General features: G+C 52.0%; 7 protein-coding genes across 16 annotated transcripts; 2 read left to right on the top strand and 5 right to left on the bottom strand.

The window, feature by feature from the left end:
• Positions 1-9184: 9184 nt before the first annotated feature.
• Positions 9185-16930, bottom strand: LOC122372880 (protein ABHD8-like). 4 transcript variants are annotated; one of them, XM_043350540.1, is made up of 10 exons: positions 16768-16930; positions 14803-14930; positions 14476-14668; positions 13743-14222; positions 13205-13285; positions 12652-12815; positions 11973-12137; positions 11569-11665; positions 11003-11116; positions 9185-10661 (listed from the first exon to the last, which is right to left on the bottom strand). In XM_043350540.1, the coding sequence occupies exons 2-10, from the start codon at positions 14922-14924 to the stop codon at positions 10518-10520; spliced, it is 1560 nt and encodes a 519-aa protein (XP_043206475.1). In that variant the 5' UTR covers positions 14925-14930; positions 16768-16930; the 3' UTR covers positions 9185-10517. The 4 variants fall into 4 exon arrangements, with proteins under 4 accessions (XP_043206475.1, XP_043206477.1, XP_043206476.1 ...); XM_043350542.1 differs by having other exon boundaries at positions 16886-16901; XM_043350541.1 differs by having other exon boundaries at positions 16873-16898.
• A 4099-nt stretch (positions 16931-21029) lies between these two features.
• On the top strand, positions 21030-23646 carry LOC122372870 (trypsin-1-like). Its single transcript, XM_043350523.1, has 4 exons — positions 21030-21320; positions 21528-21766; positions 22217-22433; positions 22732-23646. Exons 1-4 carry the CDS (start codon positions 21272-21274, stop codon positions 23118-23120), a joined length of 894 nt encoding a protein of 297 aa, XP_043206458.1. The 5' UTR covers positions 21030-21271; the 3' UTR covers positions 23121-23646.
• A 739-nt stretch (positions 23647-24385) lies between these two features.
• Positions 24386-43550, bottom strand: LOC122372883 (N6-adenosine-methyltransferase subunit METTL3-like). The gene is given in 13 exon segments (XM_043350548.1): positions 24386-25183; positions 26861-27051; positions 27881-28016; positions 29157-29191; positions 29193-29302; positions 32460-32629; positions 32880-33057; positions 35714-35840; positions 36217-36376; positions 36600-36813; positions 37052-37159; positions 38325-38478; positions 43461-43550. Coding segments are annotated over 12 exon segments (1665 nt in total). The 5' UTR covers positions 38452-38478; positions 43461-43550; the 3' UTR covers positions 24386-25074.
• Positions 43551-43874: 324 nt separating this feature from the next.
• Positions 43875-60988, top strand: LOC122372878 (endoribonuclease LACTB2-like). Of its 5 annotated transcripts, none has more exons than XR_006254939.1 (8): positions 43875-44036; positions 51276-51498; positions 52339-52499; positions 52895-52997; positions 53528-53726; positions 55141-55269; positions 55925-56347; positions 60665-60988. XR_006254939.1 is itself a non-coding variant. In XM_043350533.1 (8 exons), the coding sequence occupies exons 2-8, from the start codon at positions 44623-44625 to the stop codon at positions 56066-56068; spliced, it is 1041 nt and encodes a 346-aa protein (XP_043206468.1). In that variant the 5' UTR covers positions 43875-44036; positions 44516-44622; the 3' UTR covers positions 56069-56721. The 5 variants fall into 5 exon arrangements, 3 of the variants coding, with proteins under 3 accessions (XP_043206468.1, XP_043206469.1, XP_043206470.1); XR_006254940.1 differs by having other exon boundaries at positions 43875-44011; XM_043350533.1 differs by lacking the exon at positions 60665-60988 and adding an exon at positions 44516-44704 and having other exon boundaries at positions 55925-56721.
• A 761-nt stretch (positions 60989-61749) lies between these two features.
• LOC122372874 (acid-sensing ion channel 4-A-like) lies at positions 61750-68247 on the bottom strand. Its single transcript, XM_043350529.1, has 11 exons — positions 68242-68247; positions 67843-68018; positions 66212-66347; positions 65433-65600; positions 64742-64831; positions 64415-64547; positions 63715-63787; positions 63330-63437; positions 62617-62912; positions 62057-62287; positions 61750-61786 (listed from the first exon to the last, which is right to left on the bottom strand). The coding sequence occupies exons 1-10, from the start codon at positions 68245-68247 to the stop codon at positions 62091-62093; spliced, it is 1383 nt and encodes a 460-aa protein (XP_043206464.1). The 3' UTR covers positions 61750-61786; positions 62057-62090.
• Positions 68248-72131: 3884 nt separating this feature from the next.
• On the bottom strand, positions 72132-76867 carry LOC122372875. Its single transcript, XM_043350530.1, has 7 exons — positions 76658-76867; positions 76488-76627; positions 76006-76264; positions 75009-75144; positions 73662-73704; positions 72989-73167; positions 72132-72139 (listed from the first exon to the last, which is right to left on the bottom strand). The coding sequence occupies exons 1-7, from the start codon at positions 76865-76867 to the stop codon at positions 72132-72134; spliced, it is 975 nt and encodes a 324-aa protein (XP_043206465.1).
• Positions 76868-79402: 2535 nt separating this feature from the next.
• On the bottom strand, positions 79403-108608 carry LOC122372879 (probable deoxyhypusine synthase). Of its 3 annotated transcripts, none has more exons than XM_043350538.1 (10): positions 108492-108608; positions 104883-105035; positions 97943-98052; positions 97184-97342; positions 93842-93963; positions 93247-93343; positions 92500-92692; positions 85416-85519; positions 84868-84993; positions 79403-81089 (listed from the first exon to the last, which is right to left on the bottom strand). In XM_043350538.1, exons 2-10 carry the CDS (start codon positions 104998-105000, stop codon positions 80967-80969), a joined length of 1152 nt encoding a protein of 383 aa, XP_043206473.1. In that variant the 5' UTR covers positions 105001-105035; positions 108492-108608; the 3' UTR covers positions 79403-80966. The 3 variants fall into 3 exon arrangements, with proteins under 3 accessions (XP_043206473.1, XP_043206474.1, XP_043206472.1); XM_043350539.1 differs by having other exon boundaries at positions 79777-81089; positions 108532-108561; XM_043350537.1 differs by lacking the exon at positions 108492-108608 and adding an exon at positions 108333-108411 and having other exon boundaries at positions 79777-81089.
• Positions 108609-113877: the final 5269 nt, after the last annotated feature.

A 113877-nucleotide genomic window follows, 5' to 3' on the forward strand; every position in this document is an offset into this window, starting at 1 on the left:
CATTCCCCTGCATTCAGTGGAGCGCTCCCGGCACGGCCGGCACCCCCATTCCCAGTGTATTTACCGACATGCATGGCTCCCTCCGTAATTGGTGCCGGCGAACGGTCCGCATTCCGTCGGTCTTTGTTACATCCCTGGAAGCGTCTAATCGGGCCTGTTCACGGCGCCCCGGGTCCCGTGAGCGCAGGCCACGCTAGAGGCCGCGGTGAGTCTGCATCTGGGTCAGCCGGCGGCGGTTACAGCGCTGCACGGCGCCGCGACCCGGGGAACCGGCGCGCTCGGTCCGTCTATGGGAGAGGAGGGCCGGCAGCAGGGACACGGCGCGCCCGTGTAACGGTGCCGGTGGAAGGTGCTCGTCCCGCCCTGACCGTCTGAGGTGCTGCCCAGACGGTCCGCCCATCGCCGCACCCCAGACACCCTGCAGACCGCCCGGCCTGTCAGCATCCCTGCAGTCCCGCTGACCAACTGAGGCCCGCCTGCCCTCCGCCGACCCCGCTGCAACATGACCCACTGGCACCGCCCCTCTGGCCCGCTGACCCGCCGTACTCTGACCCTCTGACCCGCCTATCTGACCCGTCGTATGCTGCCCCTCTGATCCCCTGACCCGCCCGTCTGCTGCCACACTTCTAACCTGCTCGTTCTAACCCTCTGACTCACCGTCTGGCCGGCCGTTTGTCGTCTCTCTGACACCCGTCCCTCTCTGCCCGCAGGTGAAACATAATCGCCTGGCCCGACAGCGGGCCGTGCACCTGAAGGCGTCGACGCCGTCTCGGGCGGAGCCCGTGTACGGGTGCCGCGACCCGGGCTCGCCGGGGATGCCGGCGGCGACGCTGGACCTCAGCCGGCAGCTGGCCAACATCTCAAACATCCACGAACTCTCCACGCTGGTCTGACGGACGTGCGCGCGCGCCGAGAGACGGCCAGGACGTGACGTGGACGTGACGTGGACGTGAGGTGGCTCAGAGAGGCCGAGCAGGAGTTCAAAGTGAGCGGCGCGGGTGCCAGTGACGGCGGACAGCGCCGGGATGTCCGCGCTGTGAGAAGGGACCAATGCAGTGCGGCGAGTTGGGCCAGGTCGAATCGAGTTGACCGCGAGTGTTCGTCGCCTGAAGTGGAGCTCAACAGGCCGGTCGGCCCCGTGCCGAGCGGTGCTGATGGGGAGGTTGGCTGCGCGCCGACCGACAATCTAGTCCGAGTGTTTACTGCCGAGTCGCACCGCGCCGTCAGTTTTCCTGAGCGGCGCGTCGCGGCCTGTCGCTACTGTTGTACAATTGTTGTGCTGGGGTCGAAGTGTTAGATTTGTATGCTATTTGAATACACCCCGTGTTAGTGTTTGTCCCTGAGTTTGGGTTTCGCTCGGGGTGGTGTCCACTACTCACTAGTCGGGTCCTCACGTGGAGCGCGCCGCCCGCCGGCTCGGTGTATCGTCAAGGACGCCAGGGTCGTCTCCGCGATTCCGACAGCTCAGCACACACCCCTCGCTCACGGCGGCCGGCGAGACCTTCGGGACAAGTACTGAGTGCCGAGTGCCGGGACCTTCAGCGTCGAGTGCCGCCGCCAGCCGCGGGAGGTGGCCGTCTCGCCGTCCAGTGCGGACGCCGCGGCGGCTCGTCCGAGGAGACGCCGCGGCCGGCCCGTCCGAACACCGGACGCCGCCCGAGAGGCGTCCGCCGGAGCGGGTCGGCGGCCGGCGCCGACCGCACCTTGCAGCTCTGGGAGGAACGAACTGGCCCGCGGCCCGCTGGGCTAGCCGGGCCGGCCAATTAATCGGCCGCTGCAGAGTGCAGGCGCTCGTACTGCCGCGGCCCGCGGCGCGACGCCGAGCGAGCGGCAGAGGCGGCGTTAGTACCGTTAGTGCAGAGTGCAGCGCCGACAGTCGGCGCCCTCCCCCGCCCACCCAGCTGTCCGGGACGCGGGTCACCTCTCAGACTCGGACCGGCCGTCCCGGGCCGCCGCCGGGCCAGCGAGCAGCGTGCGTCCGAGCCGCACTTAGTACTAATGACCGCCGCCGGACGTGAGCTAATTGCTGCCACTCTGGGCGCCACTGGAGTGCGCGTGTGCTGCCAACACAGCACGCACCCGTCACAGCACAGCACGCACAGCGCGAGCCCGATAACACAGACGTCGGGGGATGACACGCACTACGCTCGACTACAGGGGGCGGGTGGCACCGTTTAACGCCTGATGGATTATCAGACGTGACAGGAGCAGGACTCAGTGCGGTGCTGGTAGCTCGAACTCGAAAGCGTATCCACTCCACTTAACACTCAGTTGCCAACGCACTATCCGCATTGATCCTACCGAATGTCCCGATATGCATTCTTCCTATTCAACAGACCGACCCTCTCTTCGACATCGAGCCATCTCGTCCTAATCTGCTGATTATGCCCTCAATGTGGATCCACCCCTTGTGGAGGATGGGCCCCAGAGTAGGGTGAGCGACCACAACACACCACCACCTGGACGTGTCTGTCACGTGATCGGCGCTGGTGACGACTCTGGCACGCGTGCCGAGGTCACGTGCTCTCTGGTGGTGCCCGTTCAGACACGTTGAGCGCGATGAGTACACGGTATGAGCCGGGCCATCCGCCACAGATGGGATCGGTACAAAGAGGGTTACAGGGGATAACACTGGCTCGAGGTGCGAATAACACCAGCCGTCACCGCAGAGGAATGTCTGCGGACGGCGGAGACGAGAGACGAGGCGGTCCCGGCGCCGGGCTCTCCCGGCGGAGCGGGGTAATCCTGGATCAGTTCAGGGGCCCAGTTCGGTCCAGCTCATCGTTCGTCGGGAATAAATCTCCCCAAAACGTGTCAGCGGCCTAATGCCACCTGCGCCGTAGACCATTGTGCGCGGTAATGACGTCTGTTTACATCACCAGTCTCGGCTCCATCCCCGCGACGGACGGATGGACCACAGAGCTAGACGTGGCCCGTGGTTGGATCTCACGATGTGTCACCATGTTGACCTGGATAGTGGATGTGCGCTGAGCCGTCCATGGAAACTGACTGAGACCGACGACGGAACACTGCTGACCGCCCGCAGTAGACGGCCCCAGGCCCTGCCGCGTGTAACAGTAAACGGATACGGACCATCGTTAGATAAAATATCTGAATTAATGTGTAAGTCGATTAGCACTTATGCGAAAGAATAAGGAAAATGTGAGAATAGGATTATGCCGGGGAGAAGCAGTGCAGTTTCCCCCACCTGTCCCGCAGTTTGCCGTGACTCAGCCCAGCCCTGAAACCGGGCCATAACTGAACTCCAGCCGTGAGCTGGGGATTCTCGGGTTATCCGCCACTGCCCAGGTAACCTAGATAGAGAGGCGTTCGGACGAACGCTTTTAGTGCTTAGACGGGCAACTACCGGTAACGCTGAATGGAAGTCGACAGCTCTTTGAAAAGCTGGCCTTGTTAATAACATTTTTAAGCTTCTTTTTGTGCAGCGCTCAAGGGCTCATCCGAGGGATTTTTGAACGTCACAATTTATGATGAACGTTTAGTGGCTTCTGGCCGTCACTGCCGATACATCAGCAGGCTGCCGTTCTTCCCCGCACAAAACACTCCACGCATTAGTGTATTGGTTTTGGTTTTTGCGGTTGGTTTTACGGCTGCCGTCACTGGGCAGTGGCAGACCGAGACCCGTTTGCGGTCGGTGTGACCTTCACTCAATATACCCTGAGTGTGACCTTCCTAAACTCCCGAGACCAGAGGCTGTTGCCGAGCTGACGCCGGTACTCGTCCGGTGGGGACGAGAGATGCATCGAGAGACGGGGGGCCGGCCGGTCTGAGCACAGATATAACCTGTAATAGTCGGCATTCAATGCACACCTTTACAGTAAACACGCACATATATGTGCTGTGCATGTTTACTAATGGTGTGGTTCGACCCTTCTAACCCAATGCATTGATGTGATACACATTGTCTCGTTCATTTCACCTTTTGGACTTTTTTATATCATGAAACCCGTGAAACCTGATTAGCATGATCGACAGAAGCGTTCAAACTTTTTTGTCTTTTTTTTGTGATACACTTAGGTATTCTAATTCCAGACTGACATTTGACCTCGCGGTTCGGTAAGTTTTACATTCTTGTTCGGTGGGAGATTGATTTGAACTATTTAAACGGTCTTTGGACGGGCCGTTTCCAATCGGTAATGACCGTCCAGCGGGGGCTTCCCAACTCTTAGCGGTCACAGAGTAGTGCCTCGGCCGGCATGGTCGGCGTGCCTATAGGCAGATAGTTAGGACGGTATGTGTGTAGTAAGGTATGTGGGGAAGGAAAGTGACAGGCCAAACGAACCGGCGCGGCGGTCAGATTCCCGGGCTGAAGTCCACAAACCAAACCGACAATGGATATGCCTGGACTCCCGGTCGGCTACGCTTCAGTCATGCTGCAGATCCTCCCGGCATTCTACGCTGCACTGAGTTAGTCGAACGCTCGGACGCGCCGCGTGCTCAACGGTCAGAGGTCAGTGACCAATGGTCAGCGGTCAGAATAGTCAGCAATCAGTGGTCAGAGATCGGCAGTCAGCGATCAGCGCTAAACGGTCAGTGGTCGGCGCTCAACGGTCAGCGGAGGGCGGTTAGCGTCCAGCAGTCAGCGCCCCCAGCGGCCACTCAGAGCCCGACTGTCGGCGCAGCGGCGTCAACCGGTGTGTGCAGTTGTGCACTCTCAGCGGGCGGCCGAGGTCACTGCCGGCCGGCCGGTCCGCCGGTTCGACGCCGCTCCGCCCGGAGCCGGTCCGAGCCCGGCGGACCGGCCGGGAGACCGGGCCGGTCGGTCGGCACACCGACCGCGCCTAATGGCCGTCTAATAGGCGCCACGGGCCGGCCGGCCGCCCCCGAACCCGCCCTGCAACACGGCCCGCGTGACCCACAGAGGTTTTTGTCCGCGGCGCCGCCGGGCAGTTTTTGTGGGAGGGAGGTGAGAGGGCCCGCGGTGAGAATGGCCTGTGACCTGACCGGAGGCGCTGTTTGTGTTGGAGAGAGCAGCGGGTGGGAGCCGCTAATGTCGCGTGTCGTGGTGTTTGTGTCCTCCCGTCAGGTGGGGCAGACCAGCGGCGGCATCAAAATATACAATCTGAATGGTGGCACAAACCGAGGAGACAAGCGACACTAGACCAGAGCGGATCGCATCCGTTCTCACCAACCGCTGGCCACCAGGAGTAGGTATGGCATGAGACCGCGGCATGTACGCACGTATGGAAGGCATATTCCGTTTTCGAAATAAAATAGAGCATCAAATATCAATCAATAATTACAGTTCGGTACATGGATATCAGTCATTAGTGTCATGTCCATTAATTAGCGGTCAGCCGAAACAATCGGCATCTGTCGGTTACCGACCGCAGCCCTGAGGACCACCTGCCGGCAACCAGTACTGCAGAGCCTGGATCTGACATGTTAGTGACCTGGCCCCGGCCGTGCGACGGCGGGGCGGGCCGGGTGCGGTCACAGCTGAGCTGACCGTGTCCGGGGTGTTACGCCTTTCTATGTTGGCCGATAGAGGGCGGGACGCATTGTGACCCTCCCCTCCCCACCCCGGTCTGACATGTTCCCCGTTGAGTTCCCGACCATCACTGGGTTTCGTCGAGACTCATGGCCGGCGGTGGTCGTAGCGGACGTTGTGTTCGGCTTATTCCCGGCGGTTGGCGGAGCGCTCGACACGCCCGGACTAGTGCAAGGAATGCCGGGCAGTGCCGGCCCGCCGTCAGTACCGGCGCTCTCGTGTTTCGGTTCGTGCCGAGCGGCCCGTGCGGCTGTGCCCGGTCAGCCATCACGTCCATCCGACCGGCGCCACCGAATGTTCCGGCTGCTGGCAGGGCGCAGCGGCGGTCTGGAGCAGGGAACGGAACGACTCCGAGCGGCGCCAGACGTGATCTTACACCCGATCCGGCGCCCTCAGTCTACGGGAACACGTTCGCGGCGTGCCTGGTGAGTGGGTACGATTGTTACAGCTCGTGACGAGCGGCGCCGACCGCAGAGGCTCGGTCAGCAGGCCGGGTGCCGCTCGAGACACAGCGAGCTCGTGGCCCGTGCCTGCGGTCTGTGCCGCCGCTGCGGCCCGCACCTGGCGGTGACAGCTGGGCGGCCGGCAGCTGCAGGGTCGGCAGCGCCACATCCGGCACCGGCGAGGTCGGCTCGGACACGTACAGACTCCGCCAGTGTCACCGCGTGTCCGCGGCGGCCGCCCGGCCGCGACACCTGGCACCGTTTTTATCGAGAGGCCCAAATTTGTCACTAGAGCAGAGCCGGACCTGGGAACAAAGAAGGATGTAATACTGTGAAGAGTCTTGGACTTAGCCATGTACGAGTATGTCCTTTGTTCACCACTGTTGAGACGTCCCACGTTGCCCTGTGCCCTGTGGTTACAAACCCGTCTATCCAGCCGCGTTACGCTCCACCGAGCTGGTTAACCTCTGTCTCTCTACCATTTGGGCCTCACAGTTCTCTGTCGATTTACCTCGTCCCTCCTCCTCTGTGGGTCCCTCGGTCCCCGTCTGTCCGCTGCAGATAGCGGTCCGTCGGCGGCGCGTCTGCCGCATTCCTGCTGCCGTCTCCGCCCCGCTCAGCGGCCGGGACCATCCCGCAGTGGCGACAGGCGGCGTCACGGCGCACGTGAGCCCGCCAGCCGGCCCCGGCCAGCTGCAGGAAATCTGCGCCTCCGAGCGGCTCTCAGGCAATCACGCAACGGACGGACCTCAGCGACCCGGCTTCGTCTGGGCACTGCACACCATCGCCCAGTTCCCTGACCGCCCTATCCGGCTCATCTGCAGCGCGCCGGCCGCCGCATCTGACCGGTGATGTGGCCGGTGAGCTCTGTCCTTTCCGTGTATCAGCAGGTTAACTCTGCTCCATCCTTGTATCGACCGTGTGAACTCTGCTCTATCCGTGAATCAACCGTGTGAACTTCATCCCGCACGCACATCAGCCGGGTGAACTACAAACCCGTCTGTGCTCCGGTCAGATGAGCTCCACTCCCCGGCACCCAGGACCGAGTCGGGCCGGCAACCAGCCATGCCGCTCGGTCCGGTCTCAGCACGCTGGGCCCGCCGGCACTCGGCAGAGGCAGACGACCCGACTGAGAGCCAGCCGCCCAGCTGCTCAGCATGCCTGCCACGCGGTCCTACCCGTCGGCCGGCCGGCGAACCGGGCGGGCCGGCCGCTCACTGCAGCCTGCAGTCCCACCGCCGCGCCGGCTTCCGGTGGACAGAGGTCAGCGGAGGGAGGGTCGGAGGGAGGTCCGTGTCTATCTGTGGACGTTATAGGGCGGCGCGGGGACAACAGGATGGGGTGAATACGGTTCAATGGAGGGCTGTAGGAGGGTGGAGGACGTCAATTGCGACAGCCCACTCTAATACGACAGGGAAATATAACGGCACAGAGCAGACAGAACTGACAACCTGTAAGGGAAACCGATAAAGTAGGACGGCCAAGACAGGCACCGAGATTGCAAAAGAGTACAGCAGAGGATGGACAGCCAGGAGTGACGTCCTACATTCTCGCAAGCTTCTCACGGACGCTCCTTAGTGACGCTCCCGACCCCGCTCCTTAGTGACACGGCTCTCCACCGTCGCCATTGAGGCGTGCAGTGTGCGCGTACGGGAGCCGGGACCATCACTCTCCCTCTGTGGGCGCGTGGGTGGGGTAGAGGGCGGGGGGGGGGGGGGGGGTGCAGAAGGGGTGAGTGGTGTGTGACGGGGGAGGGGGAGATAGAAACTCCCCGGGGGACACCGCCGACCGGCTGGCACCCTCCCGCGGCACGTGGCGGTCCAGTCCGGCCGGCCGCCGGCGCCAGGTGTCCTCCGGGCCGGCATGGACAAAGGCCGCTGCAGAACAGCCGTCACGGCAGCACGGCAGGAGCGGCAGCCCGGCCGCTCCTGGGAGCCGCGCGCACCGACAGTCTGCCGAGCGGGCGGTCGCGGCACGCGAGGGCGGGAACATGCCACCAGATACACTGGTAGCCCAGTGTCCTGAAGGTGAGCCCAGGTGAGTTAGCAATTAGCAAACCACGTTAACCAGCCAGAATTGTCCAGCAGGTCGCCCCGTTCAGCTCTCAGCAGTCGGAGAGGACAGCCCGGGTCGGCACGCCAATGAGGCGTCACTGATGACAGGTGACGTCCGACCGGGCGGGCCAGGCCACTCAAACCACAGCCGTTTTGGGGATCGTGTCTCTCTGCAGCACACACACGGCGCGGCACCGACGGTGGTCAGCGGTCAAATGCAGAGCCACCGCTGCCGGCAGCGGGGCTGACCGCTGCCGCCGCAAACCGCAGAGCCGTGCAGCCCGCGCCGCGCCGGCCGACCGCAGACCGCAGTCTTACGCCGCGGGCTGCCCTGACGCCGGCAGTGTGACCGGGCGGCTTTAACACAGACAACGGACAAACTGACCCTGCCGATCGGGCTCCACGGCAAGCCCGAGGCAGACGGCCGTATGCGGTACACGCATCTCGTCTCAGTCACTGATGAGCGACTAGAGCCGATCGGCGGTACCCACGCCGGCCATCACCCTACAGCCTACGCCTGTTAGACACCGCCCTCACGTATACCCCCTGCTAAGAAGAAGTGCCCATTACGATGAGAGCAAGGGAACGTCACAGCACTCTCACAGATTGTTTGATATTCATGGAGAAAACCAAGACTGGCACCAGAAGACCAGACTGGCACGCGACAGGCTAAGCGAACCAGACAAGCGACCGAGATGTACCGAGATCTAGGAGTCATACACTAGCAAACATAGTTTTTGTGAATAACACTGTGATTGCAGAATGCTATCAGCCGGTTTGTCTCAGAATAACGAGGAATGTTATCAGTGGTATGCTCCGGATACTCGCTCCGTCAAGGATAATCAACGGGATCAACTGCAATGGAATGAATATAACAACTAAACTATGCGGAAAATACATCAGGATAGTTCAGATAGCATCAGGTCTATGAGAATGCCGCTCATTTTACATCATATATGTATCGTAAACCCAGTTTGTTCAGCTTCGGGAAACATGTCACAAAACCGCAAACCTAATGGCAGTGAGACAGATAATCACCTCATAACGAACGAGGAAACGAACACGTGTCAGGAATGTATGACGAGAAGATAGGCACCAACAGCGCTGGACTCGACGGAAAACACCGAGACAAAACGGCTAGACTTTCCTCTAAATCGAACATCAAAACAAACAGCTATGAAATAGACGGTATATTGAAGTCTTTGAGCACAGTATCATGCCTCGTCATCAGATCTTACCATTATTGGGGCAACAGGTGCGATAAGTAACGTGTGCGTTCGGATAAAACAGATTGGGGCACGCCCACCGCAATACTGTGTGTTATGCCAGTGGGGATGCATAACAGAGCCTTCAAGACATGCTCCGTGGAAATCACACAGAGGAATAAACGATTTGTAAGTTTCGCAACGGGACCGCTCATAGATTGAGCCATATAAAACAGCGGACGTACCCGAATACCACCTCTACACTACAATCTCAGCAGTTCGTTCGATATGAACGGCACCAGAGAGCAGCAAACCACCGGTGCTGTGGCGGATGCTGCGGACATTGTGCCACGTGCTATATGTAAAACAGTCGATCCCTGCCTAACGTCCTCCGATTCCTAATCACTGACCATCTCCAACAAAACGCATACTGTCTTCGCGCAAGAACTCGGCAATCAACGACCCCCTCCCCCTATCTCACAACACTGGCAGGTGGTCTAAAACACATACCAGGGGCCTCAATCTGCGGGGACACAACCAAGACCTCGGAAAAGGGCACCACTCAGGCCTCAGGGAATAAACCCCAGGGCGGAGGGGAAGGGGCATAACCCAGCCCATGGGAGACACCCGCAGCAGGACGGCATAAAGGTAACCAGCGCCACAGACAGCGAGATAAGGCACCAAATATTACCACGATAAACTAAGACACCGGTCAACATTGTACCGAGCTGTTAGTCGCTAAAATGTCGGCACGGGTGGACAGAATAGTGCGCACGAAACGCGCACCGATAAAATACTTGGCATAAGTTATTGGCTTCAACGGTGCAACAACTGTGCATGGAAACAGGCTAAATCTGTCATTATCTCTTGTTAAAGCACAAAGGTGGCCTATTTATCGGCGATATTTTATCACCGTAGTAAAAATAGCCGCATTGCCAAGTACTAACGAGATACAATAGGGGCCCAGCCACCCAGGTAAGAGCACTTGGGCAAATCTCTCGATCGTAGCACAATGTACGTTTGTGCTACCGGAAACAGATCTTCCATCAGATCAACAATGTAAAAGAGAGCGACGAGCGTCCGCGTCGCGCGTCGTTGTTCGATAAAATCACAGAAGTTCGGCAACGGCAGCCTCCTCGGGCTGGTGCGTGCGCCGCATTATCAAATGGAATGGCGAACTTGCATAGATCACAGTCGGTGTAGAACGGTAGGGCGGTAACCGCGGGAGGTTACCGTGTGGAAGACGAGTGTTCCGCCGTGGAGCGCTGCCCGCGGACGGTGCTGCCACCTGTCGGCGGCGTGTTCAACTGGCAGTTACGGGCTGCTGCGTCTGGTGGAGCCACCGGTCGAGGAACTGGCGTATGAGCCGACTCGTCTCGTCGGGCGCCTCCAGCATCACCATGTGTCCGGCGTTCGGTATCGACTCCAGGAACGCCCGCGGGATCGCCTGGGGGGGGGGGGGGGGTAAATACAGCCGCTCAGACTGGCACACACGGCGGGAACGAGCGCCAAAAGTCTGCCAACGGATGCCATCGATGCAATTCGCAGATACGCACAATGCACACGAAACAATCACGAGACAGGCTCTAAGCCCAACGTCAAGGCATAGTCTCTCTGAATCAATACTCAGGTTCCAATGACGCATCGAACCGCCACTGTCCATCCAATAACCAGTCTAATAACAGCCAATCTGTTCCTCTTCCTACATTGCTAAATAATCCCATTATTGAGCACCGTCCTAATATGACCCACGATACTCAGGCTCCTCATCGACCACATTGATCTCACCTTTTCCATGTCGCACATTTCGACCAGCGAGACGAACTTGTCCTTCATGCCGTGTATCAGCAGAGTGGGCAGCGTGATCTGCTTGTGGTAGCCGAGGTCTCCCTCCGGCCAGACCTGGCGAGCGGGCGGAACGGGGATGTCACGCTCATGAATGACGGGTCAGTGACACTATCACGGGTTCGTGTGATAGACACGAATCACAAATCCGTGACGGACAACCGTGTCACGAATCCCAGTCACCGCGACTGACGCTATCACGATCTAATGTGACTCACTGTTGTTACATATCGGAGATTATGTAACGGCGCACAGCCGCCCCGCTTCTAGCTGCTCGAGTTAGTGGAACAGACAGACAGGTCACAGGTAGCCTGAAAGCTGGAGCGGACGGCGGACGCTTTCCTGACCCCCCCCCCCCTCCATGGTGTGACTGAGGACGCTCACCTGACCCCGCATGGTGTGACTGGACCTGACCCCGCGTGCCTCGTAGTGTGACTGAATGCTCACCTGGCCGCGCATGGTGTGACTGAACGCTCACCTGACCCCCCATGGTTTGACTAGACGCTCACCTGACCGCGCATGGTGTGACTGAGGACGTACGAAGGCACGTCGAATCCCTTCTCCACCTCGATCAGCTTTCCCCGCGGCGTGTAGAACATCTCACGGCTGCCGGACAAGGAGAGAAACGTCAGTGGTGTGATATAGAGCTAGAACAATTTTAGATGGCACGGTGAACGCCATAACTCATCCCAGGAAACCGCTTAGATTTGCGAAACGTTGGCACTAGGCACACCATGAATTGTACAAAAAGTAGACTAAAATAATTATTGAAAACATATTGAATTAAGAAATATCGGTATTCACACTCATGATTACCCAGTTTCGAATAAGAGAGAAATACTATATAACGACTTGACGTTACACGGTTACGACGTTACAAACGCCACCCCAGCGTGTTGAGCCTGTGACTGACGTTTTGAACCCGCAGATGAGGAGCGGTTTGAGGCAGGACAGCACCCAGACGGGCAGCGAGAAGACGTCCGAGGGCGCGGCCAGCGGCGTCGGGCCGCCGCACGAGATCAGCACCAGCAGCACCACGTTCAGGTACTCGCGAGCCAGCACCGAGGCGAACGACGAGCTGAAGAGGAGGGAGGGGCAGTCAGAGGACGGCAACATGTTCTGGTACTCGCGAGCGAGCACCGAAACAAATGACGAGCTGGGTTGTAGATATTAGGGTCAGTCAGTTAGTGGGCTGGAGCGGGGCAGGCCCGGGACAGAATACAGAGCGCACATCTCGTCAACAGCCGGCTACCATTAAGATACAAAACACATTAACAGTGTATAACTGTAAAATGCAAGACCTTATATCTGACTTGACTTTGAACACAACTTTTAGAAAAATTGCATAACGCAACATACAATCAGTGACCATCAAAAATCCTCACTCAGAAACGCAACCAATAGAACTTAGCTGCCCTACGAGTACTTTTCATCATAACTACCAATAACAAACAGTCGGGTCAACTGCTGAAGGGAGTTGGACACCGCTCCCCCTTACACCAGTACCGTCCTCACTCTCCGTCCGCCGATCCCGAAAACTATCCGGTACGGAGTGGCGGACGGGGCGCGGGCCGAGCTCCCGTCGCACTCACCCGTACGAGTGTCCGATGACGACGACGCGCCGCCGGCTGGTGGCGTACTTTTTGAACACGGACCGGACGTGCTCCAGCAGCCACTGGAAGCTGTAGTGACGCGGCGAGCTGGGCGCCGAGGAGAACCCGTGGCCCAGCAGGTCCGGCGCCACGCACTCGTAACCCTGGAGGGAAATGGACGTAAGATATATGTATTTCTGGCGGAAGAACTCGGAATGTATCGCTGGTGGGTGAAGCAGATTACTCCTCCTCCAGTTGAGGAAAACTGAGACTCGAGTCTTTAAGTAACGTGAAAAAAACAACAAGCGCACAATGAAGGAATGACTGGGTAAATTAACTTGAAAAACACTACAAATATCGGCCTTCCAGCGCATAATCATAGCATAAGGAAAAGAAGAAAATATCGGCTAGGCAGATAACACATAAGCCCATGCACCAAAATAAAACGGTGAAAGAATAACATCATTAACTCATCAACTTCCAAAGCTCTCCAGTTGCGATGCAACAACTCACAGGTTTGGAAAATTATTTGATCTGCCATGGGACAACTCACCAGTTTGGAGAAGTATTTGATCTGCGAGGTCCAGACGTCGGCCGACCCACCCACGCCGTGCAGGAAGAAAAGCAGCGGAGTCTGACAGCGCGGAAAACGACACGTGGGGCGGTGAACATCAGCGGACGGAGCAGACAACCAGGGCACCGGGCGAACACAACACAGGCCACAACACAGCCGAACACAGCACATAGACCGTGCGCAAATGTAGGATCAAACACGGCGAACAGTGCAGCCACGAATCAAGTAATTTAGAAATCGTCGGAGCTGTCGCATCCCATTGGCAAAGTATGACATTGACACTGACAAAAAAAGACGGCAGAAATAAAATATCAAGGCGGGAAACGAGAGAGAGTAGGCAAGCATCAAAGCAGAAGCGGGCTGAGACGACCAAACACTATTTATGTATGTATCCTCCAAAGGCAGTCACGGGAACGGGAAAGCAACATCCAGCCTCACTCTTCCGTAGCCATTTCAAACGACGCGACATTGGACTGGGCCCAGTGGCAGGGCCCCGTGTTTCCGGTCGGCCGTTTACCTTTTGGTCGGCGGCGGTTGTTTTTGGCTGGTGTGTGTGCGGCTGCGGCTGGTGAGTCTGTGACGGCGGCGGCGGCACGGGCTGGGTGTGGGACGGCGGCGGCGTGTCGCGCTCGTCGTCCGTCTCCGTCTCGTCCGTGGTGGCGTCCGGCAGCCGCACCGCCGCCGCCGCGTCGGCCGGGTCGTCGGCGCTCGGCTCGTAGGCCGGGTTGGCGCGCCCGTCGGCGGCGTCCTCCTCTCGCTGCTCGTCGTCGGGCCGCTCGGTGAGCGGGTGCGGCGGCCCGGGCGGCGGCGCCGGGCCGCTCGAGTAGTCCACCGCCTCGTCCACCAGGTCGTCCAGCAGCTGGCGCACGGACGTCTCGGCCAGCGAGACCGGCGCGCTCATGGACGTCTTGCGCGCGCGGCCGGCCGCGTCCGCCGGACCGAACGTGTTGGTGGAGGTCTTCCGCCGCGGTGCACCACTGGCAGAGATGTGAGGACCCTGACGGGAAAAAGTCACCGTAATACAAGCAAATGCTTTGTTTAACACATGTAAGTCAGATGGATTGTGTGGAAAACGCGTAGCCAAGGCAAATGAATGTGCGTAACAGATCTCACCTGATACTTCCTGAGAATGAGAAAAACAAACAAACAAACAAACAAACAAACAAACAAACAAACAAATAAATAAACAAACAAATAATGTGGTTTAGTTGAGACACACAACAAACAAAACGTGCAGACACACGGCGTACCTGCCAGTGGTTGAACCAGAAGTCGCTGGTGGGCACGTCATTGTCCTGCTGCGCCCTCAGCGCGTCCGGCTCGTCCTGGCCGGGCACCTGGTAGGGCAGCACGTGCAGCACGCGCAGCCGGCCGCGCGGCGACACCTCCACAAACTCCTGGTTCGGAGACTTCACCGGGGACGGCGCTACTCGGTGGTTACGCCTGCGGGACCAAGAACGAAACACGACTAAGCAAAATCGACCAAACCACTCTGTTCCATAGAGATTCACCGACAATAGGTTTGCCTTGATAATCACTGGACTTATCTCAGCAGAATAAATATGCTTCTATCTCACCTGAGGCAGGGACAGCAGAGATCCACGGCCATGGTGCAGCCGCGCGACACCCGGCCGCGGGCGTTCTCCAGGCCCTCACACAGGTCATCGTACAGACTGTTTGTCTGGTGGTGGCCGCTCATCGGAGCCTGCCAGCAGGGCTACAGTCAGACCTGACCTGATACAGCCAGCAGCTGACAATATCAGGCTGCTCAAAAGGGCCTGCCAACAGAGCCATAGAGGTGCACAATTATTTATTTATTTATTTATTCGATGTCATGGAACAACAGGCGAATTGACGCCCAGTAACAGTCCATAGCAGCCATGAATCATGATGTAGTCAACTGCAGCCACCAATGGCGATGGTTCCCTACATTTGCCCATACATGGTCAATTGGTCACTGACCATATAAATATATCTCATCTGCTGCACCCTCCCTGATTTTTAAATTGTGAAAAGTTAATGTCCAGTGCAATTATTGTATGATACAAAGTGGCAGAGCATAGCTGATTCTGGGGACAGATTTTATAAATTTTATTTTAAAAAGCTATTTAGAGCATACAAAACCTTGAGATATGGTACGCTATTTTATAATCATATAACAGACAGCTAATTGTAGAAACCTACAAAAAACAATGTTCAGCCAATTCGGGCAAATGCTATAAATCTAAGCACCAGCACTAAGAACAAGTCTTCTTGCTAGAATGAGAAAACATGCAGATAATGAAGTGCATAGAAAGTGACCATGAGCTGTCAGTGAATGTGTTGCCAAAGGATTTATAAAGATGAATTAAAATACATTGATATTGGTTTGAAATGCACTTTCCTGATGTCCTTGTTAAACCCTGATGTGCTTGTTGTTATGTTTGTCATAACCATTTTGGTTATGACAAAAATAAAATCAGTTGAGTATTTTCTTGTATTACTTATTGCCTTATGTATGTTGAGTACCTATATACTTCTACAATGTTAACAACCATAACATATATGAGTAAAAATAAAAACATGTTTAAGATTTACTCTCACTCCTGTTGCTCAATACCAGCTCAATACACCCCATGGGGGTCTTTGATCAGTATCCATAAACCAAAATCAAATTCTTACCAAAGGTGAACAAACACAGACACATTCAGTCTGTTTCAGCATCACCAGTCAAAATTGTTTACTAATGACCTCTTCCAGTTTTACTGGAAATGCTCAAATCAATATGCAATCTGGAGATTTCTATTGATTGAGGTCTGGTACACAAACAAAATGATATTTTATTTTCAAAATTAAATTTGTTTACAATTTAAACAAAATGCATTTCAAAATGTATTACAATGTGATTTTATTCAGATCTGAATCCAAAAATTAACTGTCAAAAGTCCATTGTTAATTGTTTACATTTGTAATCGGATGCATGACAAAAGTGATATCAAATACATGAAGCACAAAAGTTGCACACAAAGCTTCCTATAGAAATATGATGCTCAAAAAGCATTAAATTGATCAAAATGAAGCACAAAGAACATCAAAACCTTAAAACTAATAAAACCAAGCTTTGCTGCAAGAAAATTAGGCACCAACCTAGCCTACCATATGCAATCATGTGATGCTGTAGTTAATATTGCAAAATAATAATTAATGCCTGGGGAATTATAACGCATCATATCAAGAAAAAACATGTGATATAACTTGTTCTTTTCTAGGATTTAGTCATCATACATCCAGTTCTCTAGCTCGATTTGTCATTCGGCACAATATTGATATGGTGTGGCTTCTTTTTAATTTGGAGCCTGGGGTGCAACACTGCAACAGGCAATTTTCCCCTGTTTGAGGGATGTATGACATAAAACAAATTAACTCCATGAAGCAAAGTAAGTGAAAGAAAGCATCAAATAGAAATATGAGGCTCAAAAAGCATCTGAAATCAAAATATAACGCACAAAACATCAAAGCTGCAGCACTCTTCAAAAAACGAAGTTTCGCTGCAATAGAATTACCTTAAGAAATCGGCAACGCCGTAGTTTATGTTGCAAAGTAATAATAAATGTCCAACGAGATAAAATGCATCAATATCCAGCAAAACATGCGAGAAATGACATAACCTCCTTCCGAGACCTCAAGCAAGCCTGTGTTGACTAATTACATTTGTGGATGGATCACATATGTCGCAGGAAGGCCACAAACGAGCGGGCACAGAGCTTCCAAATCCAATAAGGAACCAAGACTATAGGTAATTCCTTTACATCTGTTCTTCACGGTTACTCTTCAACATGTAAAAATGTTCAGCATCGCGCACGCTGCAAAATCATTATTTTTATGCTATTATAGTCGATAACTAAATATTCGTCGCAGGTAAATGATAAAGAGTGATGTGTGATAAGTGTGATGGTCCCATGATGTCAGAATCTAAGCCGCTGTCAATGCGTTCTAATATACACCAGCAAGTATTGAGCAGTGCATTTCGTTTTGATAGACGGTACCCACGATGATAGGCACTGCAATCATCGTGTGGAACATCGGCACTGCAAAAGAGCAACGCTAGGAAGTAAATAAAAGTGATATAGGAAGTTAGATATGCCGACTTTGCTTACCATATCCTTCGTACCTACCTACAGCTAGTGGTGCGTTGGAAGCGAGCAAGAAGTAGAACCATAAATCGAGAATCAAGAGATAATGTTGAAAATATTTGGGTTTGCAGATGCTTAACTACACAGTTGATTAGTATCTACGCTATATCGGCGCGCTCTGTCAAAGAATGAAAAATGTGAAACACAATAGATCATGCCATTCTAATTCTCAGAGTTAGGCTTCGGGATGAAAGCTTTAACACTTAGGTATGTGACTACGATATAAACTGACTCGATACAAACTCGTATAAACTGAGCCTAGTTTGCGGCAGGTGTTCACAGGAACTGCATGTTCCTGTGGGCGGCATATCACTGGCATACCCAAGGCCGTCTATGGCATACCCAGCGCCCACTCTGCCGTGGGGAGCGAGCCGCGCTCAGTCCGGCGCCGGAAAACCTGGCCGCTCGGATGAAGTGTGTGTCATGTGTGGACACGTCGGCTGATAGCTGGTCAGCCGGGCTGTTCCCGGACAGCTGCAGCTACTGTGTGGGTGTGCGGACCGACGGACGGATAGGTTTTCAGTAATGGAGCCAGCGGTGATAGCGATAGCCAGGTGCCACTAGTGGCGTCTGCGGCCGTGGTTGACTGATCGCAAACTCCTCAAACGGCGGCACCAGCGGTTCATTACGATGATTATGTAGCAATACGGAAAATACAATACCTAACCGTCGACCGTGAATGGACACAGTGATTTTTTACCCTCTACGGAAATAAATGTGCCATGTAATAGACTGCCGTATAAATGCACTCGACATACATGCCCGAGTAGGTACTTGGCGCAGTGCCATGAATGGGCCGACAAGGTTGGATCGCATCTTCAAAGCAGGACAAGACAGGACATCGTATCTTCACCTTCCGCAGTGTTTATCTGCCCCTCAGTGCACTGACTACTTGATGTGGAGTGGCGCGTCATGCTCAGCCCACTGATAACCCAACATCTTTGTCAATTCACGAACGGTCGATTGAGCATGAGGAGGTGCACAGTGACTAGCCGCTGATAGAACACCAGGAGTGGGGTAACGGCAGCGGGGTTTCTCCCGGCAGAAGAGGTCCTCAGAATGCGAGATTTGCCACCAGAACAAGTCAGAATGAGGCAGCACGTGTCTTGCCTCTGCACAAGCGTCCGCCCATCGACCAGCCTGGTCAAATCATTAGGAACTGACAGTCGACAGAGGGGCATTCCATGTCAACCGGGACAGCCAAAATCGGCCACCTCTGCGATTTTGTTCAAACTTGGTATACTTATTGGCTATTGGGTGAAACCTCTGAGGGTGAAAGGATTTTGTCATATGCCCTCGGGGTACAGAGATACAAGTCGCTAAACTTCTGCTTTTTGAGCTGAATTGGACGTGTATTGCAATCTTGAAATATCTATAGCTTCAACATTTTTGAAGCTATTAATTTCAAACAAACTGAAACGTGTACGTAAAGAGTTATGCTAGTAAAATTTGACAATTTTTACATTTTTTGGTGATTTTGAATTATTTTATCTTGAATTAATTTTTTAAAATGTAATTTGTGAAAAATGGGTACCCTTCGATTTTGCTCAAATTTAGATATTGTGTTCCACTACACGTAAGGCACACGTGCTGAGAAAATTAGAATGGGCCAACGATAACTTTGGATGTTATAGCAACAAGAAGTGCAGCGTTCACGCGCAGTGGAAGGGAGCGGATTTCGCCAACCCCACCTGTTTTTCGCTAATAACTCACACCATAATTATTATATTAATGTCAAACTTTCAGTATCTGTCCAGAATCGAATTGCAAATCCTCCCGTGCACGAAATAGGTAAATCGGTCCACAACTTGTCTAGTAATAGCGGTGTAAAGTCAAACATTCCTGCCGGAGCGGCTCGGCGGCCGGCGCCGGCCGTTGCCGCCTGAATGGTAGACTGTGCCGGCGCGGGACGGTTCCATCTTTGCACCGCGCTTCTTACCGCTGATTATGATGGATTCGTGTCAAATTTTGTGTGAAGACCTAAAAATGCACAGGCAATCTAATGTTCAAATAAATACGAAAATCAACTGGTAAAATTAAATTATTAGGGTGCAAACACAATATGTGACTATGACGTTTCCCGCGTCGGCCGATCCCCGCCTCTGCCGGCGACATCTTACTCTTAGCAAGCCACTAACTGCCAAATTTATGGTAAGATTAACTAGAGATTCTCATAACACTACAAATGTCGTATAAAGGAAAAATAGGAAAATCGGCCAGTATCTCTTAGAGCTATGGGCGTATAAACGCAAAATAGTCACAAAAGCAAATTTGATCACGTTTAACCTCATTTGATCTTGAATATATTGATCTAGGGCCATGAAATTGACACACGATAAAGTTCCCCACCGCCCCACGTACAATTCAAATTCATTTTTTATACCTTTTTTGGCTAAACCGGGCCTTTCTCCCCTAGCGCTGGGAGAGTCAGGCGTATTTTCTTTTTGCAACCAAAGAGAGGCGCTGCCCGGAGAATGCCCAATTTCATCATTAAAAACTGGCTTACGATGACCAGCTATCTTCGTGGCTTAGTAGTTAGTGTGCCGAGTGTACCCACCTCGAAATCTAAAGGTCGCTGGCTCGCAGCGGGTCAGCCTGAAGTGTTTAACACGCATTTGTTTTTTAAGTAGCATCTGGCCAGCCGGCAACTGTCGTGAGGGCTAATGTTCGTATCTAGGTAGCATTTGGCCAGTCGGCAACTGCCATGAGGGCTGTATATATTACCCGTGTTAGATTAGGTCAGGTAACGTCAGGTCAGGTTAGGTTTGCTTTGGTTTGGGGTAGAAAGAAGCATCTCCAGCAGCGCCTCTACTTGGTTGCTAAAACGAAACACGCGAGTGCCAGACATTACGAAGTCCAAAAGACAGTTACGTAGACGTCGGCCCATTCTGGATTTTTTATATGATGTAGCTGATGTATAGGAGAATAAAATATGTAAAAATCAGCAAAATCGAAGGGTACCCATTTTTCAGAAAATCAAAATTTATTTTTTGAATTTTAATTAAGTTCACTAATTAGTTAATTACGTCAATATTGCTATCCTCAAATTAAAGCCTGACCTATTCCCTCCATTTCACACTTTGTCGCGTGGTGATATGTCTATAACTTCAATAGTTATGACGCTTTAAAGATGATAATGTGCCTTGCCTGAGTCAATGTTTGATGACGTGTATCTCGGAAACGTGACGTCATGTCTTGACAAAATATGTCTCCTTTCTTTTCAGATATAGATTAGTATTTTCACAAAGTTTCGCAAAAATCGGAGGAGGTGAGGTTCAAAATGATCATTTTTTGTCCCACTTGACGTGGAATGCCCCCAGAGTAGAGAGCACACATGGGAGCCGAGGTGAAAATAAGGCGCGTTTATCGACAATGGATGGATAGAATCGATTAGGTTCGAACGGAGCAGTCAATCAAACTACACGATATCGGGGACATTCACGAAGTCCGCCAAGATGAACCTGCCCCATCTCTGAAAAAGAAGAAAATGCGTGTAAAAGCGACACATGAAGACCGCCCTGCCCCACCGGCATCCTGCGTGTGCCGGCGATAGCGGGGGAGCGCCCCGCTCCCCGCGACCCGGGTCACGTGCTCGACGGAATGACCTCACCGACGCGACCGGCCCGATAACCGTCGGAGCAAACACCCTCGCGGGAATCCAGCCGCCTGTTGAGATAACAAACTGTGACCACATAGGAGGCCGCCGACACACGGGCCACTTCATTCGTGCGTGAGACCTCGAGCAGAAAGGGTCGCTCCCCAGTCTCGAACGTCCCTCGGTGCATTCATAAGGACGAGGTCGCTTGGAGAGGAAACTTGGCGAGGGGACAGAAGGGTTGGAGTAGTTTGATTTACTTGGCTTCATCACAAGTGCATGGCCAACCGGGCTCTTCGGGTAGCAATAGCTACATCGATCTTCACAGGTATGTCAGTCACATCCACTTAGCGGTGGAGCATCACTGATCACATCAACTTTTTTCCTGATAATAGCGTGCGACTGCACATGTTTTGTAGTGGTCTATGCTGCCATCCAGAAAACCGCGAGACTGACCATGCGGTACACCGTCAATCGATTCCCACCGATTCCTACGTACCTCTATCCCGTGCTGACCGTCTCTCTCCCCCGACAGTGTGCTGGAGCCTGCCGTTCCAGCGGCCGCGCGGCTCCGGCTCCGGCTCCGGCTCCGGCTCCGGCTCCGGTCAGCGCTCGGCCATCAAGGCGCAGGCGGCGGCGGCCGGCGAGTTCCCCTGGCAGGCACAGCTGCTGAAGCGCGGTTCACACGTGTGCGGCGCCGTGATCGTCAGCGACCGGTGGCTACTGACGGCCGCCCACTGCCTGTCCGGCCTTGAGCAGCTCGACGCCTACCAGGTGAGACAGAGTTCAGAGCGAGCCGTGCGGAGGTCCCGGCTCCCGGAGACGAGCGGAGATCACAGCCTCTGGAGCTGGGCGCGACGAGCAGTCATCCAGTAGATGACTTAATACATCAGAAGGCTTTTGCTGCTCCTGTTACATCTGTGAATTCGGTTAAATATTGCCAGTCGCCGGCAGTTTGGGTTGTTCGGCATCCGAACAAAACATTGTCAGTTTCATTCATTAATTCGATGACTAATTTCATTCATTCGATAAATTATTTCATTCACGCGAAAATAATTCATTCGTTCACCCAAAAATTCCATTCACTCGCGGCTAACTGACAAATCTAGTCAAAACGGCTAAAAAACGACATAAGCACGTAAAAGCTCACAGCAGTTCCCGGTGACCCCACTGTCGCCGTTCCGTGAGACCCCGCCCGTCTGACGCCGCCCCCTCCCTCACCAGGTGGTGCTGGGCGAACATGACGTCTCCGTGGAGGAGGGCACCGAGCAGCGCCGGAACGTGGCAGAGGTGGTACTCTACAGCGGACGGTTCGGCCGCAGCCGCGGCCCGCAGGCGTCCCTCCAGAGCGACATCGCGCTGCTGAAGCTGGACCGGCCGGCCATCTTCACCGAGTTCATTCAGCCGATCGAACTGCCCGAGACCGGCGACGACTTCACTGGTGAGTCGCCGTGACTAGCCTGGGGTACTGTAGAGTGTGGAGTGAACCGATGTAGCAGAAGTTGCATGACATTTCTGAATATACCCCGATCAGTGTGAGACACACATGTATTACCAAATACATTAGTATGTGAATTAGCAATCATTTTAAACTTGGGTGTCCACACGAAAAGAATATAATTATCAATTAACAAAACTATTATCGCCATCACCTCACCAAGTTGCTGTTAATTTCTAACGTCTCTGGCCGGGCGCTTTCCCTGCCGCCGCGACTGACCGCACCTCCCGTCCCTCGGCAGGTTCTCTGGGCACGGTGGCCGGCTGGGGCGCCTCTGACGCCACCGTCAACGGGCCCATCTTCCCGCGCGTGCTGCACAAGGTCGACATGCGCGTGCTCAGCGACGACCAGTGCCTGCTCGAGCTGTCCTTCTTCAACTTCGCTCGGCGCGCCATGCTGTGCGCGGTGCCACCGGGCGCCAGCCGGCTGTGCTGGGGTGACTCGGGCGGCGCGCTGGCCGTGCGCCGTGCCGACGGGAGACCAGTGCTGGCCGCCGTCACCTCGTGGGGGGTCGACTGCGGCCTCAGCAGCACGCCAGCCGTGTTCGTCGACGTACCCTACCACGTCAACTGGGTGCGTGACGTCATCGGCGAGACGCTGCTGGACGAGCTGATGTACCAGCGGCTCTGAATGGGCCATCCCTCGGGCTAACTCCCTCAGGAACGCGATGTCGAGGGACAGGACCAGGTAACAGTAAAGACGGCGTGGCAGAACGGCCCATGACGAGGAAGACGAACGGACACTGCCGCTGGATGACCACGAGTCGCCTCCCCCGGGACCACACGCAGAGAAACCGTCCCCTATCGGCTCTCCGCGGCCGGTCCCCGCGGGGGAGGCGACACAACGAGGATCTCGCTCACCGCTTATCTGATCGACTGGCGTGTCGCTATTTATTGCTATTTAACTAACGAATGGATGCGTGGGTGTGCCCGAGGCGGCTGCGTCACGGCGTTATGACGTCACACCCGGACGTGGCTGGCCCACATTCCGGGCCGCTGTAAATGACGTCATATCACTGTCTGTGTTTTATATAAGCTTGCTGGTCAAGGATTGGAATCTTCAGACCAAATACCTTGGCCTCGCGAGTCTCAATGTGTTTTTGTACTTCCAGCTTTACACTTGTTCCTATCTTTTCCAATAAAAACTATGAACTTTTTCTGAAGTTTGGGAAAGTACGCGGAACGTTTCTCTATACCAGATGACAAAAGCAGGATCCCAGCATGATAAGTGATCTAGTCAGAGAGAACTTCGATCAAGGAAGGGGGGGGGGGGGGGCGTAATTTCCTACCACGCATTACAACTTCGTAAATGTTCATATGGTTGCTAAATTCGAATTCAGCTCCAAAAACTGGCCTAGAAACATGTAAAACACGAAAAAGTGAACCGAGGTCATCAAAAGTCAATGACCTGACCTTCAGGTGATCTTGACACCCACCCTAATGCATGGGGGCAACATCATATCACATGTTTGAACGCTTTTAACCACGGAAAGACTGCAAAAGCGCGGCTAATGCGAGCCGACATACGCCGAATCGCGATTCCGGCCAAACATGGTCTCGAAAAGTAGGTCACAGGTCAAAGGTCATTTGGGTCAGGATCATGAAATTTTCAGGGCAGATGTAAAATTGATCAACTCGAGGGTACTGAAAGTTTCGTCGCGATCGGCCGCTTTCTACGGGAGTTATTCGGGAAAGACCGAGGGGGTCCGTTCGACCCCTCCCCCCTATACGGGCGAGGGTTAATCGTTCTTGAAAAATCCCTCTCGGTAAGAAAACGCCGTATGCCACTAAAACCAGTCTGAATCAATGCAACAATAACCTTGTCGATTATAAGAATGTTAACGCTGAGAACACCTGACCACCAGCAACATGATACATATCGCGCAAAATCGAAAAGATCGATAATCGGATGTATTTTGGGAATGAGTGAGATGCACAAGACATGCTACATATTCTACCCGAAGCTGGTCTGTTGCCAACCTATTGTCTGGCAGAAATGACAGCTACACTTGATGTTGACACTTCATATTTGTCACAATAAATACAAATACAATGGTAAAAAGCGGACGTGCGTGTCCTGAGGCGGCAAGAAATAGCTTTGCCGGGCAGATCGCCGCAAGACGAGCTCACAAGACAACATGTGACGTGCACATTACCCATGGATGATCAGTGAGGCCCACCGGGCCGGTCCCTCAGTGAACTGCCTGAGGTCACTCCCTTCCCTGGCGGGAAGTTCGGTCACCGACCGAGCGTCGGTCAGGGAGCCAGTTCAGCCCTGTCCCTCCCCGGGCGGAGGCCAGTTCAGCCCTCTCCCTCCCCGGGCGGGGAGCCAGTTCAGCCCTCTCCCTCTCCGGGCGGGGAGCCATTTCAGCCCCCTCCCTCCCCGGGCGGGGAGCCAGTTCAGCCCTCTTCCTCCCCGGGCCGGGAGTTGGACCACCGACCGTCATATCACGGGGTCCGGTCACAGCCTGCCAGCTGCCACAGGGAACGGCCCACCTCGGAAGATCGGTCCACGGCCCACCTCAGGAGATCGGTCCACAGTACTCATCAGGGGACCATCACAGCGCCACCGCCGGCGGCCGCGGTCAGGGCGGCGGCTTCAGGCAGTCGCCGTCCGGGTAGCGTTTCTTGAAGCGCTCCACGATCTCGGGGTCGCTGAGGTTGACCCCGTCCAGCTGGTTGCCGAGTGTGATCCTGCCGCAGACAGACACACACACTGACGTCATGGCGGGCGCGGTCCCAACTCCCGGCGGCGGGACAGGGCCGCGGCTCGGCGCGACTTCCGAGGGACGAGCTCACCGCGCACGGCCTAACGTAGTGGGCGGTTATAGCGGCACTCGTGGCACACATCCGGCACGGCACGCCGCCGCCGTAAATCACAGGGGACAGATAGCGCGTCCATTCAAACGGACAAACGGAGCGAATCGACAGCATACACTTACAGGGTGTCCCAAAAGTAAGGTCATGATTTAAAACTTGACCTGATAACTTGACTTAAAACTGATATCTCGAGAAGTAAGAGTCTGAATCACTTCCAATTTTAACACGTGCAAGGTACATCCATAAAATTATTTTCTTGCATGCTTAAAACATTTTTGATCATAAATACATCGAGCAGTAGGCATAAAACTGAGAAGGTCGAAATTCAACTCTTAGAGAGGGTCCGTCATTAAACAAAGGGTAAATACCGCCCAGTTTTCGGCCCTAAGCAGACCCTATCAGCTCGCCCTATCTCTGAACTCATGCATAGTTTCGCCTCAACCGGTAAAACGTCAGAAAAAGGTATAATGTACGCACAGGGCATGTATACTTAGCCACCTGTGCTTCGAGGTCCTGAGGACGACAGCGGGAATCGGGTGAAAATAAATCAAGAGAGGTGGCCGAGAGTCCTCCCAGTGGTTCTTCCGCTCGTCGCAACGCATTTGTGCCGACACCATCAACCAGCAGTGGTTTCAGCAGGATGGAGACTATGCTTGCACCGTCCTGATGATCATGCATTGTCTCCGAGAGTGGATGTGAGATCGCGTAATTTTCAGTCAGGGCAACGCCATTGAATGGCCTCCGCGGTCACCTGACGTTATTCCTTCATATTTTTATTCTCTGGGTACACAACGGAAAGGTTGTCTTTTAGGACAACCCAACGAGCCGGGAAGAACTAAAGGATAATCCCTCCGAGCAAACATAAGCGGCATCTCGCCGGAGAATCGCTCCAGAATAGTGGAGGAAGTAAAACGCAGTCTATTCGTGCACGCGGCCCGAAATGGTAGCCATGCAGAAAAGCAGCAAATGTGGGGCTACGAGCCAATGTATTGACTCATATGTATATCAGAATAAAATTTTATAAAATGCTCTTTCATATGATGTCCTATTTATTTCTATCCATCGCGTATTTTTGGCGGTGTGGCCAAAACAAATGATGACCTTACTTTTGGGACACCCTGTATATGAAATAGTTCCTTTAACCACCATCATCTAGTTCATCAAATACATACATTGGACAATTGACAAATGCGTTTAACCACAAAGTATCCACTTATAAAAACGACTGATTTTCCTATCTTATACTATCACCAGATAAATAAAATTGTCACATTTTTTATTTTCACACGTTACAGCACGAAATTTAAGTGGGTGTACGTATAGCACACGGTCAGTGACAGAATCGACGGAAGTCATGGGGCCACGATCAGTCGGTCGACAGGACGCGTTTCTGGGTGAACGAACACTCACCAGTTGGGCTGGGCATCGTGGGACAGTGGAAGGTCAGCGAAGGGCAGTCGTACTGGGCGTTGTGCGGCACTCACCAGTTGGGCTGGGCGTTGTGGCGTTGTGGGGCACTTACCAGTTGGTCTGGGCGTTATGGACACTCACCAGTTGGGCTGGGCGTTGTGCGGCCGGCCGAACAGCTCCAGTTTGCGGGTGCCCGGGCTGAGCCGCTCGATGATGCCGTAGATCTCGTCCGGTTTGTGCGATGTGGCGCGCACCTCTGCCACCAGGACGTCGGCGTCCAGGCCGCGGTTCAGGAACTGGGGCTCGCCCTTCATACCGACCAGGCAGTGCTCCTGGGGCACGTCACGGGGAGGTCAGTGGCCGAGATAACGGCGGGTGAACGGGAGCCTGGGGTGGGCAGCTGTGACGCAGAAGGAGTGACAAAACACTAGGAACTGTGCCACTTCATATCCATCAGCTGCCGAGCTGCTACAGACATACGGTAAAAAGGGATCTTTTCACCAATTAATTGAACGAATGAACCCTGATGAGCATTGCATTATCGTTGAGCATTATCGAGGCAACACAATGATACTTGTACCTAATAATATGGACGCTTTTACAGCACAATCTAACATTTGGATGACAAGGAAAATAGCGAATGATAGGCACAAAGCGGCTATTTACTTTCCACTCGACGCTTCAGATTAAAGTAAAGCACATGACAGTTTTATTTGTGTTGATAAGAACTAATCGAACATGAGAATGTAAAACGAAAGAGGACAAAAAATGCCTCCGAGCTGATGTAACAACTACGACTTATTTAGTACGGCCATAAGTCAACACTCAACAGGTCGTCGCAGCTGAGACCGTTTGTATTCAGACAGGGGAGGTGCGCCCACCCATAAGTTATTGGGATCAGCCTCAATTGGCTCCTTATCGGCGGCAAGATCTATTGGGGGCGGAAAACCCAACAGGATAATATGAATATCAAATTAAAGAGCGTCCGATAAACAATGACCGATTACACAAGCGTTTTAGAAGTGCCCACTCACCGCTACTGCACGTGACAGAGCACACCACTCGGTTGTGCCGTCATAAAAACACCGAGGACAACACGATTCTCACGGAGTCAATAACAACCGATGACAAAGCACGGCTTTGAGTGGCGATGGCGCCTACCTTTCCGTGGTTGAGCCAGTGACCGGTACGTCCGGTGCGGATAATACGCTGCAGCTGGTTACTCTTCACCCAGATCAGCTCATCGACCCGCTCGTATCCCCACAGGGTCAGACACTCCCTGCCCAGCTCCATGGCTCTGGAGGGAGGATAGAACATAGCGTCAGAGACTCCCGTGTGTGTGTGTGTGGGGGGGGGGGGTAAGTATCACAGCTGAGGGGATAGAATACTGTTCCAGATGAGAAAGTGAGCCGGGGTGCCAGCAGATAGCAGCCGGGAAACTAAACACGTGATGTTACATGGTCTCCCTTCATGAACTGTTAGCAGGCGGAATGCTTATTTCGAAACGTTCGTTACCTCTAATTAGCCGTTCTGAATCTAGAGCCCACTAAGTCATATCATTCTTCTAAAACTGTGTCCCAACGTAGACAACAGAATGGACATTCAAGTCAGCAGGCAACAATCAAAGGCAGGTCAATACTGATAACGTCAAGCTAAGGGGGGAATACCTGTTGCGCAAACGAACTGGCCACGAAAAATAAAACTTATCGACATCCCACTGATTTACTTATTGCCCAAGAAAAATACAAAATCAGGAGCAAGAGCAAGGGCGATAAAGTAAGTGAGTAAATCAGTGAAGGATTGACTGAGTGACTGCGTGAGTGAGTGAGTGAGTGAGTGAGTGATGTGAGTGAGTGAGTGAGGAGTGATGTGTGGGGGAGAGAGAGAGAGAGAGAGAGAGAGAGAGAGGAGAGAGAGGAGAGAGGGAGAGGAGAGAGGAGAGAGAGAGAGAGAGAGAGAGAGAGAGAGAGAGAGAGAGAGAGAGAGAGAGAGAGAGAGAGAGAGAGGAGGAGAGAGAGAGAGAGAGGGAGAGAGGAGGAAGAGAGAGAAGAGAAGAAGAGAGAAGAAGAGAGAAGAGAGAAGAGAGAAGAGAGAAGGAGAGAAGAGGAGGAGAGAGAGAGAAGAGAGAGAGGGAGAAAGAAGAGAGAAGAGAGAAGCGAAGAGAGAGAGAGAGAAGGAGAAGAGACGAAGAGAGAAGAGAGAGGAGAAGAGAGAGAGAGAGAAGAGAGAAGAGAGAAGAGAGAGAAGAGAGAGAGAGAGAAGAAGAGAGAGAGAGAAGAGAGGAGGAGAGGAGGAGAAGAGAGAGAGAGAAGAGAGAAGAGAGAAGAAGAGAGAAGGAGATGAGAAGAGAGAGAGAAGAGAGAAGAGAGGAGAGAAGAAGAAGAGGAAGAAGAGAGAAGAGAGAAGAGAGATCGCTCTCTCCGGCGCGCGTGCTGACCTGCCGGTGACCCAGAGGAAGATCAGTCCCGCAGGTCTGCAGTGACGGGATGTCCAGGTTTCGCATCTCGTCGTCGGCCATGGTGCCGTACGGCAGCTCCATGTGAATGTCCCACGGAGGGTCGGCCATGATCACCGCGCACTCGCCTGCAGACGCGGACATACGGGCGGAGGGTGAGGGCTGGGGTACTTACCCGGTGGCATAATGGCTGTGCGAGGGTGAGGGAACTCAGTACGCTCGGACTACGCGGGTCATCCGCTCCGCGCTTCTTACATAACACAATTCACGCAGACTCCATTCGAATAGCGGAGGAGACATACAGGGTGATTCATAGCCATGTGACCTATTTAGTTGAACTCTCTTTAGAAGAATATTGCATATTTCCGCGTGAAATTTCACGTGCTAGTAGAAAATTTTATGAAGTTTTGTTCTATCTTGGTCTGGTCTGTGTGTATCTATATGGCCTTGTGTGTATCGCTTAGGATGTACACAGCGCAGCAAAAAGTAAAAATGTGTAATTTGTATACAGTATACAATTTGTATATAATTTGTATAATTTGTACAGTCCGTCAAGCAAACACAAAGATGTTTCTGCACGCCTAAGGGCTTGCACCCAAGGGAAACTCCAAAGAAGATATCAATTCATAGAATCGTTAATCAATTCAAAGCAGAGGGCAAGGTTCAGTGCTAAACGCGGCACAAAAAAAAAAAAATAGTAAGCGAACCCCGGAAAGTTGATTTCAAAGAGCGCTGAGGTCAGGTGGGCGCCACACTGGTGCCGGAGCTCAACGCCGTGCAATTCTTCCTCTGGGGCTATGCAAAGTCCGAGGTCTATGATGAGAGTCCCCAGGATATTCTGGGGCTGAAGGATGCCATTGGAAGCTGCTTTGGTTCTATTTCCTTAGAAATGTTGTGCGTCTGCGCCATCGCCAACTTTAGGCTCTCATGGCGCTGGAGTGCATCTGTCGCCGAGGTGGCCATTTTGAGCATCTTGTCTAAAAGAAGTGTGAGAGTCGAAGGAAAAGTATTTGTGACTGATGCTATACATGGATCAAAACTTCAGATTTGGCTGTTTAATATGCTACCTGGCAATGACATGTAACACGAATGCATTTCCTGTAGTTTTCATTTATTTTCGGTCACACAGCTATGAATCACCCTGTACATTGACCCCTGGCTAGTCTGACGGGGAGGTCACATATCCTCGGTCTGGGGGGGGGGGGACGAGCAGACAGGTGTGGGACAGACTTCCGGTCAAGACGGGGGCAGACGGCGGCGGCGCCCCCCAGACGCCGGTGACGGCAGATAACACCGCCCCGGCGGCACCGCCCGACGGACAGACGCCCCTGAACATTCCGCACGGCGCCGGATGGCAATGTGCGTGTGGGCGGGGGCGCCAGTCATTTCCGCCGCGGAAGGAATGGTGACAGAAGGCGCCACTGTGCAAACAGTGGCGGCACACGCCGGCAATAAAACGCCGTGGACACAGACGGGTTTCGTAGGAATCAGCTATTGCTGAACAGAGCGGAAGTGCCATCGGTTACGCTTAACCGAACATATCGGATACGATTGAAGGGTGTGCTTTGCAAAATGGAACGGAATCAGGGTGTCGATTTACCCTGACAAAGTTGATTCATCCTCCCCTCCAAAAAAGGCCCATATTGTCTTAGACACATAAGATTTGCGAGTCTTTGGATGAACTTTTGAAACATTGCTAAAACTAAAATGCTATGTATGACATTCCTTCATCTAAAATATGACGTAAAAGACTTCCAAGTTTCATCTGATCCATATGGGTTATCATGGATACCAATATGAACGCTGAACCGTAAACAAAAGGGCTGTGCTAAATACGCTGATGCACAACAGTGTTCTTCGCGGTGCTTTACCGCACGGATTGTTCAGAGATAGGGCGTGATTATGGTTGTATAACAGTGCTCAACGCTCCCAAGCTTGCACACGATCCATATATGGGTGTCGTGTGCACAAGAATATCTCGACAGGGAACAGCTACTGGTGGGGGAGGGGAGGGGATAACAAGCGCCCTTGTTGGTTTGGTGATAAGCTCACAGACGGCACTTATACTGAGTGTTGCCCACTCCCACCCTAAGGGGAGGGACATCGCACCATGCACACATAAGTGGGGCTTTCCGTCCCCACTTCAAACGGCAGACATTTCTGCGATAGGCACAGGCACTCAACGCATGTTTGACCACCTAATTAACGGCAACAAGGCAGCGCGAACACTGTCATAAGACAATCACTGAAAATATGCAATCAAATTATCGGCGACCATACACTGGTGGATAATATGCGTCGAACTTCACCTCAAGTACACGGAGGCTGTCGTTTATCCGCAGACAGTTGGAATAACAGAAATACAAAAGCCACAAAACAAATTACGCAACACACCCCGGTCCCTGGTAGTGCGCGCATGTCCTGGTTGTGAGGGATAAGGCACGTTTGATGCCTCTCGAAAAAGGTAAGTCCGTACCTATGTACCTACTGCCTTCCCAATCATGTTAAATGGGATGCTCAAAGTAACTATTGTTTTACAACTAATTATTCTTGTTTTCAATGGACAAAAAAGTGAAATTCAATCAGCGATTGTTGCAGTTAGACCGGGTGCTGCCGTCGCAGCAAAACAGTGACGAGTTCCAGTGGCGAACAGGACTTCACACAGACACGGTTCGTTCTCTGACGGCGACAATCTCGGAGGAGGGCGCTGCCGCTGACGTAACAAGGGCTCAGGTAGGACAGGGCAGAGGGAGAAGGCACGTCCGCCCCTGATCCCGTCACAAGGCGGCCCTCAGTTGGTAATAAAGCCGGCACCAGTGACCAAAGTCCCTCCGGTCATTGCGTCACCGTGGGCGTGGAGTCTGCAGTCGGCCCATTCACAGCTCATTAACTGGCCACCGTGCAGCGAACCCTGCCCCATGCACACATAAGCGGCAGTTCGGTCCCTGGAGGTCGTAAATTGACTACCGTGCGGTGAACCGTGCCCCTCGTTCACCGGAGGTCATATCGTAACTAACGGCATCTGTGTCGGGGAGTCAGATCAGAGGTGCCGGCCCAGCGGCAGTTCCTCGAGCCGCACTGGGGCGACGGCCACCCACCGCTAGACGAATTCGCCGCCGGATGAACCCCGCTAACAGTCACACGTGTCCCACCCACTGCCAGACTACCCTTCCCCAGTCAGACAGCCCGCCGAACGTTACACATACCTACCCGCCCACCGACACCGACACCCAAGTACCGCAATCTGTCCAGCACAACTCCTGGCAGCACTGGTCCTTCACTCACCTATCACAGACATGTCGAAGAAGCGCAGGTCGCACTGGATCCACTGCGGCGGGAAGAGGACGGTGCGGTCCAGCTCCGCCGGCAGCGGCACCGTGACGCCAGCGTCGGACGCGTCGCCGCCGCCGCCCGACCGGTTCAACCCCGAGTAGTCCACCTCGTAGTGCACGTACCTAACGGGCGAGACGGGGACGTTAAGGCCAATGGTACAGAGGGGAGGACTTGGTGCATAGAAAAACTGACATGGATTGCTGTTACGCTGTATTAAGAATGCGAGAAAAGGTGTTACCGTATAGAGAGCAAATTACGTGTCAAAGAAACTTAAACAGAACAGAAAATTACGCGAGACATGCTCAGCTGAGTAGCCATTCTATCAAATCCCGAGTTCAAATTCTATATCTCCCGCCCAGGTCCGGGCCTTACTTGCAGGTGTCCATGTGGAAGCACGTGTTGAGGAAGGAGCAGTCGCCCAGCGACTCGTCAGTGTGCTTCTGCAGGATTTTGCGGAAGTGCAACTTGCCGCAGGGGTTGGCGTTCTCCTTGTTGGACCTGTCGCACTCCTCCCGCGTGCCGTGACGGCAGTACTCCTGTACCTGGGCACCTGTCAGAAGCGGACAGGGTACAGAGCGCGTGTTACATCAACAGACACGGCGCACCATTTTATAAACCTGCCGGAGTGCCGGACAGGTTACCAAGCACGCTACGGCAACAGTTCAACACACATACAAAAAGCCGTCCCTTAGATGGCATTTCTGATCAGAACCTTTTTGGAATCCCCGTTCGAGTCTGCGTTCGACACCCCAGCGAGTTAGTACTACACTGGGTGGGAACTGGGATACTGGGATAGGGGACATAGCAGAGTAATACAAGCGTCAAAACACCGCTATAGCGGTGTCGGACTTGCTTTGCCTAAACTGCCCCATCCACTAACGAGCCTACGACAGCGTCGAAAAAACAAACAAACAAAAGACGCCATTCATGACGGCAAGTTGATAAACTGGTCACAAGCCCGCAGTGGTAGTGCCTATCTAGTGCGCCGTGGCTATCAACAAAGTACGCAATAGCATCGGATGGATCAAGGAAATATTGGCGAAGAGCGAAGAACGGCTTTGTAAAATTGGAAAGTTACGCTGTTATAATTTAGTGGTGTCTGGCGGAATGGGCTAAGGTATCATCCTCATTTTTTTATAGATCAGTCAGCAATCCAAGGAAGAAAAACGCACACTTGAAAAAAAAATTGCGAAAAAGGGTGAGAGAAGACGTTGCATTGCTGAAGAGACACTAAGCTGCAAATTGCCCCGCAGTATCACAGACTGATGCAGCGATAACAAGAAACCGGCGTCATTCCCTCTTGGGTTCCTGAGGACCCTCTCCCTCCCGGCGCCAGCGACCACCGCAGCTCATGGGGCGTTTGAGTGACGGTGTGCGCTCTGCGAGGAAGCCATTCCCTCTGAGGTGCGGCTGTCCACCGAACCCCGGCCGGTCGGCGGCCCAGGAGACGGACTGACGGCGGTAGAGGGCCGGTTGCGCGGGTTGCATCACGCCGTGGGCGTTGTAACTGCTGTATGACGGCGGTAGGGCGGTCACCACGTCTGACGACCAACGGTCTTCTGATCTGCGGTAACGCGGTAACGAGCATCTGGCACTTGCAAGATGAACACGGGAAGGCCGGCTACTCTCTTGCCTCCTTCCGCGACTAGAGCAATGTATGGTTCAACACTGATGCAAGGCTCGTAGATTGTCTGTGCACGTCAGCAAAGCAAACACCACATATAATAGACTGTGACGCGGACCGCGTCACCCCACCGACCATAGCCCTTCCTAGTGCAGGGGGCGGCGGCTACATTTAGACCGACTGACGTAACCCTGAGGTGCATGGAGTCAGGAGTGAAGTATGTACGTTATGTGGGCCATACCATATGACGACCATATGAAACTCATCTAAGAACGATGGTATACCAACAGCGTCCCGTCTCGCTAAGAAGATAGACAACGGCGAACGCGATTCCAGCTAGTCTATGAATAGCCCGCTAATGTCTCGCGTATGGCATGGTATTACCCCAACAAGTGGCCACGATTGGGCAATGTCTGACTCAGAATTGACTGGGTCACGGCATGCGTAAATAGTTATCGTTACAAGATAACTAAGTTTGGCACTTCAATGTCATGTCACCCATGAGTGCAGGTGACCTAGTGGGGCCGAAATACCCGGACACACTGCGCAATATGAACGGAGTGGCTGCACTTGGCGTACTTCAGGGCAGTAGTCAGCCAACCGCGCCGTTCTAATGCCAACGCATCACAGCAATCAATGCTCCGACGTGGGGAAAGAGTATGAATGCTTATCCTTAATGTGTCGAAATTTCAAAAACGAAATTAAATTCCGAAGGCCCTGTATCGCTGAGGATGGCAAAATGGCCAGTGGCCAGCGAGGGTTAAATAAATTATTACGGGCGAAAAAAAATATTACGGGGCGAGCGAAGCCAGCAAAGTCTTTCGTTACGGAGCGAGCGAAGCGAGCGTAGTCTTTCGCAGGTTAACGGAAATTTCTGAGTATGAGCGGCCGGCCGTGGTCACGTTTTTGCGAAGCTTATATCTCCGCAACCACTTGACCGATTTACATGCAGTAATTTTTGCATCGTAGCTTCATTCCTTCTTCCAAGTATTGGACTAGTCCCGATGCATGTGGGTGATCCCTTATGCACGTGTCACGTGCAAAACGAAGAGGTGTCAGTTTTGTAACAATTGCAATATGTCGGTAACTACTAGACCGATTGCGCTGAAAGTTGGCATGTAGGTAGGCACCCACTAGGCAATGCATATCCATGTGCCACAGTTGGGGTGCTGCTGCACGTGCGCACGTGCAGGGGTCTATTCCAGATCTCGAGAACGGCTGAACCAATTGCGCTGAAATTTGGTACATGGTTAGGGACCGGTTAGTAGGGTGCGATGCTAAGTCAGTTGGGACCCATTTTGCCCGTGCGCACGTGCAGGGTGCCGCTTCCAGATCTCGAGAACGGCTGGGCCGCTTGCGCTCAAACTTGGCACATCGCTAGAGGCCGGTTAGTAAAGTGCCGTGCACAAGCTAGTTGGAGGTGTCCCCTCGCAACTTCGCACGTGCAAGGTCCACCCTCTCGTTCGCTCCGTTGGTCGCCCCAAAAGGCGTTTTACTGGTGACTATGCGCTAAAGATGCTATATGCGGTAGTAGCGGGCTTCGACCGTCCGTTATGTAACGTTGCGAATGTCGAGTACTCACCCCCCTGTGAGCGGAAGCGCTCAGCCGTGGAGCGCTCCTTGACGGTGGGCTTACAGAGTAGGTCCAGAATCTCCTCCCCCATCTTCTTATTCTCCTTCTCTCGCGCCGAGGGGAGCGCCAGCAAATTCTGAAAGAAATGTCACCGTTGTATTGACTGCACGGATGTATTATTTTTGTGTAATACCGGAGGCTGTTTGTCAGGGTAATTAATGGCGCTGACAGAGGGTGTTGAGGGCGCAGGAATACATGAAGTTCTAGATTTATTTGCGAGAGGCATGGTAACTGTCTGTTTGTCTGCTCTTTTGACACACTAAATCAAAGCCTCTGGACACTGAAAGCTAAACATTTTTTTGTCGGGTAACGTGACAGCTACAATGGCCGTAGCCCGTAACGGTCCTTGTCAGAATAAAACGAGCTATTTACCGGACTGACATCTGCCTGCCATCTAGCGGCCATTCCCACAGTACAGCTGCTGCGCTGGTCCGCCGGGCGGCGCCACTCACCATGATGTCATCCGGCCGCGGCGCCTCGGCGGCGGGGGGCGGCGGCGGCTCGTCGGTGGTCGGGGCGCCGCCCTCCCCGGCCACCACCTGCAGCCGCACGTGCTCCACAGAGGAGACCTCCAGCACGCGGTCACCGCCCTCGCGGCTCACCTCCTGCACGCTGCGGACAGCCCGGTGGGAGAGCAGCGCGGTCAACACAGCGGAATCAGGATCAGTACGTCAAATCGACGGGCAAAGGCCACCATATTGCGCAAAGTTCATAAACAGACAGACATCAAACACTAACAAGCGTGAACACTGATGTCATCATCACTCATCTGACGATAAAAAGACGGAGTCCGCGCCGGCGACACAACGGTCCGGGCCTGTCGGGCCACACGCACCTGATGAGGTCCTGGGCGGCCAGTTTCTGCAGCACGTTGTTGACGCTGCGCTGGGTGACGGTGCCGGACAGCCGGGGTGCGAGGTCGGCGGCCAGCTGGCGTCCGTCGGTGGGTAGTTCGTGCAGGCCGGCCAGCAGTCGGACCAGCTGCCGCTCCACGTCAGCCGGGTCGGCCTCCGCCTCCGGCCGGTGGCCGTCAGAGATCGGCGGCGCCGCTGCCGCCGGGAACGGAGCGTCACACACGCTGGACAAATTTACTGTGCATGTGATGCTAGGAAGCTGATTTTTTTTTTGCTACTGAGAAACACTTCAATAAAGATGGAAACAATACCGTGAAGATGTGATAAAAGTCTAACATCAATAGATGGCAGCAAAGAGCATACTTCCATGAGACTCACTAACAATGAACATATACTTTTCAGCACCTATAAAATGACAGATTTCATTCCTTACGTGACACTGCCTCGGCTGCGGCGCTGCCAGGACTGATTGTGACCAAAGGTGACACAGTCAGTGCTGGCCCGGCAGTACGAGCCACCTTGGCTGGAGTCTGCAGAGCATCTGGGAGGGGTACGACATTTGGTGACACAATGTTCACACACAACAAAGATAAAAGTGATGTGAAAAACACCCACTCAATGACACTAGACACATTACCAAAAAGTATATTGACTATTGTGTAGCTAGCACAAATAGCACACAGATCAGATGTAAATTTTATTATTAAAATATGCAATAGCTTTAAACTACAAACACCAAAAGATAACAATGGACACAAATGACACTTAACCCACGCCCGTATTGGTGTTTTTCCAGTCGGGGACGCATAAGGGGGGGGGGGCAACGGACCCCCCTTGCCGTTTCACCCCTGATCGAGCTGGAGCTTCGAGGAAAGAAAACGAGCGTGTTGCCCGTGACGAAAGGAAGCCGATGATACCCAATTTTAAGGTCCTAGGTCATTGGTTGACCTTCCAGGTCAGGTAAATACTAAATGACCCAAAAGTCGGGAAAATCGAGACCTGTTAGAAAGTCGTTATGTGTGGCTACTATGGAGTTTTTCGAGATGCTGATCACGAATATCATGTTAGTTTTGATCACAGATGATGTCTTCATGCATTTAGGCCAGGTCAAGTCAGGTCAGGTCGGGTCAGGTCAGGTCAAGTCATCCAGTTGGGGTCCTGCCGGGTATTCGTAATAGGTGTCGACCGCCTCTGACAGCTTCGTAACATGTCACGAAGGCACCAAAACAACTTTGTAAATGTTCATATGGTTTCTAAATTCGAAATTAGCTCCAAAACTGGCCTAGAAACATGTAAAACTCGAAAAAGTGAGCCAAGGTCATCAAAGGTCAATGGCCTGACCTGAGCTTCAGGTGACCTTGACACCAACCCTAATGCATGGGGGCAACATCGTATCACATGTTTGAACGCTGGAAACCACGAAAAGGCTGCAAAAGCGCGGCTAATGCGAGCCGACATACGCCGAATCGCGATTCCGGCCAAACATGGTCTCGAGTAGGTCACAGGTCAAAGGTCATTTGGGTCAGAGTCATGACATTTTCAGAGTAGGCGTAAAATTGATCAACTCGAGGGTACTGAAAGATTTGTCGCGATCGGCCGCTTTTCACGCGAGTTACTCACGAAAAACCGAGGGGGGGGGGGGTCCGTTCGACCCCCCCCCGCCCTATACGGGCGAGGGTTAAGTCACCAATAAACACAGGACTTACCTTTGGTACCAGCAGTACCAGTAGCACTGAGGATGTCCTCTCTTTCTCTTTTCCTTTGAGCAAGCTTTTCCCTCAGTGAAAGCCTCTTGTTTTTTATCTGCTGTAGCTCATCCCATGCATCTGCCATGGCTAGCCTATGCTCAGACTAGGTGCACTGCAATCCAACAAGACAAATCTTGTTAATGTTCAACTGGAGGCAAAATAACACACTGAAAAAAATGATGCAATGCTATGGTCAGGAGCATTTTTGAATGACTGCTGGATAGATGCATTTGATGACCTCAAGTATGCAGTCTGCGCATTAATTTATATCACTGTGGGAAAAAGCAGCTACAGGCTCTGCACTGAGCCCTGCTGAACGCAACAGGATAGCTCGCCTCCCTCCATCGCTGATCGCCGCAGGATAGTCCATGAGGCTCTGTGATTAACATAGGCGGCAGAGCGGAGGGGGGGGGGGGGCACCAGGGCACGGTGCCCCCTTGATTCTGCCATTTTAACATTAGCCTTATGGGCATTGCATGGAAAGCGTCGCACCAAAAGTGTGCGGGCCCCCCTTAACCCGGCAGTTGCTGGGGTATTTCGCCACCCACCGTTTGCTGGGGGGGGGGGGGGCGTTAAACGCCCCCAGCCGATAACTCGAGAACCAATAGGCGCAGCGAAACGCACGAGGCGGCAAACGAAAGAGCGCGACGAGACGCTTCAGATGAGTACTTTAAAGTTGAGTTTTGAGGTCACAGGTCGGGTCAAGGTCAGGTCAAACACCTGAAATCGGCCTTTCAGTAGCATGGACTTCAGGACTTCGCAATGGGCGCCTCTCGTCATAAACTCTGTCAAAATGGTGCACAATCCATCGTATAGGGCCTACAAGAGTGTCAGCTCCATGTAGGGGTCAGTCAAGCATAGGTCAGGGTCAAGGTCAGGTCAACCGGGTAGGCACATATCCCCGAAAATCAAAACTGATATTCGCAGCCCGTGACACATGTTTTATGGGTAATTTGGGGCGTAGAACACGATGGTGACATTCATTTTATCATATGTATACGTGTTTTGCTAAAAAAGTTTAATTTAAGAAATGCATGTAACATAGTCGTGAAGTAGTCACGAGAAATTGTCAAGATTCAGTTCAAGATTTTGGAAAATGCGGAATGATAATCAATAATCGAAGATAGCCATTTGATTGTTCATGGTATTGGCAGTCTAATGGCGTTTACGGCATGTCTGTATGTCTATTCTGTGATTTTATATGATTTTTTGAACATACGCCGTTTTTGGTCGAAAATTCAAAAATCATGACGTCACTAAAACCTCGATATTTCAAAATTTTTCCGACCGATTTTTTGAAACTTTGTCAATAAACTTCAATCAATTCCCTACAGGTACCCAAAATTTGGCGCGCCTGCGGCGCGCCGTTTTTATGCTATGACCCGGTGAAAAAAGTAGGGGTGTTTAACGCCCCCCCCCAGCAACTCGCGGGTTAATTGAAGGTGTTCTGCCGCTACTAGTGATCAATGACCCTGTCTGCTGTCAAGTGTTGCTAGTCAGTTAGATAATTGAGTACCTACATGAAGATGCGTGTTTGCCGGACTAGAAAAAAAAAATCCATAAACTTCGAGGATGCCTCAGGGCTCGGGACTCTCATGAGAATCATTAAGTGCTGATTGTGATGCGCAAAAATTCATTTAAGTCAGTCCCACGCACAAGGGGGAAAAGCTCAAAAAATTGAGCGCTCAAAAAATTGAGCGGGCCCCATTATGAAGGAATAGGCGAAACGATGGTATTTTACAATGCCTTTAGCGTCACACTACGGCAAATATCGTATCCAAATAAGGTATCAATGGCAAGAGAGAGCAACAAGGTTTCTTCTCGAACACTCGCCGTGATAATTTATATCGGTGTTTTTGGAAAGAAAATGCCCTAAAGACGCTCAACTTTTTGAGCGCCACTTGTCGTTCGGGACCGCGATACTCAATAAATTGAGCGCCACGACAGACGACAGTCAGCTGGCGCTCAAAAAATTGAGTGCCGGCCAGCATCTACACTCAATTTTTTGAGCGTTCTCCGTGCCAGGTGAAGCCGGTACTGGCTGCCATTTTTGATGTTATGTTCGTTGAAATACGTTAAACTGAGTTGAAACAGAAATGCAGGAAGTTGAATGCTACGTGGTACCTAAACTTTTCATAAACCCATGGCATCATGTCACATTTTCCGCTGACCGCTAGTAGCTTTATCGGTCGCCTTTCGGATTCGGCACACCTCAAATAATTATACAGGGCTTGAATAATCCGTATGAATACTGTATTGATATTCTCTGACTGTACTGGGAGAAGGGAATACGTGAATACAGAAAGATATCCACCCACGCTTGAATATTGGAGAATTATAGCAGGAAAAACTGTATTGCCACGGTTAGGTACAACTTACAAGGCCATCGGCCGCAAACAAACAAAAATACTATACAATGTGGGTTAGATTCACAAACATCATCAAGTGTGGAACACAGAGACGAGCCAAACAACATCACATTATCGCATGTCAGCCCGACCACATTGGAACCGGGTGACCTGCGACCGGAACCTGCGTCTTACCAGCATACATCACAAAAGCAGGAGGCAGTGACGTACTGCTTTGATCCAAAATATGCCATATAACAAATGATATAAACGACCTAAGCTCGGACTAAGCTAATCATTATCAAATCCTTAACATGTAAAGGACGAATGGAAACATCGAGTCTCAGACCAGCAGTAGCAACCATCACAGTAGCAACATCACAAAGAACACGCGGCATTATCAGACAGCCGTTTTGTTATCGGGCTACAGGCGGCGACGGCGTGGTTGCAGACCAGCTGCGAGGTAACGGCGTGCGGGCAAAAGGCGCGGGCACACCTCCATGTGGCCGTGCGGACAGTGCGCGGTCGGCGTCGCATAGTGGGCGGCATCGGGCTGTCCCGGGGCCGTCGAAGCCACACAGGTTGTCGGCGCATGTGGGCGCGCGCGGTCACCACGGCCAGCTGCTCACCGCCAGCACAGACTGCGCAGCGTCGCCGCTCCGCCAGCCAGAACACGCAGACAACCCTTTTTGCAGTCGCACAACACGTCGCCAAACTCATTCACCTGCTCCACCATGTTGTTGATGTCACCGAGTCGTTCAAGTTGTGGCTCGTGCCGTCGAGCATGACCTGCCCGATCGGACACGGGTCAGCGGCTTCTGCTCCAGCGAAGTCTTCATCTTGGTGACGTCTTGCTGATCTCCACAAAGGCTGAGCAGATGACCTTACCCACAGGGACGGCCGACGTCCTCGCCAGCGACCGCTTGGTTGTGCAGACCTGCCAGAAAAAGAAAAGCTGTTTGGTGATCTCAAACGATTTTTTTTCTTTATGCAGTGGAACAAAATGGAAAATATGTCATACAACAGGAACTAAAAAAGATGCAGCCTAGGTCGTCTATGGGTGGAAATGGGTGCAACATTGATAAAATTCTTCATTGAATGAATTCTGCAAATGCTTTTGATAAAATGTGTTCATAGGAGACCACTTTACTATAAAATTGCTCAGGATTCCCTATCTGGATCTGTCAAAACATCCTGACTGCACACCAACAATGAGCATTAAATCCGAAACCTCTACCAGGTACCTAGGGATAATTAAATTCTGATTCAGGAAAATATTTCACATCATACAAATAAAAACCTTTACTATATTGAAACTGAAAATGTGATGCTGATCCAGTGACCTAAGGGTCTCAAAGTATAATAATGAATTAATCTATTGTAAATTTGGTGGTGACTGCCGACTGGCGTCTGGCGGCCTAGACCTTGAGGCTTGAAAGTGGCCTTCCTTTTCCGTTGACTCCGATCCTCCAGATGGAAATGACATAAAGGATCATTTTTATCTTATTTCATATGAGCCAATCAGCAAAGTGGCTATTATGTTTCAGCATTCACACACACAAAAGTTGACTGTCAGTCTGTCATGCTGTCAGTGTTGTGAAGTAGGTAACGAAGGAGTTGAGTTTTGTTGATTATAAATTGTGATGTTATGTAAAGGACTGGAAAATGAATGTGAAGACTATGGAAACATATTGGCAGAGTATTGTCACTTCCTATCAGGACATATGGATAGAGAATACATTCAAATTAATAAGAAATGCCAAATATCAAGGTACTCAATCACTGATAGCAGTGGACTATCATATGTTTTAATGTCAATTATATGAAAGTTAAGACTGAAACTACCTTTTACCTCATCATACCTAATGAAAAATTGTGTGAAGAAAACATTCACAGCCTCTTTGAAGCACTCAGACCACTAAAAAACAAAAATTTTCTCGTAAATATGTTGTGTCTCCTTCCTTCAAAACATCATATCGGATGGCGCCACTTTCGTCGACAGTTACTTATCTGCACGCAAATCGAGGAAAACGTGAATTGATTGACGTTTACGTGTTTCCAAATTTAAAATCACAGTATATTCAAACTTTTCAGTGTACCTTTTAACATCTAAGTATAACTAAAACGATAAAAACTTACCTTCAACACAAGGACGACGACAACCACGCGACCGGAGACGTCGCGACGAAATAAACAAACGGCGCCGCCAAATGAAAAATATTCTCCGATATGGGTAATGTGAAAATTGAGTCGCAATCATTTTGGGTAGTATAAAAAATGCTCTTTCCAACAGAACCCTAGTAAAAAACGTGAATGGACAAAAAATAACTTTTATTTCGACATAAATACTGGCCTGTTTTTAAGTCATCCTGGTATGCCGTAAGATTTCGACCTATAAATTGGTGTTCCCCCAATCAATGAAGCTTGAGCAGTGAAAAATATGAAAGCCTAATCTGTTTTGCATCATTAGTGATTCTCCTAGGGTGTTGCGATTTCTCCCTAGGTGTTGCGAGTTGCTTTTGCAAAACGTGTTCCTGAAACGGCTCAATTTTTTGAGCCCTCAGCATTACGCCTATGGGAGCCTCTGACGTCACACGCTCAATATTTTGAGCGCTCAATAATTTGAGCTTTTCCCCCTTGTGCGTGGGACTGAAGTGATTTTGCGGCGAAATTTTGCCATGGTTTCCGCGCCGCCGAATGTTAAACCTTATTTCTTGAAAGTGTCTTCAACTGATAAAAACCTTACCAAGATGCTAAATCAAATAGTCAAATGAAATAACCAACTTGCGCTTAATAATCCTGTAAAAATATGTAATAAACATTCACCACCGCTCCCCCCGCAACCGGTGAATCACGCCGGTTTTGTCACAAAATTAAGGCACCGAAAAAGCGTTCTGTTACCATACGATCGTCTGCAAAATCATACTGATGACGTATCTAGATGTTATGCAAGGGAATGCTCTCCCATATCATTTCTCTTTGGAAAATACATGCACCAGCAGTATATAAAATAAGGAAAATATTTTAGAAGGCTGATAGTATCCCATGTTCCAACAAAATGAAAGTACTTTCCAAAGTGAGAAACTCTAACACTAGTTATTATGACGTCACTTTTAATTTTCATAATTTGACGGTTTCACTTTGCTTGATAAATGCTTGTGGAACAATTCGCTTTTGGTTTTCGAGATGCACACAACAGGCGAAGAAAGTCGATATATGCCTTTGCAATTTTAATTTTGCGTCGCATGCAATAAGCCTGAGGGTATATTGACAGGGTATATAGACAACGTGAGTCCGGTGAGCCCAATATACGGCCTTGAGGGTGAGTAGGTGTATTTTCCTTTTTAAGTCATTTTTCACTATTTTCTAGTGATTTTCACGGCGGGAATGAGTAAAAACCTGGTTGACATTGCCATAAACCCTTGCAATTTAACTTTTTTGAAAAATGAAGAGTGAGAATGCCATGGAGCTAATACCTTCGACCGGGAAAAGTCCATATTACGGCTGACATGTCCAGTGTAATTGGCAGATTGCGCCAAAATTTTGGTGCAGAGTCCGGCAGCCTCAGTGCTGAGTGCACTGAAATTTTGGTGCACGGATGAATGAAAAATTTGGCGCATACGTATGATATAAGCAATACTTTGGCACAAGATGACAAGATCTAACCTCAGCTAGAATACATGTGACAACGAATATGACCGGCGTAGTGGTGGGATTGCTCCAAAAATTTCGGCTTGCATTGGGCGTAACTTCGCATGCACCAAATTCAGCGCATGGCGACAGCTGAATTTTTCGGTGCAGGACGGGCACAATTTTTTTTGTGCGAAAGATGGTCACCAGATTTTGTCGGCACGCTGGTCAATCTGGCAGCAGATTCGCCCTGCAGGCGGCTCTGGAGAGGTTTAGGGATGAGACTTCCTCACCCTGGTCGTCGCATGCTCGAACTGGCTAGCCGCCCTGAAGCTACTCAGCAGAGGAGAGGCCGCCCAGGTGAGGCCTCAGCCCTCGGCATGTATATAGGTATGACAGACCTTGTTGACATCGCTGAGCATCGTGGAGTAATGTTGCAGTGGGTTCCTGGCTCCGGCTCACTGCGGTATCAAAGGGAATGAGAGCGCGGACGACCTGGCGAAACAGGCGGCCATCCTGCCCTCAAACACCCGCTCGCTGACCAGGGCGGTTCATTGTGCGGCCACGCATCAATGGCGCGACAACTGGTCCGAGTCACTATTCAAGCCACTCCTCGGGAGTACGCCTTCGCTCCCCATCCCCGGAGAGGACCGAGAGGACGCCGTTTTGGTACACCAGATGAGGGCGGGCCACTGGGGCTGCTCGCTCCAATACGGCACCGAATCGGCTTTCTCCACTCCGCGGTGTGCCAGCAGTGCCCATAGAAGCGTTGCCCCGCGGCGCTCGGCGCCGTGTGCCAAAAAGAGGCTGATGCGCCGGAGGAGCACGTGCTGCTCTCATGCCCGGCCCTCGCTGGCTCCCGCCAGCCTCGAACACACCGAAGTGGCTCCGGCCTTGTTTCACGGCACGACGCTACAGCGCGCTAAGCGTATTGAGGTGGTATTGGGTTTCTGTGGAAATAAAAAACTTATTCGGACAATCAAACATGGGAGAGCGTCCAAGGCCCCGGAATGCTCTGTCTGGTTGATATGGCCTTGATCGGTAGATGTGCACATGTGCTTTATATAAAAGTGGCTTAATTTTGTCACAAATAGGCACCCCATTTTTGGCGCAAATCATGCAGAAATCTCAGCGCAAAATCGCTTGCGCCGAATTTCGGCGCAAGAGGGTCTCACAGGCGTCCGGCGTAGTGTATGGATGTTTTCCAGTCTGGGAATTGAGTACCCACCTATCCTGGACCCTGGTATATGTGAAGCTGAAGTCCAATTGGTAGGTTGGTAGGAAGAATACTGCGGTTGGTAGGTAGGTTGATAGGTTGTAGGGATGGGTAAAAGTGAAGATGAAGTACAGTGAAGATAAAAAACATAATCTAACCTGACCTAATCTTACCTACTGGCCTACAACATTGAACCTACCAACCTACAGCCTACAAATCTACAACCTACCAACTTACCAACCATACTTCATCTACACATATGCCTAGGGATGTAGGTTGTAGTTGTTGAGTAGGGTAGTAAGTAGGTAATGTTAGGCCATGTTAATTTTTTTTCTACTTGGGCTTCATCTTCACATTTACCCCTATCCCTGGGTTGACATTTGTGACGGCCCTCGGACCATTGGAATTAAGCTTTGGCACAAACAAGCATGCACTTTTGTTGAAAGTCATGTCACAAGAGCGCAAAATCGCTTGCACCGAATTTCGGCAATGATTGCCCCCAAGGCGTCCGGCATAGTATATGGATTTTTCCAAACTGGCCTACCTCTTTCATTTTAAAGGGCACTTAAAGGGACCCTCCCACCTTCAAAAAAGTTTATGAATTGGCATGAAAGTGATGTTGCTCGGTTCAGAAAGAGCGAAAACGAATATCTACCAAATTTCACCGAAAAATATTCACCGGTTTTCAAGATATTACACTTTTACTTTTGTTTACTTTTTTGGGATCTCCGCTGTTTCTAGCGACTTTATTTTAGAAGTGTGGCGTTTGCGGCAGATGTTGCGCGCAAATAGCATATACCACCGCGTGCTACAAAACGTTTTAGTCAAACATTTAAAAACCGTTAGATATCTGCGCTGACGTCACACATTCAGAGGGGTATTCCTAAGCATTAGCCCCTCTGAATCAAAATGCTGCAATTTTGAAATTCAATATTTCCGATTTAAGGCATTTCTCGATGTTGTGAGTGCCGAATCCGGTAATTGTGAGCCAGGGACCCCATTTTGGCTATCTCAACTCAAATCTAATGTTAAGGTGGGAGGGTCCCTTTAATTGGTTCACAGACAAGAGCTGCAGAATTGACTTGTTCAGATATAAGTTAATTTGTATAATATGATTTGATAGAGAAACTCTTGTTTAGTTTAAGAAATGCAGCATCCAGTCAATGATTGACAATTTGACAATTTAATCCTCGCCCGTATTGGTGTTTTGTCAGCCGCGAACGTAGAGGGGGGGGGGGGGGTCCGTTGGACCCCCCCTTGCCGTATGCCCCCTGATCGAGCTAGAGCTTCGCGGAAAAAAACGAGCGTGCTGCCCGTGAGGAAAGGAGGTCGATGATATCCAATTTTAAGATCGTAGGTCATTGGTTGACCTTCCAGGTCAGGTCAATGACCCAAAAGTCGGAAAAATCGGGACCTGTTAGAACGTCATAAAGTGTGGCTGCCATGGGGTTTTCGGGGTGCTGATCACGAATAGCATATTAGTTTTGATCACAGTCAGATAATGTCTTCATGCATTTTGACTAGGTCGGGTCAGGTCAGGTCAATTAGTAGGGATACTGCCAGGTATTCGTGGTAGATGCCTCTGACAGCTTCGTAGTATGTTACGAAGGCACCAAAACTACTTCGTAAATGTTCAAATAGTTGCTAAATTCGAATTCAGCTCCAAGAACTAGCCTAGAAACATGTAAAACTCGAAAAATGAACCGAGGTCATCAAAGGTCAAGGACCTGACCTGACCTTCAGGTGACCTCGACATACAGTATAAAGTATACACCCTTATGCATGGGACCAACATCATATTGATATTACAAGTTTAAACGCTTGAAACCACGAAAATGCGAGCCGACATACGCCGAATCGCGATTCCGGCCAAACATGGTCTCGAAAAATAGGTCACTGGTCAAAAGTCATTTGGGTCAGGGTTCCTGAAATTTTCAGGGTAGGTGGGAAATTGATTAACTCGAGGGTTCTGAAAGCTTCGTGGCGATCGCCACTTTTTACGCGAGTTATTCGCGAAAAACCGAGGGGATCCGTTCGACACCCCCTATAGGTACTGGCGCGGGCCGGCAGATTACCTTTCGACTACGCGACCACCGCTGTGTTTGAAGATCCTTTTTTCACGGAGAATGTGATGCATAATGTTAACGGGACACCGAGCTACATCTGATCATGTGCCGGTCTGATTCTATTCCTGTTATGAAAATAGCAGACTCATGTTGTCGCTGTTTCGCTCGAGTATTGGGACAGGCTCAAGAGTAGGTAACTTATCCAGTTCAAGATATTTGGTGTCTGGTGCGGTTCATTTTATTTCTCTCTACTTTCACGGGAATATTGACCCACCTTTCTTGTTTAGTGATACCTATTCTTTCTTCACATGTGACAATCAATGTTGGTGTGTAAAATTGATTATTTGTCAGAGTAAAGACAGCACCCTTTTCGGCCTTTTTGCGGGCATCAATACACATGATTATACATTCCTTTTTTTCAAATCGTATCGTATGTCTTTGGGCTCGATCTGAACATGCGAGTTGATCATTAATACTGTCCAATATTACGCCTTTATCACCTGACTGACCTACTGTCATGTATTTCTTACTCAGTTTACGTGTAAGTTATTTTTCTTTTCTTTTGTGGCTTGTACATTATGTGAATATGGTGTGTTTTCATCATTCGCGGTGCTATGCGTTTATGTGGGTCCGGTGCCGGGCGGCGGGTGACGCGGCCGTCGGCTGTTTCAGGCGGCGCGATGCAGCTGACGGTGAAGATCCTGCAGGGCGCCGAGTGTCAACTGGAGGTGTCCGAGAGCGCCACCGTCTCCATGCTGAAAACGCTGGTCGAGTCGCGACTCGGCGTGCCGCGCGCCTCCCAGAAGCTGGTGTTCCGCGGCAAGACGCTGCAGGACGACGACACGATGACGGCGTGCCGGCTCACAGACGGCGCCAAGGTGTTCCTGGTGACGGCCAAACCCGCGGCTGGCGCTCCGGCGGCGGGTCAGAGCCCGGCCCCGGCCCCGGCGGCTGCCCAGAGCGCGGCCGCGGCCCCGGCGCCGGCGGCCATCAAACTGGAGCCGGCGCCGGCGGGACCCGATCCGTGGACGCCGCTCCGCACCCTGGCCGAGCGCTGCCTGGGACAGGGGGATGCTGACCGGTTCCTGGCCGAGTTCAAGAAGAAGTTCGACCAGCGGCTGGGCAGTATGAGCATGGACGACATCCAGCGGTTTTGTGCCTCTAACATGACCGAGTTCTGAGCGGTGCGCGGGAGTGTGTGATCGGAGATGGACGGTGAGACTGCGTTGGCTGAGACTGACTACAGTTGTATTCGGGACCGTTACTACGTTAACCGAGACTGTGACTGCAGCGGCTGGGACTGAGACTGCTCACAGACTGGGACTGTGACTGCAATGGTAATCAAGACCGTAATACCACGGTAACTGAGACTGTTTCTGCAGCGGCTCAGACAGATTGAGACTGAAGCACCGGTTATGCCTGCTGTTGCTGTGACTGCGGTATTGTTAACCCGCGAGTTGCTGGGGGGGGGCGTTAAACGCCCCCACTTTTTTCGCCGGGCCATAGCATAAAAACGGCGCGCCGCAGGCGCGCCAAATTTTGGGTACCTGTAGGGAATTGATTGAAGTTTATTGTGACAAAGTTTCAAAAAAATCGGTCGGAAATTTTTTGAGATATCGAGGTTTTAGTGACGTCATGATTTCTGAGTTTTCGACCAAAAACGGCATATGTTCAAAAAATCATATAAAATCACAGAATAGACATACAGACATGCCGTAAACGCCATTAGACTGCCAATACCATGATCAATCAAATGGCTATCTTCGATTATTGATATTCGTTCCGCATTTTCGATAATCTTGAACTGAATCTTGGCAATTTTTCGTGACTACTTCACGACCATGATACATGAATTTATTAAATTGAACTTTTTGAGCCAAACACGTACACATATGATAAAATAAATGTCACCATCGTGTTCTACGCCCCAAATTACCTATAAAACATGTGTCACAGGCTGCGAATATCAGTTTTGATTTTCGGGGATATGTGCCTACCCGGTTGACCTGACCTTGACCCTGACCTATGCTTGACTGACCCCTACATGGAGCTGACACTCTTGTAGGCCTTATAAGATGGATTGTGCACCGTTTTGACAGAGTTTGTGGCGAGAGGCGCCCATTGCGAAGTCCTGAAGTCCATGCTACGGAAAGCCCGATTTCAGGTGTTTGACCTGACCTTGACACGACCTGTGACCTCAAAATTCAACTTTAAAGTACTCATCTGAAGCGTCTCGTCGCGCTCTTTCGTTTGCCGCCTCGTGCGTTTCGCTGCGCCTATTGGTTCTCGAGTTATCGGCTGGGGGCGTTTAACGCCCCCCCTCAGCAAACGGTGGGTGGCGAAATACCCCAGCAACTGCCGGGTTAAGACTTGTACTGGGCGCGGCGTCGTGATTGTGCCTCTGGGGTTTGCTGCTTTCTGGTTGTGGAATTTCGCTTCCAAGTGTCGTGTTATGAGATAATTTAGCCTCGGTACTTGTCTTCTGATAATTCGTTTGTAAAGTTGTCCGAAATATGCTCGTTTCTTTCTCATTGCATCAGCTTGCCTCGGCTCATGCTGATTAGTGCTTACTCTTGGTACCAAAGCCCATCAAATGTGCAGATGTTAAAAAGAAACGGCATTGTGGAAATGTGTCCCATAGTGACGACAGCGAACGTGTGTACTTTGCTTAGGTTGCTTAGAGTATCCCGGGAAAAACTGCCAATTTATCCCAGTTAATATCGTTTTAAATCTGTTTCCGTGCATTGTTATTCAATATGTTTGCCGAGGCTGATTTGAAATATAAAGTTTTGAATTATATATACTGAGACTTTTAGAGGAATTGCCCTTTATTGATTTGCGCAATGATATATCTGATTTTATGTGTTGGTTTCGGGGTCGGATGATAGTGGAGTGGGCGATCCTCTGGGCCAGGTCCTGCTATGTCCTGGGATGGGCTTGCTGGGTGTTTTGTTTATTGATTCCATGTTAAACGGAGATCTCATATTTCATTGCGGCGTTACTGACACGCCGGTACCATAGAAATAAGTTATTATGTATGTTTGATAGTCTAGACGCTTGCCATAAGAGGTCGAATTATTCCCCTCGAAATAGCAAATACTTTTGGGGGTACACATTACTATTACCTGTGCTGGCAAACGGAGAGGTACCTAACCACTGTTAGGCCCGGTCGTGGATACGGTAAAGGGGAGGGAAATGGAAAAACTTGGTACAATTTCACCACTGCACTGGCATCGTGACAAAGTAAAACAAAATAAGCAGCCTTATGTTCATAAGAGATACCATTCAAACTGAGCTGTCGGGTCTAGGAACGATAGATACACTCGTATTCAGCAATACCGAGCCACTCGTCTCATGGGTGACTGTAAAACACGTTTGGTGCTGCACTTGTGCCCACGCTTCCCAGCAATGCAAACACACACACAGCAGATGTCAAGGCTAGCTGAGAAAGGCGTTGTTTTCGAGCTGTTAACATTCAGTGCGGAATTGTCTGCGTCTGGTTACTGAGTCGGCAGTGGATTATGACTGAGTTGGTATTTATTCAGCTGGGAGCTGTGGTATCCCTGCCAGCCCCCCCCCCCTCCCGGTATAACATGCGCTGATTCAGGTGCGTGTTCCGGCCGCGCTGTGACCGTGCTCCACCCCGCAGAGAGCGGCCGGCCTCCCCGCGCGGCGCACCGGTGCAGTGGGATGCTGATGCGCGTCGTGTACAAGGCATTCGGCTGGCTCCAGAGGTTCGGGATGCAGGGCCAGCTGACGCCCCTGCCGGGGGTTACCGCGCTCTCTGACACGGTGACCCGCGTGCTGGGCTGCAACCCCAGTCCGATGACGCTGCAGGGCACCAACACCTACCTGGTCGGCACCGGAAAACGGTGAGTGGGAGCCGGGAGGGTACAAATGATCAGTTGGAGGGTACAAGCGGTCAGTTGGAGGGTACAAGTGGTCAGTGAGAGGGTACAAGTGGTCAGTGGGAGGGTAGGTACAACACCTATCCGTGCTTCTATCCTCAGGATACTGAAATCCTTCTCCTCCACACCGCAACCCCCTTCCGGGCTGGACAGGCAACTTTATCTCATGCGGGCTGCTCCCTTGGAGCGGCACCGCTGCTCCCGAGGGAGCGCACCCCGTAGCCGGGTGCAGTGAGTGCCTTGGGGCTGGGTGGCCTGTCTTCGGACGGGCTCAGCCCCGGCGACTCACTAGGGTGCCTGCCCAGACCAATGTCTCCCCCTAATTCCTATCATCCTTCCGGCTCTGCAATGGTCTTGTCGACCGAAAGGGCCTAACCCAACAAAACAAAAAAAAGTAGGTACAACCGGTCAGTGGGAGGGTACAAACGCGTGGACCGGCGTGTGGCTCTGAGTGAGGCACCGTGAGGATCGTCACCGGACGAGGCACGGTGGGCCCCAGGTCTGGGGGTTTAAAAATTTGCTCTGACAGGAGAATCGGCTGGCTATGTCATGGCTGGAAGGTCGGAAGGATGTCTTTTTCTGAAGTTTGACAATGCTCTTTCTGGGGTTGTCCCTGCCCTGATTCACTCTGTCCCTGTTCATAGTCTGTCCCCGCTGCTGACCCCGCCTGTTCCCCGTGCCCTCCTTGTCGGACGTGTGCTAGTGGACACGGGCAGCAGCAGCGTGCCGGAGTTGGTCTGTCCCTGCCAGACTGTTCAGTCTGTCCCCGCCGCTGACCCCCTGTCCCCTGTGTCTGGCCTCCAGCCGCGTTCTGGTGGACACGGGCAGCAGCGGCGTACCCGAGTACGTGGACCGGCTGGAGGGCGTGCTCCGAGAGGCCGACGTTCAGCTCCAAGAGATCGTCATCACCCACTGGCACTCGGACCACGTGGGCGGCCTGGCCGACCTGCGGCGGCGGCTCGGAGGTGAGCGGTCCGGGAGGTCGCGGTGTCCCGGGAGGACAGGGGTGTCCGACAGGACAGAGGTGTCCGCATCCGTCCGGGGCCCGGGGGCGCTCCGCTGACGGCAGCGGTGGGAGTGGCTATGGGGCTCAGTCATGGAGTATAATGGGACGTGATCATGCATATGAAGGGCTGCTTCTTTTACCTCCTGCTGTTGCTGCTTGATGTTCTGTTCTGCGCGCGTGTGTGCTGTGTACTACGTTGAGCAGCATTAGCTAACTTATTTTCTTCTATTCTCTCTCATGTTCTCCGATGTACTTTCTCCGATTGCTCACTGTGAGATGTATCGAGCCTCTAATGACCGGTCGGCCCGTCACTCTGCAGTGTTATGTGTTAACTGTCACTGACATCCCTTTCAGACATTCCGGCGAGGAAGTTTCCGCGTCCGGAGGCGGCGGACGCGCCGGGCGTGGAGCCGCTGAATGACGGGGAGGTGATCACTACAGAGGGGGCCACTCTGAGGTGAGTATTCTGTAATGGAGGGAAGGGTCTCACTCGGGTGTGTGACGCCGGGCGTGGAGCCGCTGAAGGACGGGGAGGTCATCACTACAGAGGGGGCCACATTGAGGTGAGTATTGAGTATTCTGTAATGGAGGGAAGGGTCTCACTCGGGTGTGACTCCGGGTGTGGAGCCGCTGAAGGACGGGGAGGTGATCGCTACAGAGGGGGCCACTCTGAGGTGTGTTACAGAGGGGCGAGGGACAGTGAGATGGAGAGTGGGGCGCTGGAGAACGGGGAGGTAATGCTGGGGAGATGAAGCTGTTGTGTTCCACTGAACTGCTTATACAACTTGTACAAGCTGGTGCACCAATACACCTGTCAGGTGTCCCACGTATTCTGCCACGACTGGAACTAGTAAGCCGTTAGTTCCCTGTTACGTTGGCTAATGTGCCGAGCTATCCGGATGTCCAGCGTATTCTGACGCTCCCGTCCCTCCTCAGTAGGTACTAGTGCACATCCTCGGCTGACCACGTCCCCCCTCCCCCTTCCAGAGTGGTTCACACGCCCGGTCACACCACTGACCACGTGGTGCTGCACATGTCCGAGGGAAACGTCATCTTCAGCGGCGACTGTATCCTGGGCGAGACGACGGCCGTGTTCGAGGACCTGGCCGACTACATGGCCTCGCTGGAACTGCTGCTGCAGCTGCGGCCCAGCGCCATCTACCCGGGACACGGGCCCGTCGTACAGGTAGGGAGAGTATACTCTAGCCCCATCTACCCGGGTCACGGGCCTGTCGTACAGGTGGGGAGTGTGCTGCGGCCCAGCGCCATCTACCCGGGGCACGGGCCCGTCGTACAGGTGGGTGGTGGGAGGGGGGATGTTCTGCGACCCAGCGCTATCTACCCGGGGCACGGGCCCGTCGTACAGGTAGGCGGCGGGGGGGGGGGGGGGTACTTACTGCGGCCCAGAGCCATCTACCCGGGTCATGGGCCTGTCGTACAGGTGGGGGGTGGGGGGGGGGGACTGCGGCTCAGCGGCCCAGCGCCATCTACCCGGGTCATGGGCCCGTCGTACAGGTGGGTGGGGGGGGGGGGGACTGCGGCCCAGCGCCATCTACCCGGGGCACGGGCCTGTCGTACAGGTGTGTGTGTGTGTGGGGGGGGGGGGGTACTTACTGCGGCCCAGCGCCATCTACCCGGGCCACGGGCCCGTCGTACAGGTGGGTGGGGGTGGGGGGGGGGGGGGGGTACTTACTGCGGCCCAGCGCCATCTACCCGGGCCACGGGCCCGTCGTACAGGTGGGGGGGGGGGGGGGTGACTGCGGCCCAGCGCCATCTACCCGGGGCATGGGCCCGTCGTACAGGTGGGGGGGGGGGGGGGTGACTGCGGCCCAGCGCCATCTACCCGGGGCATGGGCCCGTCGTACAGGTGGGGGGGGGGGGGGTGACTGCGGCCCAGCGCCATCTACCCGGGGCATGGGCCCGTCGTACAGGTGGGGGGGGGGGTGACTGCGGCCCAGCGCCATCTACCCGGGGCATGGGCCCGTCGTACAGGTGGGGGGGGGGGGGGGGTGACTGCGGCCCAGCGCCATCTACCCGGGGCATGGGCCCGTCGTACAGGTGGGGGGGGGGGGGGTGACTGCGGCCCAGCGCCATCTACCCGGGTCACGGGCCTGTCGTACAGGCGGGGGGGGGGAGGGGGGAGTACTTACGGCGGCCCAGCGTCATCTACCCGGGTCATGGGCCCGTCGTACAGGTGGGTGGGGGGTGGGGGGGGGGGGGGTACTTACTGCAGCCCAGCGCCATCTTCCCGGGGCACGGGCCCGTTGTACAGGTGGGTGGGGGGTGGGGGGGGGGGGTACTTACTGCAGCCCAGCGCCATCTTCCCGGGGCACGGGCCCGTTGTACAGGTAGGGAGTGTGCTGCGGCCCAGCGCCAGCTCCCCGGGTCACGGGCCTGTCGTTCAGGTGGGGGTGGGGTGGGGGAGGGAGGGGAGTGCCATCTACTGCACGGGCCCGTCGTACAGGTGAGGAGGGCGGGGGGGGGGGGTGACTCGTAAATTGTACGCCACATTCTGTTCGCTGACTGGCATTTCCAGTTTTATGGGCTTGAGTGTAAGGTGACTGGCTGTTATGCTAAATTGTGCCGTCGTGTTGTTTCAGAACCCGATCGAGAAGATTCAGTTCTACATGGACCACCGCAGGGAGCGAGAACAGCAGATCCTGGCGGCGCTGAGGAACGCCGAGTCGGCCAGCTGTACAGTCACCGACATAGTCACCGCAGTCTACACGGTCAGTATCTATAAACCCAGCTGTACTGTCACAGCCGTGTACACGGTCAGTATCTATAAACCCAGCTGTACAGTCACCGACATAGTCACCGCAGTATACACGGTCAGTATTTATAGTTATATCCCAGCTGTACAACCAGCTGACCCAGCTGACCGTATCAGCAGTGTATACGGTCAGTATTCGTGAACCCAGCCCAAGTTGTAAATACGTAAATACACCTAAGTAGTCGTTACCTGCCGCCTTGTTCGGCGCATTGGACCAGCGCCTGTCCAAACTACCGCTGTTGCCCGGCGGTGTGTGGGTGAATGAGCCCACGGCACCACGTGCCCATTCCGTGACACAGGCCGGCCGTTCAGCCGTTTGGCTTTACCGTGCGTAACACTGACCTTTTATCATACGCAACACTGACTTACCATTTATCCGTCTTGCTTCATCTATTTAGTCACCGTGGCTTTATCATGCGTAACATGCGTGGCACTGAGCGGCCGCTCGGCCGTCAGGGTTTACCATGCGTGACACTGACCGGTAATTCAGTCGATGGATCATCCGTATAAAGCGTCCAGACCCATGACCGGCTGTTCGCTACATATGTTTACCGTGACCGACTGTTTGGTCCGTATATAACATACTGTGACCGGTCCCGTTTGTCCGACAGGATATCCCGGTGTACATGCGCCGGCCGGCCTCTGTGAACGTGGAGCACCACCTGTCCAAGCTGGTGAAGGAAGGCCTGGTGGCGGAGGAGCACGGCAGCTACTCCCTGCGCGAGCGGCACGGCCCGTCCGACCAGCAGCGGTAGGGACGGGTGGGCCGCCGCCGCACAGGGCGTGGAGGGATGGGGGGCTGCGGCTGGTGTTTTATATGTGACTGGTGAGACTAATGAAGGAGAACTTATGAACCGATGTTCGGGATAAACGACAGGGTAGATATACCTACTCCTGAACATGGTTGATAGATAACTAGACACGGTAGATAACTCGATCAAGAGTTGAGAGACTGGTTGTATGCATACTGCAAAGATATCTTATATAGCGATCTATAGAACAGGAATTAGGAACCATATGGTTGCATTTGCCGAAGCGCACTGCCGTCCAAAGGAAAAAAAGGGCATCTCTGAAAATTGAACTTTTCAGGAGAGCTAGAAAACCATTTCAGTCAAGTTGTAGGTAATATCAGCCTTAATGTTTATTGACTTTGCCTCCAGCGACTGTATCTGAAGTTCCATGCAAGGGAAAAAAGCGGCAACTCGTCTCAGATCGAGATGCCGCTTTTTTCCCTTGAAAAGCTGCACTTTATCCCAAATATTTACAAGGCATTTCAGATTGACAGGTACAATGAATGGCAGAATGAATGGCTTAAATGCCTACAGGGCGATTTAAATAATGCAAGAAAAGAGGATGTGAGATGTATTTTAATCGAACTTGTCGATCATAATACATCAACCCAACCCGATGAGCATGCTTTTCTCGAATTCGGAAAAATCTGACCGATGATGCAACCAGCAGCAGCCTGTCTCAAACAAAAATCACTGCAACTGTTGTATTGGGGGAGGTACAAATTGTTGTTCATGCTTGTCGCAAGAGCAATATAATTGGCGAGGATGTTACATTGAACTATGCATGCAACACCAACATATATGAAACAACTTCAACATTGGCACGAGTAAAAATTGATTGACGCACTGCGCTGTCACGAAGGTGTGACGAAGCAGACCGCGGTGCTCGAACTTCAAAACAAACAAAAGTCACCAACAGTCTCGTCACACTGAATCATCACCAGGTCATCTCAATTCATCTTATTTCATCACCCAAAGCTCAGCGCTTCGGACTGATCATTGGATCACCCCCGCTCCCCCCCCCTTCACACAGACTAACCATTCAAATCGCGGACGTTCTTGCCTTCGAGTCCGAGCCAGAAGGCCCTCTTGTGCGGCTTCATGAGCGGCGCCAACCGCGACTTTATCTTGTCGAGTTTGTCTCTGTTCACTCCTCTCTCTACCTTCCGTCTCGGAGGTTGCTCCATCTCGTCGAAGGTGACTTTGGTTATCTCGTAGGCCTTCCAAGTTGGCTGTTCGTGGCTCTCCTTCATGAAAAGCCTATGTTCTCCTCGCCGCGCTTGAATTGCCCTCATCTTCCTGAGTGTGGGTCTTAGGTCCTCGCCAGCTAGCTTTTTCAGTCTGCTGGCGCTGATCCCGCTACTGATGTCGCGGAAGTCAGTCGCTGCCATCTCAACGACGTCTGATGCATGGGCGCACGCCTCAACAAAGTCCTGGAAGTCGGCTACTTCATTTTTCTTCGACAGAAACTTATTGACCACCTGATGGACAGCATCTGCCGACATGCTGGTATGTCCCTTTTCAAGGAACTTTACCGTCACCGTCTTGAGTGCCAGGTCCTGGCGATGGACGAGGTGCAGCAGAGCAGTCAGCAAGATCCAATTCTTGTTTTGGGCAGAGCAATTGTCTGCCCAAAACGTAATTGCCTCCGCGTTGCGGTTGCGCTCGCAAAACTTCACGAAAGTCGACGCCACGTCAGACGCATCCCTGCCTGCGACACCTTCGTGCCATGTGACACTGACAGGCCGCCCGGACCTGCTTCCTCCCAGCGGCGAGAACGTCTCGTTATATGCGACGAGACGTGGCGTGAACACGCATACCTTGTGTGGCAGGATTGGCAGGACGGTCACTCGCATCATGTCCACGGACACCAGAGTCTCGTCCTCCCCCGCCACTCGGTCCCTGTCCTTCTGGTAGGCTCTTCGACTCTCTTCTGCGTTCTTCAGGTGAGTTCCATGATCGGAACACACCTGGCACTCCGCATCGACATGGCACTCCTTGATGTGGAGGCTGTATGCCTTGCACATGTCGCACTCTTCCGAGCCAAGTCGCGTGAAGCTGACATTTGCTTCCCTGAGTGCTTTACGGAATGTTTCATATGTGCAAAAGTTCGCGCCTTGCTCCTCCGTTAAGTGGCTGTACATGTCCATGGCTGTGAGATCGGCAGGGAGATACCTGCGCTTTGGAGCATGTAGGTAGCGGTAGTGCGGACTGACCGGCTCATATTTCTCGATGTGTGCCCGCAGCACCTCCCTACTGACACGGTTAGGCGGGACTGAGCGACCCCGTGTCTCTTCCGGAGCAGATAGGGCACGCACGGCGGACAGCATTGGCCCATCGTTGGCCTGACTGAAGCCAAGTGTGGCGAGGCAGAAAGCCTTACACACGGGCTGTTTCCTTCCGTTCTCTAACGGCAGGAAGTAGGCGATCAGCCTCCTCCTTCGGGCGGCCGGGTCACTGACGGGCAGGCAGTCCACAACAGTGGGTGTTATGTCATCGGCATGTGAGGCGTACCATTGCACTCTTGCCTGTCTGGGCAACAGGTTGACACTTTGGTTTATTTGTGCGCGCTGCGCCTCAGAAAACCGCTCAGCGCAGCCGTACTTGCACGTGCCATTACTGCAGCTCTCTGGAACTGGCCTAACACCATGCTTGCTGAGGAAGGCTCGACTCTGTTGGTCACTGGTTCTCGCACGTTTCCGCGAGTTCGGCTGCATGTCGGGTGAAGAATGCGGCTCTCCCACGCAGGGCGGCGACTCGGTGGAGAAGCCAGGGGGCCCTGGGAGGAGAGTCGGGTGCCGCTCTCCCGCGCCGGAGGTGCCGGGGCAGGGCGGCGACTCGGTGGAGAAGCCAGGGGGCCCTGGGAGGAGAGTCGGGTGCGACTCTCCCGCGCCGGAGGTGCCGGGGCAGGGCGGCGACTCGGTGGAGAGGTCGGCACTTACGATGGTTTGGAATGCCTCGTCGGACAACACGCTACTGACATACTCGGGGCTTTGGAGATTCTGCATTATTGTGATGAAGTCGTGTGGCCCCATTAGGTCCACATCGTTGTGTTGTCCAAGTCGGACCGACGCGGACGTCCCCGCAGGCGGCTGATTGAGGCTGACTGGTCCATCGGCTGTCAGGGCACCGGGCTGCTTGTGAAGGCTTGCCGCCAGCTTTGAAAGCGGAAGATCGTCGTCGGACACATCTGGGGAGGTTAAAGGTGTGTCAATTATGAACCACAAGTGACGAAGCCATACAAATTAAAGCTACTGCTCCAAGCATTTGTTGCAGCGAGCTGTCTTGGCACACAAATGAGCTCTGAAAACGAGCTCGGATGTTGACCTTGCATGATGACCTCGCCTTTGGTGGGTACGGCTAAAGAAGCATGCACTGGGTGTTCACCAACGCGGCCGGTTATTCAAAATCAAGCGGCACGAAGCGCCTCAGTTTTTACTCTCTGATCGAATAAGTTGGGGAATATTTTGCATCTTACGAGCAGTAAATAGGGGTGTTAAGCGATGACAACGGATCTGAGCACATCTACCGGGACAACCAATCTTCTTAATCCTAATAATGCCGCAGTCAGTCTGCTGACAGTTTAGGAGTAGCGAGATTTTGATTTATTTGGTGGAATTTATTAAACGCTGTAGACAATAGGCATTGAGAACGCAATTAAGTGTAACTTGCCTTCCACGAAGTCAGAAGCTGGACGGCTGCGTTTTATCGGGCACTGGCGACTCTCGATTGTCCCTGTCCAGAGTGTCTTCCCGTATTTCACTCGCACGGACGTACCAGCTTGGAGAACATCATCTTCATTGAACTTGATGCTTGAAATCGGGACGAAGTTTGCAGAATATTTTGCGTCAGGATTGTCCCAGGCCACCTTGATGAATTGTTTCCCTTTAATAGTTTTATGTTCGTAATTTACATTGGAGGCCATCGTTAATCGTATGACTTTCGCACTATGAATTAATTACTGCAGTCTGCAAGCCATGGCCGCTTTGGCGGGAGGTTCAAAGGTCTCGCGGTTCGTCAGATGCATTTGCTCAGAAAAGTAGGCCGGGTTTAATCTTAGCGATGTTTGAATATTGTCAGAAGTAAATTATTTCCTAATAAAGGTGTTTGTTTATTCCTTTTTCATGTTGCAATCATAAACAAGTTGTTTATATCGGAGTTTGTCTAAATAAATAATTGGCGCTAAAATAAGAACCAATTAAAGTGGTCCTTGTGCAGTGATTTCATGTCAACAATCGAGAAGGCACCTCCAGCCAGGAGACACTATTTGTGGACTTATCGTCTCTTTCCGTTGAAATTAGATTCCTCTGGCGTAGTAAAGTCAAGGGAAAAAAGCGGCATCGAGATGCCGCTTTTTTCCCTTGAACATAATGCGAGTTTCAGCCCTTGCTACAAAAAAACACAAAATGCCAAATTTCAAACGTCTATATCTCGAAAGTTTACATATACATCATATATATTTTTAGATATTGGGAGATGTGTCTCGTCGAGAGCTATCCACTGATACCAATATCTCAATTTCCCAAAAAATCGAGTTACCCTTTTTTTCCTTTGGACGGCAGCGCAACCGAACGTCCGCCGTTTCCACTGTTTTTCTTCCGGGTTCCATCGTGAAACAGTGCCGCTGTGATCCAATTCTAATGTATATTTATATGCACGTAAATACATAATAATTAAGACACTATATATCGATGCAGATCAAAGTTAGGGAAAACTTCGGTGTCAATTAGGGCTTTGTACTGATTGCAGCCTTACGTCCGGTTGCTGTTAGTATATGATCTATGTATTTCGCTAAATGATGTGAACTATATGTTCCCATCTCAATCAGTACTAAAAGTGATGAATCGCGCGGTAAAATATTAAAAATATATCATAGTTATGGCATTGCTGCTTGTTGTAGCACAGGACACTCATAATCCTCTTCGACCACGTCCGCTAAACACTTCTAAAAATGGAGCTTACAGATGATATAACGGCTGTATAACGACGGGAGCTGATAATGTGAATTTGCGCAGCATGCTTCAAAGAAAAAATAAATAAATAACTCTGGGTGAATTATGCGCGTTACCGACGCATACAGCATACATTGGGGTACATATGAGTAGAGGCCATACGGCGCTTGCATCTTGGATTCCTTGGATTCAGCAAATACAACATCATAAATCGTTTTGCCGTACGCCCTTTTCAGCGTGGGTGTGTTACAATACGATCAATGAGTAGGCAGCGATACAATACTGACGAAATGCGGACAAACAGCTGTGTCAACGGGTGAACGATTGGTGCACAGTGCATCGATATCGTATCACAAGCGTTCAAAACGCATAGCGTTTAGGCATACGTGATCTGGCAATTGTTTACAAGTTTGTGGAATAAACAAGCAAAATTTACCATCGCTTTAAAAAAAGGCGAAAATGTAAGAGATCATGCATGGCTCAGTTGCTATCATTAGGTCACCAGTACATTAGCGACACAAAGCTGTCAGAATCCACCAAAACTGAAACATATGTCTCCCTGCCCAAACTGGACGGTTCACCGCCCTGTTGAGCAGCTCTGGACCGTTGACTGGTCAACTCCGCGCTGGGCGGGGCGCCGGTGGACCGGCGGTGGTCGCTCAGGGGCGCCGGTGGACGTCCGGCGGTGTCCCGGCCGGCTCACGGCTTCATCCAGGCGCGGTCGTTGACCCTGTCGGCCGGCAGGGAGACCAGGGTGCTGACGGCGGCGTCGGCTAGCCTCGGCGGCACCCACGGCTTCACCACCGTCTCCGGTCGGACGTCAAACCGGTGCACCACGCGGATGTCTGCAACGGACCCGGCGCGCTCAGCCCCCTCTGTCCGCCCTCCCTCCCTCTGCCTACCGGCGAGCTCCCCTCCCTCCCTCTGTCTACCGGCGCGCTCCCCCTCCCTCCCTCTGCCTACCGGCGCGCTCCCCCTCCCTCTCTCTGCCCCGTCTCACCATCCACACGCCCGAGCGGCCGGCGGCCGGCCGACTAGCGCCGCTTGTGCGCCCTCTTGGAGCGTGATTTCTTGGCGTCGGCCACCTTCTTGGCGCGCAGCTTCCGCTTGCCGAAGAACGTGAGCGACACCTTGGTCTGCGCCTCGCGCTCTGCCTGCGGCGGTTTGGGCGGCGGCGGCTCCTCGACGACGGTCGGCGGCGGCCGCTCGAACGTGTGGATGATGGTGACACCTACCGGCCAGACCGCCAACTACAGTCAGCCCCGGCCCCGCCTGCTAACGATGCAGCGTTTGAAGGACGATTAGTTCTACCGTGCTATACCCCAGGAGGTGATTTTCATGTGGAAGCTCTCATTCACAGCTCAGCTGTGACTTATCTCCATTCCTCTTCGAACTGTGACTTACATCCCCACCCGTCTTAACTTGAGATGAGCCAGTTTTCTAGCCCGCACCGTGCCTGACGCACATTTTCCCCTCCGTACCCTCATGTCAGCATCCCCTCCTACAGCCCATACAACCATCTCCGCCCGATCTTCCAGCGCCCCTCAGCCCTCGACTCACACTGCATGCCGGTGCTGGGGTCGGAGGGCAGCACCTCGACGCGTTTGATGCCGGAGCGGTTGGCGGCGCGCTCGCCGCGGTTGCGCCAGTTGCTCCATCCGCTGACGGTCAGCTCCACCAGGTACTCGGCCATCTCGACTAGCGTCAGCGCCGACAGGCCCAGGCAGAGGCCCATCACGCCGCCAATGTTGGAGACGAGCGACTCCACAGAGTAGGCCGGCGACTCGTGGATGTACTCGAACGACGGGTCCTCCAGGTACACCTGTAGTCTGATCGTGCTGTTCGAGATGTTGTCCCTGTGACGGCGGGCGAGGGAGACGCGTCAGAGGGCGCACAGATGATGCCAGAGGTCACAGACATTGAGAGGTCGGCGGCAGCATACATACAAGGTGTGAGGATAGCGCTTTACGCCCTGCTAACATTCAGTGTGTGAAATGATTTGTAGTATTACCATACGATTTCGGGATAACGCGTGTACCCCGGTAAAAAATCACTTCCCTACATTCCATGAAACTCGATGAAAGATGATGATGGCAATGTACCGCGAGCAGCCAGAGCTCGTTGAAACAAAACCTGCTGAACAGTTAACTCACGATTCACAGAGATCGCTGACGGTAACGGATGGTTAACTCAGGATTAACTCGTTAACTCACGATTCACAGAGATCGCTGACGGTGACGGATGGTTAACTCAGAATTAACTCGTTAACTCACGATTCACAGAGATCGGTGCCGGTGAACTCGTCGGTGAAGTTGCGCATGATTCGGTAGTAGTGCTTGTTGGGCAGACTCATCGACAGAGCCTTCTCGTACCGGTCCTCACTGAAAGAGGCCGAAACACAGGGCTGAGTGGGTGGGGAATGATTGCAAGATTTCCCGGAAATCGGCCGAAACACAGGACTGAAAGGGCGAGGAAATCGGTCGATACAGAGGGCTGAAAGGGTGAAGAGTATGACATAGGTAACGGTACGTTGGCTGCACAGCCGATTAGCTGGACATATCATGCAACGGAAGAATGGGTCAGAGAGCCATATGATGTTGACTTACAGACAGGCCGAGTTGCCGAGGGCTCACAGACATATCGGGATCAGAGACTTACAGACAGGCGGGCGGGCAGTCACAGGTGCTCTTGCCGCGGCTGAACTGGGATTTCACCTGCTGGCGGCACCGGTCTGAAACACACCAATTAACGGTTAACAATCGACTTTTTAATGATTAATCGGTATTTAACCGGTATTACCGAGGCATATAACCGATATTAACCGATGGGTGACACCGGTTAATAATTGTTGGCGTGTGTCGTTACATGTGTCGCTGCAGTTGGCCAAGAGAGTCGGCAATGTTTCATTTAATTTGCAAATGGTCCTCTCATATGACGATTTCCGATGATTTTCATTCCACCGCAGCCACTCACCACCTGACCTGTGGTGCTGTTGACGAGCTGGTCGCTGCGGTCACTGACCTCTGACCTGGTGTGCCCTTGACTGCTGACGTGCGGTGCTGTTGACGAGCGGGTTACAGCGGTCACTGACCCCTGATCTGAGGTATGTATGTACCGGCGTACCGCTGGCCGCTGACGACTGACCTGCCGTGCTGTTGACGAGCGGGTCGCTGCGGTCACTGACCCCTGATCTGAGGTATGTATCGCTGACCGCTGACGACTGACCTGCCGTGCCCCCACTACTGACCTGCGGTGCTGTTGACGAGCGGGTCCCTGCGGTCACTGACACCTGACCTGGTGTGCCGCTGACCTGCGGCGCCCCTGACCTCTGACCTGAAGTACCGACCAGTCCACTGACCTGCGGTGCTGTTGACGAGCGGGTTGCAGCGCGCCAGTCCACGCGTCAGCCCCATGGTCAGGTCGCGGTTCACCGACTCCATGCATTGACACTTGGTGCGGATGGCGTGCTCCACACATCGCTTCTGACACGCCTGTCAGCGGGGAGGAAACCTCTTCTCATCAACATAACCAGGATTCTCAGGCATAATAACGATTATCGGGATTGATGTTATTACGATACTGGATTACTGTTACAGGATCACCACGCCGCCATGTTTCGCTCGGACGCTGACCCCGCACCCGCTGACCGCTCGGTTCCCCGGGCGACCCGCTGACGCGCTCTCACCGTGGTCGTGTAACGCAGTTCCCGGCCGCCGAAGAACTCGGCGAATTCGCGGCACACGCCGTGCGGCGGGCCCACGCGGTGGATCCGCTTCTGTAACGGGTGGGACAGACGTCATCTTTTTGAGGTCACGCCCGAGAATCACTGTGAGAGTGATCGACAGAGGAGATGTCACATAACTGCTCTCGCTCCGGAACGTCAGCGAATCGGTTCAGTTTTGGTGTGGCTCAGTGACGAGCGCCACAGCTGCGGCATGGACGTCAGGAGATACGGTCGGAGGGTTGAAGGTGACTGGAAGGATATCTCCAAACATCTTCCCGCATTGGATACTTGGATACCGTCAATGAATATTGTGTGCTGAAGAGTTCACCTAAAGCCATACAGTGGTAATCCAGAGCCTTCTCCAGGGTCGGCAGACCCGGGGGTCGTTAGCAGCCGGCCCCCGCCCCCAGCGCCGTCAGTTACGCACCCTGCTGATGCCGCCCTCCCGCCCCCAGTGCCGTCAGTTACGCACCCTGCTGATGCCGCCCTCCCGCCCTCAGTGCCGTCAGTTACGCACCCTGCTGAAGCCGCCCTCCCGCCCCCAGCGCCGTCAGTTACGCACCCTGCTGATGCCCCTCCCCCGCCTGTCAGCGCCGTCAGTTACGCACCCTGCTGATCCCGCCCTCCCGCCCTCCTCCCGTCAGTTACGCACCCTGCTGATGCCGACGGCGGTGGTGAAGCCGGGCACCACGCTGAAGCCGCGCTCCTCCGGGAACGGCAGCTGGTCGGTGGGGTGTACCACCACGCGCACACCCACGTCCGGGGTCAGCAGCGACGAGTAGTGGCCGGCGTCCACGTTCAGAGTGACGCGCAGACCCGCCTGAGGACGGCACCGGGCACCGGACGCGTCACAGCAGAGGACAGGACGGCACGAGACGAGACACGACACGATCAAACAACATACGTCATCACACGTTATGTCTAAACAAGTTGCCTTCTCCTAACGACAGAGGGTACGCCACGTTAGACGGTAGGACAGTGTGAGACATGTCACACCACACAAACGTACACACTAGTGGTGTCAATTTCAGAAAACGTATGTCCAAAGTCCGTCCAATGTCCAATGCTTGCGTCGATTGTCCGTCCAAAAATGTCCAAGCCAGCCATTTGTCCAATGATGTCCGACACGCTACGCAATAGTTTACACTCAACACTGCTATTTTATTTGCTTTTCATGTACCGTTACAAGCTAAAAAGTGTTAATCATATCGAAAGCTGAGCTTTCTAATAGCCAATCAATGTTAAACACGACTACTTTTAAAAAATGTTGAGGTGTAGCAAGCGATTGTCCAAAGTTGTCCAAAGCCTGCTGCCATTGTACAACCGAATTCCGAATTGGACATTGGACAAAATCGGAATTCCGAAGATTCAAGTTCCGATTGACACCACTAGTACACACACGCCGCATCCATCAGTGTTCCTGCCGCCTACCTTGGACCCAAACGTCCTGGTTTTGTTGGGCTTCACGTGCTCCAGCTTTCCGGTGGCCTGGTTCCAGGCGTAGCGGAACCCAGAGTTGAACGTAAAGCAGTTGCCGTAACCGTCACTCTGCCACTGATAAAAGTCCCTGTGGACAGCGTGCATCACTTAAATACTGCAGTTATCGAGTGGTAACAGCAACGAGTGGTTTAATTTTATCAGCTCAGCACCGGCAACAGATCATGAGTTTGTTTGACATAATTATGTAGTTCAATTCATTGAGACCTATTATCGCGTATTCCTTCCAGCCATTTTTTTTTTCATGCGAATACCTTTAACCCTCGCCCGCACATGGGGGGGTGCCCCCCCCCCAGGTAGTCTTTCTGCTCTGCACTCAACATTTTTAGAGCTAGAAGGCTGATTTTGCGTATAGCTGCTCCTCTATCCTTTCTTGATGTCCACTGAAAATTTCAAGTTTCTGTGGTTTTTGGTTTCGGAGATATGACCTTGTTTTTCAGGTCATGTCATGACCCACAATGGCCAATTCTCAACATCTTGCGTTGGCTATGGGCCTTGTGAGCTTTTGACACCTTGATTTCGGCTTTTTTTGCCAGTCTTACCTCCCACCTATCATGGAACATGTTATTCGACGATGTACAGGTGTCAAGGTCAGGGTCAAGGTCAACCTAGGTCATCTAAGATAATTGCGTTTTAGGCAAGCGGAATTTACTTTTTGTGAATTTTTTTGACTGCATTTTTGGTAAAAGCTTCTCAGATCATGATTTCATGTAATATGGACACATAAACAATCGGTGCACACATCAGTATACACACAGACACACAGACATACAAACACACATAATTGACCTTGACCTAACTTGACCTGAAATGACCTCAGCAGCAAAAACCTGGTCGGGTAGTGTGACTAAGAGGTTCTAGCTGGCTTGGCACCAGAAAACGGCATCGTCATCGGTATATGATAAGCAGCGCACTTGATATCCAACGGTGACCCAAAACAGCAATATTTTTTAGTTTGATCTGACCTGGAAGGGCAATGACTGACCTGAGAAGGTAAAACTGGGTATCATTGGATTTGTCTTTTCCCAAAGAATCTTTTTGGTCTTTACCGATAAGCTCTATCTCCAACAGGAACGAAATGGCGCGGGGGTGGCAACCCCCCCCCCCCCATGTGCGTTCTAGGATGGGAAAATGGCATGTGCGGGGGAGGGTTAATCAGGCCGTTCTTCATTAAAAACTGCTTCCTCACTAAGTTGACCCGCGATCGTTCCCCAGACGACAATAAGCCCTTAGACCGTTCCAAATACAGCCGAGCTCTCCCTCCCGCACCGCACTCCCTCTCTCTCTCTCTCTTTCTCTCTCTCTCTCTCTCTCTCTCTCTCTCTCTCTCTCTCTCTCTCTCTCTCTCTCTCTCTCTCTCTCTCTCTCTCTCTCTCTCTCTCTCTCTCTCTCTCTCTCTCTCTCTCTCTCTCTTTCTCTCTCTCTCTCTTTCTCTCTCTCTCTCTCTCTCTTTCTCTCTCTCTCTCTCTCTCTCTCTCTCTCTCTCTCTCTCTCTCTCTCTCTCTCTCTGTCCTCCCCCCCCTCTCTCCCTGCCTCCGTCCTCCCGGCGCGGCCCCGCGACGTACTGGTGGGAGCACTTGGCGTCGTCCAGTGTGCAGGCCGTGATAAACTGGGCGCTCTTGATGCCGTACTGCTGGATCTCCTCCACGCTGGGCGTGAAGGCGCGCTGCATCACGCTCGGGTCGCCGTGCGTGCGCCGCAGCGACTGCACCAGCTCGCGGAACGACTTGTTGTTGCCTAGCTGGTTAAAGACGGAGTCTGAAGGGCAACGGTGGCGCAGGAAGGTCGGTAATGCGTCCGGCAGTTTTGCGATTACGTGTACGTACTGCACGTAAAGGTAATGGGTGCCACCAGGCACGACCAGTCTTGATGAACTGGTGTAATTGGTATTGACTATCGATACTAGCAGCGTGCTGTCAACAAATGCCGAGTACATTGACCGTTCTATGAGGTTAGCACTTCACGTCCATTCGTGAATAACCGCTGTTTGTAAGGAGTTGGGCTCTCATGAGAACCGTCAAACACGTTCAAACAGACGTTATTTTCTGGAACCCCAGGGATTCAGCGTGCGCGACGGCGTGTGCTGTGGACGGCTACCGCACCGATAGGACGGCTCGTAACAACTACGTCTGGTGGTTGGATGGTGGCGCTATACTATAAGACCGGATCGAGTATTCCTGCGACATACCAGACACACCCGGCCCTATATTTCCATTCCTTGTGCTCTAATAGAGCTATTTTTGTGGCCACACAGTAGCTTACCCTCCTGGTAGCAGCCATATTGATTGCAGGTCATCTGACACTTGCACGATGGGTCGAAATAGGTGATCGAGTAGTTGGATGAATCTAAACGATAAGCAGATAGCGTTAATTACCTCTCATTTGTCATTTCAAACAAATACAATCAATTCTAAAACAAAGCGTAGCAACAAGCATAACAAAACGTAAATACAACGACATTTATGCCAATTAAACATAAACATTATTGGAGCAATTTGCGCGTAATATTAATAAAAACACTCGTGGACGACCGAACTAAGATTCCGTCTATCATTTACCTACATCAGAGAACAGTCGACCGTTTGCACGTGACCAAAACTCTCACATTTACAGTCAAGCGTGCCGTGTAAGCCTCACAGATATATCCACCAGTAAAAGCCACGATAGACTCACCAAAGTTATAGCCTTCGTACATCTCCTGTGACAAAGCGATCACACACGTCAACCACATCACCATTATAACGAACTCGAGAAGAAGTTGCATATGAGGGCATACATTTCTGGCTATGTAGTAAATCAGTAAACATCCTTCACAGTTCATTTCAACTAGACGACTTTAACGGCACAGTAACCATCGAAAGTAGTAACTAGCGTCTTGGATGACTTTGGGTGCAGCGCTGACTCACCGGTTGGGCCCAGGCGCCGGGTACCTCGGTGGTTTCGGCGGAGCGGCGGCGGCGCACCAGCACCAGCCGGCGGCGCGCGCCGGCCACCTCCGGCTCCGTCAGCGGCCGCAGCCGCGGCACCCCGCCACCGGCGCCGGCCGCAGGGCTCCGCCTCGAGTCAGACTGAGAGACGCGCGCCTCCCGCTTCCTTCTGAGACTCTGCTCCTCCACGTCTGAAATCAGAGCCATCGCTAAAATGTGCGGCACTTCTAGGCGGCTTGGCGTGGCATTAGTTGCTAATCGACTGACGGCGTTTTTTCTGTTTATTCGAGCTTCCAATCGGTAACCCATTACAGCCTAGTGGCGAAACGTAGATGCTGCAGCCGCAGTGAATGTCAATGACGATAGCTTATGTGTCAACCACAGTGAACTGTGGTCTGTGAGCGCTGAACAGGCTGTTTACAGTCGTCATTGGATAACACACCGTTCCCACCAGTGGTAAGCCATCAGGTGAAAGCTTACGGCAACGTTTAAAATAACACACATGCCATGATTTTGGATGAAACACAGAAAATGTCGTCTGTAGCAAAATGCGCCTGAAGAGATCTTGACATTACAGAATACCGCCTACGACAAAAGAATGGCGGCCGCGGAACCCATATTAGCTAAGGGAAACTACATAAGCAAACAATTAACGTCACAACGGAAGTCAGCAGGCTGCCAAGCTTCTCGACAAATGTATACAGTAGACGGAGCTCCTAAATAGGAGTGAGTATGTAGTAGCATGCCAAGACTATTGTTAAATATTAACAGCACAACAGTTGGTATCACTAAAATACATTTGAAATTATCCATGCTACCATAAGTAGCTCATATATTAGGTAGAATATGGCGCAACGAAATGCAATAATAACATGTGGCAGTATGGGGTCATGGTAATATGTTACTCTATGACGTACCTAGAGGCATATTGCATTGCACAGTGTACAATGTACTTACATTGTACGGAACACTACACAAAGTATTTGAGGTTTCGATATACCAAAACTATACACGCACTTCAAAAACTAAACTACGGCTTTGCCAAATTCCCAAATGAAGGCCATGGAAACTGATAGCACCCTGCACTAATTAGCACCAAACTTAATGCACTACACAGCATGGGGGGGGGGGGGTAATTCTAGGCTAGTCAATCATCTATACGAGGACCCCCAGCTGCTTTAATATTTATTTCATGACCGTGGCATCGCAATTGAGTTCTAGCTTATTCTGGCCACCCTGGTCACGCATACCCCTTTGTAGTGGACTATCGCGGTCCCTGGAGGACAGAGTACGCGCAGTGCCGGGCCGTGGGCCGCAGTGCTGTGTTGGAATATAGACGTCGGCCCGGTGCCCGGGGGTGCTTACCGGTCTGAATGGCCTCCTCCCCCGCGCCGCTGGGGGCGGGGCCGTCCGTACCGGAGCCGGCCGCTGGCTCGGCCGTCGGACCGGCCGGGTCCTCTGAGCCGGGGTCGGCCGTCGGAGTCGGAGCGCCCTCAGAGGCCCCGCCGTCCGGCACGTCAGTCGAGTCGCTCGCAGTTGCTGAATTCATGGAAACGAAATAATATCGAAGTGTTAATGAAAGCAGCGCGTGATAAACAGCCACAACTCATACGTGATGGCCAGCGTTGTATGGTGATGCGGACTGTACTTAGCCATATGTTCATTATTCATGACAAGATGAATAATGTACCTAACGACGGGAATCATTGGTCACATCGTTCAAGTCGGCAAAAAAGCGAAACAATGCCTTGACATACAGGTATCATAGGCTACCAAGGTCATCTACAAAAATAATAAGTGTGTAAAAGCACTTCAGCTTCCCAAAATTACCACCATAACGTAAGAATGGCGATTTCCTATACGGTTTATTTCCCTGATTGCCAGAAAAGTGTAAGTCGTGAGAGCATCACCAAGTAGTTAATTGACCAGAGAAGATAAAACGAAGTAAATGACACAAAACTGACACCACACCGACAATAATACAGGTACATAACAAAGAGGATATGAAACGGATACGATGACGGATATGAAAAAATGTCGCACTTATCGAACACATTAACGATAAGAGATGGCTGCAACGTTGTGTCCATTTCTACTTCGTTTGTATTGCAGGCTGCAGCCCCGCCCAAAATACGAAGCGGTAACCATGAAAAGGACACAGGTAATGCCTGCCATGCCGTTTGTCGCTTCATTTAATTGATGCATGCATGCATACACGTCATACGTGTCCATTTCTCGTGTGCCTACTCCTTACAATTCCGTGTCTGTCTCTCTGTCTGTTGGTTGAACGGTAAAATAGTTTAGAATCATTCTTGAACCCAGATTAATCAAATCATATCGAATAAAGATATAAGGTGTTTTTAACAATTGTTCGCAGCAAGCTCTCCGACTGAATGCAGAAAAAAAAGCAAATCAAATAGGCCAAAACTCGGGCACACAATTTGCCTGAAGTAGAGTGTGAGCTCAACCTCCCTCGGCGCATTTGGCTGTGCATCCACATGCTGACGGCGCCCTTCAGCGCGGCCGCTGAGGTGCCTACCGTCAAAGGGCGGCGTGGAAGCGTCGTAGAAGGTGGACTCTGCGCCGTCCGTGGCTTCGTAGGTCCCCTCCGTCCCGCCTGTGGGAAGACAGACATACAGACAGGCGCGGCCGCTGTGGCCGGGAGGGGGGGGGGGGACTTACAGACAGGCGCGGCCGCCGCGCCGTGACCGGGGAAGGGAGGGGGGGGGGCAGACAGACATACAGACAGGCGCGGCCGCTGTGGCCGGGAGGGCAGACAGACATACAGACAGGCGCGGCCGCTGCACTGCATGGCCGAGGGGGGAGGCATACAGAGACTGGATATGAGACATACAGGCGTGACGGTCGGCAGTCAGTGCAGTTTTACTCGGAGCCAGCCGCCACTAGACTATAAGTGACCCACAACTCTAACACCCTGGACGTGACATGGCAATAGCACGTCCGGTAAAAGCAACGGTCGGGTTCTAGCGGCTTGGGGTACTTCATACCCCCGAAGGTACATATTTGACGATAAATTTGATGAAGTATGCGCAAGCATGAACACGGCCACAACACAGCCTAGATAAAAGGCGTGCCAGGCTACTTCGTAAAGCACATTATTTTGAACTACCGTTATGTTGAAACAATGCCAAGTTTTTACTTTACAAAGCCACACACATGGTGATGCGAAAGGTCGCTTTAGGATCGGGTCTGAAATATTATGCATCATTCGGAGCAGCGTGACAAGAGAAACACGATTATGGCAAGACTTACACTACCCTTGAATGAAGAATCGCATAATACAAATGCACAGTCTTCACAAGCAGTTAATTTTCTCGAAGCTTTGTGGGTTAAACGACCGAAGGAGTCAAAGACCATTGATCTCAAGACGAGCGGCATTGGCCCTGTCCCACCATTCTACATCAGATTCAGCACACCAATATTAGTATTAGCCGTTTTCACGACGGTACACATTTGGCGCAGATTAGGTGCAGAGTTGGTCAAATTAGGTTTAGTATGTTTCTTAAAAGTTATCCAGTTTGGACTGCAGATGCTTATATGCCTCACATTTTAAATTATCAGCCATTATTTTCGATTAAAATACTGATATAAATTCATAATACGAAGATTTTTATTGCAAAAGAAATTTGTTGCGAATTTGGTCAAATTAGGTGTACTCGACAGATAGCCCGTCGTGAAAACGGCTATTATGAGAACCCACCAGTAATGAGTGCCCGCCAGTAATGAACGTCCGCCAGTAATGAGTGTCCGAGTGTCGACTTACCTCCATACCCGTCTGTGGTGTCGTACGTCGAATACGGGTCCCCGGACCCGGACCCGGACTCCGACTCCATCCCGGACCCGGACCCGGATCCGTACTCCGAGTCCATCCCGGACCCGTACCCCGGCTCCACCCCGTCCTCGTACATCCACATGTAGTCGTACTCGTAGGCATCGTTCTTCCTGAAATGTGACGATTTGTTGGTCATACAGATTACAGAGCATCGCCAATTTAGACCAATATTAAAGTTTAGATTTAAATTTTCGAGACACCAGTCAAATAAATACCAGAGATTGCGGCTTTAACAGGATAGGTAATGCTAAACGCTGGACGGATCACCTACCGCCGTTAACTTGCTGAGGATTGTTGATCAACTGCATATTCATAAGAGTCCCGACGAAGCTACTGCTAGGGTCGAAATTCGAATCGAAGGTCAAGGTCAAGGTCAGCTCACCATGGTAGTTATTTGTCGAAGAGACAGCATTTACATTGAAACTATAAGACACATGTTGACTGGAATGCGTACACCTTTTATTCGACGTATAGTTTGCTAGTGGTAGTGACATTGCATTGTTGTACTACCATGAATTACACCATAGCTGATCGATCCGACCTCCGAACGTACGTCGACAGAAAAAAAAACTTTGCATGTTTCATTGATTCAGTTCATACTTACGAGTAATAGCCATCGAATTCAGATATGTATTCGCCACAGTCCACTGAAAATGGAAGCAATTAGTTAGAGTAACATAAACAGCAATACAGCGAATCAGTTAGTAAGTATCGTGACAAGATAACATCATCACCTGTGAGCCGGGTGCAAGCCAAGTCGGGTGGTGTGTTCCTGGTGCCATTCGCAACAGGCCCTGCTTGTCGCACCACTCAACCACCCAGCCAGTCAGATACAAAGCAGTCAGATACAAAGCTTAATTCGATAATAAAAGGTGAGCAACAGCGAGAGCCGCCAGACAACAGGCAACAGCAGGCACGGGTAGCCGTACCACAATGTGGAGGGCGGGGCCCTCAAATGACGTGACTTATGTCATTATCGCTATCGGACCTGTATGATAATAGCTAAAAAATAGAATAGTTATATAAGAGCATTCTCCCCCACGGCCACCTAAAACTGAACGTTCCATCCAATATGAGAACGTTGTGGCGGAGCTCTAGGTAGAGGCAGCAGCGACCGAAAGCACCCGCACGAATGTGCGGTAAACGGGTCGAATCCGTGCCATTGATTCCTTGAAACTCCCCCCCCCCCTCCTCTCCCCGGAGGCAGTTTATGACACTGGACGGGACGCTGAACAGTAATTCAGGTTGCCGACGTGGGTAACACGAGTGACAGCTCGGTTCAGCTGTGCCGCCGTACGCGGATGTCGTGCGGCACAGCCTACCAACGCAGTCGGTAGGAGCGCGCCGCCGGTATATGACATGTATGTGGCAGACCGCAGTGACAGCGACTGCAGTGGGACGGGATGCAGCAGCACACTCAGACTGACACAGACTGGGGCGACACACAGTGACACAGACTGCGGTGACACACAGTGACACTGCAGACTGGTGACGCACACTAACACAGACTGACACAGACTGCGGTGACAGACCGAATCAACGCACATTGACAGACTGCTGTGACACCCACTGACACAGGCTTCAGTGAAATACAGTGACACAGACTGACACAGACTGCGGTGCCAGACAGAATTAATGCACATTGACACATACTTCGGTGACATATAGTGACACAGACTGACACGGACTGAGGTGATACAGTGACACAGACTGACACGGACTGCGGTGACACATCGACACAGACTGACACAAATAAAGGCGAGTCGCACGTTCACACCGTAACCAATAACCATGGTGTTGCATAACATAGGTAGGTGAACTAGCTTGCGTAATATAATGCCTATGCAATGGCGAAAAAAATAGTCGGAATACGTCTTGAAATTGGTGTGAAATGATGTGTTGTGTATTGAGTAGCCAGATTTATGAGTTATAGAAAGGATCCACTACTTACTTCCCTGGTCTGCAATGTCCTGTTCTAAGCTGACGATATCTCTGTATTTGTCCAGCTCCGACATTTTATCAGAGCTGAGGATGTTGAAATTGCAGATAGTGACGGACGGAAACTCTGGAGTGCTATCTTCCAGAATCTGAAAACAAACCCGAATACAATTATAAAATTAACTGTTTGAATCGAACAAAACAGGCTTCCCATTCATGCGTTAAAGCACGTGTCACAAGCACTATTGTTATCGAACTACTAAAAAGGACTATATCGGTCATAGCATAGCGAACGGAATGGGATAGAACGGACGAATACAATGGACGTTTTGCACAGCCCCCGTAAAAATGACGCATAAGCGCACCAAGATAGTTAGTTAGGTAAGCATACAGGCACGCATACGTGCGCAATAGAGCGATCCTGCATTCGTTCCCCGGGCATTGCCTATATCAGGGGCTCCGCCACCGGGGATCACGGGGGTTAGGAGCCCCCAACGATTTCACTTCCGTAATGCAGCCCCTAATGTGTGCATTTTTGGGTCAGACCCCCCCCCCTCTATTCTGAAATGGTGGTGGAGCCCTGCCTATATAAGAACGGCCCCATCCTGTACCGCAAATGTGCTTTCCAGGCAGAGACGGAGCCAGTCGAGTATTTCTTGGGAGGGGGCTGATTAATTGTCGGTACCTACCAGTTCCAGTCAAAAAGTTGTCGAGCGCGTTGTAACGACTATGGTGGTGCCTGATGCTTTTGGGGATTATACTTGTTAGAGTATACCTATTGTCTCTTTGAGGACACACTACCGGCAGTGACCCAAAAAGGTCACATTATTTTTGCTTACAAGTAATTGTGCTATTGAATAGCGAGCAAATTTAAGAAAATATTCATTCCAAAACTACACAAATACCGGCAAAATATGTAGGTGATTCATCAAGACGGGATGGTTTCCCGCCACTAACCGGACCGCACGATCACAGGGCATAACGTATCCATGACTCACTCATGCACTCACCTCGATGGTGACCTTTTTGGGGTACCGGAGGTACTCGCTGAGTGTGGCGCGCACCTGGACCACGAGCGCGACCAGCGCGCCCACCACGACCAGCGCCCAGAAGAGGCGCCGCCATCGGCTCGGATGGCGCATGATGTGCGGCACGCCGTGCGCCGAGCACCGGTCCAGCAGGAACCGATTGGTCACCCAGTAGGCGGAGGCGTGCCGCTCCTCGGCTGATGGGCTCGCCACCGGGCCCTCAGCCTGGTCCTGGACTCGCCTGCACGGCACCGGGGGGAAGGGGTGAGGGCGCTGGAGACAGGGCAACGGAACTACTAGTGGAGCTTCCACAGACGAGGAAATATCTATTCACCAACAACTTTTCCGAGCTGATCATGAAAGTGTAAGCATTCATGTGGATGATTTCATAACGGATAAATAATGCCTCAGCTTGTAACAGAAAAGTGCGTATTGACGATTAATTGTGTACGTTTAAAACTCACTCGATGTACTGTCGGAAGGCGTTCATTTTGTCGGCCTTGTTCTGGTTGGAGAGCCACCTCTCTGCCCACTCGGGCGGCGGCTCGACCGGCTCCGCGGCGGCTCCCTTCTCCGGGTCGGAGCGCGCCGGCTCCGGCTCCGGCTCCGGCTCCGGCTCCGGCTCCGGGTGCACCTTGGCCGAGGCGCGCGCCCGGGCCGAGGACGGCTGAGAGCCCCCCGCCGCCCCCGACTGCGGCCGAGAGGCGGGCGCCTCGGCCGGGCGCTCCTCGGGCGGGGCACCTCCGTACGCCGGCGGAGCCCGCTCCGGCCCTCCGTCCCCGGCGGCTCCCGGCTCCGGCCCCTCCTCGACATCGTCCACCTTCAGGTCGTCCGCGTCAGCCATCCTGCCGCCGAGGGACCAGCGCAGACGACGTGATAATGCGAGCACACTCCACTGGTCTGGCCGGCCACCCAATCCTACAAGAGCGAGCAATCTCAGTCAGTTGCCGGCGCTGCGTCCTTTCAGGCGCTGGCTCGGACTGGACGGCCACGCTACGCCGCTGACTGACGCGGTGCCGTGGAGTGCCCGACACTCGGCGCCGACCGTTCGACGAAAGACCGCCGGCCGAGGCGGCGCTGCCCGAGCTGCTCCCTCCGGTGCGGGCGGACGCCTCCGGTACAACACCCGGTCGCCCCGGGAACGACAACACATACACGCGCCGCGCCCGCGCCGCCCCGACACACAGGCATCATCAATTCAGTGGACGATGCCGCCAATTAGGACCACCGAGGCCTGGGCACCGCCGTGTCCAGGAAATGTGACATTGGCGCGGGACACAACTACTTTGACCTACGCGCATAGACAATACAATTTGCTTCAATGGAATGCAAATGCGACAGTTTCACGCACCCAAGCAGTAACCAAGTCCGTACGACGGTCTATTTATGTGTTGTGACTAAGGATTCAAATATTCATGCATGAACATTACTTACCATGTTATGGTAAATTGCAGCAGGACATTATGCGAAATGACATGATAAGAATATTACATCGGTACAGACCTTACTTCGTAAATATAAAATGGCGTAGCATAACTGCCGGCCACGGATATCAATTAATCTGTCCGTGAAAATTGAAATACTAATGCTAAAGCATACCTATGGCTGCGTACACACTACACAACTCACATTCACGTTCAGTGGTCAGTGTTCACGGAGAACAATGGACCTTCCAAGCATCAGCTAGCAGACCAGCATACATACGATGTTTGAAACCCAGTGTGACTACTTTTCTGTGGGCATTATTTGGTGCATGCAACATGTCATTGATCCCAGACAAAATACACCGGGCCATTTGAAACTTGGTGCGGCTCTTCGGGGCACAACTGCAAATTTACACCCTCGGTGCTCCTCGCATTTACAGACTACACACCCAATGGTGACAAAGCACGCCGAGCAGTGGCCCGCCGCTCGGCTGTGGTCGCTTAACCCGCGCCCTGCTGGGGGGGGGTGTTTGAACACCCCCCCTTGTGGTTTTTCGCGAATATCTCAAAAACGGCGGCGCGGAGCGCCGCCGTTTTTGGTACACCTTATCATACATCAATTCTACACATGTTGTGAAAATTTCAGACCAAGGTCATTCAAGGTCAGGTCACCAGGTCACTTGAAGTGACCTCACCTCATAAAAAGTTTCAATGTCTGTCATAGCTACACCGAGTGACCGATCGCTTTGAAACTTTCAGCGATTGCTAAGAGCAATAGCATGTACAAAATGTATATCTCAGAATTTTGATATCGATGACCTAAGGTCAGGTCAATTTTGCGACCTCCCCATTATAAGTCAATGGGAGAAAATTGAAATGCGCCTCTTTTGGATGAAAGACATTATAAACACTCCCAAACACCGAATTACAAGTGGTTTAGACACACTGAACATGAAAATGGTGTCCGTGACCCTTGTTTATGCCCTGAGGTCATCTTAGGTCACGAATGGTATCTAACAGTTTTTCGCAAATAACTTTTGATAGAGGCATGCTAGAGCGATGAAAACGCCTTAGATGTGTTCAGCTCGACGATACGGATCGACTGATATGCAACATGACCCTTTCCGGCCAGGTCATGACCTTGACCTGAGGTCAAATTTTCAAGTTGACCTTTCAAGGTCAAGTTATAGTTCATTCGATGCGTCTTGACGAGAGGAACACGATGCCGGTAAAAGTAAGCTCGTACAGGGCTTGGGTCAAAAGTTATTGCAGAAAAACTGTTTCCAAAAAAATCGGCTATTTTTGTAGTTTTTGCCCCCTGCAGGCAAAACCGTTGATGTTAGGTCAAATCTGAGAGCATTACTCAGAAAGGGCGTTAATAGGGCTATCGAATGCGCTTTTCCGCGGCGCTGTAGCTCTATTGGTTCCCGAGTTATACGTTGGCTTCTTGGAAATTTTCGCCATTCGACCTGGAAATCGGCGAAATTTTGCCTTCAATGACCTCTGGTGACCTGACCTTTGACCTGACCAAAAAATTGACCGAAGTGATTTCGTCATTATTTTTGACGCTCTTTCGAACGCCGCCTTCCGCGTATCGCTACGTGGCCCAGGAGCCGAGTTACAAGGGGGGGGGGGTGTTCAAACACCCCCCCCAGCAGGGCGTGGAAATCCAGGACCCCCAGCCGGGCGCGGGTTAACAGCTCGCCGGCCGAGCCGGGCCCGCCGCCTCACTGGCCGCCCGCAGCTGTGACCAGCGTGTGGGAGCAACTGAGCGTGTGATCCGGTCATCGGAGAGGTGGTGGACAATACAGTACTGGGCGGAGACGAGGCGATATCGCTAGTGGTGAGCACAATCCTTGCACAAAGCTACAGGGTCAGAACTCAGAAGCCCTGTGTCTATGTAAAGATTAGAACCGTCGGCAACAAACGGCAAGTGGATGCTTTACAAAACTCGCGGACTTTCACAATTTATTTCAAATATCGAATAACACGTCATTCCTCAACAAAATCATCACAATATAAACAGTCAACAAAATCTGTCCAAAACACCTGACTTACAACCCGCGCCAAATGAGCTCTCACATGAGCAGTCCGCGCCCATCACAGTGTCTACGGGGACGAGAAAGCGGCGCGTCGCGCGCTGACCTGGGGCGGGGTCAGCAGTCAGCAGACCCCCTGTACCACTAACTTATACCCCCCGCTATCTGACCTAGGGCGGGGTCAGCAGTCAGCAGACCCCCTGTACCAGTGACTTATACCCCCCCCCCCGCTATCTGATCTGGGGCGGGGTCAGCAGTCGGCCCCTGTGCCACCTGACTGGTCATCCCTCCCCCCCCCCCACACACACACACAAACCATCATCTGGCCCGGGAAGGGTCAGCAATCGGTACCAATTCCCCTGTATCACCGACTTATTCCCCCCCGCTATCTGACCAAGGGACGGTGTCAGCTGCAGTCGACAGACCGCGCCACCTGACCCATCACACGCACTCCCCCCAGTCCCACGTGTGACGGACGTGACGCCGTCACGATCACACGGCTCGTCACGCCACACGAACGTGCACGCGGTGAACATGTCTGGCGAAACGGAATCAAGGGCGCACGGCCGGCCGGTGCGACCTCCGGTCACAGGCCTGGGCCGCCGGACAGGTCACCGCGGGCGGACCCGCACAGGGATCAATAGGAAGACTCCCGCACGGGCCTCACCCACAGTTCCCGGCTTAACCCACAGGCTGGCAGTCACACTAGCAGCTCCGTCGTTAGATACAACCGTAAAGGCACAAACAAAGTTACATGCAAGCGCAACAGTGCTGGGCAGCACAGCAACAGACAACCGAGCGAGGATCATACAAACGAAGTGGCATGGCCTGGGTACCCGTTTTCTCGCCGCGGAATTAAAACACTGGTCGCAAGGTTCCCTGTTCTACGTCATGCACACTGGTCTCATCACAGTGCACAGCGGCAGCGTAACAGTGCGAGTGGAACGCTCACTGAATGCGACCGTTAACATTGTCAGTGCATTGACCAGCATAACGATCACATATTTCCCACCGCACAGCTGCAATAAAACGCCGACGTACCCACTTCCCATTTCAGTGACATTAACGGCAAATAGCCGGGTGAAGAGTCGTAGGGGCACCTGCAATGGTGATGGATACCATGCCCGCATACTGCACAGCCGTGTTAATGGGACCCATAGCTGACCGTACCGATGCTGCAGTTCCAGACCGTTGGCAGCAGTGAACCCTCCAGCGGCACCGGATCAACACTACACAACAAAAAGTCAGCATTGAACGATGAATAGCATCGGACCTTCGGCATTACCCGATCAACCCTACAGCACCGGACCTTCGGTACTGTACCGTCGGCAGTGCCAGTCACTAAAGTACCGGGCCTTGGGCGGGAGTTAGGGAGCCGGCCCGTTTGCTGCCGCCGCACCCTCCCGTCTGTGGTCAGGGCGCCCTCCGTCTGTGGTTAGACGCCGGCCCGTCTGTGGTTAGGGCGCCGACCCGTCTGTGGTTAGGGCGCCGGCCCGTTTGCTGCCGCCGCACCCTCCCGCCGCTCTCCCGTTCGGCTGAAGTGGTGCCTCGCAAACGTCTCGCCAACCAGCAGCGGAAACACCAGCGACGCCTCGGCACAGATCTGAAACGCAGCCGGGAGGGCAGCTCAGCCGGTCTGTCGGGAGGGCAGCGGTGTGAACTGAGCACTTTGTGGGGACGGGGGGGGGGGGGGCCGCTCACATGCTCACGAGCTAGATCACGCTCCCTGAGACTGAGAGCACTTGGCGAGGGTGATTGGTATCCCCGTCCTTTCACTCACAAAAGAAATAGAACTGTGAGACAAACCTAACAAATATTTAGGATGTTAGTAACCCAACAATACTCGATTCTAACTCCTTAGAAGAACTATTAAACCCACCCCCGTGGTCAAGAAAAAGTAAAAATGCTGTTGCTATCAGCATTGACCGGGAATAATGATCCGCTAGAGGTTGAATATTAATGCCACATGACAGAACCGTGAAAATAATAGCAACGGGTAACCAGCGGCGTATTTAGGAAATCGCGAAGGGGGGGCCAAGGGTTTGGAGGGCGCCACCTCACCCAAGGAGGGCGCCATACGGTCGCGAGATAAAAAATCACTCAACGGGGGGGGGGGGGGGTTGGGAGGCGTTTTTTACCATGCCACCAGTTTTTTTTTTGCGTAACCTCGTATAGGTCGTGCTGCATTGATTTTGCATCGTGTGTATTCTTTATACTCCAGGTCACAAAAGGTCGAGTGGTCTTGAAATGCTGCGCCGAAGGCGCGCGAAATTTTTGAAAACAACCTTTTCCTCCGCTTTTTAGGCACGCCTTTTATACGATCACTGTTCAAAGCTCCTCTCGCTCTTTTACCAAATTTGAAGGTATAAAAAATACCTAAGGTTTGGTCGGGCCGCTGCCACACAAACTGTATAGAAAGCTTGGCTCATGGGTGTCGATGTATAAAAGTTTATTAGCGGTGGCATATCTACGCACCAGATCACCGTATCGGATTGATACCGGAGCGCGAGATGCGTAAACATCATCCAAATTACCTCAGACCAGCCTTCATAGCCTTCTCCAGCCAGGTGCATACAGTGTACCCACATAACCAGTTTCAATCACCGAAACTTCAGATGCCTGCTGTTGCGGCCGAACCTGTTGACAATACTTAATCGTAATACATATAGATGCCATGATGCACGTAAAGTAGGATCAATCCGTTAAGACCAAAGACGTGTTTTATGCATCGTAGAGCGTAGATAGTTTTGGTAGGTATAGGTACTTCATTCATTGTGCTGAATGCACGTTCATTTGTGGCAGTTTTCACAGGCAAGACATCAACTATGTGCAATAGAACGACTAAGTTGAAGAACATGCCAAAGGAGTAAATAAATGATAGGAGGGCAGCGATCAACGAATGTTGCCAATAGGTAGAAGGGCTGCGATCCACAGGAGGGCGCTAATAGGTAGAAGAGCCCCGATCAACATCCCGAGTTTCGACAGTAGGGCACCGATAGGTAGGAAGTTGGCGAGCAGCAGGAGGGCGCAAATGGATAGAAGGGCAGCGATCAACAGGAGGGCACCAATAGGTAGGAGGGCCCCGATCAACAATCAACAGGAGGGCGCCACCAGGTAAGAGGGTGCGAGGAACAGGAGAGCACCAATAGGAGGGTGGCGATCAACAAGAGGTCGCCAATAGGTGGGAGGGCGGTCATCAACTGCAAGTCGCCAATGAGCGGAAGGGTGACGATTAAAATGGGGGTGGCAATGGTGAGGAGGGCGCCTTTGCTCAAGAGGATGACACGAACAGGAGGGCGTCTGTGCGGAGGGCGCTGGTCAACAGGAAGGTGCCAGTAGATAGGAGGGCGGTGATCAACAGGAGGGTGCCAGTGGTTAGGAGGGCGGCGATCAACACGAGGGCGCCAATAGGAGAAGGGCCCCGATTAGCATTCAACAGGAAGGACTAGGGAACCAATAGGTAGGAGGGCGGCACTGAACAAGAGGGTGCCAAAAGGGAGAAAGGCGGCCTTCAAAATTTCACATGAGGGCGCAATAGGTAGAAGAGCGCCAATAATTATGAGGACGCCGATCAGCAGAAGGGCGGCAATGTGTAGCAGGGTGGCAACCTACAGGAGGGCGCCTTCGGGTGAGAGGGCGCTTATTTACAGGACAGCGGCTTACATAGGCGACCACCGTTACGCTTAGAGAGCTACAGCCTACAAATGTGGTTGGAGGGCGCCCGAGGGAGCCCTCCAACCGTATTTGGAGGGCGTATTTGGAATGGGCGTCCTCCGAGGGCGCCCTCCATCCGTATTTTCCCTGTAAACACATTCGCGATTGGAGGGCGCCCTCCAGTCGCGATTGTTTTTCGATTCGATTATATCACAATTGCATTTGCGATTGGAGGGCGCCTTCGGCGCCCTCCAATCGCAAAGGGCGCCTTCGGCGCCCAAGGGGGGGGGGGGGGGCCATGGCCCAGTGCCCCCCCCTGCCTACGCCCCTGCGGGTAACACAAACAAAAATAATTAAACACTTACCGACGGGAAAAAAGGAGTCATCATCCAACAAAAAAGTGTCTATTCCTATTTCCTATCCTCACCTTGCGCGAAGGCGAACTGGCCATTTTGTCGCGGATCGCAATTATTTTCATTGTTTTATAGCGATTGGTGTGTGGCGTACCCGTCAGGAGGGTGGAGCCCGCGCACCAGGCGGGGGAAATGGGCCGGCGCCGATGACTGATGTGCGGAGGCAGCCATCCATAGGTGTCACAGGCGCTGGGAACGCCCCATCTAAAGACTGCCTTTACGGAGGCGTCTATCGAGCCCCACTCCTCTGATATCAACTATTCACAAATTACCAGTGCCGTTGTGACCAACTGCACCCGTCCTGACCTCGAGCAGCGTGCTTAGCCACTGAACGAACGTGCCTTGCCTTGGGAGTGTCAGCTCCCACGCGACCAGTGATTATTTAATTAGTCTACGACCAAACCAAACAAAAAATTCCCACCCCGCACTGTTTGTACCTTTTATCAAAACATTGGAAGTAAACTGAAACAACTAGTCTAGTAAAGCCTTATCTAAAATGCAGGCACATCATGGCCTGTCATACGGAATACAGTCCATAAAATATGTTGTCGTGCCATCACTTTAAATCGCAATAACGTCATTAATCACTATGGATAAGCAACTCCACCATACCATACCATACCAGGAGATACCATACATCGACACCTTTTTTTTAAACCCCACATCTGCTCTCCCGTGAATTTCCGGGAGGCACGAAAGATCTCCTTTTAAAAGTGTCCATTCGTCCGATCCTGATCAAATATTTGTGTTCGTAGGCCTGTTCTGGTATTGCTTTATCTGCCAAGACAGAAAAACTTGAGAAAAATCGAGTGATTGTACCTTTTTTGAAGGTCTCTAACCAACTTGTCTGAAATTCACCGGAGAACAAATATGGGGTTTAAAAAAAGGTGTCGACATGTGAAAAACATTTCTGTTTGAATGTCTGTTAGCAGTCATTTCTTCAAATCATTACAGTATTAATCAAAGCAAATCACCACATAGTTAGGGGGGCCAGGGCCAACACTGAACATAATGATGTCAATTATATGACTGTACGCCATTTGTGACACTAGATATTAATTGCGATATTGATTCGTGAATATGATAATTGGGGTTGAGAGGCGCTGCATCAATAAAATATCGCCCTTCCGCTCATGCTATGTGGTGATTCGTGCCTGTCGTCACCTCCCCACTCGTAACGCCATCACGAAGCGTCCAAGACCCAGCCGCGACTGCCGCATGGTCCACCCCCAGTTCCCGAGGCCCGACTCGACCGGTCCATCCCCGCTCCCAGACTCATTCCTCTCGGTTCCCTGGCTCGTCCGGGGGACCCACCTTGACGGCTTTGGCGGCCGGTCGAATCTTTCCCCAGGAGACGGCCTCGTCGGGCCGCGCGCCCGAGTCGCTGCCGTCAAACTCGGCGGCCGTGTTCAGAAACACCGAGTAGTCGGCGCCGTTCCGCTGAGAGGGAGAGTGGGCGGTCAGACTCCGGAGGATGGGAGCAGCGGGACAGAAATGCGAGACGTTGTGGTGAGGTGTGGCGCACAAAAACAAAAAGACTGAACATTAACGAGTCGCTCACACGGCATAGGCAAACAAAAACGGGTGGCGTTCGACGAGTGTAGACGTAGCGTAGACGTTCTCTAGGCAAGCCGGGTCTCATGATACGATGGTGTGGCCACGGAGAAATAGCGTCTTATAATGAGTTATAGTGGACATTGCCATTTACAATATAATTACATCGGCTATATTCGCTATTCAAATATGGTCGGCTCCTGCAGCAATGAAAATATGTATCGCTGTACGTGTGTATACTCGTATAAGGTCAAATGTGAACACGTCTGCCCGCCCATCGGACCCCTAGTCTGGCCGCCGTCACTCACCATGAGGTTGGCGTTGCAGATGTGATGTTTGACCAGTCCGCCGCCGATGATCACCATGCCCGTGCTCTGCGCCTTTATCGCCATCGAGTTCAGCCGACGCAGGTCTGCGGGTGTCAGCGCACAGTGTCAGGAGGTGTTGTCAGGTGTCGGCACAGACGGTGTAAGGAAGTGGTATCATGTACCACCAAACATAGTGTCGGGTGTCATCAGGCGTTCGAATGGGAGCAGAGCCTATCATTCTGTAACGACTACATTCTAGAAACGCATTGTTTTACATCATATTCTTAAAGCTATTTGAGCAGGACACCGCGTTATTCGATTCGATACCGCGCGGGCATTAGTTATGACTGAGGTTCGTTCGTTCGTTCGTTCATTGGGGTTTACGGGCGCGTCGACTGCGGTGGTCATTTTGCGCCCATAACGCTGTACTGGTAAAGCGGATATGTCAACAGAGAACTGACGAACTGAAGAAGACTAGAACTACTTGAGATACGTTATACTAGTAAAACGAGTAGGTACAGGGTGTCCGGAAATTGATTGCACACTGTCCATATTCACGTATCTCGCACGTGCTCCCGCCAAACCGGTTGGGGAGGTTCGCGACCCCACCCCCGGGCACCCCAGCGTGTCAGGTGATCACGTGATCCAGCAGGTGACCTGACCCCAGCCGCAGTGAGTGGCCACAGGTTGCTTTCCGAGAGGTTGTCTTCGCGCGCGAACCCCATATCGGGAATGGTGAGGGAGCACACTTTAGCGACGCGCTACCGCGCGGTTAGGATGGTTGAAGCCGGGATGACGGTAGGTGATGTTGCCCGACAAGTGGATGTATCTCGCCGGACCCTTCATTACTGACTGGTTCTCGACCGCAGTGGTGCAGCACTGGAGAATCGCAAGGGCCGTGGGAGAAAAACTGTGCTGAGCAGAGTGGCCAAAAACGTGCTCGCTAAGGCGGTGCTGAAAAGGCGCCAATCGACGCGGAAACTGGCCAAAAAGCTGACTGAGATGGGTCAAGCGGTGTCGAAGACCACTGTTCACAACTACATGGCCAAGTGCCTGGGTCTCAAACCGCTCAATCTGCGCCGGCAGCCAAAACTGGCCGAAGCCCAGAAGCGGAAGCGTCTGGTAGCAGAACCAAAAGCCCGGGAGCAGAAGAACTGGAGCATTCAGGACTGGCGGCGCGTCTTGTTCAGCAATGAGTCTGTGTTCGAGCTCATGCACCCGCTGAATCGCCAGAACGAGCGCGTCTGGGCGCACAGCAGTGCTGAAGTGCCTGCCATCGACACGGTGAAGCAGCCACTGAAAATCATGGTCTGAGCCATGATGAGTCATCAGGGCTTGTCAGAGCTCCACATCGTCTCTCGCGGTCAGACCGTGACGGCCCAGTACTACGCAAAGGAGTTCTGAAGGAGTCTGCAGCGTCCGCGATAAGCGGAAGAGGCAGACGGGGGCGCCAACACAGGTCGAGCTGCTCCCGAAGATGTGCCGAAGATGTCCGAGGCGATCTTCCAGCAAGACAGTGCTTCAGCTCATCACGACGCCAGCACTCAACAGTGGTGCTGGGACAACCTCCCAGGGCTTTGGGACAAGGGTGTATGGCTGGGCAGCAGCCCTGACCCGTCTCCCATCGAGAACTTGCGGACTATCGTGCAGAGCGAGCTCGACATGATGGAGCCGGCTACCACCGAGCAGGCGCATATCAGGAACCTCCAGCGAGCGTGGCTCAGCATTAGTGCAGAGACATTGTATAACCTGATGTGTGGCATGCCCGACCGTATGAGGGAATGTGTGCGATTGGGTGGAGGGTATATCCGTAAATAAACCATGACCCATGCATGGTTTCTTTCCTTGTAAAGTGGACTAGAAGAGTGCGCAATCAATTTCCGGACACCCTGTATATCACAGGAAAACTGATGGATTGAATATAAGAAAAGATGCTGCCGGATAAAACCCAGGGTGAGTCATCACCCAGCAGGTGGCGAATGGTGGTGCCTGGGGCAATGCGGCCGAGGCAGCGTGTCCGGTTTGGTTCGAGGTGCGGGCAACTTAAGAGAATGTGAGTGACTGTGAGCGGCACGGCACAATGGCTACATGTTGGTTGATCATCTCCACGGAGGAGATAGCCATGCGTTGCATACGTATGCCCTATCCGTAGTCTGCAGAGGACCACTTCATGGTGTCTTTTGCCTTGAAAGCAGGACTGCCAGGGCTCCAGAGTAGGTTTCACCTTTCGTAGCTTCTCAGATCCATGGAGACGCCACTCTGTCTGCCAGCTAAACGTCGTAAAAGATCGAACGGCTGGGTAAAAATCGCGAGCCGGCAGAGGCAAACGACGGAGGCAGGGGGCCGCGGCCGCGCGTCTTGCGGCCGCGTCGGCAAGCTCGTTGCCTCTTATGCCCACATGGCTCGGTATCCAGCAGAACTGGATGAATTTACCTGCTCGTTCCACCGACGTAAGACGAGATACAATGTCTTGTACTATCAGGTTGTCTGGATTAAAACTCCGTAAAGATAAGAGGCTGCTAAGGGAGTCTGACAAAATCAGATAGCAGGAGCTGTCAGACACCTCGATAAAACACAAAGCCTTCTCAATCGCAACGAGCTCGGAAGAAAAAAAACAGAGGCAGAAGTTGGCAAAGAGAATGTGCGTGTGTCATGACCAGTCACAAAAGCGCAGCCGACACCATGTTCTGTTTTCGAGCCGTCTGTAAAAACCGAGGTAAAACCATCATATGAGGCAATGTGTTCCAGCGCCCGTGCTCGTAGTGTGCATGGCGGCTGATCGTCCTTCCTGATGTCTGTCAGTAAAAGATCGATTCGTGGATACGCATTTCTCCAGGGCGGCAAGGGCGCGCTCCACGTGCGCCTCACGCCGCGAAGAGAAATGTTTGCTTTTGAGAAGAGAGCTTGCATACGTCCACCGAAGGAAGTCGATCGACCAGCCACTCTGTCAGACCGACTGATCTCTCGCGAGAAGACATACGGGTATGCCGGGTGCGAGGGAAATTGACGAAGTTTTAAAACATACCGCATGCCCAACATCTGGCGACGGAGAGATAACGGTGGCTCGTGAGCCTCAGCCAGAACGCTGCTTGTTGGCGAAGTACGGAAAGCACCCGTAGCAACGCGAAGTGAGGCATGGTGAATGGTGTCAAGCATTTTCTTACGCGACTCGCTGGCGCTGTCATAAATGAAACTTGCGTAGTCGAGCTTTGAACGTACCAGAGAGCGGTAAAGTAAAAGCAAGGTTCGTCGGTCAGCTCCATACGACGTACGTGATACACATTTTAAAATATTTAGAGTTTTAAAACATCTCTCACGAAGAGTTTTAAAATGCTCGTTGTACGTCAGACGTCTGTCCAAAACAACACCAAGAAACTTTGCAACCGGCTGCGTGGGGATATTTCGCCCGTAGAGGCGGATTCCAAGATCAGGATCGTGGCAGCGGCGGCGGCAAAAGTGAACAGCCAGTCTTTGAAGTTGAGAACTTAAGGCCATTATCCTTGCTCCACTTTTCTAAACGCGTCACAGCAAGCTGAAGTTGTCGTGACGTGTGCCGCGCACTTGAGGCGGAGAACCATACCGCCAAATCGTCGACAAAAAGGGATCTCCCTATAGCCGTTGGGAGTCTGTCGCCAATGTCATTAATCATGATAGCAAAAAGTGCCACACTCAAGACGCCTCCCTGTGGAATACCATTCTCCTGAAGGTGGGAGCTGGACAAGTGGTTTCCAACCCTGACACGAAAGGTGCGATAAGATAAAAAGTTGCAAATGAAAAAGCCCATACAGCCACGGATACCATAGCTGAGAAGCTTCCTCAAGATGATCTGCCGTAAAACTGTGTCGTAAGCAGCCTCAATATAAAAAAAGATAGCCCCAAGGTGTTTCTTTTCGGTAAAAGCGGTCCTCACTTCGGTGTCAAGAGCTAAGATATGGTCAACTGAACTGCGGTGTTTCCTGAAACCACACTGCGCGTCCGTAAAAATGTCGTTATGTTCCAGAAACCAACTCAAGCGAGCATTCACCATCTTCTCCATCAACTTGCAAAGAGCAGAGGTCAATGAGATAGGACGGTAGTGAAGTGGGTCAAGTCCCGACTTGCCAGGCTTTAAAATGGGGATCACCGTGGCCTCTTGCCATGCTGCAGGAAACAAACCGCTCTCCCATAGCGAGTGAAATATCGCTAACAGTGTTTCCAGGGCGATAGAAGGAAGGTGCTTCAACATGGAGTTGTGAATGGCGTCTGGGCCCTCGGCGACACTTCGAAGCGAGGATATGGCGTGCTTCAGTTCAGTCATTGTAAAAGGCTCGTTATATTCTATATGTTCGTCAGTGGAAAAATCCGCCAAGCCAAGCTGGGGTCGGGCTCGCCCTAGTGCGGGCTGCGAGGGAGCGTCACCCCGGCCGGCAGCGCTCTGAGAGTGTTCTAGCTATAGCCTCCGCGACATCAAAAGGATGTATTATATCAGAGTTGTTCACCCTCAGAGTCGGAAGTGGAGAAGAGCTGAGCAGTCCCGAGATGCGCTTTATGCGTGACCACACCTGGCTCGTCGGAGTAGACCGATTTAAAGAATTAACGTAGGTGCGCCAGCGCCATGATCTGACCTTTGCCTCTTTGATTGTGCGTCGTGCAAAAGCCCGCGCTTTTTTGAAAGCGATGAGGTTCTCCATGGTGCTGTTTCGGTTAAACTGCTTGAAGGGGCGTTTCCGTGCTCGGATTGCGTTCCTACACTCTTCCGTCCACCAAGGGACGGGAGTGCGGTGGGGCTGTCCTGGTGTCTTAGGGATGCACGCTTCGGCGGAGCTTAAAAGTAAAGACGTAAAAGCTTCCGCCGATGGAATACAGCCGTCGGCACTGGACAACGAGGTTTCCATCAAAACGGAAAACTCGGCCCAGTCGGCTTTATGCAGGTTCCACCGTTGTGGGCGCTTCCCCAGTGTCGGGGTATCCTGGTACGCAATCCACACCGGAAAGTGGTCACTGCCGAGTAGGTCGTCATGTACCGACCAAGTAAAGAGGTGAGCTAGAAGCGGACTTGCCAAACTCAGGTCAAGCGCCGATGTTTGGCCGGAAGGCAGAGTAAAATTGGTTCGCTGCCCTGTATTTAAAATACAAAGCGACTCATCGCAAATAAAACTTTCTAAGGCAAAACCACGTGGGCCGATGTGATCACATCCCCATACCGTGCTATGAGCGTTGAAGTCGCCCACCACAAGGACTGGTGCCGGGAGCTCACACTTCCCGGCGGTATAGGTGCACTCTCACAGCTACTGCTTGCAGAGGAGAGTTCAGTAGGAGCGGTGTGACTGGCAGACTGTGGTGCACTGCTATGAGGACACCACCATGTGCTATAGTGTCCGAATGCAGGTCCCTGCGGAAGACGGCATAGCCCCTGATGGTGCAAGTCATAGTTGGCGCCAGCTTGGTCTCCTGGAGACAGATTATGAAGGGGTTGCGCCCACGTATGACCGATTGCAAGTCCTGGAAGTTTGGTTTTAAACCTCTACAATTCCACTGCAGGATAAAATGTGCTATAGCTGTAGTTTTAGTTTTGAGCCTTAGGTAAGCGGAAGGTGTCTAAAACTGTAGACTTTAGCTTGTGTTAGGTTAATGTACGTACCACGCCGACATCTGCTCCCAAGCCACACCAAGGCGGGGGAACGTGCCACCACAAGCGCCACCTACCACTCTGGGGCAGGGATCGGGGAAAAGCAACGCTGACACCAGCTACCAACTGGAGCCCGTGTCTGGAGGCACCACACACACACGCACACCGCCGGCGCCACCTACAAGTCTACAGCCCTGAGGCCCCAGTCCCGAAGGCGTATTTGGAAATTCCGACCTCGACGAGCATCTGTGGTAGAAAACCACCACTTTGGTAGGGGAAACTACTGCTGTCTGCTACCAACGATTAGCTAGGGCACCAGGGTGGATCCAGGCTTTCAGTTTGAGGCAGGGCCGGGGTGCGGAGCCGGAGCCGGAGCTGGAGCCGGCATATTTTACCCGGAGCCGGAGCCGAAGCCTTGAAACAATATATCCCGGAGCAGGAGCCGGAGCCGGAGCTGTCAAAAAAAGGGGCGACTACGGCTCCTTTTTTTAAGAGGAAAAAATTATTGACCTAGTTCGGTTTGTCAAACCGAACTGCCTTGAACTTGCAGTTTCAGGCAGTAAAACATGCGGTACTCAAAATATAAAAATAGACTTGTTATGCAAATGCAGAAGCGACGTAGGCCAATCCCATCTTTTTTTCTGCCACCCGCATTTAATATGCACTGAGTATTGGAGCCGGAGCCGGACCATTTTACTCGGAGCCGGAGCCGGAGCCGCCATGACATTTCACCCGGAGCCGGAGCCGGAGTCGGAGCCGTCTGAAAGTTCCACGGCTCCGCATCCCTGGTTAAGGGTGGGAACTCATGCCCGGCCCGATCCACTACAGTCCGGTTGCTGAGCGGGGGGGGGGAGGAGAAAGGTCCAATATGATGCCACGCCTATTGCCTATAGGTATATAGTATATACGTATGTATTGGTACGTATTGGTATTAGTTAAGTTAAAGCTAAAAGTTATTAAATAAATTTAAAAAACACCGACGCGGAGCGCTGCCGTTTTTAAGCGCGAAAAGCAAATCGTCAACTTGATGAATCGATAAAAATCACTAACATCTCAGGAGACACACTGCCGAGTGCTGATACCAATACATACGTATATACCTATAGGCAATAGGCATGTCTTTTGTGGCATCATATTGGACCTTCCTCCCCCCCCCCCTCCGCTCAGCAGCTTTGACTGCCGGGGATCGGGCCGGCCATGAGTCCCCCACCGTCAAACTGAAAGTCTGGATCCACCCTCGTGCCCTAGCTAATCACTATACAGATAAAGTTAACTAGAATCAGCGCACACAGATGTCGCGGTTTATATGTATATGCATAGATGTCGCAGCTATAGCGACACATGCAGTGCAAATGGTAGCAGATAGCAGTAGTTTCCCCTACCAAAGTGGTGGTTTTCTACCACAGATGCTCGTCGAGGTCGGAATTTCCAAATACGCGTCCCGAGGACCGTACCGCCGCAGCCAGCGCCACCTACCGGAGAGGATGTCCACCACTAGTCCGGGCCGCTTGTACGAGTGGAAGAACATCATGTCGCCGAGGCTGCCGTCGGTCAGCGCCGGACTGAACACGGGGATTCGGTTGCGGGCGGCCCAGTAGAGCACCGAACTGGGGTCGGCGATCTCCTCTCCGAGACGGGCCGTGATCCGGGACGGCGACCACAGCGTGCCCTGGGGAAACGGTATAAAGGTTATCAGTGTACATGTGTTATCAGCTGAGGAACGAACGATGGCGACCACAGCGTGCCCTGGGGAAGGATAGACACAGGTTATCCGATGGCGATCACAGAGCCCTGGGGGAATATCAGGGGAACAGATTATCAACCGAGAGACTAACGATGGCGACCACAGCGTGCCCTGGGGAAAGGGTAAAAAGGTTATCAGCTGAGGGACTAACGATGGTGACCACAGCGTGCCCTGGGGTACACAGGTTATCAACCGAGACTGGTGACAGCTGCGATCACAGCGTGCGCTGGCGGTAAGGACTGAGGAGGCGATGACTGACGGGGATCGCCGCGGTTATCGTTGTCCGTCACTGGACTGATAATTCATTTCGCATTGAGTTGAATTTCTTTTCACTGCTCTGCAACGGCAGCAAAAGACCGAAAAGAGCCCTCCCGAACATAAAAAGGAAATTCAACGACTGTCAACGAGCCGCTGTTATGACACAGACTAGGTGCTGTACCGTTAACAAGCGTTCAGGAGCCCATCTATCGAATCAGTACCTGCTCAGCCTGCTCAACGACCATCTTGTCCAGAATGGGCATCACCCAGTCCTCGAATTTGCAGTAGTTGTCGTTCGGCACCAGCAGATTCCCGATGCTGAAAAAGACACATTCGTTATTTATTTGTAGCCTGTGAAAAAACAGCTACACGAGTAGATAAGTACAATTAGGATTTATCAAACATTCCTGATCTCTGTTCGCCCCCCCCCCTCCCCGTTTATTTATCAGCAGGCTGCGACCATGCTGCTACTTTTTGGCTCCTTATTGGTCGAATTCAAGTGGTTTATTCGTTAGACCGATGAGAGGCCAAGAAGCACCAGCAATAACTTCCTTATATGGGAAAAACCGACAGCACGCTGATATAAAAACAGCGACCGAACAGGGCCCAGGTTAGGTTGGGTCTGAGCTTCATACAATTTAAAAATATCAAATGCAGCTTCGAACCAATTTCGAAAGTACATCATTCTCTTTTCTGCCATCAGGCTGTTGGCCTAGTAGTGTAGTAATGAATTAACTTTGCAAAACAGTTCACAATTGCAATGTCCGAGTTGTGCGGATACTGACCGGTTGATGCCCTGTTTGCGCAGCTACTGACCGGTTAATGCCTCGTTTACGCAGTGACGCGCCGTCCAGTTCGAACGAGCCCACGTATGTCGGCGCCAGACATTTGATGAGGTCCTCCTCCACACCGCCGGCCGTGGTCACCACACAGTCCACCTGTAAAAGACAGTCTGCATGTAACACAGGCACATTCAGCATGTCAGGACTCGGGGGCGGCACATCGCTCCCCTATCATAGACTCCACCCGTCCTGCCTATCGTAGACGACATACAGTCAGTCTGACACAAACTCAGGCACAGTCCATCTACTGTCACAGACGAACATACATGCCAGTTGATACACCCGACCTACCGTCAGAGACCTAGGGGAGACCCGGGAGGTATGGGCCATCGCAGTTTTGAAGAAGTGTTACGTATTTTTACACATTTGACGGCGTTAACTGGTAGCAGCCATTCCGTTTTACAACCCACGTGATTTTCAAAATCTTCCTCAGTCTTCTTTGGCAATGAGCGGTGATGAAGCGTTTTTGCCCTCTTCGAGTAAAATACGGTACATACAGAAAATTCGTAATAAATTTGAACCAGGCTTGTTTTATGATGTCAGACCATCGCTAACATAAAGTTTAAAGCATGCAAATTAATGCTGGATAGACAATTTGAATCTTTCTTGCAAGATTATGAGCTGAGATGCTACGCACATTCTGGCGTCCTAACCGGGAGGTTCGGGCCACCCAACCCCGTTGATCATAAATAAACAAAAATGTTTATTTCATTAAATATCCCCGTCAACAAGTTTTATTTTTGTCGCGCAAGGTCGAAAATTTAACTTCAAATTTCATTCGAACAGAAAAATATTATTGATCTTATTTCATGGTGCATGCTTGAGTTTACCAAAATACATATGGGCCCAGGTGACCTCCATGAAGTAAGCTGTCGGCCGCTTATGCGGTTCCTGGGCTCTAGGAGAGATTAAGGTAGATGGGGCATTCCACGATAGATCGTACCAGGCCCGTCACCCTCATCTCTCAGATTTTAATGAAAATCGGTTCTAGGGGTAATCATAGGCCCCAAAGACGCCTGGCAAAATATCAGACTTCTCAGATCAAAACTTTTTGAGTTATATTGCATTACATTTTTTTAACTTCAGTATGTAACGGTGAGTTTGATGGCCTATAACTCAAGAACGGGTTAAGCAACCAACAAAAAGTAAACAACAGTAAGCTTGCGATGAATCAAAAATTAATACTACTATTTAAAAATTCCAAAGAAAAAATTTCATTGTTGAGCAAAAAACTTAATCTTTTTTCATTTGCCTCTAATGACTTTTGGGACCAAAATTTTTCACATTTTTATTTTTCCAAATAAACTTCATGTCATTGCAAATCGACATGCAAAAAATTAGGAAGGTGTTCTTTCTATAAGTTCCTCATTTTCCGGCAAACAAAATGGGTTTCGGAGGGGTTGATACGACCCCAGCACGCCGTTTCGCTTCTAATAGAGCTAGAGCCTCGCGGAAAAAAACGAGCGTATGTGCCGTTACAAGTCGCAGCGATTGGTACCCGATTTTAAGGTCTTAGGTTAACCGGTAGCGTCTGAGGTCAGGTCACGTGACTGAAGTTACGGGTTCGGTTTTTAGTAAATAACTTCGCAAAAAATGGCCACAGAGCCGCGATTTTGGCATCATTGTGTTCGCCTAGCTCAGGTGCATCGAATGGTATACTTTTTGCTAGGGTGAGGTCAACTTAAGTAGTTGACCTCGGGTCAAGGTCAGGTCAGAGCCCCTCAGGTCATGAAGCTGGGCAAAGGGTATCATATGGCATATCATTCGATTCGGAAGGTCTTCCCGAGTCCATTGGTGACTTTCCCGACTCTCTAGCTCCATTTGATCGGGAGTTATTGACGAAAAACTCGTACGACCCTAGTGACGTCATAAATGACGTCAAGCAAGGTTAACAATGCAAAAGTAAAGCATTGAACTTTGCAAGGGGTGCATGAAATCACGATACCATGTACGTGGGATAGTTTTAGATCATTCTCGGCGCCAAAATAACAGTTTTTATATTCCCCCATTGATTTATAACATTGATGTCACGTGACCGACCTGACCTCATGTAACCTTGAAAAATTCCCAGATATAAAAGTTGTGAGACCTCTGGAGGACACCATGTATGCGTCCTGTAACTTTCATCTCGGACAGCTATGGTCACTGGCGTCCAAATTCCAAAACATTGTCAGAACCAAACAGCCTTTTTCACCCTCGCGCTTATAGGAAAGAGGGTTGGATGAACCCTCTTTTCACTTTTTTTCAGATGACTCAGACTTAAATTGAAATTTCAGTAACCGTGATGTCACTAGGCAGCTTTACCACGCCATTTGTAAGCTCCCCTCCCGAAATCACTATTCGAAACCGTTATCGTGACGTAAAATAAATACATTTATAGAAAGAACACCTTCCTAATTTTTTGCATACTTCTTAACAATGAGCCAAATATTTTTTTTAAAGAAATAAGAATTCAAAAAAATTTGGTCCATAAGTCCAAAAAATACAAATGAAAGAAAACTCGATATGTCATATATCAAAAATAGCGCATTTTTCGAAATTTCAAAGATGCATATTAATCTCTGTTTCATTGCAAGTTCAATGTTATATAACATTTGGCATTTGAATAATCCGTCTTAGAGTTACAGCCCGCCAAACTTAGCGCTGTAAAGCAAGATCCAAAAAATGTTATACACCATAACTAAAAAAATACTTATCTGAGAAGCCCGAAATTGTTACAGGTGGATTCAGAGCCCCTGATTACCCCTGAGACCAATTCTCGTCAAATTCCGGGAGATGAGGGTGTCAAATTGGAAAAAAGTGGTACGATCTATCGTGGAATGCCCCAGATACCAGCTACGAGTATATTCTCATTGTCGAGAAAATAATATGAAACATGGCACCGGCCCATACCTCCTGGGCCATGGCCCATACCTCCCGGTGTATTTTGATGGATCGAAAAATCACATGATTTATTTGAAGTTATCTGGAGACAAAACAGTTGATCCCAGATGCCTAATATCAGGCACACGTTGTAGGCGAAAGGCAATTTCACGCGCACAGAGTGAAAAACCGGGTCTAGCCACTGCCCACTGGAAGAAAATTGCCTTTTCACAAAACCGGCCCATACCTCCCGGGTCTCCCCTACTGCATACCTCACCACTCTGGCCAAACACACACCAAACCCTCCCCCCACTGCACGCAGATCTCTCACGCAGGACCCGTCACCACCCGTCCCCGCACCGTCAGCCTCCACTGCCACGGGACCCCTCTGCCGGTGTCACCTCCCCCCTCCCCCTCCCACCTCCCACACGAAGACCCACCACCCGCCGCTCACCATGCGGTGCTGCACCAGGAAGCGGATCGTGTCGCGCACGCCCGCCGACGCCATGTTAGACGTGTATCCGAGGAACACGGTGCAGGCTGAGCGGCGTCGGGTGAACTCGTCCTCGCTGAGCGCGTCCTCCTCGGCCAGCGGCTGGTCGCGGGCCGCCAGCTGGAGCGAGAGGGAGAGAGGGAGAGAGGGGAAAGGAGAGGGAGGGGGAGAGGGAGAGGGAGAGAGGGAGAGAGAGAGAGAGAGAGAGAGAGAGAGAGAGAGAGAGAGAGAGAGAGAGAGAGAGAGAGAGAGAGAGAGAGCGAGAGAGATTAGATTATGCCTAAGATATGCAAAGCATTACAAAGCAGATGTACAGGTCTCGCGGGTTTTAGCGGTAGTTTTTGCACCTAGAAAATTTAGTGTACTTCAGGCTATATCTTCGTCGTCTTAAGCTTTTAAATGTTGAAGATGCGATGGACTTGTTGGGTAACAAGCCGGCCATGATCGTGTAAAATGGCTTCATCGTAGATCGATTAGTTTCTGAGATATAACCGGAAATGTAAAAGTGCAAAACCTACCGCTTAATCTCGCGAGAGCCGTACGATTACATTGCAGATCTAAGAACGTAATAAACTAACAAAATAACACTATCAGTAGATTGGAATAGCATTGAAACGTGCCGAATGAGCCATAGGTCAAACACGTCAAGCAAGCCTAAGGCAATATTCTAAACACGCTGAAGCATGGAGCCACGATAGCGATGGCCGCAGGAAAACGTACCATCTTATTGATTTCCTCAACAGCCAAACCGAAATTCGTTGCTTGGAATCCACTGTTCTTGTATGTTTCAAAGAGCTTGTGATAGTCAATGCCCTCGTTGAAATCATAACCTGCAATAAGAACAAGACGGGCAAGGAGCGTGAGCGCTAGCATATCATGTGACATGTCTTTGATGCCACCAAAGCGGGACGAAGGCGATTCGGTAGCTTATCCGTTACCTATAAAACGGGTAATAGCAAAGTGCTTTCCAAAACAGCTATCCAGCACGAAAACCGTTCCAGTCAGCTCTCGGTAGCATCTAACCCACGTTACGGAGGCTTTGTTCATGAAGTTCGCCGAATTGGAGGGGACCGCGTTATGGGATTTTTACGGAGCGAGCGAAGCGAGCGGAGTCTTTACGGAGCGAGCGAAGCGAGCGTAGTCTTTCCTTAGATTAACGGAAATTTCTGGGTATGAGCGGCCGGCCGGCCGGCCGGCCGTGGTCACGCTTTTGCGAGGCTTATATCTCAGCAACCACTTGACCGATTTACACGCGGTAATTTTTGTAGGGTAGCTTCATTCCTTCTACCAAGTATTGGACTATTCCCGATGCATGTGGGTGACCCCTTATGCACGTGCCACGTGCAAAACGAAGAGGTGTCAGTTTTGTTATTGTTGCAATATCTCGGTAACTACTTGGCCGATTGCGCTGAAAGTTGGCATGTAGGTGTTAGGATGTGAGATGACGTCACCGGTGACGTCATATGATGACCTATGACGTCACCGGTGCGGGACGGACGGGGATTGGTCGCCTGCGGCTGTGCGGTGACCGGCCGAGATGGTCTGGGCCAAATACACCAGTTTGGATCGAGCCAGCGTGTGTGGCGGACGTCACCTCACGTTACAACAGTGGCGACGAGACTGAACCCGCGCGGCGTGCGCCATGGCCAGTCTGAGTGGTTTGGCGAGGGAGTTTGATCCCAGTCAAGAGTCGTTTGGGACATATGCCAGATGGCTGGAACAGTACCTGGTGGCTACGGGTGTCTCTGGCCAAGCTAAGAGACGTGCGACTCTGCTCAGTGTGGTAGGGCCTAAGACATTTGCACTGCTGGAGGATCTGGTGGCGCCGCAGACGGTCAGCGACCTGGAGTACGAGCAGCTAGTCACTGTGCTGCAAGGTCACTTTGAGCCGAAGTCATCTGAGATCGTCGCTCGGTTCCGGTTCCATTCGTGCTGCAGAGACGAGAACGAATCGGTCACCGAGTACGCAGCCAGGCTACGCAGGTTGGCAAAGCCGTGTCAGTTTCCGTCCGAGACCCTGCCGGAGATGCTCCGAGACCGACTGGTGTGTGGCATTCGGGACACCAGACTGCAAGCCAGGCTCCTCAGCCAGATGAGCCTGACCCTGGAGTCAGCTCTGGCGCTGGCCTGCACCAGCGAGGCAGCAGAGGCTCAGGCGCAGGAGATTGGCCGCGCTGAGTCCGCCGCTGTGCCGGCCGCCCGGCCGCTGGCGGTGGTCGGCCGGCTGGAGCAGCGCAGCACGCAGCGCGCAGCGCCGCCTCGGGCAGGTGGTGGGCGTGGTCCAGCGCCCGGCGGTCAGGGCCGGCGCCCGGCCGCGATGGACTCGCCCAGTCGGAGGGGAGGTACCGTGACACGGGATCGGCGGGGACCGAGGGAGCAGCAGCAAGGCGCTCCTTGTCACCGCTGTCGGAGCCGCCGACATTCGCCGAGCAGGTGCTGGGCGAGAAATCGCCGCTGCTTCCAGTGCGGTGAGATGGGACACGTTCGAGATGCATGCCGCGCAGCGGGTCGCGGCTGGGTGGATCAAGTGGAGGACGATGAGTTCGGCGCTCCGGCATCACCAGCGGAGGGAGCGGACCCCGCAGACGACGCTGCTGAAGAGGTCTACACGCTGTTCTACCAGTCACCGCAGTCACCGCAGTCAAAAAAGAGCCGCCCGCCCCTGTACGTGGATATCAAACTAAACGGCCGTGCAGTGCGGGCGGAGGTGGATACAGGCGCCGCGGTCTCTGTGTGTTCGGAGGAACAGTTTAACAGGCTGTTCCCAAAGGGGAGTCCGGCGATAGCTCCTTCGCGGCGTAAATTGTGCACCTATGGTGGTCAGCGGTTGGCCCTACGGGGCGAGGCGATAGTGTGCGTGCAATATGGTTCTGTTTCGGTGAACCTACCGCTGATCGTGACGGAAGGCACCGGCCCGGTGCTCTTCGGACGTGACTGGTTGGCGTACTTCAAGTTGGACTGGAATGCTATCTGCCGCATGGCAGACGTGTCTCCACCCCAGCCGACGGGTAAGTCCGTGATAGCGGACCCTGCGTTAGCCCCGGTGTTGACCGAGTATGCAGAACTGTTTGATGACGAGTTGGGGTGTTTCAAGGGCGAGAAAGTGACCATCGCGGTTGACCCAGACGCGACACCACGCTTTTGCAAAGCGCGCCCTGTTCCCCTGGCGTATCGGGCGCGAGTTGACGCTGAGCTGGATAGACAGTTAAAGCTAGGTTTGTGGGAAGAGGTCAAAGACAGTAAATGGGCGGCGCCAATGGTGGTGGTGCCCAAGGGGGACGGTACGTTGCGACTCTGCGGTGACTACAGGCTAACCATAAACCAGGCTGCTAAAGTGCATCAGTATCCACTGCCGCGTGTGGAAGAACTCCTCGTAAAATTAACGGGTTGTCAGATCTTCTCGAAGGTTGACTTAAAGAGTGCCTACAATCAGCTAGTGCTGGACGACAAATCGAGAGAGTATTTAACTCTGAATACTCCTCGCGGCCTGGTCAGACCCACTCGGTTGAGTTTTGGGTACGCGAGTGCCCCGTCTCTCTTTCAACGCACGCTTGACCAGGTGCTGAGCGGCTTACCTGGGGTGGCAGTGTTTCTCGATGATGTGATCATCGCGGCGCCGTCTCGGGAGGAGCATGAGTCTCGGTTACGGGAGGTTCTCGGCCGTCTGGCCGCGGCTGGATTTCGGGTAAATAAGGCAAAGTGTAGTTTCGGGGTAAGCTCCGTTACTTACCTGGGTTACACCGTGAGTGGAGACGGTGTTCACACGACGGAGCAGAAAGTCACCGCGATACGAGCGGCGCCTGAGCCGCGAAATGTACAGGAACTGCAGGCCTGGTTAGGGCTAATAAACTATTACAGTAAATTTCTTCGAAATTTATCGACTGTTCTGGCTCCCCTTTATCGTCTTTTACGTAAGGGCGAGTCGTGGGTGTGGGGAAATGCCGAGTCCGAGGCATTTGGGAGGGCCAAAGCGCTTCTGTTGAAGTCGCCGGTCCTGGCTCACTTTGACTCGCAGTTACCCGTGATACTGGCTTGTGACGCTAGCCCGTCAGGCATCGGTGTCGTGCTGAGTCAGCGCACGCCACAAGGAGAGCGCCCTGTAGCCTTTTATTCAAGGTCTCTGAATCCCACCGAGAGGAGATATAGTCAGACGGACAGGGAGGCATTGGCTGTCGTGAACGGCGTGAAAAAATTTAACTACTATTTGGCAGGGCGAGATTTTGTGATCCGATCTGATCATAAGCCTCTACTGGGTCTTTTGGGTGAGCGAAAACAGATTCCGGTGATGGCCTCGCCGAGAATGGTAAGGTGGGCATTAATGCTCAGTGGGTACTCGTACAGACTAGAATACACGCCTGCTTCGAAGCAGACCCACTGTGACGGATTGAGCCGTTTGCCGCTGCCGTGCAGTGCAGTGACATCACCGACGCCAGCAGAATTCGTTAATCTGTTGGAGTTTCTGGACGGGTGCCCCGTAAAGTCGGAGCAGATACGGGGCTGGACGGCCCGTGACCCGGTGCTGGCCCATGTACTGCAGTACACACAGCAGGGTTGGCCGGCCGGTGGGGAACTGCCGCATGACTTTCGCCCCTTCCAGCAGAGAGTCGGGGAACTTAGCTGTCAGGGCGGTTGTCTGATGTGGGGAAGCCGCATGGTGATTCCTACACAGGGCCGGGAGAAGGTACTGCGCATGCTGCATGCAGGCCATCAGGGGGAGTCACGGACAAAAGCATTCGCGCGGTCCTATGTGTGGTGGCCTCACATGGACGAGGATATTTCCCAGATGGTGAGAAAGTGTCAGCATTGCAATGAGACTCGGAACCAGGTATCCAATACTCCGTTGCACCCGTGGGAATGGCCCAGGGGCCCTTACGATCGCGTACACATCGATTACTGTGGTCCGATAGACGGTCACATGTTTTTTATCATTGTAGATGCATATTCAAAATGGGTGGATGTGTACCCAACCAAAGGGTCCACAACAGCAGTGACAATTGAGAAATTAAGAGCATCGTTCGCCACATGGGGCTTACCGCGGGTGCTGTGCTCGGATAATGCCAGTTCATTTGTCTGCCCAGCATTCCAGAGTTTTTGCGTGTCACTGGGAATTGAGCATGTGACGTCACCTCCGTTCTCCCCAAAGAGCAATGGTTTGGCCGAGCGTTATGTGCAGACTTTTAAAAATAGTTATCGCTCGTTACAGGGCCCGGTTGGATACAGGGTGGCACAGTTCCTGTACCAGTACAGGAACACGCCTCATTCGACCACTGGTCGATCACCGGCGGAGTTATTTATCGGCCGACCAGTGCGGACTCACATGGATCTGCTGAGGCCGGATCTGGCTAGTCAGGTAGAGACCCGTCAGAGAGCTCAGAAACAGTACGCGGACAGAGGTGCCAGGTCCATGTCGGTACAAAAAGGAGACGCCGTGTGGGTCACATCGGTAGACAGACTCCAGGGGGTAAATGGTAGGAACTGGCTTCCTGGTATTGTGCTAGAAGTGTGTAGTGTGAAAGTGACTGTCATGTTATCGGATGGTAGAGTGATTTGTCGGCATGTCGATCACGTCAGAAGGCGTGCAACGGAGACTCCTCCGGAGCGTGCCGCGCCACCTGATTATCGAGAGGGGCTGGTGTGTGAGGGTGCTGTACGTCCGGCGGAGCGGCCGGCGTTAGATAGGGGAGAGCGGTCTGGGAACGAGGGTAGAGGTCAGTTGGAGCGGTCCGCGTCGGAGGGTGTGAGGCGTGCTGCGGAGAACCGTATTCTCAGGCCACGGCCGACGGCGAAGCCGGACCGTTTTGCTGCGGTATGGAGAAATACCGGTACTGTGACTTAAGTGTTACGTGTTGGTGTGTTGTGTTTGGAAGAGCGTTTGTGTTCGGGTGGTTTGTGACTGTGGTGGAGGTGTTAGGATGTGAGATGACGTCACCGGTGACGTCATATGATGACCTATGACGTCACCGGTGCGGGACGGACGGGGATTGGTCGCCTGCGGCTGTGCGGTGACCGGCCGAGATGGTCTGGGCCAAATACACCAGTTTGGATCGAGCCAGCGTGTGTGGCGGACGTCACCTCACGTTACAACAGTAGGTAGGCACCCACTAGGCACTGCATATACATGTGCCAGAGTTGGGGTGCTGCTGCACGTGCGCACGTGCAGGGGTCGTTTCCAGATCTCGGGAACGGCTTGACCGATTGCGCTCAAATTTGGTACACGGTTAGGGACCGGTTAGTAGGGTGCCGTGCACAAGTCAGTTGGGACCCATTTTGCACGTGCGCACGTGCAGGGTGCCGCTTCCAGATCTCGAGAACGGCTGGGCCGATTGTGCCCAAATTTGGCACATCGCTAGAGACCAGTTAGCAGGGTGCCGTGCACAAGTCAGTTGGAGGTACCCCCTCGCAATTTCGCACGTGCAAGGCCCACCCTCTCGCTCGCTCCGTTAGTCGCCCCAAAAGGCGTTATACTGGTACGTAGAATAACGGAAATTTCTGAGTATGAGCGGCCGGCCGGCCGGCCGGCCGTGGTCACGCTTTTGCGAGGCTTATATCTCAGCAACCACTTGACCGATTTACATGCGGTAATTTTTGTAGGGTAGCTTCATTCCTTCTACCAAGTATTGGACTATTCCCGATGCATGTGGGTGACCCCTTATGCACGTGCCACGTGCAAAACGAAGAGGTGTCACTTTTGCAATTGTTGCAATATCTCGGTAACTACTTGGCCGATTGCGCTGAAAGTTGGCATGTAGGTAGGCACCCACTATGCAATGCATATCCATGTGCCAGAGTTGAGGTGCTGCTGCACGTGCGCACGTGCAGGGGTCGATTCCAGATCTCGAGAACGGCTGGACCGATGGCGCTCAAATTTGGTACATGGTTAGGGACCGGTTAGTAGGGTGCCGTGCAAAAGTCAGTTGGTACCCATTTTGCACGTGCGCACGTGCAGGGTGCCGCCTCCAGATCTCGAGAACGGCTGGGCCGATTGTGCTCAAATTTGGCACATCGCTAGAGACCGGTTAGTAGGGTGCCGTGCACAACTCAGTTGGAGGTACCCCCTCGCAATTTCGCACGTGCAAGGCTCACCCTCTCGCTCGCTCCGTTAGTCGCCCCAAAAGGCGTTATACTGGTTGGCTTGAGCCATCACGAAACATAGATAGCTTTAGGGGACAAACTCATGGGCCAAGATAATTTCGGACTGTTTAATGGTTACGCTGTCTGGTGCGAGCACCACGGTGGTATCATGGATGTAATGTTTGAAAGCAGCGTGGGATTCGCCATCTTCTGGTTTGCGTAGTTCATTTGAACCAGAAAGTCCGCCTTCAACTGGCAAAACTGGCTGCCAGGCACCTTCGAGTGATTCTCGGGCCTGGGAACCGCTGTTGAGCTTCTCCCCGATCAGTCATCCCCAGCTCAGCAGCCATCATCTATGGTAAGTCAAAAGCGGGACTAGTCTCATCGCTACAGCATTGGAGATCACGGGATCCTATGGAGTTCCAAACAGCTGTTTTCACTCACTGTAACTTATGAAAAGATTCAGGTTTATGCATTACCACCACGTTGCCTTTGCACCACCTTTGCAAGTTTGCACTCTCGACAGCACGCTCCCCAGATTATGACACTATCTGGATTCTGGATGCACAGCAAGTGTGTAGGTACCCACCTTTGACCACAGGTGTGTCTTCTGGCAGGGGAGTGCTGGAGACAAGTACAGCTGCCGCAGCCACAGAGGGAACGCCCTCAGCCACCAACTGCTGCTGATCCCCGCCACCTGAGTCCATGGCTTGTTCTGGCACAATCTACGAGCTGGGACAAGCTGAAAGGTAATGCAAATAGTTTGTAAATAGTGGACAATGAAGACAAGGGCAGTCTGTGATACTAATTTGAATTATAATCAAATTCCTGAAAAAGACCTAGTCCCCCAGGCCCCAGATGGATAGACTTTGGAGCTTGGGCTTTCCAAGTTAGTGCTCCAAAATGTTACTGTTTAAAATGCTCCTAAAATATGTTTTTAATGCATAGTTATTTGAAACAAAAAGAAATCTAAGTAGTACGTACTAGGAAGAATTAGACACTCACAAAACCATTCTGAACTGAATCAGCATTGGAATTTGGATATGAGAGTATGTTATGTAAGAAACCTAATTGTAATGTTTGTGATGTGGTCAATTAGCTTCAAAATGCTGTTGAGTGCTAAAATACCGTAAAATGGGGTGTTAAGGGACACTTGTTGCGCGCAAAGCAGCATATACCACCGCGTGCTACAAAACGTTTTAGTCAAACATTTAAAAATCGTTAGATATCTGCACTGACGTCACACATTCAGAGGGGTATTCCTATGCATTAGCCCCTCTGAATCATAATGCTGCAATTTTGAAATTCAATATTTCCGATTTAAGGCATTTCTCGATGTTGTGAGTGCCGAAACCGGTAATTGTGAGCCAGGGACCCCATTTTGGCTATCTCAACTCAAATCTAATGTTAAGGTGGGAGGGTCCCTTTAAGGGACAGTTGCATGGGAAAAACTTCATATTAACATTCATATTATTAGTCATATTAACTTCCTAATTTGAGAAGGTTCAATAAGAAACTTCAGTGTGGTAGTTGACACTGTTTTGCTCTTGACCATAGGACAAAATGGTATGGTTTTTCATGCAAGTGATTTGGTTCAAAAATGGATTTGAAAATCATGCTACATTTTCACAAAATTGAAACATCTCCAAAACTCTGTGTGTACCACATAAACTAGTGGGTGTACAGGGAAAATGAAAGCATAGGTGTATTGTCACATGTATTGCTCATGTTTCCTGAAAAACTTGTGCAAATCCACCCATTCATTCATCATCCTATTCCTCTTTTCTGGATACATGCATATTTTGAGGTGGATGTGGGGTGCTAAGGCACAGAGAAGAAAAAAATAAAAAATAATATCTAAATATAATTTCATTAAGTTTTCTTTCAGTAGGCATGGAAAACACCAAATTCCACATAAAATGCTGGCAAGTTCATGCTTTTATCTCTAACACATCTTAAGTTATGTAACAAAACATCTCAACACTCTTTTAATTTACAATGATGGGTCAATGGAGACTGATGTAGGTAAATGTGATGTCATCATAAAAAGACTAAAACAAAGAGGGCAACATAATGACAAGTGACTAGCTTCAACATGGGTTTTTATTGATGACAGAAGATTACTTTTTGGTTCTGTTTACCTTATAATTAGCACATTTTCCACAAGCGTAAACTGCATTACACGTAATTGGCTAAAAAGGTCATTAGTGGTGAATCAGAATGAACCTGACTTGTTTTGTGACAGAATATGCAAACCATTTCAATAAATAAATTGTGTGCCCTTCCACACCCCAATTGTGGGCATTTGATGACCATTTCTTGGAATAATATAGGTGTCCCTTAACCCTCGCCCATGTAGGGGGGGGGGTTGGTGCAACCCCCCCCCCCTGAGGTTTTTCGGAAATAGTGCAAAAACGGCGGCGCGCAGCGCCGCCAAATTTTGGGTACCTTATGGGGCAAACCTTGCGCATCTTTTGATAAAAAAAAATTGACCGGGTCATGTCAGGTCACGGAGTTATGACGTCACAAAGGGAACAGCCTCCGGCCGGATTTTCACAAACTGAGTGCCAACGCCCGAGGTTTCCTGCCAGTGGTACGGACATCGGTGGATGGATCGTGATGAAACTTCCTATGCATGTTGGGGCAAGTATTGGCTATCATATGGTATAAGAAACTTGACCGGGTCAGGTCAGGTCACGGAGCTATGACGTCACAAGAGGAACAGCGTCCGGTACTATTTTTGAAAAGCGCCCGAACCACTATTTTGCTAATTCTTGTCACCTCAATGGGAATATGCAGCAATATTAGCTTCTATAGGGAGCAAATGGACCTCCCAAATCCAAAAATACAATCAGATTTCAAAAATTTAAATTTTGATTTTTCGAATTTCTGCCGCCGACTGTGACCTTGCCGACTTCCGGCGCTCCCAACGCGCCATTTTTAGAGCTAGGGAAACGAAATACATACCAAACGATAGAGAATTGATCAAGGAACACATTAGTGAAGGTTTCAAGTCGATATCTCCCATCGTTTTGCCGCAATCGCCGCGGAAAGTTGAAAAAAGTCTATTTTTCCGAAAATTTGACCTTTGACCGGTCAAAAGTAGGTCAAATGTTGACCTAGGACCAAAAAATATACCACCAATCGCGAGATCTCGGCGAGAGCAATCCGTTGGTCTTTTCCGCTAAGCTCTACGACGCTCCGTTTTCAAACGCCAAGGGGGGGGTCGCACCAACCCCCCCCCTGCATGGGCGAAGGTGGCAGATCGCCGTTTACGGGCGAGGGTTAACACCCCACATTGAGGTGCTAAGGGACGGTGATGAAAAATAATAAAAAATAATATGCAGGTATAAATCTTAAAAACTTTAATGTGGCAGGCATGTAAAGCACCAAATTCCACATAAAATGCTGACAATTTGATGCTTCTATCTCCAACCCTTCTTGAGTTATATAACAAAACACCTCAAAACTGTCCCTTAACACCCCGTTTTACGGTTACCTCATTTGGAATGATTTCCAAGCACTCCACCAGGACACATCCATTGAAACCAAGAAAATTATTATGAAAATTGAAATACCGCATATAACCACGTCTCAGGAGCGTCATAAGTACAACTATCTATTTGATCAGTAAAAATAAACAAGATGAAAACATAATAACCCGACCTCTCTTTACCTACACACTACAACCAAAGGTGCCAGTCACTGCCAGGTGTTGATAATTATTTGATAATATTGGATATAAATATGGTAAGGATTGGCTTTTATCAATGACACTAACTAAGAAGGACTTCTATCAAATTAACCCCTCGTTCAATGCCTCTCGGACGACGAAAATTCTATGCAGTCCGGGACTAGGTAGGTTAGGTACCCAGTGAGGTATTAACTGGTGATTCCTTATCATGATTCCAGCCGGTGAGTACCGTCCTATCTGTGACTGCAGAATTCATCATCATCCAAGTCAAGTGAGGCAAACACAAATTATACATGCATCATGTTGTCTCCTGTTGTGAGAATCCAAGTGAGAATCAATGCCTACCCCAAATTGAAATAGTTTTGTGCGAGACTGCAGGCAGCCTAACGGCAAGCCAAACTGACATCAAGATAGCCTGTTAAATAGGTATCATCTAGCTATTTTAAGAATCTTCAAGTTTCAACTAGTCAATGGGCAATGGCTAGAATCTTGCATTTTTCTTACTTTTCTTGTACCACAAACCCGACCCCTGCCTTCCACGAACTACGGAGTACGGCAAGGAGTACGGAATCACGTATTTATATACACTGTGGTGTGCACATTCACCACGCGCTTACGCTCAGAGCCGCGTTGTGTTTGTCTCTTTTGCGCCATGGTGACGACAAAAGCCAAGTTATTTTGATGCAGCATTTTTGATAAGGTGCTGCCACTGAACTCTATAATGGGTGCTGCTTATATACCCTGGGTGCTGCTTGCTGGTTACAAACCCAACTAAGCGCAAACCAAGGCCGTATAAGAGCGCAAACGCTAAATCGAGTAAAGCTGTCTGATCTTCGAACACCGATGCCGGCAAGGCCCTATATACCGGAGGCCGGATTCTATTTCTGCCGGACAACGCTATGTCGTCCGGCCAATGGCATTCGGTATCAGCAGCCGAGGCCAAGCCAAACCCCCGCCGATATCGAGCCGCAGCCAAGCCCCCGCCGACATCGAACGGTATGCATCGGCCGGACGACGTATATTGTAGAATCTTCATCGTCCGGGAGACATCGAATCCGGCCAGAGCCTGATCTTTTCTGACCTAAGTTCAGCAAACAACTAAATTGTCTGTACATGCCAATATCTATCTAAATTCAAAACTTTGCCTTTTGCAGCCAAACGAAAACCATTATGCACCGCGCTAGCAACCGCCAACGTCCAACGTCACGACGCGACCGCGCGGCGGTGTGACTGCTTTTGCGTATCATGAATGTACCTACCTATTGTTAAATCACATCGTTGGGACGTTCTGCATGAGGAAAAGACATCATTCACATAGTCATCAGAAGCAGATTTACTTACGCATTGAGTTGTAACAAGCTGCAACAGCTATAGTGTGGGCCTGGGGGCTGCTTCCGTGAAAAGCAGCACCGTCACAAGTGGCCGCCACCCTCTCATAAGACCCGCAGGTGTTCCACCCCGCCTTCACCTTCCGGCTTCCACGATACAAAGGGCACCGATATATAGGAAGCAGTGGCGTATCCAGGGGGGAGGCCAAGAGGCCATGGCCTCCCCCTTTGGCATCAAACATGCAAGTGGGCCCTTTGGGTCACTTGAGTGCAGTGACGTACCCAAGGGGGGCCATGGGGGCCCTGAGGGGCGCCCTGGTTACCTGAGGGTCCCCCTGGTTACCTGAGGGTCCCCCTGGTCACCTGAGGGGCCCCTGGTTATCTGAGGGGGCCTTGGTTGCCTGACTGGTCCCTGGTTATCTGAAGGACTTCTGGTTACCTGAGGGGCCCCTGGCTACGGGGCCCGGGGGGCCTGGTTATCTGAGGGGCCCATGGTTATCTGAGGGGCCCATGGTTACCTGAGGGGCCCCTGGTTTCCTGGGGGCCGCTGCTTACCTGAGGGGCCCCTGGCTACGGGGCCCGGGGCCCTGGTTATCTGAGGGGCCCATGGTTACCTGAGGGGCCCCTGGTTTCCTGAGGGGCCGCTGCTTACCTGAGGGGCCCCTGATTACCTAAAGGGCCCGTGATTGCCTGAGAGCCCCTGATTATATCTGAAATTACCAGTGGGGCCTCTTGGTATATGAGGGCCCCTGGTTATCTGAGGGGCCCCTAGTTATCTAAGGGGCCCCTAGCTACCTGAGGGGCCCCTGATCCCCTGGGTGACCCCTGACCAGTGATCTGAAGAAACCCTGGTCACCTGAAGGGCCCATGTTTAACTGGAGAGCACCTGGTAATATGAAGGGCCGCTGCAGTCACATAAAGGCCCTTAGTTACCCATGGAGCCCCTGGTATAACCGTCCTCTGGTTATCAGAGGGCCTCCTGGTCAATTGAAAGACCCCTGGTCAATTGAAAGGCCCTGGTCACCTGAGAGGCCCCTGATTAGGTACCTGGACGGCCCGTGATCACTCGGACTCAATGGTATGGCCAGGGGCGAGGGGGCACGTGTCCAGTATAGGGTTTAGGGTCCCCTCGGGCCCGAGAGGCCCTGCGGTGCCAATTGGCGGCAGAGGGCCCGCGCTGGCAACGCTTTAACTGAAAAGGAGACCACAGGGCTTGTGAGAACACCCCATGGGCTCTTGTGTAGCCACACTTATCTCCAGAAGGGCCTCACTTCAGGTTCTGAGGGACCTTGCCGGCCCAGAGGGCTCTTGCCGGCCAATAAGGGATCAGCTGTAAGGGCCCATACCCGTTTGCTATGGCCCCACGGCCCACACCGGTGTTTCTGAGGGCCCTCACAACGGCGCCTGCGAGGCCCTCCACTGCCACCTCTAAGGGCCCCACACCAGTGCCTACTACTTCGGCTACTTCGGCCTTCGGCGGTTCTGAGAGCCCCACACCGGCGCCTCCGAGGGCCCTATGCAGCGCATCTGACGGTCACTTACCAGTGACTCTGAGGGCCTCTCGCCGACTTCTGAGGGTCCCTTGCCGGCCTATGAAGGGCCACCAGTAACTTTCAGGGCCCCACACATGCCTAAGTGATGGCCCCCACCAGTGTCTCTAAGCCCTAAGGCCCCCACAACGGCGCCTGTGAAGACCCACACCAGCGCATCTGACGGCCTTTCACCGACACCTCTGAGGGACCAGCACAGGTGACTGTGAGGCGCTCGCTCGCTTCACTTCCTCATAAAGTACCGTGCATTTTATGCATACTTTTCGAGCAAAAATTATATTTTTACCTGCCAATTTTGCACATTTTCTCAGTGCTCAGACAGACAGAGAGACAAACAGACAGACGGACAGAGGGGGCCCGTCTGCAAGGGGGGACCGGACCCAATGTGCCCAATCTTTTCATCGAAAGGTTCTGGATACGCCCCTGCCTGGGTTGACAGCGGCATCCGGGTGGCCCGTGGCCCCCTCCTGGGCGAAATCCTGGGTACGTGCCTGCTTGAGTGTCCCAAGAGAAACGACCTTCAGGGCCTCATCTAAAGTACTGGCCCAAGCATAAATAAAGTCAAACTGCGTCAAACTTTCTTAAAATGCCATTTGGTGGCCCTCATAGGCCCTCAGAGGCTAAGGCCGAGCCCCAAGAGGCTAGCGTGGGCCCTCAGAGGTCGCTTTGGCGGCCCTAAGGAAGCTTAGACTCGAGCGTGGGATCCTTTGACGCTGGTGTAGAGCCCCAAGGAGCCAGCGCTCAGCCCTCTAAGGCCAGTGTGGGGCCCTCTAAGGCCATTGTGGGGTGTTATAAGGCCAGTGTGGGGCCAATTGTAAGGCCAGTGTGGGACCCTCTATGTCCAGCATGGGGCCGTCTATGTCCAGCGTGGGGTCTTTTAAGCCCAGCGACATGGGGCCTTCTTAGGTCAGACTGAGGCCCATTGGCCACCGAGACTAGCTTGGGGCCCTCTGAAGACAATGTGGAGCCCTTTTAGGCCAGTGTAAGGCACTCTGTGACCAACTTGAACCATCTGAGGCCAGCGTGGGACCATCTGTCATCTGACTTCAGACTTCAGAGTCTGGTACTGAGCCCTCAGAAGCCAGCGCGGGCCTTCATAGGCTGGCGTCGGCCATTAGAGGCCACCTCGAGGGCCTCGGCAGCCACATTTCAGGACTTATGCATGTTTGGGCCCCCTGAGGTAGGAATGGCCCTTAAAGGCCGACGTGGGACCCTCAGGGGACACCATGGGCTTCTAGAGACCGGCGTGTATTCGAGAGCGGCATAAGGTTGTCAGACTGACCCAAAGACTCCCAAGAGCCAGCGGGGGGCCCTATGATGTCAGCCATAGCATGGGTCTCCTGAGGCCATTATGGGACCCGGAGGCCAGCGAGGTTCACTCTGTTGCCGGTGTGGGGCTTTCAGAGGCCAGGATGAGCCTTCAGAGGTCGGAGTGAGGCCAATGTGGACAACATAGGGCCATCAGAGTCTAGATCAGAGCTCAACCAGAGTCGGGCCCTTCAAAGCTAAGGGTATCAGCCCTCAAACAGCGCAAGCCACTAAGAGATTGACATCTGCCCTTTGAAAAATGTTACAATCGTAAAAAAAATGACAAAACATTTGGTTTTGATAATCTTTAGTGGCCCTGGGCCTGGCGACGACCAAAGCAAAAAAAAAAAAAAAACTGTATGCCTACTGCTGAAATAAATCGTACACTACATACAGAGCTCGATATCAATGGCTTTTTCACGTTTTTCTTTTCTTTTTTACATTGCCGACTGTGCCTAAAAAGGCTCCCTCACATGGGTGAAAAAGGCAAAGAACCGCACCTGGGCGTGGGTTAAGTACGCCACTACTGGGGCCCCTAAGGTAAGGGTGGGGCCCCTTGAGCAGGTTTGGCCTCCCCCTTTTCAAGATCCTGGATACGCCACTGATAGGAAGGGTCTTGGGCATAATACCTTGGGACTTCCTAACTATACTTTCTTCTTGTAAGATTGAACTGATCAGGTCTACGGTCGGACGGGGCGGGGCGGGGCCATTTTAAACGTCACTTCAGTGATAGCAAAAGGAGAGAAACGAGGTCCCGAATCAACTTCGTCTGGCAGATGTCGCCGTAGTTAATCTTTTTGTATGGAGCTCGGTGCTAAAAGTTAATGACGACGTGTCTCACCTATGTTTTATGAACCTCTTAGAGAAAGTAGCGACTTCTTCCAAGGCTGCGCGCGTAAACTGACCTGACTTCTATCTAGGGCCGAACTTTTTCTTTCTATACAGGGCCTCTAGCCTCGAGGTCAAAATGAGCTCACGCGTACGACTATCGTATGTACGTTGCTCGCTCAGCTCAGTTTTAGCATAATGTCGGCGCGTTGATCGGAAACAGAACCTGTCAGCGGCGGCTGTGCGGAAACGGGACCGATCCTGCATTGTGCACGCACGTTGCAGACCGGCGAGCATGTTTACTGCTCGCTCTAACATTGGCACGCACCACCACCTCAGCTCGCTCATATCGTCAGGGGACAGACACTGGATCTGCAGCAACGGGAGGGATCACATGATGCCGGAAAACTGAGTCATGACCTCGTGCCCCTCCGAGTTCTAATTCTGACAGTACGTAAAACACCTTTGATGCCTGAAACAGACTCTTTCCGCAGTAAGGAAATCGCATGCGAGAGCCTATTCAAATCCATGGAAGCACGCTCGCATCAATCGCACGAACCTCCCGGATGCGATTGATATGGGAAAATTATAATGCATTTGAATAGGCTCTCGCATGCGATTTCCTGAACGCGGAAAGTCTGTTTCAGCCTTAAAAGTCCATCGTCCCTCCAGGCCGTTTAAAGGAGTTGCAGACCTCAGTGGCGTAGTACAGTACCTATGTATACTAAGGTTGGGGTGTTCATCGCTGGACGTTTCACTAGAGTTTCATTACGGTGCGGCTGCGGCAGAAAGCATGAAGACATGCCAAACTGCTAAATATTTCCCAGAAAATGTCTCGTCACCCTTATCTAAGCTTAGCACATTGAAACATTGCAT

This window comes from Amphibalanus amphitrite, unplaced genomic scaffold (assembly GCF_019059575.1).
Source record: "Amphibalanus amphitrite isolate SeventyFive unplaced genomic scaffold, NRLGWU_Aamphi_draft 001412F_arrow, whole genome shotgun sequence".
NCBI lineage: Eukaryota > Metazoa > Arthropoda > Thecostraca > Balanomorpha > Balanidae > Amphibalanus > Amphibalanus amphitrite.

What these genes read in the sequence shown, in the direction of transcription:
- LOC122372878 (XM_043350533.1), top strand. Translation starts at nt 44,623, where the DNA reads ATGAGACTTCCTCACCCTGGTCGTCGCATGCTCGAACTGGCTAGCCGC. An exon ending in GCAGAGGAGAGGCCGCCCAG is followed by an intron (nt 44,705 to 51,275) that starts GTGAGGCCTCAG and finishes TCCACCCCGCAG; the next exon opens with AGAGCGGCCGGCCTCCCCGC. An exon ending in ACAGAGGGGGCCACTCTGAG is followed by an intron (nt 52,998 to 53,527) that starts GTGAGTATTCTG and finishes TCCCCCTTCCAG; the next exon opens with AGTGGTTCACACGCCCGGTC.
- LOC122372875 (XM_043350530.1), bottom strand. Translation starts at nt 76,867, where the DNA reads ATGGCTGACGCGGACGACCTGAAGGTGGACGATGTCGAGGAGGGGCCG. An exon ending in GGGCGCGCGCCTCGGCCAAG is followed by an intron (nt 76,628 to 76,657) that starts GTGCACCCGGAG and finishes CCGGAGCCGGAG; the next exon opens with CCGGAGCCGGAGCCGGCGCG. An exon ending in GCCTTCCGACAGTACATCGA is followed by an intron (nt 76,265 to 76,487) that starts GTGAGTTTTAAA and finishes GGTGCCGTGCAG; the next exon opens with GCGAGTCCAGGACCAGGCTG.
- LOC122372874 (XM_043350529.1), bottom strand. An exon ending in CCAGGACGTTTGGGTCCAAG is followed by an intron (nt 65,601 to 66,211) that starts GTAGGCGGCAGG and finishes TGCCGTCCTCAG; the next exon opens with GCGGGTCTGCGCGTCACTCT. An exon ending in CCGCCGTCGGCATCAGCAGG is followed by an intron (nt 64,832 to 65,432) that starts GTGCGTAACTGA and finishes CACCCGTTACAG; the next exon opens with AAGCGGATCCACCGCGTGGG.
- LOC122372879 (XM_043350538.1), bottom strand. Translation starts at nt 105,000, where the DNA reads ATGGACTCAGGTGGCGGGGATCAGCAGCAGTTGGTGGCTGAGGGCGTT. An exon ending in TTGAGGAAATCAATAAGATG is followed by an intron (nt 97,343 to 97,942) that starts GTACGTTTTCCT and finishes CTCTCGCTCCAG; the next exon opens with CTGGCGGCCCGCGACCAGCC. An exon ending in TCGTTGAGCAGGCTGAGCAG is followed by an intron (nt 92,693 to 93,246) that starts GTACTGATTCGA and finishes CCGTTTCCCCAG; the next exon opens with GGCACGCTGTGGTCGCCGTC.
- LOC122372880 (XM_043350540.1), bottom strand. Translation starts at nt 14,924, where the DNA reads ATGAGCGGCCACCACCAGACAAACAGTCTGTACGATGACCTGTGTGAG. An exon ending in TCAAATACTTCTCCAAACTG is followed by an intron (nt 12,816 to 13,204) that starts GTGAGTTGTCCC and finishes ATTTCCCTCCAG; the next exon opens with GGTTACGAGTGCGTGGCGCC. An exon ending in AAATGTGCGACATGGAAAAG is followed by an intron (nt 10,662 to 11,002) that starts GTGAGATCAATG and finishes CCCCCCCCCCAG; the next exon opens with GCGATCCCGCGGGCGTTCCT.
- LOC122372870 (XM_043350523.1), top strand. Translation starts at nt 21,272, where the DNA reads ATGGCCAACCGGGCTCTTCGGGTAGCAATAGCTACATCGATCTTCACA. An exon ending in AGCTACATCGATCTTCACAG is followed by an intron (nt 21,321 to 21,527) that starts GTATGTCAGTCA and finishes CTCCCCCGACAG; the next exon opens with TGTGCTGGAGCCTGCCGTTC. An exon ending in GACCGGCGACGACTTCACTG is followed by an intron (nt 22,434 to 22,731) that starts GTGAGTCGCCGT and finishes GTCCCTCGGCAG; the next exon opens with GTTCTCTGGGCACGGTGGCC.